The sequence below is a fragment of the Lepidochelys olivacea genome (assembly GCF_965140295.1).
Source record: "Lepidochelys olivacea isolate rLepOli2 genome assembly, chromosome: 6".
In the NCBI taxonomy this organism is placed as follows: domain Eukaryota; kingdom Metazoa; phylum Chordata; order Testudines; family Cheloniidae; genus Lepidochelys; species Lepidochelys olivacea.
This window is the reverse complement of record NC_140416.1, coordinates 102,792,196-102,936,374: the sequence shown is the minus strand read 5'-3', so window position 1 is coordinate 102,936,374 and position 144,179 is coordinate 102,792,196. Positions and strand designations below refer to the sequence as shown.

The window sequence follows — 144,179 nt, the reverse complement described above, 5'->3', positions numbered from 1 at the left end:
CCTCAAACTCCATTTTAACCACTAGACCACATAGATTCCTGGTGATAAGTGTCTTTATATAGCCAGTTCTGCAGGCTAAGTTTCCCCCCAAAGAAAGCCAGCACCAACATCAGTGGGTTTAATCTCACCAGGACAGGAGCTGAAGTGAAATTCTGGGGAACAATATAAGAATATACATTCAAGTCCCATCGCCATTCATGAGCTGAGAGAAAGAGTGATTTCCCAATTTATTTTAGAATTATCATCTGAACTGATTAAAGCAGTTATCAACTTCAGTTGCTCTTTATACGTTGTCTTCATTTCACAATTCCAATGTTTTTTCATGTGCACACTGCATAAATTATTGAAACATTATTTTAGTTATCCATCCCCCTGTGACAGGAAAAGGTTTCGTGAAAGCAAGTCTCTCCCTAATCAGTTTTGTTTGTCTTGGTTTCTCCTCTCAATATTGCCACTACTTTTAGGTTAGTGAACAAGTAACACTAGTTTGCTTTTGCGGAGAACAAAAAGCACTGTGGGCTGATAAAGACAGGGTACTAAATTACAGGGTTACTTCAAAATACATCATCAGTGGCTAGGAAACAATAGGCTTCCAAAACTTTTAGCAAACTGGGTGGGAAAGAAAGATAATTTACTGAAGTTACACAGCGTGGGGATGTCTAGTTCCCAATGGCTCAGATTCCTATTGAGCTTTAACTTCAATACATAACTCCCCTGGTTTATAACTACCTCCAGAATTGGTCATTGAGAATATAAGGCCGTGAAATAAGCTAGCCCCATGATGCTAGTACATAGGCTCAGGTTTATATCTTATATAAAAATGGCATAATAGGATTGTCTATTTCTAGCCTTGTGCTCAATTCTTTTTATACACTAATACATCAACAAAATCTGATCACCATAGCAGGGCATTGTTACAGCTACATTTAGAACATCATATTTCCTACTTGCTATTCAATTATTTGTATTGCGTTCTAATTACCAGTGTAATAAAAATTAATGTTGTTCCTACACAAAAGATCTCTGGATGCCGCAAAAAGAACCTAACCATGACTGACTTTGGCATGAGGGTGACAAGTTTTGTTTAGTTTCGGAAGGTGTCTGAAATCTGGTTAACTACCTTTACTTTAAAATCAGCTCCACTCAAAATATCTCAAGTAATATTATTAAAGAGTAAAGTGAAGATCAGAATGTTAGCAGGCCCATTCTGCTTTTGAAGTTTCAAATAAAATGAATGTTAACTAGTGCAAAATGTTGTAATTTCTCACCTGCACATATGGCTTAAGACAAATTTGAATACTGAGTGTTATCTGAATCTTAAACTTTGAACCACAATATACAAATATGGCTGGGGAAGTGGGGAGCTGCAGTCAAATCCCTTTGCTTTCAGTCTGAAATTATTTAAACACCAGATTTGATTTTTTTCCCAGTCCCTCTCCTTGATTCCTTTAACTGTGTACCCTATATTTTATTCATGGATCCCCTAAACAGCATAAAATGATTATTTTCATCCGTGTCACAAACATATTAACTGGCTTGAGCCTGTTAACAGGGGGGTTAAGTCAACACATATTATCCTTTTGACAAACTTTACTGTGTGTTGCCAGTCTTTGCAGATCATTACAGAAAATTAAATGCAGTTTGTCTTTATCAAATATAAGGAAAACAGAGCATCTTTTTTCCTTATGGAAACAGAGCTAGTCAAAAAGTGAAAAACATCACAGATAACATGCACTGCCTTATTTCCTATAAAACCCAGCACAATCTCTTTCATAACATGTAGAAGTGACCATTTTTATCAATATACTGCCAAAGCTCTAAAGAAATTCTAGATTTGAGATGTAAAATCTGCAGCTCTAATATTAAATAGTGAAAAATAACTGTCCATGTTAAATAATAAATATTTCTTTGCATATTTGTAGTTTTAAGTTCTGAACTTCTTACCATCTCATATATTTTTCACCTGATCATTTTGAAATGATCTCATAGGATTGATACTTTTATTAATAATAATTAATATGTATGCATTGCTTGTCATATTGAAATTGCTTTACAAACACACACTCTAGTTAATAGAGCTGGTGGAAAATTTTCTATCAAAATGTTTTTTGATGGGAAAATGGCTTTTTTAACTGAATGGATTTTTTTGTGAAAAAAATCTCTTTTCATAAAAAAGAATTCTTGGTTTTTCAGCAACCCCCCAAAAATTTTGACCGCAAAAAATTTCATTTGTGTCACAAATTATCTCGTCGGGGTTGCTTAACTAACCCTTCCCACAGCCCTGAAAGGTGAGTATTTCCCCCCTTTTACTGATGTCTAAACTGAGGCAGAAGGTGAAATGCCCACATGGGCAAGATGGTAGGCTCCTCTTGCATGGAAACTTCACCTCTAATTGAAATCAATGGACATCAAAGATGCTCAGCATTTGGCAGGAGGCACTCAGCATCTCAAGGACTAAGCCTTCTAAGGAACTTACCCATAGAGAGTCAGGAGAAGAACTTGTGACTATGTCTTATTTGAAGTCTTACATGCAGATCCCTGGACTGTTATGGCAGATCTCCCTCTCCCTAGACAAGAAATGGATTCTTTCCTTTAAAGAAAGATTTATTTTAATTTTTAAGATGTACCTAGGCAATTTTTACAGGGAAAAAGCTTGATTTGAAAATATCAGAAACCTCACCATTGCTCACTCTGATAGGTGAGCAAGTCAATCCTTCTAGCCCCTTCAGTGAATTACTGAATGGCCAGAAAATAATTACTGACTGCCCACCCTCCGGAGGAGAAATATGGTCTTGTGGTTAAGAACCAAGCCAAGCATACTGTGGTTAGAGGAGGAAAGAAAGAGTTAGGAGACCTGTGGTCTAATCCTGGCTCTGTCACAGTCTTTCTGGGCAACCTTGGGCAAGTCATTTCAATGCTATGCCTCAGTTTACGCACACACAAGCTCTTGCCAGCTTTTTTTTCAACTGCATCTCTAGAGCTTATTTGTTTTGACTCCAGTATGAAACTTTAAAATGTAGTTCTTATAGAAGGTAAAACACAGACACATTGAGGTAACAGACAAATGACAAAAGAAGTTACAGTTTTCTCTCAAATGAATGAAATATGATGTACTTAGCTTCTTTGAAACACACACATTGATTCACAGAGCAGAGAAGCTGCTATAGCAATCAAGTTTAGAGCTCTTCAAATAGCAGATTTTTTTTATTATTATTATTATTTGGTTCTCTGGCATTTCCACAAAATTGGGAAAAAAATATTTTAGGTCAACCAGAAAATTAAATTTTTCAAGATTTTGGTAAATCAAAAAGTTGAAAAAATAGTTTGGGGCTATGTTTAGTTTGACCCCCCAAAAATGTTTTAGTCTGATTTCAATCCTGGGGTGGGGGGTTAGTGATTTTTCTATTAAAAAAAAAATAAAATTGAAGGAAATTTATAAACAAAGTCATTCTGGGCCCCCCAAAAATCAGAACATTTTGTTTCAAAAGTATCAAAATGAAATGTTTCAGCATTTTCAGAGTTGTTTTGGTTTTTCATTTTTATTTGTTTTGTTTTTTTCCAGCTGAAACAATTAGCTGAAAACTGACAAGAAGTCACAAAGTGTCATTGAATCTGCATATTTTGCCAAAAATGTTTTGGACAGAAAATTTTGCCTAGCTGTAGTACAGACAGAGAGGCAGGGAATTAGGTGGGTGAAAGGCTTTTCCAAACAAGGAAGCACCGAGTCAAATGTTGAAATAACTCCATGTAAAGACTGTTGTAGCAATCTAACCTCAAGGTGACAAAGGACTAGGTGTAAGGGCCTCACCTGAAAGAAATTTTTGCAACTTCTTGGTTATCCATAGATGGGGGTGGGGAAAAGCGCCACCCTGTCTGCTGGTTTGATCCTAGATGACATGCGACTAGTGCTTCACAGGGCATGTCTTCACTGCAGAGTTAACTCAGGTTATCTACACTCGAGTTATTTCTCTTGAGTTAGTATAGTGCAAGTGAGAGTGTGACCATGCTACAAAATAACATTCGAGCTGCTGCCTCCACACTGGGACTGTATTCACTCATGTTTGGCGCTAAGAATTCACAGGGTACAGCTCATGGTTCTTTGAGATGGATTAAGATGAGCCTCTCTATGAATTCTTTCCCAGTGAATCCTGGGAAAACCGGTCTGTCTTTTTGGCATACATGAGAGAAATTATGGGAAGGCATTGAAGGACTAGTCTGCATCCACACCACAAAGCAGTAACGTTAGCAGCTAACAAATTGTGCTCACTTGAGCATTAGCCTATACTTCTGAGGAGCCAGCCAACTTGAGTTAAATGTACCACCACACCCAAATTAAGGGTGGTCAGGGTCCAAGTTAGGGACAACAACTGAGTTATAACTCAAGTTAACCTTGCAGCAAAGACAAAGACCCACCCCCCCTTTCCCCAATGTGATGCTGGCACTGTTGCAGCCTGCAGTCCCCTCAGCTAGAGCCCCATTAATATAAAAAAGAAAGGGCTATGGCAGGGGTTCCTCAATTTGGGCCTTGTACCTTTGAAATTCACTTCCTCCTTTGGTGCATAACAATTTTTAAAGCTTGCTGCAAGGCACATCTTCTCTCTAGCCCGCAGGACAATGGGTGAGGTAGGGACTGTGGTGGTGATTTTATTAGTGGAGTCTATTAAATTTGGGTTTAGTCTTGGGGCTGCTGAGATAGTTTTCCTGTGGGTAATTGCTGGAGTCTGTTTATCATATGAGATGTGTTTTTAAGAGCTTGTCCATGGATTGGGATGAGTTCTCCTTTGTTTAGTGTTATATTCATTTGAATAATAAATAGCAGATCTTTGTAAAACCAGGGAAATAGAGACAACTCACTGAAATCTGGTAGGGTACCTTGCTATGCACACCTATGGTACCTGAGCAGCACTTTAGATTCTACCGTGATGGGCTCTAAAGAAAACCCTAACATGCATCAGCTTAAATTAATATTAATGTCCTGAACTAAGCGTGCTCTTTACCAGGTTATAGTGATGTTTTCGGTCTCAAGCTCACATTATTAGCATGCATTTGGTGCTCATTCACCTTACTTTATATGGTTGTTATCTTGTTTCACCAAGTGTCTAGTTTGTATAGTGTGATTGTCATGTCTCTGAAGGCTTCTGCGTATGGCACCCAGTGGTGCAGCATTATTGCTGTACACCTCATGCACTTTGGCATCACCTCTTCAGTGTGGTGGGATTGTATACTGTGTGCAACATGGAACCATTATAGATTAATGTGGTGTGCGCCACGCTGCAGCACCCCTCAATATTCGTGTTTCCCCACTGAAGTGCGGCTGGGCTATCTATGCTGGATATGCACGTCTGTGTATCATTACTATGTTCGGTAAGCTATACTCACTATTACATTTTTACCTTATGAATATTGTTACATTTTCTGCTGTGAATATTGGCATAGCTATATTATGGAGTACAACTCTTACGTAGTAGTGCTCTGCTGCATAAGTCTGTAGTTTACCGTTCCGAGCTCTGAGTGGTGTTAGCAATGGGCAGGCTGTGATGGGCTGTATTAGTACCATGCATTCTTTGCTGTGTTGATGTACTTTATTATTTTTGCTGGTGCTGTAGCATGGGTTGTGCTGAATTAGTGTGTCTGGCCTTTTGCAGTGTAATTAGAAGATCTTGTCAGAAATTGGAACTTCTGTGCCATGGGAAACTCCAACATTTAAAAAAAATATTCCAAATCAGGGAAAAAAACCCAAAATTTTGAAATTTTCTGCAAAAAAAATATTTCAGGTATATTAAAATGCTTTGTTTCAATAAAATCTAAGTTTTCTTGCAATGCTGACTTTTTAATTTCTTTATAATATAAAATATATGTCTAAACAAAAATAATTTCGCTATATAATATCAAAATGTTCCATTCAATTTTATTCATTTTGGTTTTTTTAACACACAAAGGTTCATTGAAATTGACACATGGAAGGTTTAGATTTTGATAAAACAGCATTTTCCAATGGAAAAAGGATCCACTGGAACATTTTTGACCAGTTCTAGTAAATTGTACATATCAACACTGTGTGCTCACATTTGTGTTGCAATTTATTCCTTTTAGTGAACTGTTGTGGCAACATGTGTGATTTTGCTGTCGTACCACTCAACACATTGTGGTTGTATGATGCTGATTTTGTGCACTTATTCACTCATTACCACCATTGTGTACTGTTGGCCTGCATTGCATAGAAAGGGTGTGCACTCTGTGTGATGGTCTGCATTTTGCTGTGTTAGCTTTATTGTAGGTGTTTGGGCTGTATTAATTTTGTGTGATCATGGTAAGTTGTATTAACATTGTAGTCTTTGTTCTGTACAGCTATGATATGTACTGTGAGAACACTGGGCAGGATACAGTGTTGTATAAATGTATTGTGCACTACTGTACAATAGTGGTTTGGCATATTTTTGTGACTGTGCTGTAGAGTTGTTCATTATTATTGTCGTTTGCGCTGTAGTGTAGGGATGTGTTACATTAATGTTGTCTGGTTTCAGCTGGTATGCTAATGTTATATCATTGTGCACTCTGTGTTGAGAGGTTGTGCTGGATTTATATTGTGTGCTGTGTATTATAGTAATGTTGTCTAAATTGCGCTTGAGTAGCTGTGCTGTTTATTATATTAGTGCAATGTGGTGTCAGTTTCTTGTGTGACGTGTTGCCAGGCTGTGCTCTAAGAGCACAGACGACTCTATGCTTGTATTGCGTTATGGTTATGTGCTGCGTGAATGTACTGAATTAATGCAATGTGATCTGCACTTTTGTGGTTATTTTGCATTAGTGATGTGTGCTCTCTACTTTTGGTTGTGGTGTATTAGTGTCAAAATCTTCTGTGATCTGTTGCTGTATGGTTGTGGTGTAGCCTCTGATACAATGACAGCTTCATCCCTTCATAATGTAGAATTTTAAAAGAACAGCAAAATATATAGGAATCTTTACATTAAAAATACAGCATAATTGTATAATTACAGTATTTGCATCATGCTAAACAGATTGGCTGGGTTATTTCACATTCTTTAAAGTCGGGATGGCATCAGGCCTATGGTATTTCTAAACCGTTTTGCATGTCTCCAGTTGTATAATGAAACACCACAAATTCTACCCAGCAATACTTGTGTTTTTCTAAGTACCGCATTAGGGGCATAAAATTACCAAATGTACTGATGCACTTACCAACAGTGAACTAAAATCTCTTACCTCTCACCCACAAATTAAGACACTACAGATTGTTTTCTTTTTTACAATGCTGAGGTAATAAATATATATCTTTTATTTCAATAACCATTTTAAGAAATGAGGAAGGAGCCCACACTATAGTTCAGCAGTTAATTTATACGAGCATAGCCTCTTGAGTAAGTATGTAATAGAAATACACAGCATTTATTTCCCTCATTTGAAATCTCTGTTCCCTGACACACAGACAGACACAGATCACTCCAGCCCAAATTGGACTTCAGAAAAGAAGCGTGGACTTCTTTCCTATCATCCCTGATTGCCCTGCGGGTTGAGGAGTGGCCAATTTAAAGCATGCATACAGTCTGGGGATACATGAATCATGAATCATGTTTGATGTATGGAAAGGCACAGTCATTCTGAAAGGCTGCAAATGCAGTCATCTGCTTTTTAAGTAAAAAAAAAAAAAAAAAAAGCAGCAGCAGCCTTCAGAACAACAACAACAAAAGGAGAGATGAAATACCTGGGAAATATTTTTTAAAAGATACTGTCTGTGCTTTTTTATTTTTAATTGGGTTGGAAAGGGTTACTTCATTATGCAGCAAATTATAAAATTCATAATTTATCATTGCACCCAGTCGAAATGCCACCCAACTGAGTCGCACCCCTGCGAAAACCATCACATAGTAACAAACTGTCAAAGCCTGCTGCAGCCGATGGGCAAAATTAATATGCAAATGTATGCAAGAAATTAAAAAGCAGAATTACCCAGGCAAATGAGGTAGCTATACTTGAATTGTTAGAATTATGAATAATTACTGCGAATTTTCTGCTCCTAATATAACTTGTTTTTTGATAAACAAAGACTTAATTATCGAGATGCGCTGGAGAATTTCCGTGGCGCTCATTAATCTTGCAAAAAAAACAAGTCCCTGGTGCCCAAACCGTAATGAAGAGCGCGTGCCCTGAATCTTCAGAAAGATCAGAGGCACCAGGGTGCCAGGGCTGGAGAAAAAAATGACAGTACCAATGTCCCCTCCTGTACCCTGGAGTGTCATAACGTCTTCCACTAATTATCAAAGGGACTTATTTATGCCAACAGCTGAGCTATAAGTCCAATTTACGATGCCTTAAGCAGTGGTGAAATGATCTGTTGATGTGCTACGGAAATGCCATCTTGCAGTAGCTCGATTTGGTCCCAGAGATACCAACACGATGAGGACCCCTCTGCTCCTCTGCTAATGGATGCAGCATGACAGACCATAATACACAAGAGGGACAATCTTTTAGGACCGGTCTCAATGGTCCTCCATTAATCTTGGTTCTGCAGTGCCGTGGTGTCCATGGGAACAAGGGCATTATCATAAGCACTGGTTTTAAATGTCCCCATTAGGGACTGCACTACAGAGGAGGGCTGTGTGGGGTAAGGGTATGGGGGAGATAGTCCACTATGAGTTTACATTTTTTGTTATGACCTGGCTTCCAACTGCAATGGGCAGTTTAGGGAATTTTCTCTTCCTAAATATCATATAGGAAACAACAAAGGGGGAAGCAGCTAAGTGTGCAGTGCCGTGCTGCATGCTCGTCTCCTCTGTTTTTACAGCTAGAAAATCAGCTTGGCCCTGGTGGGCTGAGATAATTTACCATAAGAAAGCAAAGGGAAAATAACCCCAGGTACTCTCAGCGCAGACCAAATCGAACCTGCTGTGAGCTTATTATTACTTAAAAACTGGCATCTAAGTGGAAATGACTGACTCTCTGTCATTATCCCTATTACCACCATGATAAACCCAAGCAGATAAGGCAAAATTACAAAACGTCAGTTCTGGAGCTCAGAGGCTACTTCAGGAGCTCAAGGCAGCCGGCATTTTCAAATGCATCCCTTCTGAATTCAAGTCCCCAAATTTCCTGATGCCTTGACAGAACCATTTCACTGAGTAGGTAAATTGTCACCTTTCAAACCAGGGCATCTGTCATTTTTATACAAGGCTTCACCACTCGCTCATTCTCTCCCCTAATTCTCCAATTTTTCTACATACACAGAGAGGCTACACAGCACCATAACATCTGAAATTTTTATTCTTACAGCCTGCGCACACACTAAAAGGAGAAGAGGTGGGGGGAGAAACACCTTTAACTCTGATAAAAATGCTACATCTCCAGATCATTCATCTCTGGGTTTTATTTTTTATGCAGAACGGGGAGCAGCTTGCCTGCTCCTGTATCATCTTCCCTGAGATTAATTCTCACTGTGATAGTAGGTGGAAGTGAGAAGAAATGAGCAAACAGAAGAAATAAAATGCAACCCAGAACCTTCATCTTCATATGCAGTGCTGATCCCTACACTAGCACCCTCTACCACCTTAAGCGAAGAGGCCCCTTCTTTCTCCTTTCCCCTTATCCAGGGTCCTCTGAGGGTACATCTACACTACAACCACTAAAGCAGCACACCAACAACATGGCAGCTGGGCTGCTGTAGCACTGTTGTAACACTTCCTACGTTAACAGAAGGGGTATTTCCATTGAAGCAAGTAACCCGCCTCTCTCGGAGGCAGAATCTAGGTCAATGGAACAATCCTTCCATCTACCTACCCACATCTACACCAGCAGTTAGACTGGCCTAACTACAGTGCTCAGGGTGGGAAATTTTCTATAACCCTAAGCAACTTAGCTAGGTTGACCTAAATTTTAGATGTAGGCCAGGCTTCTGTAACTCAGCACAACTCCCACTTAATAAGAAAAACAACCAGGAAGGAATGCACCATGAGCAGCCAGTGTTCAACATCATCTCTCTCATGTTATCATGGCCAAGAAACAAGATTGTGCTGAAACAGGTATGTCCGAGTATTCCTCCCACCCCATCTTCCATGACCCAAATAGATTCCACATTCCCCAAACAGAAAATGGCTAGATCTGCAACACAACAGAATAAAAAGTGGCATTTTTTGGTAAGAAAAAGTGGATCAAACTCTGAAGTCAAATGGAATTTCCCTGGAGTTAAACAAAGAATAGAATTTGACCCAGTCAGGGAAGTGCTGTCTCGGTCTGAACGTGTTAAATTTGGCAGAGCCTGCTGATAATTCAGCTTTACGCCTGTTTGGAAGTATGGGGCATTAGGAGAAGGATCCACTGAGAAGAGGTGAGGTGGGAAGGAGAAGTAATGGAGTGTTATCCAAAGTTCTTAAGGAAGTAAATTCTCTCTCTCTCTTTTTCATGGCAATAGGGGAGTTTAATTTTCAACTCTTTCTATTGCCAAGGCAAGTTTTATACACAGAGCACCATGGTTACCACAGAAACCTGCACATGAGTGTTTCGCAGTCCTCTTAATAAGTGTTACCACCTCGGGCTGAGTCATGTAAGTGTTGGGAAAGCTTGCCTGATCCCTGCGCTTTGATAGCATGATGCTGCTGAACCTGCTGCCATCTCCCATCAATTTCAAGGTACAGGATATACGGGATCATGCTACTGTTGACACTAAAGCCTGTTTCTCAACTAAATGCCCACAGTATCAGTCTAAACAGTTTATGGTGATAAAACTGCAGTCGGAATAATGCTGTGCAAGGGAGGAGCCTGTGAAAAACCCTGCAAGAAGTCAGATTGCCTTCAAGGTAGGATTCCCTACCTTACAAGAGTATTTCAGTGCATATTGCATAGTCCTCTCTCCATCAGATGGAAATTATTTCCCCTCCCCCAGTCACAGGCACCTGTCCTGCATGTAACCATTACCACTTTAAACCTCATCTTTTTCATTTATTTTTCTTATCTTAGTGAATGGGAAAATGGGGAGCTATAAGCAGAGCTGAGCAAATCCACTATGAAAATTGTGGAGGATGGTGCTAGACTCGGTGTACCTGTCCTAGAGATGGGGGAACAGCTGCAAAAGGAAAGCAATTTGTACAAAATTTCAAAGTAGCAGATCACTTGCTGCAACTTGAAAAGCCCTTCTATTGAAATAAATATCAAACTTGAGAGGGAGTTGAGGAGAGACAGGTGGGTTCTCCAAAATGCTACACTAGATGAGGAAAGTGAATAATGTTAGGTGCCAGGAGATCCTAAGCTCTGTCTGGCCCTAATGCTGCTTGGTACTTATGTTCATTAATTAGTTTTTAAGTAGGACAATTGCAGCTGCTGAATTTTACAGATGAAGAAACAGAGTGGGGGTGTTAAGTGACTTGCTGAACAGGATATTCTGATCCTTTAAGAGAGGCATTAACCTAGCATGGCTCTGTTCCAGGTTTCAATCCAGAACAGGGGAATTCTGGGAGGTGTAGTTCCCCAGACTGATGGGCGTGGAAGGCCTTTCAGCAAGGGATGCTGAGAAAGACTGCCAGGGTATACAAGCAGCTATTCCATCAGAACAGAGAGAGGCAGCGGGGCTAAGAAAAAGTATAAGAGCTCTGGGACTCTTCAGGACAAGGACCTCAGAAAACCTGGGAAAGCTTTTAAAGAAGCTAGAGAAAGGGCCTAGAAAGAGGCCTAAAAAGAGAGCCAGATGGCTGGATAAAGGAGTCCAAAGAGGGGATGTTGCTTTTGCTTGAGAGAGCCAGGTTCCAAGAGGGGAAATCAGTGGACTTTGACAGAGCACAGGAAGTAGTCTTAGTGGAAGAGAAACAGGGAAAGTTGTTGATCAGAACGATGGTGGCTTTCTTGTCGAAGAGTACATCTACACTGCATTTTAAATCCTGCAGCAGGGAATCTTAGGGCCCACAGCAGTATAGATGCTCTAAAGCCCAGGAAGGATGTGGGTTTCAGACCCTGAGCCACAATGTCTACATGGCTGTTTTTAGCACCTTAATGTGAGCCCAATTCTGTATACCCAGGCTCTGAGAATTGTTGCCCTAGGTTTTAAAATGCAGTGTAGACAGACTTTAAGACTTCCAGGCTGGAGCTCCCATCTAACTCCAAGAGACCAGCAGGGGGCAGAAACCGACAGATCCTTGAGGGAGGGCTGTGACCAGGGAAGAGACTGGATAAAGGACTTGGACTTTTGTTTACTCCAGAAAGGGCAGTTTTTGGTTTACCCAGATGGCTGAGCTACTCAGTCAGCACAAGGAAACTGCAGCACAGCCCCCTTTGCATAGAGGAAAAGTAGGGTACCATTTGAGAAGAACACAGGTTGCCTCCAAGACAGTACCTAATGCCTCCGGCCACAGTGCTTCCTGGACAAACTGCTTGAGTAACCCACTGGTAACTGTGTGGTTTACCTCTGTGCCGATCCACAGAGGATATGAGTTATTACAGTTTGCTGAAGCAGCTTGTGCTTTTAGCTCATCGGGAGAGGGAGGGGTGCAGAAGTGGCTTTATATAGGAATGGACTTAAGCACTTCCTGAATCACAGCCTGAGGCAGCAGCTGCACAGGGAGGTCCTCTCTCGCGTCTTCCAACCACCACAACTAGTGGTTGTATAAGCAATCGTCTTACCCAGAGAATGTCACATATCTCTGACTGAGGTGGATAATTCGTGGAGGGGGTGGTGGTTAAAATTCTGGCATCACATCACTTGTCTCCCATTTGCAAACAATTGCAATAGCTCTTGTAGAACAAATGACTTGTTCCAAACGGTGTCCTTTCCCCAGTATTATGGGCTGTGATCATGAGATCTCAAGTGAAGGTTTCAGTTCCATGTAAATGTGTTACCACTTTGTTTGATATAAATCAGCCTCTCTCACAGAAGCATAAACATGGTTTCAATCCAGGTCAGTGTGCTAGCAAGGGAACGCTAGAGGAAAATATATGATGTGCACCTTTCCAACAAAACAGTGGCTTACTCAGTCTGCTACATCAATCCCAAGGGAACCAAACAATTAAGTATATTTTTATAACAAATAGTTTTTGGGTGGAAGAGTTGTGCTCCAAGTATCAAATTGTCAGCTTGAGAGTTTCGACTGTGCTGAAAAGGGGGGAAATGGCTAATAATATTCCCAGTGACCCACATACCATGAAACATCTGCTGGCAACATGGCTGGCTTATTGCCCAAGTTCAACTATGAGCTATCTCCAGCTGATCTGCTTTGCCCTTACCATGATCAGGAGATGCTACTGCAAGCAAAGGAAATAGTTAGGAATACAAAAGTAAGTTGGCCATATCAAATTAAAAGATAAACTACAACAAACTTGTCCATTTAAAAAAAAAACACTACCACTATTTAATGTAAACCTTGCTAAATGTTCTCCCCACCCCCCCAAAAAAGATAAGAATATATAACATTTTTATTATGACCCTTCATGCTTGCAAAATGCAGGTTGTTAAGCTGTAGCTTTTGGCGATGTTTGTGCACAGTGTGATTAGACAAAGCTTTAAGGCAAAGAAAGCACTCAGAACAGAAGTACCTTTTGTACTGTCATATTCCACCATTGTATTAAGTACAGTATTATTCCGTTTGTAGAGACAGAAAACAATATTTTTAGAAGCACTTGTGTTCCCTCCTTGTTCTTACATCTGAAATGGTGTTACCCTGTCATGCAAGCACATTGATTTAACTTGACTGTCATCTTCCCCCTCCATTATTTAGGGTTATTACTTTTTGTTATTATTTTTATTCAAATCAGTAATTACTCTCCACTTTCACTTTTTTGTGATTTCTTTGTTCTTACATTTATGCATTCAGTCTCTTTATAAATGCATCTGACTGCTCAGAATATAGCCATAATCATACCTAATATTGTTCAAATTAATAGTCACTCACTTGTGATTATTACTTCTTTTGCACCTTTTATTGCCAATGTAACAAACCTTGCCAACCCAATACAAAAAGGCTTTCAGCATTTTGTCTTCCCAACAGAGAATTCTCTAGTTACTCTGTAGAACTCGTTAGTCTCCATAAAGGCCGAAGAGTGCCCTTGATACAGTGGGAACAGAGGTCACTCTGAAACTCACTGGATAACTTCGCCTAAGGCAAGATTCACACCACTTTGATTCAACACAGAACCCACAGGAATGTTTGCTCTATCAAGCTAGCATCAGCCTATCCTTCAATATACACACGGCCTCTCAAGTTTTGTTTCAAGCTGTTGTGTTAAAGGGCCCGGTCTTGTGATGTGCTGAACGCCCAGAACTCCTAGTGATTTTAATGTGACTTGTGAGCGCGTAGCATTTCACAGCATCAGACTCCAAAGCAGCACAACCGACTATCTCACCAGTCCTTAAGTACAGTATATGTAATGTTAAACTTCAAGAGTCAGAGTAACCAAGTCTCCAGCCCCCGCTTCCTCAAAGCCACAGAAATAGTCAGAAAAAACTCAGTGAACCAACCAGGCCCTAATGCCGTTGGACAAATACATCCATTTGCTAGCCTGGCCTGCTCACAACTTTGGGGAGCTGCATGAAATTCCAGAGCAGACAAAGTGAATGCTTTAGTGTTGGGCACAATGTACACCAACTGTATATTTAAAATACAAGGCTATAAAAACAAAGCAAATAAATATGACAGTGAGAGACAGCAAAGATGATCCCTTAGGTACCATAGCTAGAAGCTTAATGGCAGATGATACTGCAAAATGTCTTCAAGATGGAGTATTTACAAACCTACTTTACAAGAATTTTGTGCCGTTCATCACAAGTCTAAGTCCTACCTTATTAGTTCCAATCCAGCTAAGTGGCTCTGCAAGTGTTTTCAAAGGTTTCCTTTGTTAAACACAGGTTGGGAAATCACAACATGCTATTCCAATTTCCCACCCCTGCCTCCTATCAGAGAGATTTTTTTCAGCTTTGCCTCAACCCTTCTGAATATTCCAGACATGTAGGGTTCTTCATTTGATTCATTCTGATAATTTTTTTTAGTCAATATTACTTTTTAGACTATACTGGTATTGCAAATTAAATATTATTTATAGCTTTAATTTGTGTCCTGTTTGGATTATACATGCACAGGGCTAACTTGGCTATCATCATTATCATATTGTTTTATACTCCTCCTAAAATTAAAATCCATTCTTGTCTTTAAATGTTTTATTGTTCTTCTCTTTCTTGTTTTGCATTGTACAGTCCATGATTAATTCTGTTAGCCAAGTGCATATGGCTTGCTTAGCTATCATCCATTATCTTCATCACTGTTGCCTCAGAATGAGCATTTTATTATTACCTTTTTTCATCTTTTCAATTACCAGATGTGCTCGCACATTCCCATAATTTTCATACTACACATAGGCCCACATTTAGGGTCAAGAACCCATGTGTATTTTCCCTGAGTAAGAACAGAAGAACTGAGAAAAAAGAGCAGGATTTCACCCTTAAAGTGGAATTCGACTTGTTAGAAGCAAACACACAGAGGATTTGGCCATTCTTACATCACCAAAACAAGATTCTTGAATAAAGCTGTTAGAGTTCCAGACTGGGGATAGTGGAACTGATTTAGATTAAATAAGAATCCCCATGAACCATTGGACCTTTAATAACGGAACTTGAATAAAATCTTCTCTTGGAGCCTCAAAATTGTCAGAGAAATGAGAAGGTTGTTTGAAGGTTCTCTCTCATCCCCCATTACTTCTAGGACTAGCACCAGAAATGCCCAAATACCACAAAACAGATTGCGTTTACAGAATTTCTACCCAGAACTGAAAATGTCAAAAATTACACAGGAGAAAGTCTGTTCTCGTGAAATGAGTCCACTTTTTCAGTTTCAGGGAGTACAGATAGATTAGTTCAGCATCCCAACCCTTAGATATTCGTCTGAACTGAACTAACTCCACACCTTGCAAAGTTGGCTTAAGTTTAGATGAGTTAAATGTGTTGTGCTGGGGTACACCATGGAATGATGGAAACAATGCCGAATCAATGACATCATTTCTCTATTTCATTCATTGCATTCAGACAGAACTGACTACCTGTGAGCCCAACACCCACTGTAGTCTTTTTCTGAGAGCCTTCTGTAAGGGGAAACTATTGATTTGGCTGTTGGCATTTTTACGGTCCCATTATGAAGCATTAAAAAAAAAAAAGAGATCACTGGAGAAACATTTCATATTATGCCACAAACTCTTTTTATGAGACGAATATTTCAAAGCGCCCATTAATTCTTGCAATATTCTAATTTAGGTCCTTTGATTAAAAAAATTAATGAAATAGGGGAATCTCCAAAATCTTTGTGCAATAAATCTGTCTAGCCCAGAATCTACTCATCAGTCCATGAATCAGTGATTAAACTAGATCTAAGCCCATCCTTAGGTTCTTAAGGACTTCTCTATGTGCAAACAAGGGAAGAAGTCAACACACACATGATCAGAGTTGCTGCTGGTTGCCTGGCCAAACTGCAGTGGTGCTGGCATAAGGCGGCCTCTTACTAATCTTTCAGGCTTAAAAAACTTGATGGTGGTAATTGAGATTTAGGAGGAGGAGGAGGAGAGGAAATAAACAAGAATAAAAATATCTCTGAATGGAGTGGGATAATCTAGGCTTTGATTTTCAGAAGTGAGTAGCCATTTTTGTTGCTGAAGCACCCTATGGTGGCCTCATTTTCAGAGGTAGGTGCTCATTACGGCCTCAAAATCTGGCGTTTTAACTTATCTCAAAGTTGGCCACTCAAAAACTGAGATATTCAAAATCACTAGGGAATAGCTTTTGAAAAAATGGCTCTATAATCCTGTCAAGGTTAGAGCAGTAGACTAAGAATCAGCACTCAGAGGTTCCATTCCCTGCTTTGCCTTTGGACAAGTCACTTCGGATAAGATTTTCAAAAGTGGTTTTAAGTGCCTCAGTATTTTAGGTGCCCAGCACTAGATACCTTAATGGGGCCTGCCTTTCAGAAAGTACTGAGGACCCATCCTCTGAAAACCAGACCTCTTTAAATTCTCTAATTGTGAACCTGAAAACTTTAGCCCCTTTTGAAAATATTGGTCTCAATATCTCTGCGCCAGATTCTGATATCCTTATTCATGTTTTATAGCACCTTACTCCGGGTGTAGTCGCACTGATGTCAGTGGGACTTCTGGAGTAAGGTGCTATACTGTGTAAAGGTATCAGAATTGATCCCTCTGTGCCTATACTTTCCAATTAGTAAAATGGACCCAACATCTATTGACCTCCCAGAGGTATTGGGTGTCTAATTAACTAATGCTTATAACATGCTTTAAAATATAGAACAAAATGTTATCCAAATGTTATCCAAACACTCATTGATTTTTATCAAGAAGAGTTCCAGATTTTTACCCACATCATTAGTTTGGAATGACCACTTCCCTCATTTGTGCTGTTGTGTGGGAGAACTATTTCTCCCTGACATAATTTTGCATTGTTTGGTAACTACAATCTCTGCCTCTTTTAAACCTTGTTGTAATTACTAACAATCACATAATAGCGCACATCTTTTCAAAATTACCTTTTTGGTGGCCACAATGTGCGCTCCTCCACTGGAATATAGGGATTTGCAATTGCGTAATATCTTCTCCTGCTTTTGCTAAAGAGCAGGATTAGCAATAGTAGATTGTCTTCTGTACTCCTTTGCTCTGAACAGTTTTAGTGACAAGGAGTCTCAATACAAAACTTTGTCACGTTATGTTTTAAAATTTTGTAATGGTGAAAAAATGGCGTGCATCTAGGAGCATTTATGAAGGAGGAAAGCTAAGTGATAAAGTGCACCTTTAACATAATGACAGTAATTCAGTCTCAGACAGTGAATGCTATTATACCCCCTTTAAAAGACTAGACTAAGTCATAATTGAAATGACAATTATGATAATCCTCATGTAATGAAGATTATTTTGAAACAAAAATCTTTTTTTTGGTGTATATATATTTACTGTACCTCAATACAGTTTGACCCTTCCGTTTGGCTGGAGAGTCTAAGTGAATATACAAGTATTTCCTACCCATTTTGCTGCTACAGCTGCTCTCTCCATTCACGTATAGTAGAAGACTATTCCCTCCTTGTCTAAAACAAAAACATTTGACTATTTAGATACGCAGCTCAGTCTTTTGCCACTGATCAGATACCAGAGAGATAGGCAATCTTATAAAAAGGTTAGTTGGATCGGTTAGTCATAGAATTCCACATAACCCGCAAAGAATTCAGTGCATTTACACTGTGTTTCATCATAGCTCTAACAAGGAAACTACTGCAAGTTTCCAACAGCACTGGCATTTTACAAAGGACAATGAGTTACAGCAGACACTCTTGTAGCTGGGAGCCAAAATATGGTAGGCAGCCTTTCAAATCGTATGAATTGCATATAACACAGACTGACCTTCTGAAGGCTCCAATAATAATGTTGGCTTGGATTTTCAAAGGTGTCTAAGGGAGTTAGGTACCCAGAGCCCATTGAAATGCAATGAGAGTTGAGCCTCTCATTTTCTCAGGCTCCTTTGAAAATTGTAGTTTTTCCTAATCAAGCACGCCCCAACCAAGGCACTCAGATTGTACAGCTCAGGCAGAGTGGGTGACAACTCACTCCACACTTATCCATATAAAGGCAATCCGGGAGAAACAGAAGGGAAAGTATTTGGTGGGGGAGGGAAACGGAGAAAGTAATAAATGAGATCACTATAATAAACCCTGAAATAAAAATCCCTTGGTGAGCTGAGATGGATGTTAAACATGAGGCCCACTCCCCAACGCTCATGACAGCAAAAGCACTTCTGAACTAAAATGTAATACAGAGCAGCGTAAAGGTTGCAACCCAATCTCTAAATGCTAGAGGCATCCAAGGACCAATACCCAGTAGGAGAAGGAAAAGGTGGTGATGTCAAAATGTAGCCATAGCCTAAAATGTTTAGGAGCTTTAAAAACCAACAAGGCCAATATACAGTGCCTCTCAGGACTAGTCCCATAGTTTACACATTGCTTTCAGGTCCTTGGGGATTAACAGTACTATAGAAAGGTAATTAAAAAGTGAAAGATACCAGGAAGCCAGTGTGGTCCAGTGGTCAGGGAACAGGCCTTTGAGCCAGGAGACCTGCATGCTAGTCCTGACTCTGCGCCATTAGCCAGCTTTATAATCTGGGGCAAGTCCTGTACTGCCTGATCCCACTCCCATTGAAGTCAACGGACAGACAGACTCCTGTGGGACTGTAATGGGAGCTGAATCAGGCACTTAATCTCTGTCTCAGTTGCCCTATCTTGTCACGATGATACTTACCACCCTCCTTTGCAAAAATTCTTTGAGGTTTACATGTGAAAATTGCTATGTAAACGTTGTGAAATGTTCTGGTTTAGTTCGGGATTTTGTACTTTCCTTTGCTCAGTTCAAAGTGTAGAATTAATGAAGAGCCTTTGAGAAAATCCCTGGGAGACTTCCTAAGGCCAGGAGCTAGTTTACCTGTAATATAAGGCAATGGAATAGGATGTGTTATGCCTTTGTTGTGGGTTTGTAATTAGAACCAGGGAATATATATATTACTTGCAGAGCTTTATTAATGTGAACTACCAAAAGTGGCTTTCAAATGGTTATTTCTTCTTAGACCTGACCTAGTTCTAATAATTTGCCATTCAAAAGATGCAGAACTTAGATCTTTGCAGGAAGTTGTTACAATTCACTGTGAACAGTGGCCTAAAAGGGTTGCTATATGTAGTCAAATACATTAGCACAGTAGGGAGATGTGATCTTTTCTTAGGCTATTATTCTAATCATTTCATCTAATCCCTTGTCCATATATAATATGTACTGGCACAAAATTAATTTAATGCTCCTTTTAAAAAAAAATCCTTGCTACAGTACAAAAACCGTCTGACAAAGCACCGTCTATTGAACATGTGCTTTTAGGAAGTCCTTCATTCCCTGATAACTGCACAACGCCATTGCGTCAGAGTGGGCTAGATGACCAGATTTTTCTTTATTTTATGGCAATATGTAATAATAGCTGGAAGGCAAATGGGGTAGCTAGCACTAACTTTCAATATTTATAATTACTATCAAACAATTGCGCATATATATGTGGTCTATATCTGATTGCATCCCTTTCCATCCCCTCCCCTTTCTTATGTCAGTCACCTTAGGTCCCGATCCTGCAAGCTACTTGGTGCAAACTTCATTGGGGCTGCACATGGATCCATCTCTGAGGAGCCACTTGCAGTATATTGAGGTCTGAGACTGAAAAGCTGTCCAGGATGAGGACTATGCCCTTGTGTTAATACAGTACTTAGCACAATGGAGCACAGATCTTGATAATAAAATTAACATTTTTAAAGCATCATCTAGACATTATGGCCAAAGTCTACTTTTATTTATGGCTGGGGTAACATAGAATTTCACCACATTTCAGTCTTTTCATTTTATTTTGTTGTTAGTGCAGAAAAGGAGCACAAAATATAGTCTTTTGTCACTCTAAAAGGTTGTCATACAATATTTAAGGACAGATTAGTAGACATCCATATGAAAAGACTCTGAACCAATGTGTTACATATTCTGAGCTTACATCACTGAAGAATGCATAGCTAGTGAATACTAGTACTTAGTGCTTATATAGTGTTTAACACATGCAAGGCTCTGTGCAAATATTTAACTAATTAATTCTCACAATAACCCTGAGAGGTAGATGTTATTAGCCCCATTTTCCAGATGGGGAAACCGAGGTAAATAGTTAATAAAACTTGACTTGGGGCCCAATCCAATGCCTGTAGACATTGATGCAATGGTTTCCTGGATGGAATACACCCTTACAGATCAGACACAAAATATTTTACCATTACTGAGGTTAAAATTTAGGGTTTTATTCTTTCAGCTTGCTTGGAAAAGAAACACCTGAGCAAAGGACCAAGAGCAGAAACTCCAGTTCTGATCCTAGTGCTGACACTCTCTACACAATTCACTTTACCTCTCTATTTCAGTTTCTCCAAAAGTAAAATGGAAAAACTAAGGCTATGTCTACACTGCACTTTTGTCCATAAAACTTTTGTTGGTCAGGGGTGTGAAAAACACACCCCGACCGACAAAAATTATACTGACAAAAAGTACCGATGTAGACAGCACTTTGTCGGCAGGAGACGCTCTCCCATTTTTACTCCAGGATAAAAATTCTGTTTTGTGAACAGCTCTAATCAGCACCTAATTGTATGTGCCTATGTTTATCAATTCAGTTAAATATTTCATGTTGGAAAAAACTTCTTGTTTAGTCTTTGATATTTAGAATCCACTTCTTTAATGGACTCTTCTTCTATATATTACTGTCTGTCCGAGATGTGGCTGTGCATATTACTGACTTTAAAACAATAGGGTTCCAAAGAAAATAATTCAGCTGCTGCTATCTGTGTTGTACGTTAAAGTTCACAGTGATTAAACCTCATCAGAAAGATATGCTTTCCTTACCAAGCATCACAAGCTGCCCTCAGTATAAGGGCTTTATCTGCAAGTTGTAAACAAGTCAACATTACATTCTGTAGAACTGAGAATTATTTAACAAGGTAACATGCTAGATATCAAAATAATTAGCCTAAACAGTAATGAGGATTTGATGAGATTTTTTGCACAATTGAAGGATGGAGGTAAATGCTTGTTTGTTTTTTTTAAACCTACCTTGTGGCTAATGACCTCAGGTGGGAATATGAGAGTATTGCATTTAAAAAGCAAGAAACTCAAGGAATGAATCCAAATGTGGACTTTTATTGCACTGTGTGCTATGTAAAGAAAGACCAAAATCAGAACCTTTTAGCCAAACCACAAACTTCAGCATTTTTGATAAAGCAGGGCACAGCAAAACCTGAAAACAAAACAAAACACAACACAGATTTCTAGGCCCATCTCTAACACTATTTTGAGTCGGCACTGTGTGAATGAGTCTGTGTTTTTTAAACAGTGGCCTGCTTGTTTATTTAATACCACAGCATTAAAGATGAAGATTGCAGAGAGTTTAACACTAGCTATGAGCAAAAATTTTTATTCAAGGGCCCTGATCCTGCAATCAGATCCATGTTAGTGGACCCAGGGCCAGAGTCCTAGCTTCACACAAGGGTCCATCTACATGTATCCGATCGCAAGATCAAGGCCAAGTTTGTTAAGGGTGGCTTAGCCAGCTTTTCTTCCATTTAACTTTGTCAAGACAAGAAATTGCATTTTCAGATTGATCCAACATCCTGCTAGCTTCTACTGCTTAGGAATAATTCACTGGTTGAAAACATAATTTTACATAATTTTGCATTTTTATACACTTAAGGAATGTCATTTTATTCAAAAATTAAACAGCCCTCTTTTAGAGCCAATATATATATTGAACTAATAATAATGATGTATTTTATGGCATATGAACTTTGCCATGTGCACTATAGGCATCAAAAAGTCAATATCAGTAAATTGACAAACTTGTCAATGAGTGAAATTAATTTTCTTTTTCTGGTGCCTCCTCACTAAACATAATATTAATATGACACACTGGAATTCACTGTCCGCCCTGAGGGTTATGTAGTTGGGAGACAGTGAGGTTATATCTGAGAGCATGATAGAAAGTATTATATCACAAGCAAAGAAGGAGAATAGAGTATATTTAAATGCTGTAGCAAATCATTTGCCAATTTATCTCCTAGAATCCCAGTCTCTTCAAAGTTAAAAGCTAGAATTTCCAAAAGTCTCCACAAAGTTTGGGTGCCCAGCTTGAGACATTTAACACCCAGTTTTCTGAGATGTTAAGCTCCTAGAACTTCCAGGGATGTCTATTTAATTTTAGCTTGATGGAGAACAGCAGAACTTTTGCCATTATACAACCAAAAATAATTTATTTAGCTGCTAGATGATTTAGAAAACAAATATCACAATAGTTCAGTGTATTAAACAGCATTGGGTAAACCTTTGAGTCATGAAACTCTGAATAGAAAGAATAGGGTCATAACATTAAGGGGTTCATAGTAAAAAGGCTTTTGCATCCTGAGAACATAAAGGTGGGATGATGGCAGTTCTCCACTGCATAATTTAGCATTATACAACCTTAATCTCAGGTTTGGAGGGAGTGGACAACATGTGCATATGAAATGCTCACTCTTAAATATGTGGAAAGGAACTGAGAAATGCCGCTAAGGCACTCAGGAGGTTTTTTGTTGGTGTTTTTGGAAGAGGATAAAATTAATTTAAAAGGAGAACAAGTTGTTTTTTACCCCCTCAATAGCTTGGGTGTGATTTGTTTTCCTATTTACATTTTGGACAACAAGGAATAGGATTTTCCAGAGTAAATATTTTGTTGTTTGCAGGTGTGTTTCTGAAGCTGAAATCAAGCAACTGGATTAGAAAGATCCTCTGGGATAGGTGCTAAGAACCATGTTTTTCACCTTGGTCTTTTGGGCCATGTCCTTAATTGGAGCTTAGTGTCCCATTAATGATTGCATCTCCTGGGATTTATATGACCATTTCAGCACTGCAGTTACTGCCTAATGGACTGCTGAACAACAAAGAGTCCTTGTAGTCTTGTCCCAGAGGCCCCCCCTATTAAGTATACAGCAGTCCTCAATTAACCTGATGTTTAAAAAACATAGTGGCATGATAGCTTTAAAGGCTATCTCCTTAGGAAGGTCCCTGGTCTAAACTGATATGATTTAATTGTCCCCTAATGCAAATATGTCCATATGCAAAGACCAGCTTGCATGTAATACTAATAGTTGACTTTATGCACTGCTGTGACCAGGCCAACAGATTTCTATACCCACAAGCATCAGTTTCAAGGCATTAGGATACTGAAAATGACCTTGATTGTATCACAGAGTTCATATTATTGGCAATTTTAAAGAGAATACACGAGTTCTTATGAAGTTTGAGCCATTGCAATAGTAACAGAGTACAGCTCTTCCCATGAGTCTGTAGGGTGGCTGTGAGATAAGCAGATGATAAATTCTCTTATCTCAGCTGCAGTGTGGAGAGATGGCACTGACATGTTTTCATGTTCAAGAAAGGGATTTCTGAAGCTTGCACAACACATTTGTGTCACCCCAGGGGATTTCCAAAAGGGATGGTGGTAAAGCCCCAAAGGAGCATTTTCGGCCTGCTACATTCATACAGATACTCCCCTCGAAACTATTTTAAAACCACATTTGGTCAGCCCTTTAAGTCATTCAATCAAAGTATATTTGGCTCTTTTCATCTCTCCTCAGAAATCAAATTCCTCCAGCTTCCCAGTTACTTTTCTTCTTTTTTGAATTTTCACCAATTTCCCAGTATCTTTGGTGCAATGCTGTGCCCGGAACCAAAGAGATGTGGCCATATCAGGCTCATATATATAAGTATTATTAGTTCCCAGCTCTGTGATATGATCCCTCTGTACACAAAGACCAAAATTTGCTGCCCTCTTGCATTGCAGCTTCATGTCTAGTTCACTGTCCATTCTCACCTTGCAGCATTACCACTGTGCAAGGGGGTCTCCCACTCAATATTGGGGGACTATGATTAGGGTGAGTTTGTTTTCGAATGAGATCATCCACCTCGTATTGGACTATCCCTATAGACCAATTATTTAACCCCCCCCCCCGACACACTCACACGTGTGTGTCACAGAGTCAGTTTTTGCCAGATAGGCTCATGTTCCAACTGTACTCAAGAAAGCGAAGAACAAAGAAGTGAGGTCTGCATTTGCTGATTGAAATATGGCCCCTTGTCACAGCAGCACACATACACAGACCTAACTCCACATATGGGACTAGTCTATGGATGGAACATGGACCACACGTGCAGGGGAGCGCAGAAGTAGAAAGCCCTCCCTTGCAGCCAGAATTGCCTGTAAAGGAGATGTCATGCAGTGATTTACTGGCTTTGGAGAGCACTGCATATGGATTTTCCCCGCAGGACAGAGTGCTGAAAAATTTTGATTGGGATCAGATTCAAGATCCCATGGACTAGGATAAATCGGTTTCCTCGATGCCTTCTAATCCCAGCCCTGCCACTGCAGTGTAATGTTGGGGTAGCCCCATCACTGCTCTGTGCCTCAACTTCCCCATATATAAAATGATAATGAGAACTCCCTTCCTCAGGAAACGTTTGAAAAGTCCCATATGAAAGCTAAGTACATGGGGGACCAGAAAGAGAAGGAGTACTTGTAGCACCTTAGAGACTAACCAATTTATTTGAGCATGAGCTTTCGTGAGCTACAGCTCACTTCATCGGATGCATACAGTGGAAACTGCAGTAGACATTATATACACACAGAGACCATGAAACAATACCCCCTCCCACCCCACTGTCCTGCTGGTAATAGCTTATCTAAAGTGATCATCAAGTTGGGCCATTTCCAGCACAAATCCAGGTTCTCTCACCCTCCGCCCCCCCCCCCCCCACACACACACAAACTCACTCTCCTGCTGGTAATAGCCCATCCAAAGTGACCACTCTCTTCACAATGTGTATGATAATCAAGGTTGATTACTCACTAATATTAATTGATTAATGATCACTTTAGATAAGCTATTACCAGCAGGAGAGTGAGTTTGTGTGTGTATGGGGGTGGGGGGGGGGGGTGAGAAAACCTGGATTTGTGCTGGAAATGGCCCACCTTGATTATCGTGCACATTGTAGGGAGAGTGGTCACTTTGGATGGGCTATTACCAGCAGGAGAGTGAGTTTGTGTGTGGGGGAGCGGAGGGTGAGAAAACCTGGATTTGTGCTGGAAATGGCCCAACTTGATGATCACTTTAGATAAGCTATTACCAGCAGGTCAGTGGGGTGGGAGGAGTTATTGTTTCATGGTCTCTGTGTGTATATAATGTCTACTGCAGTTTCCACGGTATGTATCCGATGAAGTGAGCTGTAGCTCACGAAAGCTCATGCTCAAATAAATTGGTTAGTCTCTAAGGTGCCACAAGTACTCCTTTTCTTTTTGCAAAGACAGACTAACACGGCTGTTACTCTGAAACATGGGGGACCAGCAAATTCAGTGCTATCACTGATCACATATCACAGTGATACTAGAGCCAGGGAAGAAGACAGCCTCTGCAGCTGTGCCTCTAAGATCACCCTAGCAGGTCCCACTGCACAGGGAAATTGGCATTTCACCCATTGTTAGAACCACTTGAAAAATCCAAATTAGTTCCCATTAAACATTTTAGAGAAAATGAACATGTGTTTTGTGTAGAATACTTTAGTCAAAAAATTAAACCAAATTTTTGATTGTTAGAGAGATTTTTAGGCAAAAAAATGTTTGATTAGCTCTACCTGTCCTACATTAAGGAGAGGGGAAGAATGGCATTCTGGCTGAGGCAATAGCCTAGGACTCAGGAGATCTCAGTTCAATTCCACAAGCTTCCTGTGCAATTTTGGGCAAGTCACTCAATCTCTCTTTGCCAGGGCCAGTTTAAGGAATTGGCAGTACGTGGTACTATTGTGCACAGGGCTCTGCTCCTGGAGACATATGGTGACTTCAGAATCTATGTGTGGGGTGTATATCTGTTTTTACATCCCACCATGGTGAAGAAAAAGCTTGAAAACACATCCCAAGCATAAATTGCTGCAGGGTGCCATCCTGAGTCTGCAGACGGCCTGAAACAATAGTTCTCAGCTGTGACTGTCCCCATTCATCTGAACGGGTTAACTCTGAAATCCACTGCTCTGAGATGCCAGCATGCCAGTAAAGCGCTCAGGGGCTCAACGTCACCACTCCTGTTACAGCTTTGCTGGGAGGTGTCAGCAGGGACCCTGTGCAAAGTGCAGCCTGCCTGAAAACAAGTAGTTCTGGGGCTGGGAGGGGAATGCACAGCTTCACCAATGAGAAGTGGTAGTGGCTCCTCCACCAACCCAAAAAATGGCTCATGCAGATGGCTGGAAAATTCCAGCTCATGGGGGGGGGGGGGACAGGCAGGCTAAGTGACTTACCCAAGGTCACATGGGAAGTCTGTGACAAAGCAGGGACTTGAATGTAGCTCTTCCAAGCCCTAAGCTAGCACTCAAACCACTGGACTCGTCCTTCGTCTGGGAGCTACTGTAATACAAACAATAAATAGGAATGCCTGTAGTCAAACAATAAACAGAAAAAGTCGCTCCTCCTAACTCTTGAACCCCCAATGGAGCTGCTAATGAGGCATCAAAGAATAATGGTACAATTCGGCATCAAAGAATCCAATCATGCAGATTTCCTCTCAGAGGGCTTGGGTATTCGACATATGCTGCTTTCCCTCAGAGAAGGGCTTTTATTATTAAACATAATTTTATCATTACAGATTTTAAATAAAATTCAGTAAATACAATAAGAAAACAGCAAAAGGTTTGTACAGTGCAAAGCCACCATTCCCTCCTCAGAAATTACAGCATGGAGAATCTAGAAAAAAAAATCAAGTGTACAAATTATCTGATGTTCATTGTATGACATCCGGACAATTATGTTAGTACTGTTAAAAGCCATATAGGAGAACTTGTATGTAGTTGTGTTGTAGCTGTGTTGGTTCCAGGTTATTAGAGAGACAAGGTGGGTGAGGTAATACCTTTTATTGGTCCAATAAACCAACGACAGTGCAGATGATACTTCATAATGCTTTAGCCTAACTATAGTCAGTCTCCTCAGATAGAACATGACGTGCAGAAAGCCATGGGACATTCAGTTCAGCCAGTAAAAGCTGTTCGACAGAGATTAGTTTGTTTTTTTAAAATTTATTTATTTATTTTATGCTAGAAAATTTAATGAGGCTTGGGGCAAAAATCATAGCCTTCAAATTCTTTGCTTTCAAGTGTTACTAAGGCCAGAATGTTAACTTTAATGTAGTGCTTTCTAGTCCAATTAATGATTTTCAATTCTCTGTTTTTGTCAGAAGAATTATCTGGTTATGAAAAGATGGGTTAATGCCCTGGCCTTTCACCTCTGAACTTAGGTCAGACCTGACTTCCTATAGATCACTAGTGAAACGACTGGATAATTATTTGTCAGTGCCACAAAGCTAGTAAACTACTAGCTAATTTGGTATGATTGATAGTCTCTGCTCAAGATGGGCCCAGGACTGGAATATCACATCCAGACTGAAGTACGCAGACAGACTGTATGGGAAAACTTCAATATTATAGCTGATTATTTCCTGATACTAGTTCTCTCTATTGAGAAGTAAAAAAAGTTTGCTTAGAATATGGTGTAGAAAGATCTTTTTAGAAAACAAATCAAGTGGGGAAAATATAGTTTTCTAAGCAAACAAGACATCAGCTCAACAGTACAAATGTTATATGTACATTAATTTCATTATTAAGCTTTATACCATTTAATGCGTTTTAAGAATTATTCCATAAACAGAATATGATTTTCATATAAAAGGGATGGTATATTTTTAAAATCGAGCCTGTAAAAACTTGCTCATCAGTGGTTTATGAAACTTGAGTACACTGATGCTTCAAGTACTCAATTAACGTCAGGCAATATGGATTTCAATCTGGCTTGAAATATATTTAAACAAATGAAGTAGATACAAATGTTGCCTCTTTGGCCAGCTAGAGCTAAAAATCCATTTTCTATCCCATTTATAATAAGAAGTAATTTGAATGTAATTTATCTAAAGCACAATATGTTTCCTAATTTTTACATGTAACCATTACTTACAGTTTAAGTAATAGTTATATCCATGGATCTTAGTGCACTTAATTGAAAATGCATGGTATTAAAATGCAAGGCTCCATCCTTCAAAAAATAAAAGCGTTATGCTGAAGAATAAATACTAGATAGGGGGAAGAATCTTTTAAAAAACCCTCTTTAAATGCAAACATCTCTCCCCTTTATGTTACATTAGATTTGTGTTCGAATGAAATTAGTCTCTCTCAGTCCAGTATTTCAGTTCAGATTACAAAATTCTCTCATCTGACTGTCACATTTCACACTGAAGTCCAATTCTTCTGCAGTGGAGTGACATGTCAAGGGTGACAGTGACAAATTGTCAATAAGTAAGGAATGACACATGACAGGGTGTGCGGTCATAATGAAATATATGCATGCCTCAAGAGCGTTTGGAGGCATGAGGCTGAAGGGCGAGTGCTCTCAGCACTCCCAATGTTGCTAGGTCTCATTAAGACTCCATGCACTGGAATGGGGTTTTAGACATTAAATATATATTTGAATGAATAAAACACAGGAACAAGTTTTATTTTTATTTATTTACAAAAAGTTGGGTTTGAGTTATAAAGGCTGGGAAAATGGATCATTTATCTATCTCTTAGCATTTCATGTTGCCAGCCACCACCATCTGAGTGCCTTCTACATAGAATCAATAGCAATACCAAGGTCATGAGGGATCATCATGGAGTCTCTTTTTGCGTAAACTCTGCTTTGGGGATGTTACTTTCTCTCTCTCTCTCTGTAGGTATATAAAGATTTTATTAATTTATCTTTTTAGTTGGTAGGGATTAAAGGTAGAAGGGGATATGGCAGTGTTGTGTCATTCTTATAGAGCAGTGTTTCCCAAACTTGGGATGCCGCTTGTTCAGGGAAAGCCCCTGGCGGGCCGGGCCGGGCCGGTTTGTTTACCTGCCGCATCCCTGGCACGGCAGGTAAACAAACCGGCCCGGCCCGCCAGGGGCTTTCCCTGAACAAGCGGCATCCCAAGTTTGGGAAACACTGCTCTAGTGGAAAGGCTTTCAATTTCATCTTTAGGATTTGGTTCTTAATGATTTTAAACTTAGTATCTTTTGACTAATTATAAACAATGAATTATAAATACACTTCTAAAACCTGGGGAGACTGTCGCAAAGTGGGCAGTTTTTGGAAAAAAAGTCAATCCTGTGGTTAAGGGGACTAGAAGTCAAATATATATTCAACCTAAGCAGAGCCTTTTGAAGTCAGGTAAGGGAGAAGAGTAGAAAATGATGCTATGGAGTCCATTACAGGCCTTATGCTGCAGATCTAATTGATGTGGGTAGATCTCAGATAGTATGGTGATGGGCGTTTTACAAAATCCCAAGTCAGAGAGACAGAGATGGGTTCAAGTCCTCGTTCTGCCACAGACTTCCTGTCTGAACTTGGGCAAGTCACTTAACCTTTCTTTGCCTCTGTTTCCTCATCTATAAAATAAGGATAATACTTCCTTCCCTTGTATTGGGCAGTGTCATTCATTAATCTTTGTGGATGGAAGGGGCCGTCATAAAGACTACAAATGTAAAGCACTATTAGCAGTATTAACTTTGACTCATGAAAAGTTTGTCACCAAAAGCAACAGTTGCCAATTTGCTAAAATTGTTGTCAAACAGAAAAACAAAAGGCCTCCACAATTGCTCAGTTCCTTTTTGACCATAAACGAAAGGAAGACTTCCCTCTCCTCCCCCAGTCCCAATAAATGCAATGTGTTCATTTTGCTTTGCAAAACAGGAAAGCACTATAACATCATCACTGGAGTGGCCACCCCATTCCTGAAAATTCAGGAAACAGCCCTGAAATTCACAGCATATTTTGGCACTTGGGAATTTTTTCAGCAGACTTTGATACCTTAAGAGCCAGTCAAATCGGACTGGTTGGCGGGGGTGGGAAGAAGGCAGTTCCCAAAAGGCTGGAAAAAGGCTAATGTAGTGCCAATCTTTAAAAAAGGGAAGAAGGAAGATCCTGGGAACTACAGGCCAGTCAGCCTCACCTCAGTCCCTGGAAAAATCATGGAGCAGGTCCTCAAAGAATCAATCCTGAAGCACTTGCATGAGAGGAAAGTGATCAGGAACAGCCAGCATGGATTCACCAAGGGAAGGTCATGCCTGACTAATCTAATCGCCTTTTATGATGAGATTACTGGTTCTGTGGATGAAGGGAAAGCAGTGGATGTATTGTTTCTTGACTTTAGCAAAGCTTTTGACACGGTCTCCCATAGTATTCTTGTCAGCAAGTTAAGGAAGTATGGGCTGGATGAATGCACTATAAGGTGGGTAGAAAGCTGGCTAAATTGTCGGGCTCAACGGGTAGTGATCAATGGCTCCATGTCTAGTTGGCAGCCGGTATCAAGTGGAGTGCCCCAAGGGTCGGTCCTGGGGCCGGTTTTATTCAATATCTTCATAAATGATCTGGAGGATGGTGTGGATTGCACTCTCAGCAAATTTGCGGATGATACTAAACTGGGAGGAGTGGTAGATACGCTGGAGGGGAGGGATAGGATACAGAAGGACCTAGACCAATTGGAAGATTGGGCCAAAAGGAATCTGATGAGGTTCAATAAGGATAAGTGCAGGGTCCTGCACTTAGGACGGAAGAACCCAATGCACAGCTACAGACTAGGGACCGAATGGCTAGGCAGCAGTTCTGCAGAAAAGGACCTAGGGGTGACAGTGGACGAGAAGCTGGATATGAGTCAGCAGTGTGCCCTTGTTGCCAAGAAGGCCAATGGCATTTTGGGATGTATAAGTAGGGGCATAGCGAGCAGATCGAGGGACGTGATCGTTCCCCTCTATTCGACATTGGTGAGGCCTCATCTGGAGTACTGGGTCCAGTTTTGGGCCCCACACTTCAAGAAGGATGTGGATAAATTGGAGAGAGTCCAGCGAAGGGCAACAAAAATGATTAGGGGACTGGAACACATGAGTTATGAGGAGAGGCTGAGGGAGCTGGGATTGTTTAGCCTGCAGAAGAGAAGAATGAGGGGGGATTTGATAGCTGCTTTCAACTACCTGAAAGGGGGTTCCAAAGAGGATGGCTCTAGACTGTTCTCAATGGTAGCAGATGACAGAACGAGGAGTAATGGTCTCAAGTTGCAGTGGGGGAGGTTTAGATTGGATATTAGGAAAAACTTTTTCACTAAGAGGGTGGTGAAACACTGGAATGCGTTACCTAGGGAGGTGGTAGAATCTCCTTCCTTAGAGGTTTTTAAGGTCAGGCTTGACAAAGCCCTGGCTGGGATGATTTAACTGGGAATTGGTCCTGCTTTGAGCAGGGGGTTGGACTAGATGACCTTCTGGGGTCCCTTCCAACCCTGATATTCTATGATTCTATGATTCTATGAAAAGCAAAGGCTTGAAGTCATGCCTGGAAAGGAAGCTGCTGCCAGTTAAACAAAATTAAGGAAGCAAAGTGATCTTCTTATTCTAATAATACTTTACACTTCCATAGCACCTGCTGTCTGAAGCCTTCCCAGCATGTTACCAAACCCAGTGAATTACACTTCACTTATCTGCCATGCGGTAGGTTACTCTTAGCCACTGAGGATACAGAGGCACAGAGAAGTTAAGTGACTTGCTCAAGTCTGTAGCAGAGCAGGAAACGAAAAACCACAAATCTCCCAGAGCCGGCGCTTTTCCCACCAGGGAGTGCTTCCAGATATGCAGAACTCATTTTGTAAACACTTGTCTCAGGGATGTGTGGAACCAGACATAGCCCCGAAAACCTTTAATTTCTGATTCGGAATAAAAGGAACTTACAGATATCAGAGCCACCTAATTTATTACCAAGACCTGGGGAATTCAGAGGAAATGTACTTGGGAAATATGTAGAGCCCATCAGATTGGCCTAAGGCCCCCCATTTGTTTACTCAACCTCTTTGCTCAAGCAAACTCCCATTGTGGCATTTTCCTTCCTGCCAGGATAGCAGAATGTGATCTTAACTCTCATCTAGCACTTACCCAACCATGCACACCATCCTCTAAATACCAGTGCCAGCCCTGGGCCTCAGCTATCCCATTCAAACAGTTAAGTCACAGGCCTATTGGATCGTGGCACCACCCCTATGGCTAGAGCTGTAAACCTTGTAGTCACTTCTCCCTGCAGTAAATGAGTTATGTAAATATGTAAATTTCAATTACTGAATGCTTCTGCGGGATATTCCCAGACCATATTATTTGTGGTTTTTTCTCTGGCGATGGAGCCATCCATGAGGTTTTTAAAACCAGAATGACACCTAGGTTGTAGCATTTATGGGAATGGCCCATTTCATACCCGGCACTTTAAGTGTCCCACAGAAATATGTTTCACAGATGCGGTGATCACTGAAACAAAGAGGGAAGCGAACACAATGTTGGCAATTGTTATGCTTTGGCAACATGTCTATTTTAATTTTAGACTTCCCTGATGGCTGTGTTGGCCCTTCACAGCCATGGCCCCTGGATATTGTGGAACAGAGTTTTTTTTTTTTTATAGTACTATTTATACTTATTGTATCACAACATTCTACAAAGTAACAAATTCACCGCTGCCATTTAAGTGTATAAAGAAGCTTTGAGGTGCCCAGTGGGTCACATGCACCCTTGGATGTTGATTTGATTTCCTATATTTATTATTTGTCATACGGTAGCCCCATCTAGATGCCCCAATTGAAATTAGAGCCCCATTGTATAAAGTGCTATGCAAACAAACAGTGAAAGAACATCCATGCCTCAAAGAGCTTGCAGTCTAAAAAAGACAAGACAGACAAGGGAGAAGGGAAAGAAAAATGATTTGCCCAAGGCAGGGGTGGGCAAACTTTTTGGCCCGAGGGCCACATCTGGGAATAGAAATTGTATGGCGCACCATGAATGCTCACAAAATTGGGGTTGGGGTGCAGGTGGGGTGGGGGCTCCGGCTGGGGGTGGGGACTTTAGGGTGGGGCTGGGGATGAGAAGCTTGGGGTGTAGGAAGGTGCTCTGGGCTGGATCAAGGGATTTGGAGAGCAGCAGAGGGATCAGGGCTGGGGCAGGGGGTTGGACCATGGGGAGAGACTCAGGGGTGCAGGCTCTGGGCGGTGCTTACCTCAAGTGGCTCCCAGAAGGAGCAGCATGTCCTTTCTCCAGCTCCTACATGGAGTTGTGGCCAGGCGGCTCTGCATGCTGTCCTGTCTGCAGGCACCACCCTGCAGCTCCCATTGGAGCGCCAGAGGGGGACATTGGAGCGGAGTCATTGGAGCACGCAGGAGCCGGAGGGGTCGTCCCCCGCCCCTGTGCCCTGGCTGGAGCGCAAGCACCAGACCCCACTCCCCAGCAGGAGCTCGAGGGCTGGCTTAAAGCGGCTGGCAGGCCGGATGTGGTCCGGGGGCCGTAGTTTACCCACCCCTGGCCCTCGGTCACATAGGTCAGTGGCAGAGTCAAAATTTTAGATTTCCAGTCCAATGCCCTACCCACTAGCCCATAGTGCCTCCCACTATTGTCCTCAACATCATGACTAGCCCTTACATTTTCCAAGACATGACACAATATCTTTAGTAATCATTTGAACAGTTGACACATACCAGTTAGCAGGGATGAGCATGAGGAACAAACCCAAAATTCTGTAAGTTTGGGTCTAGGTTTAGATTCAGCTTGTTACAGAAAGAAGGGACAAAATCAAAGTTTGGTTTCTCCACATAACTTCCCAAAGAACAAGTCCATTCCCATTTTATTAGCAAACCATTGATTACTACTCTGAGTATGGCCTTTCAACCGGTTGTGTGCCCAATTTAGAGTAATTTCATCACACATTTTCCTAGTTTGCTTATGAGAATGCCATGTGGGACTGTGTCAAGAGCCTTACTAAAAATCAAGATATATTGTATCTACTGCTTCCATACCCCCTAGGCCATAACCGTGTCAAAGAAGGAAATCGGGTTGGTTTGACATAATTTGTTCTTGGGAAATCCATATTGGCTATTCCTTATGAACCTATTATCCTTTAGGTGCTTCCAGCCTGGTTGTTTAATCATTTGATCCCAGTATCTTTCCAGGTTTTGTAGTTCAACTGGCTGGTCTATAATTTCCCGGGTCCTCTTTGTTCCTCTTTTTAAAGATAGGTACTATGTTTGCCCTTCTCCAGTCCTCTGCAATCTCACCCATCCTCCATGAGTTCTCAAAGATAACTGTTCCAAGGGCCTACACTTTACTTTGTCTCTCTCTTGCTCTGGATATATTTATAGACCTTCCTCATAATGTCTTCTATGTTCCTTGCTAGATATAACTCATTCTGTGCCTTAACCTTTCTGATTTTGTCCCTACAGGATTGTACTATTTTTGGAATGCCTGCTTAGCAATTTGTCTATGTTTCCACATTTTGTAGGATTCCTTTTTGATTTTCTGGTCATTAAAGATCTCATGAAGCAGCAATATTGGCTTACTGTTCTTCCTATCTTTTTTAGTTTTCAGTTGTACATTTAATATTGTCCCCTTGAGCAACTGCCATCTGTCCTGAACTACTTTATCCCTTAGGTTTCCTTTCCATAGGATCTTACCTACCACTTCTTGCAATTTGTTAAAGTCTGCTATTTTGAAGTCCATTGTCCTTATTCTCACTCTCTCCTTTCCTTAGAACCATAAAATCTATCATTTCACAATCATTTTCATCCAAAATGCCTTCCATCTTCAGATTTGCAACCAATTCCTCCCCATTGGTAAGAATCAAGTCTAAAATGGCTGTCCCTCTGGCTAACTTCCTCCATTTTCTGAAACAAAAAGTCTCCAAAACATTCCAAGAACTTACTGGGAATTTTGTGTTTTACCATATTACTTTTCTAACAGATATCTGGGTTGTTAAAGTCTCCCATTATTACCAAGTCTTGTGTTTTGGGTATTTTCGTTATTTGTTCTAGAAATGCCTTATCCACCTCCTCTTCCTGATTCAGTGGTTTATAGTAGACCACTACCTGGACATTGCCCATATTTTTCCCCTTTTATCTCTATCCAGAGACTTTCAGTTGGTCTGCCTCTCACCCCCTACAGCATCTCAGAACAAGTGTATGTATTTTAGATGTATAATGCATCACCTCCACTCTTTTTCCCCTGCCTATCCTTCCTGTAGAAGCTATATTCCAGTCATGAGATTTTTGCCACCACATCTCTGTGACACCAATCAATCAATAATTAAGTTTATGTACTAACACGTCCAATTCTTTTTTATTCTCCATGCTCCTTGAAATTGTGTCCAGACATCTAATATATCAAGTAGATTCCCCCAGTGATTTCACTCTTGTTGCTCCTATGACCTTATTGTAATTTTCCATGTCTTCCCTTCCCCCAACATTTAGCTCTCTATTAAGGCTGCTTTTTTTAATGCTTACCTGTGGGCTTTTGCACTTGCCCCTTGTCATTCTGTCTAGAGTACCAACCTCAGGGCAGACTTTTAAAAAGCAGGGCACACATTCCAAATTGGCTGTGAGCACCATACTTAGATTTCACCAACCAAGTATCAAGAGTGAACTCCTCTGGCACTGTAACAGCCTCAACATGGAGTCACAGATAGTCCCATTGGATACTCCAATTCATCTTGCCACTCAGGTAAGCTTACCTTTGTAATAGATGGTCCCTTATACCAAAAATCACAATAATATTCAGGTTACTCTGAATCCCACTGGACTGGTCACTTACCCCAGGTCAACTGCACCTCAGTTGCACACCAAAGACAATCCTGAGAGCAAATCCTATAATAAATTAACTAAAGATTTATTAATTAAGACAAAGAAATGAGAGTTATTTACAAGGTTGAAGCAGGTAAACATACACACAAATATGTTACAGTCTTAGGTTCCAAAAGGTAATAGAAGTTTCTGTAATATGCAAGCTCTGTATGTCCTCTATGGCTAACCCAAGCTAACCAGCTGGGGATCCCTTTCTTATGCTTAGAAATTTTGCCCTCTCAAAGTCCAAGCAGCGTAGAGATGCAATTTCTTCCGGTCAGGGATTTTTATTCCCTTCCCCCAGAGTTCAAGCTGATGTGACAAGTCCCATGCACATCTCTTCCTGGGTGTGGGCAGGAGCACACACAGTATTCCACAATGGTTTGTCTACTGTCTATGGGCCTTCTTTTGGGTGGTAGGAGAGAACACCTCCTGTAGTAAACTAGTGTTTCACACTTGATACTTCTTCTTTCCTGACTGTGGGGTTTACAGTTTCAGAGCAAACATTTATGATTAGAGAGCAAACCCTTAATTACCTTATAACATTAGATAAATACACTATAAATCAGATTATTGCATGCATCAACTTACAAGCATTTCATAAAGCCTAAACACTAAACATTTTCATAAACCTAATGCCTATTTTAACAATAGTAACACATAGGTAAGCCGGACTGTGTTCCACCTATGCATTTGTCAATGTTAAGTTGAAGCCTATGGCCTTGGCATGAGCTGGCACCTGCTTGGCAAGCACCACACCCCTTTTCAACCTAATTTAAAGTCCTCCTCACTGGACAGGCGAGTCAGTGCTCAAAGATGCACTTCTCTTTCTTGGAGATATATAAATAATCAATATGTTCATTGCATCTTTTCTTTGTGGCATATTCACCCCAAATAACCTATATTTATGGTGTTTTTACTCCATCTCAGAAATCTATAGTACTAGTTTGTAAAATTGAAATTTCCTCCAGATTTCTCAATCTAGACACTGATGACTGGGTTAAGGAACTTGACATGAGGTTTTGTGTGGTAGAATCTTAGAACCATAGGGTTAGAAGTGACCACAAGGGTCATTTAATCTAACCTCCTGCCAAGATGCAGGACTTCAGGGAAGAAGGTACAAATCCAGTGTACATCTCAAGAAAAAGCTTTAACGTCACTTCTTGTCTGTCATCTGTCCTGTACCTCCTTGTGGGCTAGATTCCTTCATTCTGCCCTCCTTGGGCCACCTCACCAGTGTAAATTACAAGGAAAGCTGTCCGAAGGGGGAGGGAAGGAACATGCTGGAGTAGGAGGGACACAGCAGACTATACACTGCTCCATCTGATCACCAGCTGTACAGCAGTCACGTGGAACTGCTGGATCCAGTGTAATTTAAAGCAGCCCATAGGCTTTTTTCAATTATGCCCTTGGCCAACCAACGGTCAAAGGAGCAGAAAGGTGCTCTAAGTCACCTTTCACCCCATTCTCAGCTATCCTGAGTTTAAAGAATAACATTTCCCCAATTCGTTTCCTAGGGAGAGGTTTAAGCAAAAAGGGAGTAAGGAGGTATACAGAAGGAAAAGAAAATCTAGAAAATTGTCTTGAGCGGCATATAGCTCCAACTTTGCCAGAAGAGGATTTTGCAGCCCTTACATTAGTAGCACACACAATTAGAGCCTTTGGCTGTAACAGGATTACTTGTATGAGTGCTATTCAGCTTGAGTTAAGGGTTAAAGACTCAGGGCCAGATCTCTTATGTTCCTTTCTGCTGCATTATTCACTTGGTGCACGCTTAAGGCTCTTTTTGCTTCAAACTTCAGCATGCTCCATCTATGCTAAGTGTAAGATGGGAAACATCAGCCAATTTTGCTCTAGCTTTCTATACATAAAGTCTTTTTTCCCATCCTCTGCCAAAGTTAAAAAACAAACAAAACACAACAGCTGAAGGGCTTGTGCTAACATTTTCTGAAAAAAATCCTTTGCTGGGAAAAGGACTGAGGTCAAGTATGAAGCATTTTAACCTAAAAGGCGAATGTCTGGGGACGTAATTTGTTTGTGAAAACAAGGTGTTCAAAAAAGAAACTGTTTCACAATCTGAACTACATCTGACTACCAATCACCCCCTATAATGATGATATTATATTCTCAAGTGATGGTAGATATGCAAGGAAAATAGAAACAAAAGGGGGAAAATGAAAATGAATGGGCTAGTCATAAAAATATGCATTATACATCACAATTCTGGAAATCATCTCCCACTGCTCAAAAAAATTATATTCAAATATTAAATCACAGCAACTAACTCGTTACCATTTTAAACTTCTAAAGCATGTAGAAATCTGTGGCTAAATAAATCCGCACATTTTTAAATCAGCAGAACAGTAGCAAAGATGCTGACTATATGCCATTCATTATATAAACTAATTCATTTGACGGCTGAGTGGAGACTGACTGTTACCTTTAAACTTGAACTTCGACTTGACCTAATCCCATATCAAATGATAACAGTTTACCATCTGTCCTTGGTCAGCCCAGTGGAAGACTTCAAAGGGTAGATTTAATAGCATATAGCTTGGCCTTGACATACAGACTGTATCTGTTCTTACTTAAAGAACAATGAAACCTCGTATTTAATTTCTTTTTAACAGATGGAAGGCTAGTGTCTTATTCCATTCTGTCACCCCATCTGGATGCCTTAAAAGTGATACTAAGAAATGTGGGGTGAGCCCACCAAAAGCTCAGTTCAAGTCCAATTACAAATTATGATTTGTAAGCAAAGTCTAAATGAGCTCTCCCTGACAGCTGGGGGGAAAAGGCTTCAGGACCAGATTGTATTTACATTCACACCTAATCTACCTAGGTATCCAGCAAACAGAGCTGCATTGCCCAAGTGATAGATTTTGGCTGAGGTTGGGTTACAAATCACTTGAATGCGGCAAGGCGGGGTTGGGGGGGGGGGCGTAACGAGCTGCTGTTATTCTCATTGTAGGAGTAAAGGGCAGTAGAACTGTACTTAGCCTGTGCTGATTGAAGGCATCAAGAGAGAGGATGGGGACAGGTGTTTTGCTTGATGGTCTGCCTGAGTCACAAGTACTATTTGACCTGCCCCTCTCCACTATTTAAAGACAGAGCTGATTAGGCTCCATAGTCAGTCTTTTGTTTTGTTAAGAGACCACTACAGTTGAAATCAGGTCTTAGTGCTTAGACCTATTGTGGGACAATGTTCTATGGAAGACACAGCCCAGTCTACACTAGCAGTGAGGTTCCCCCACTGAGAGCTCAGCTGAAATCACTGAGAGCTGGGTGGAACCTCAAGAGACCAACTAGCAGAGGTCACAGTGGCAGGTGGCAGCAGAAGGTGACGGTGCAGGGCCATTGGCAACAGAGCGATGGAATGAACAGCGGCAGAACGAACAACAGTGGCCAGAGCAAACAGTGAGCAGCTGGAGGAACGAGCAAGGTGCCTTCTTGCCCCCCACCTGGGAAGTGAACTCATGTGAAAGCACCTCTGAACTCTGAGTCTCCACTGACCAAGGACAACACCGGTGAGTGTTAACGAGCCTGTTAACAATGCTGGAGACACAACACAGTTCATACGAACAAACATGGCTGTGGCACCATACTTTCTATTTAAGCAAGAGATACCACACACTAGAAACTGGAGACCAATGTTAAGTGCATTGTCACTTGTTCATCCTGAAGTTGAACACTGGTTCTGAACAAGACCAGCAAATGCTCACTATCTTTCTGCAAGAAACTCAGCTGACTGGCTAGAACAGTGGTCCCCAACCTTTCTGTGGGAATAGCACATTCCTATTCCCAAACACCCCGCTGCCAAAAAGAGGCAGTGGAAAGAAGCCTCGCCGCCAAAATACTGCAGAGAAATGGCAACGCTTCTTGGTGGCATTTTGGTGGGTGGTTCTCAGGTGGCCGCACTTGACGGTGTCATTTCATCAGTGTGGTGTCCTGCGGGTGCACACAACTTCCCCGGCAGGCACCACTGCGTCCACGGGCACCGCGTTAGGGACCCCTGGGCTAGAAGCATATGGTGCAACAGTGAAAGACTCAACAGTTGAAAAAGTGATGAATGCACCAATGCAAATGGGCATCAAGTATTAAGTCATTGTATATGTTATCTTGACGTCAGTGGTAGGCCAGTAGATGTATTTCTAGAAGACACATTGGCTGCATCTGTGACAACCCACATCTTAGAAGAGTTGAATTCTTGTCAATTGGACCCCAAACAGATGGCTGCTTGTGAATTTGATGGAGCTGCAAACTTCTCTAGAAGACATGGTGGAGTACAAGCTTTGCTCAGTGAAAAGTGCAACCCTAATCTCTCCTATACACACTGTAGAGGCCATCTACTACAACTAGTGCTAGTATGAGCTGCAGACTCTTCAAAAGACATTTAAAAAGCTATAAATGTATGTCTTCATTATATTCTTTTTTCAGCAAAGAGTCCAAAAAGACTGAATATCTTGGAAAATATAGAAGATACACTGGGACTGAGGTTCAAATTAGTCCAACCTGGGAAAACTCTCTGGCTTTCTCATGAGCGATCCTTGGCTGTTGTCTTAAAATTACTCCAGCCATTATTACTGTCTTTGGAAAGTATCTACCAAGATGGGATGGATCTAAGTAGTGAGGCTGGTGGATTACTTTTGCTACTACTTTCAGAGAAAAACTATTGCCATTCTCTCCCTTATAAGTCTACTGTTGAAACCACTTGGGTCATTAAACAATGCCATCCAGGCATCTGCTACAATACTAGTAGATCTTTGTCCAGCAGTAGAAGCTACATTTGGATCAATCAGAGAGCTATCCATTGAAAAAGTACTGGAAGAAGCAAAGACTTCAGTCCAGAAGTTGAGTAATGAAGGCATTTATATGGAATCCTTAAGTGAAGGGGACAAGAAGCGTTTGTTAAGACAACTGAAAAAGTACACAGACTTGATTCTTAAAAGTCTACAACAGCGACTTTTAGATTCTACTTAACCTCTACGTAGCTTTTACAGATCTCTGTCCTTATAAAACACCAACAGCTGAGTGGAGTGAAGCACTACCAGCAATGGGGCTGCCATGTGCTCAGGACAGAATAGAGAATTTGAACACACAGTGGAATATCACACGATGAATGAATGAAGATTTGATTTCAACTTCTTTTTTATCGTCACTGGTGGCTTGACCCAATCTTTGTACTACATTTCCCGGGATGAAAGAAGTAGGAATTCATCTCTTGTTACTCCCAGTCACAACAGCTACAGTTGAGCGTTCTTTTGCCTCATTGAATAGAATTTTGTGTTCTGAAAGAAGTCGCCTTCTGCCTGATCATGTGAATGATCTAATGAGCATATCAATTGAAGGAATGGAAGTATTGGACACACGAGAAGCCACCAAAGATGAACGCATTGCATTCAAGAAGTTCATTAACAGAGTTGTGCAAAATTATAACAAGAAACCAAGAAGGATGAAGATGTAGTACTTCACAGAAGGCTTGAGTAGCCAACTTTAATTTTTGTGATGATTTTAAAACATGAGTTAAATCTAATTAAATGGTCATGAAACATTTTTCAGTTTTTACTATAGTGCCATACAGCCACCTTCACCCTCATGGTCTCACCCCTCATCAGCCCTGACCCCCCCACTATAAATTCAAACACCCCTCCTAATTTCAATTCCTGGGGAAAACACTGGAGGGAATTACTCTTCACTAGTATGTAAGTGAACACTACTGAGTCCAATAATATCATTGAATTACAGAAAATCTTTTAGGGATATTCATAGAATCATAGAATATCAGGGTTGGAAGGGACCCCATAAGGTCATCTAGTCCAACCCCCTGCTCAAAGCAGGACCAATTCCCAGTTAAATCATCCCAGCCAGGGCTTTGTCAAGCCTGACCTTAAAAACCTCTAAGGAAGGAGATTCTACCACCTCCCTAGGTAACGCATTCCAGTGTTTCACCACCCTCTTAGTGAAAAAGTTTTTCCTAATATCCAATCTAAACCTCCCCCACTGCAACTTGAGACCATTACTCCTCGTTCTGTCATCTGCTACCATTGAGAACAGTCTAGAGCCATCCTCTTTGGAACCCCCTTTCAGGTAGTTGAAAGCAGCTATCAAATCCCCCCTCATTCTTCTCTTCTGCAGGCTAAACAATCCCAGCTCCCTCAGCCTCTCCTCATAACTCATGTGTTCCAGTCCCCTAATCATTTTTGTTGCCCTTCGCTGGACTCTCTCCAATTTATCCACATCCTTCTTGAAGTGTGGGGCCCAAAACTGGACACAGTACTCCAGATGAGGCCTCACCAATGTCGAATAGAGGGGAACGATCACGTCCCTCGATCTGCTCGCTATGCCCCTACTTATACATCCCAAAATGCCATTGGCCTTCTTGGCAACAAGGGCACACTGCTGACTCATATCCAGCTTCTCGTCCACTGTCACCCCTAGGTCCTTTTCTGCAGAACTGCTGCCTAGCCATTCGGTCCCTAGTCTGTAGCTGTGCATTGGGTTCTTCCGTCCTAAGTGCAGGACCCTGCACTTATCCTTATTGAACCTCATCAGATTCCTTTTGGCCCAATCTTCCAATTGGTCTAGGTCCTTCTGTATCCTATCCCTCCCCTCCAGCGTATCTACCACTCCTCCCAGTTTAGTATCATCCGCAAATTTGCTGAGAGTGCAATCCACACCATCCTCCAGATCATTTATGAAGATATTGAATAAAACCGGCCCCAGGACCGACCCCTGGGGCACTCCACTTGATACCGGCTGCCAACTAGACATGGAGCCATTGATCACTGCCCGTTGAGCCCGACAATTTAGCCAGCTTTCTACCCACCTTATGGTGCATTCATCCAGCCCATACTTCCTTAACTTGCTGACAAGAATACTATGGGAGACCGTGTCAAAAGCTTTGCTAAAGTCAAGAAACAATTCAGTCTCAATTTACATCAATGCCTTCAACTGCATGTGGTCTATTTAGACAGCTAGAGACAGATCAAGTCAGCCACTAAAAGGGAGTGCATCCTAACCATGTCAGATCCTTCTCCGTTGCCCAGACAAGACAGTACTGAAATACAAAGAACATGGAGGAACAAGGCAGTGTGGCTCCAGGGCGCAGCTTTGGTCACTAGAAAATTAATCCTGCAAAAATGGAAAAGCTGATCCCACTCTTCCAGTCCTATGATTCTAGATTAGAGTTCAGGTAGTCATCAACAAAAAGGGTACCTGTGTTTTGAAATAATCTGTGAATTAAGACCTGGTCAGAAAATTTTCATCAAAACCATTTTTTTTTTGTCAGAAAAAAACCTTTTGATTAAACCATTTTTTGGGGGGTGAAATCAGAAATGTATGGCGGGAAGGGACATTGAGAAGTCATCAAATCCAGACCCCTATGCTGAGGCTGATAAGTAAACTCAGACCATCCCTGATAGGTGGGATTCCACAACCTCCCTTGGAAGCCTATTCCAGAGTTTAACTACCCCTAAATCAGAATTTTTTTCCGCACAGCCAACCTAAATCTCCCTTGCTGCAGATTAAGCCTATTACTATCTGTCATACCACTTTTGACAAAATTTTCCATGGGGAAAAAAAAATCTAAAGAAAAGTTTATTTCACAAAATTCTGAAATTTCATTTCAGGAAACATTGTTTTGAAAATTTAAATTATTTTTTCATTTTTATATTATTGTTATATTTCATGACTTGTCAGCAGTAACAGTCAAATATATCAAAGTTCAAACTATTTCAACACAAACAGGAGACATGAATCTAGAAAAGACTTTTCTTTCTGTACTAACTAGAAGGGGCCCTTCATTTTTTTTAATTAAATAAAAATAGGATATTTCAACTATTGTCAAAGTATGCATTACTATTACTGATGTCATGAACTAATGTAAAAAATATAAACAAAAATTTAAAAACCCACATTAAAAATTCAAAATGAAAGTTCAAAATTCCAAGCAAAAAATGTCCAAAACAGAATTTTTTTTAGAATTTTCATTCCATTGCAAATTTTAAAAAACTATATTTATTTTCATCCCAATTTGAAACAAAAAACAAATTTTGAAATGCTGAAATTTCCTGAGAAACATGGAATTCCAAGTTTGGACCAGTTCTGCTGGGGATGCCTGTAGCTGAGGTTAGTAGGGGTAAACAACAGCATAGACGTTTAGAATCATAGGATATCAGGGTTGGAAGGGACCTCAGGAGTTCATCTACTCCAACCCCCTGCTCAAAGCAGGACCAATCCCCAACTAAATCATCCCAGCCAGGGCTTTGTCAAGACTGAACTTAAATACCTCTAAAGAAGGAGATTTCACCACCTTCCTAGGTAACGCATTCCAGTGCTTCACCACCCTCCTGGTGAAAAAGTTTTTCCTAATATCCAACCTAAACCTCCCCCACTGCAACTTGAGACCATTACTCCTTGTTCGGTCATCTGCTACCACTGAGAACAGTCTAGATTCATCCTTTTTGGAACCCCCTTTCAGGTAGTTGAAAGCAGCTATCAAATCCCCCCTCACTCTTCTCTTCCGCAGACCAAATAACCCCAGTTCCCTCAGCCTCTCCTCAAAAGTCATGTGCTCCAGCCCCCTAATCATTTTTGTTGCCCTCCGCGGGACGTTTTCCAATTTTTCCACATCCTTCTTGTAGTGTGGGGCCCAAAACTGGACACAGTACTCCAGATGAGGCCTAACCAATGTCGAATAAAGGGGAACAATCACGTCCCTCGGTCTGCTGGCAATGCCCCTACTTATACAGCCCAAAATGCCATTGGCCTTCTTGGCAATAAGGGCACACTGTTGACTCACTGTTTGGGTGCTTGTCCCTCCAGGAGAAGGTAGTTTGACTCTGGCAGCTCTTACAAACAGCCATAGAATATGAGTGTATAAGGAGAAATAATTAAAAATATAAACTGGAGAGATTATAACATCAGGAAAATGAGTATAAATCTATGGACCCAGGTCAGACTGACTCAGTAACCTGATTCAGAATCTGGAGAATAACCTCTTGGAATATATACCTGATTGGGGTTGGATGAATGAGGTGCTCAGATAATTGGAGCCACACTGCTAATAGGAGTATCCTCCTGCATCCAGCTCAAAAACTCCCCACCACCAATGAAATCAACTTCCAACATAAAACTAGTTCTGCCCTAAACTCTTCAGCCTCCCACCCTGGGAGGCAGGGGTGTGTTTACATGATGCTGTGCCTGCAACTTTCAACAAGCAAACATGTATCTTTTACCTGGATGCTCATTTAAAGAAAAAAAAAAGATTTTGTATTTATCCTATGTCTTTTCATAACACTGGAATTCTCTAGGCTGGAATTTTTCCCCAAGCAGACAAATCATTTGTATATGTTTACAGTTTTCTACAATTTAACAGGCTTTGGCAGTATCTCAGGGCTGTGATGCAATTCCAGAGCTTATGTATGGGGAGCAGTTTGGGCACCAGAAAAGCGGGAAGTTTTAGCTGCCTTTGTGGCCTTATGGACATTGTTTTCCCACATACACACAATGAATCCTCTAGTCTGGAATCATGACTGTTAGTTAATCTTCTTCTGCAATGTTGTTGAACCGAAAAGCGCACTGTCACTGCCTTGAACCTTGCTGTAGAGGCAACATGGAATCCACAGAAACATTTAAAAAAAAAAAACAGATTTAAAATTTTCTTCCATTATATGTACATGGCCCCGCCAAGACACCTGTCACAACTGCCAACAAAACATTTGTTCTGAAGACTCCTGTTCTTAACCACCTTACTGTACCACACTCTCTTGAACCCTGCAAAGTAGCTTTTCACAGTATGCAAAATATTTGGCTTCAAAAGGATAATGTAATATACAGTGGAGTGTTTTCATATAAAACACACATTTAAGATTAAGAAAAAAATCACAGTAATAAAGTTCAGGCCAACAAGGTCAACTTTATTCTACTCTGCTATGGTAAGCAATGGAAAGATAAAGATGGAATACTTTCGCATGAACAGTAGTTATTCAGGTTACCCAGGACCATGGAATGTATGCTCACCCTACCCAGGACCATAGAATGTATGCTCATAGAGGTTATGTTTAACATTGATAGATGTAGGAATGCTGAAGGTTGTAGTTTGCTTTCCTAACAATGCTTCTACATCTATTTGAAGCTATTTTCCTCCGAACTAATTTTTCCCCTCGCAATTTGAAGAAAATGTACTACAATGTTGGTTTTGTTTTGTTTTACCTTGAAAGTAAAATACAGCTATTTTGTTGGCATTACAAAACATCTTTCATTTAAAACCAACTTGCATAAACAACTGAAGATTGTTGTACACGTTTTGCTATTATACTATTTGTTATTCCTTTTATTTTAGTAATGTATTTTCTATCAATATACACTTTTTATTTCCCCCCCAACAACTGATGAATTTGTTGTACTCACAATACTACTTCAAAATACACAAACTGAAAAATTATAGCAGTTCTGGTGATATATTATCAACTTTTTCTTCGCATTAAAACAAGCATCCTCTTGAAAAGAATGCAATTCATTAAAAACCAAGGGAAAGTTGTATTAGTTCATTTCACTGCGTGGTGAGGAATACAAGGAGTGGAAAGATGGGAGGCAACTAATTTAACAATAATTTACTTTTATATAGAGCTTTTCATCCATAGACCTCAGAGCACTTCACAAAGGTGGGTTGGTGCTATTTATCCCCAGCTTTTACAGAAGGGGGAAATTGAGGACCAGAGACTCAATGATAAAGCAAGGAACAGAACCTAGGAGAATGCTAGTTCCTAACCCAGCACCCAGAGCAGAGCCACATGTTTTAGGAAGGTTTCAGAGTAGCAGCCATGTTAGTCTGTATCTGTAAAAAGAAAGGGAATTCTTGTGGCACCTCAGAGACTAACCAATTTGAGCATAAGCTTTTGTGAGCTACAGCTCACTTCATCGGACGAATGCAGTGGAAAATACAGTGGGGAGATTTTATATACACAGAGAACATGAAACAATGGGTGTTACCATACACACTGTAACCAGAGTGATCAGGTAAGGTGAGCTATTACCAGCAGGAGCGAAAAAAAACCTTTTGTAGTGATAATCAAGGTGGGCCATTTCCAGTAGTTGACAAGAACGTTTGAGGAACAGTAGAGGGGGGGAAATAAACATGGGGAAATAGTTTTACTTTGTGTAATGACACATCCACTCCCAGTCTTTATTCAAGCCTAATGTAATGGTCTCCAGTTTGCAAATTAATTCCAATTCAGCAATTTCTTGTTGGAGTCTGTTTCTGAAGTTTTTTGGTTGAAGAATTGCGACTTTTAGGTCTGTAATCGAGTGACCAGAGAGATTGAAGTGTTCTCCAACTGGTTTTTGAATGTTATAATTCCTGACATCTGATGTGTCCATTTATTCTTTTACATAAAGACTGTCCGATTTGGCCAATGTACATGGCAGAGGGGCATTGCTGGCACATGATGGCATATATCACATTGGTAGATGTGCAGGTGAACAAGCCTCTGATAGTGTGGCTGATGTGATTAGGCCCTATGATGGTGTCCCCTGAATAGATATGTGGGCACAGTTGGCAACTGGCTTTGTTGCAAGGATAGGTTCCTGAGTTAGTGTTTTTGTTGTGTGGTGTGTGGTTGCTGGTGAATATTTGCTTCAGGTTTGGGGGGCTGTCTGTAAGCAAGGACTGGCCTGTGTCCCAAGATCTGAGAGAGTGAGGGATCTGTGAGAGTGAGGGATAGGTTGTAGATCCTTGATGATGCACTGAAGAGGTTTTAGTTGGGGGCTGAAGGTGATGGCTAGTGGCCTTCTGTTATTTTCTCTGTTGGGCCTGTCCTGTAGCAGGTAACTTCTGGGTACTCTTCTGGCTCTGTCAATCTGTTTCTTCACTTCAGCAGGTGGGTACTGTAGTTGTAAGAATGCTTGATAGAGATCTTGCAGGTGTTTGTCTCTGTCTGAGGGGTTGGAGCAAATGCGGTTGTATCGTAGAGCTTGGCTGTAGACAATGGATCGTGTGATGTGGTCTGGGTGAAAGCTGGAGGCACGTAGGTAGGAATAGCAGTCAGTAGGTTTCCGGTAATAGGGTGGTGTTTATGTGACCATCACTTATTAGCACCATAGTGTCCAGAAAGTGGATCTCTTGTGTTGACTGGTCCAGGCTGAGGTTGATGGTGGGATGGAAATTGTTGAAATCATAGTGGAATTCCTCAAAGGCTTCTTTTCCATGGATCCAGATGATGAAGATGTCATCAATGTAGCACAAGTAGAGTAGGGGCATTAGGGGACGAGAGCTGAGGAAGCATTGTTCTAAGTCAGCCATAAAAATGTTGGCATACTATGGGGCCATGCGGGTACCCATAGCAGTGCCACTGATTTGAAGGTATACATTGTCCCCAAATGTGTAATAGTTATGGGTGAGGACAAAGTCACAAAGTTCAGCCACCAGGTTTGCCGTGACATTATCGGGGATACTGTTCCTGACTGTTTGTAGTCCATCTTTGTGTGGAATGTTGGTGTAGAGGGCTTCTATATCCATAGCGGCTAGGATGGTGTTATCAGGAAGATCACCGATCGATTGTCGTTTCCTCAGGAAGTCAGTGGTGTCTCAAAGATAGCTGGGAGTGCTGGTAGCATAGGGCCTGAGGAGGGAGTCTACATAGCCAGAAAATCCTGCTGTCAGGGTGTCAATGCCTGAGATGATGGGGCATCCAGGATTTCCAGGTTTATGGATCTTGGGTAGCAGATAGAATACCCCAGGTTAGGATTCCAGGGGCGTGTCTGTGCAGATTTATTCTTGTGCTTTTTCAGGGAGTTTCTTGAGCAAATGGTGTAGTTTCTTTTGGTAACCCTCAGTGGGATCAGAGGGTAATGGCTTGTAGAATGTGGTGTTGGAGAGCTACCTAGCAGCCTCTTGTTCATATTCCAACCTATTCATGATGACGACAGCACCTCCTTTGTCAGCCTTTTTGATTATGATGTCAGAGTTGTTTCTGAGGCTGTGGCTGGCACTGTGTTCTGCACAGCTGAGGTTATGGGACAAGTGATGCTGCTTTTCCACAATTTCAGCCCATGCATGTTGGAGGAAACACTATGTAGAAGTCCAGTCTGTTGTTTTGACCTTTTCTAAATAAGATGGCTACAGTCTACCTTCATCAACATCAGTGTGGTTCCATTGATGTAGCTAAGAGTCAATTCAGTTTTGTATGATAATCAAAAGAGAATCTCCACACTTCACATTTTGTTGATCTGAAGGGTGGGTGGAAAGCTCTCCAAAGCACTCTCTCACACTACAGAGCCATAGCATTATGCCTGCAAAATGTTGTAGTGTAGACCAGGTCACGGTCCTTTTCCTCATACTTCCAGCTAATTCAATTTTAACACTCAAAAGAAAAAAAAAAAAGGAGACTCTGGACTAGCAGTCAAGTGAATGTTGAGACTGTCCAGAAAATACATGTTTGCCAGCTTTAAAAGGATAAACCTAATTCCTGGTCCAGCAGAGTACTGGATGCTGAACCTATTAGTTCATCCATGTGCAGCTACAAAGGAGACTTGATCCAGCACAGATCTGGATAAACTCCCATGTGCCATGTATAAAAGAATTTGAAGGGTTAAAAAATTGGAATCCCCCTTTACCCCAAACTCTGCTATAGTTAGTCTCAGTCTTGGCTACAGAGCTAAACTGTTTTATTCCACGGGGCAACTATAGGAGGCCAACATCACTTGAAAATAATTAAGGCTGTCACTCAGCCAAGAACTATTAAATTCCAGGGCTTGTGTGGTGCACCAAGAGAGAAAGTGTTATGTAATGGATAGAGCAGGAGACAGTCCTCTGTTGGATTTTGTATCCATTTTAGCATCTGACTTTGAAAAAAAACACAGCCGCTCTGTACCTCGGTTTTCCCATTGTAAAATGGTGATAGTACCTAACTCGCAGGCATATTGGGAGGCTTAATATTTATAAAGCACTAAGATCCTTGGATGAAAGGGGCATTAGATTTACACTATATTTTTGAGACCTGAGTGTTTTGCATATTATGCTGCTGACCTCCATAGTAGCCAATGATCACTGTGTATGCCAATATTTGTTTTGTTAAAAATCAAATATAGAACACATTTATGCAAAGCCTTTATGCAGAAATCCTGTCATCTATTTTACAAAGCAATCCATGGTAATATTTAGATTCTTTACAATATTATTTTCAATATTAAGACTAACTCTAGAGATAAATTCGTCCTTCTCATTCCCTGTGGTTTCTCTCTTTAACAGGCAGTACATACATGCTCTTTTTGTGTTTGTGTGAAATATTAACTGTAAGTATTAATTTGGGGTGCAGACTCCCAAATGAAGGCATGACATTTTGAGGGATGCTTCTATCCTTAAACCAAAGAATAATTTTGTGGGAACTCCTGATGTATAATGGGATATGTACTTAGGACATCTCTGCTCCCCTCTAACAATATATGCAGAAGGATGTCACAACTCCATGAATGATTTTACCAGTAACCCAGCACAGTGCACAGTCAAAATCTTGGATTCTGAGCATAGTTATAGCAGCACAGGAATTAGCCAGTGATAATCTAAAGGTCAAATGCAATCACCCTCAGCTTCTCCCTCCCATTTAATATTTGAAAGCTTACACCCACTTCAAGCTGAGCTTCCATTGAGGGGCCCCTGGAGTCAGAGGGTCCGAGCATGCCTATTGGCCGCCCTGGGAATTTATTCCAAATCAAAATCATCTTCTTTCATGATTGCAAAGTTAAAAACATCTGCAAATGGGCATTCTCCATTCATCGCCATCACTGTGTAATTGGCGACACAAAGTATAGCATAAATGCCAGGCTGAGAATGACTGCTTCAAATGACACTAAGTTTTACTACTACAAGCAAAGCTATGAAATGTAAAAAGAAAAGGAGTACTTGTGGCACCTTAGAGACTAACCAATTTATTTGAGCATGAGCTTTCGTGAGCTACAGCTCACTTCATCGGATGCACACCGTGGAAACTGCAGAAGACATTATATACACACAGAGACCATGAAACAATACCTCCTCCCACCCCACTGTCCTGCTGGTAATAGCTTATCTAAAGTGATCATCAAGTTGGTATACATCCGATGAAGTGAGCTGTAGCTCACGAAAGCTCATGCTCAAATAAATTGGTTAGTCTCTAAGGTGCCACAAGTACTCCTTTTCTTTTTGCGAATACAGACTAACACGGCTGTTACTCTGAAACCTATGAAATGTAGTTAACTGCAGCTTTTTTCATTTGCCAGTTCCCTTTTAGCCTGCAAAGGTTTTCTTTCAGTAATTAACTTGCACATGCTACTTACTATGTACATTTTTCAGTAGGAAAAAAAATCAGTGTTGGACCATATGATGTAGTTTGGTCTTATACTATGTTACCTTCCCCACCATTTGTTGCAAAAAGATATTTTGGAGAAAGGAAGGATTCTCTCAGGAAGGTTTGGGTTTTGGGGGAAGGTAGTTTTCTCCAGCTAGATAAAACCTAATTTTGTTTTTGAGGGTCCCCCTGGAGTTTAATCCTTGTAAATTATGTGGCTAGGAAGGGGGCTTCCTTTTTCCCCACACTTTCCTTCAGGCTGAAAAGTATAAGCCAGATGTCTGCTACTTTTCTAGTTATGAGGGGGAAAATAGGCTGGAGGAAGAGGAAGTTGTTCCCTTTGTGTTAGTATTATGCAACAGTTGGGGTGATTGAGCAGAGGGGGGTACAGCGTACATTGGTGCCCCCAAAGTTTCCCAGTAATAACCACTTACTGGCATTAAGGATCATCCTGGCTTCTCTCCGAATATGGCTTTTTTTCTCCCTTCTATAAGTTTCTTAGTTGCCCAGATTTGGGAGGGGGGGAGATACTGGTTCTTAAAACAGAAAGCCTAGAAATATTGGGGAGAAGATATTTCTAAGGATATAAGGATGATGGAAGTTTCAGAGTAGCAGCCGTGTTAGTCTGTATCCTTAAAAAGAAAAGGAGTACCTGTGGCACCTAAGAGACTAAAAAATTTATTTGAGCATAAGCTTTCAGGAGCTACAGCTCACTTCATCGGATTTTCCACTGCATGGATCCGATGAAGTGAGCTGTAGCTCATGAAAGTTTATGCTCAAATAAATTTGTTAGTCTCTAAGGTGCCACAAGTACTCCTTTTCTTTTTAAGGATGATGGAGAAAGCTTGTATTCTGCTTGTATTGGAAACCTATCTGGGCGAGGCCAGGACTCATGCTAGCTACTGAAAGTGTTTGTTAAAAGGAGGGAGTGACAATTAATGGCCAGAGAATGTGGTTGAGGGAGCTAGGGTTACCAGGTTGTCTCTTGATGTACTGGGATAGCAGGGGTCTTTTCTTCATCAAAGGCAAAAAGGGACTGGATATAAATCACTGAATCAGGAGGGGAAAGTGATTGGTGATTAGAATTTCCAGAAAAAAGGGTTACTAACCTTCTGTAACCATTCTCTGAGATGTGTTGTACATGCCCATTCCATTTCTTGGTTTGCGTGCACAGTCCGAAATATTTCCCTCAGTGGTGTCCAGTAGGGCAGCTCAAGTGCCCTCTGCTGCTGCACGCCGCTGTGGATCGGTAAAAAGGGCCCAGCCACATCAGTTCCTTTCTGCCAGACAACACTGATGCAGAGGGCTAGGAGGGTGGGTCATGGAATGGACATGTTCAACATCTTGAAGAACAAGTTATAGAAGGTTAGGAACACTTTTTTCTTTGAGTGCATTCCACTCTTGGTGACTCACAAGCCATGAAGTAGGAGGAGGGATCAGAGTTCTTGTATGCACAGACCAGAGTGCAACTTGTCCAAATTTAGGATCATCTCTAGAGTACTGAGTGATGGCATAATGTGGCATGCAAAGGTGTGAATTGAAGACTAGGTTGTTGCTCTGCAAATTTCCTTGACAAGGACTTGCACAAGGAATGCCGCCACGGCTGCTTGAGATCTTGTGGAATGTGCTGTCAGTTTGTTTGGCAAGGAAATGGCCGCAGATCGTAACATCCATGAATGCAGGAAGTTATCAGAGGTGAAATTCTTTGTGAAGAGACCAGGAGACTTTTCATCCCGTCTGTGATGGCTGTGAATAGTTGGGCTGACAATCAGAATTATTTAGTCCTGTCTATGAGGAACATCTAAGGTGTACAGGCGGTGCTCCTCTGTATTGGTGTGTGGTTTTGGATAAAACATGGGTAAGTAAACTGAGTGGTTAATATGAGCATTAGACACCACTTTAGAGAGAAATCTTGGATGAGGGCATAAGTATACTTCATCCTTCAAGAAGATTGCATGAGGCAGTTCGGATGTCAGCGCACGCAACACAACCACCTTCCTAGATGAAGTAATAGCTACTGGAAAAGCTTACCTTCAGTGATAAGTGTAGTAAGGAACATATTGCTAGAGGCTCAAATAGTAGCCCCATGAGCACCAACAAAACTAGGTTCAAGTACCAAGATGGAATAGGTTCCCTTATCTGAGGGTACAACCTTTCCAGGCCCTTCAAAAATCTGATTGTCATATTTGAAAATATGGAACAGTATCCATGTAAGGATGAAAACTTGATATTGCTGCTAGGTGGACCTTGATAGAAGTAATTGCCAACCCTGGTGCAATAGAAAATCCAGGATATGCTGGATAAGGGATTGCATTGGAAAGACCCTAGATTGATGAGACCATATAGAAAAACCACGCCACTCTGACAAGAAAATAGACTTGGTAGAGAGCTTTCTACTATTTAACAAGACACCAAGACCACTGGATCCAGTGCAGCTGGCAGTGAAGATCTGGCTACAGATTTCCCCTCATCAACTAAAAAGGAGAACTCCTGTCAAGCATTCTCTGGCAGTATGTCCCCAATGTAGGAGAGTCCCAAACATTAAACTCCTAATGACCCAAAAGCATTTTCTGGCTGGCAGTCCTGACTTGCAACTTTTCTACCACTTTTTTTTTTCCTTTGGCGCACATCCTTTGATTTGGGAGTCAGCCCTTGTTGCCCCTGTCATTTCCTTTCCTTGGCCACCGACACCAACAGAGAGCCCAGGGAGAGGGAAGATGAGAGTTGAGATATTTAAATCCCTTGGATGGGACATAATATTTACATTTGGCCCTTTTTGACATGGCAGGAAGGGACGAAGGGGTCCATGATTGCCAGATACTCTTAATGAGCTCCATGATTGTTCAGGATGTGGGAGGGGGCTCCAGGGCAAGGGTGCGGGGGGAGGAGGGAGGAAGAGAGCTCCAGCTGGGGGGTGCGGGCTCTGGGGTGGGACTGGGGATGAGGGGTTGGGGGTTCAGGAGGGTGCTCCGGGCTGGGACCAAGAGGTTCAGAGGGCAGGAGGAGGGGGATCAGCACTGGGGCAGGGGTACAGGAGGGGGGCAGGGGTGCAAGCTCCAAGCAGCACTTACCTCAAGCAGCTCCCAGAAGCAGCGGCATGTCCCCTCTCTTGTTCCTATGCAGAAGCACAGCCAGGCAGCTCTGTGCATTGCCCTATCTGCAGGTACTACCACTGCAGCTCCTATTGGCCACAGTTCCCAGCCAATGGGAGCTGTGGGGCAGCGCAGCATGCAGAGCCCCTTGGCTGCCCCATGCATAGGAGCCAGAGAGGGGACATGCCACTGCTTCCGGGAGCCGCTTGGAGCGGGGCAAGCCCTGGAATCCACTCCCCGGCAGGAGTTCCGGAGCAGGGCAAGCCCTGGACCCTGCTCCCCAGTGGAAGTTTGAGCGCTGGATTAAAATGTCTGGAGGGCCGGATGAGGCCCCTGGGCCGTAGTTTGCCCAGCCCCAGTTTAAAGCAATAGATTTGATCCATTAGGTTGGGAGCATTGTTTTAATATACTCAGTTTAGTTGACTTCGGTCTCTTTCAATTACCCTTCCAGAAAAAACAGGTGAAAAATAATCTCTCTTTATATCATTTAGTTTGCTGTTGATTGAGTCCCTTCTCCTGATGCTTGCTTAGTTTTTGCAGGCTAGTGAGGACAGAACAGCTATTATTCAAGACATTTTAAAGGAGTTCTCAGAGTTTTAACTTGCATATTCTTCCCTTTCTTATCTACATCTCATCAATGAAATATGAGGATTATTGATAAGGACATAGAATTTACATAGATAATGGGTTCAACCTTAACTTTGAAATGGGGATTAATTCTAAAAATAGTAGCAATAAATTACAACACAGAGCACTCTTATGCCAAGGGCACAAAAGTTTAGAGAGTCAACTACCTACCACTATACAATGCTTAATACAAAAGATGTGAATGAATTCCAGGTATAAGTCTTGGATATTTGATCCATCCACTTGTTCATTCTCACCACAATGAAGAAATGACAGGCTTCTGCCTTCACCTGTGTGACAGAATATACCCGTATGCCCTGCACACTAGTGTAATAGTTTTTGTACAACGCATCTCTTCTGAGACATCATTTAAAAATTCATAATTTGCTGATTAATAATATGGCAAAATGCGTGTAGCAGTGTTATAGCTGAAGTTATGAATGTAAGCTAAAATCAGGTCTACAAGTATTTTTTCCAGATAAGTCTGGGGAGTGGCTAAACCAGTTGCTCAGGGACAAGCTGATGCCTCAGCCAGGTGTAAACAAGGCCAGTGGGCCACTACTTGCTAAATGGCCATTCTTTGGCAGGAAAGACAGCATGGGTGAAAAATCCACATTTTAGCAAAGAAACATCATGGAGTTTCCTTTCACACAGACTGCTTGTCACCTTGCTCCCAGCTGGAAATTCTTCTCAAAGGGGGACAAGACTGTAAAAATAAGGGGCAGACACCCCAAGACACCCCCATCGCATTTACAGCACCTGAAGAGACGAGGGAAGCAGCCGTTGGATGCTGAGGGAGGGGTCCTGACCTAAAGCGCATGTGGTCAGAAAATTGCTTTGAATCTAATATAGTTTGTTAAGGTAGGCACAAGTAAAGTGTTTTATTTTTTCTTGTAAGCATTTCTGACTTTTATGCCTCGCTACTTGTACTCTCAAAATCTCTTTTTGCAATTAATAAACTAGTTGTATTGTTTTATCTAATCCAGTGTGCTCAAGTATCTGGGTAACTCCATTTGGGGTAACAAGTTGTTTGCATATTATTCTCTTAAAGGAATAACGGATTCAGTATATTCGTACTGGCCAGGAGAGGGCTGGGAAGTATAGGACGTACATTTCTGGGGGGAAATATGGTAATTTTTAAGGCTGATAAGAGCCAAGGTGTGGCTAGCTGGCTGCAGCATACACAAACATAGCTGGGAGTGACACATGCCAAAAGCTGTTTGTGAGCAGTTCAGATTGGAGGCTACAGAAGCAAGGCACTGTAAAGGGCACCCCATGTTACAGGACAGAAGTGACACAGCTACTCATTAGTCTGGATTGTACCCTGGTATGTCACAACCTGTCACTGACTGGCTTTGTTCATTGTTCATTCCCCATAACCTTCTGCTAACCCTATCCATCTCACTGTAATTTTCTGAGGACTATATGCACCCAAATCAGAGTACAGAATTTGGTCCAAACTTACCACAGATGTGCAAGGATGGACCTGGTCTACTTAACAGTGGAAACATTTACAAGATGAGTTTCTAGCCATACACACTAGGTCACATCCATATCGTCTACCTAGCCAGTTTGAGAAGAGAATATGAAAAATTCTGTCCTTTCCATCTTCTGTCTTCAACATAAAAGAGGTAGAGGAATGAGGGAGGGAATGCAAAGAAAAGGACATTTGACCAATCCTACTACGGGTGCCTGGGTTAGAACCTATTCATGTCCATCCCTGGAATAGGAGGTTCCCAGCAGTCTTACTTTCTGATGCAACCAACTTGTCAAACTTCCTAATGGAGATTGTTCTCCTTGTGTCAACAATTAGTTTAACCAATTTCCTTTCTCAGTCAAAGTTCCCTGTTGTAAGTAGGCAATTACTCACTCTCTAGTCATTGAAACAGCAGGAGGACCCCTTGCTACTAGAGCTTTTGATCCTTATTTAGCTGTTTGTGTACAAGACTGATCTTCTGTTGGACATTTTGAGCAGTGTCCCCCTAGGTTCCTCTCAAGAAGTCTGAAAGTTAGGCTTTGTCTACACTGGAACCTGATTGACACAACTTTTGTCCTGCAGAGGTATGAAAAAACACCCCTCGGAACAATGAAAGTTTTGCTGACGAAAAGCCCACTGCAAACAGCGCTTTGCCAGAAGCAGCTACTGCTGCTTGTTGGGGGTGGAAGTTTTTTTTGTCAGCGGCAGAGTTCTCTCCTGCCGACAAACAGCGGCTACACGGCGCACCTTTTAGTGGCAGAGCTGTGTTGCTCAAAGGTACTTAGTGTAGACCTAGCCTTATAGATAAAGCTTTTAATTTTAAAAAGTTGAATGCTCTCCAGTCCTAACCACTTCTCCAGACTGACTGATGGCCTGAGGAGATTACCCAGCCTTTCAGACTAGCTTCCACAATAAAGAAATTTTCAATGGAATTTGAGATGAGACACAACATAATACCTTTGTCCGCCCACCAATCTAGATGCTAGAGAATTGATGAGATAATCAGGGGTATGTAATCTAGACATTCTTTCTCTCAGGAACCAGCACAGAGAATCTCTGAAACACTCATGAGAAACCATAATCAGGTCAATACTCTAGTAACAAAACCATCATTCCTAGCAAGTGAAGAAATTCTCTGGCAGTTAAACACGATATTGAAATGGCACTCTGTATCTGGACATAAGTCTCCCAAAAGCAACAGCTTCCTCAGTAGTACCTTCATTCACAACTGGATGACCCTTTAAAACAATAATGGTATCCTTTCAATTTTGTCCATGACTGTGTCCCGAAGAGCCCCTCCGTGCCCACTGGCAAAGGGTTCACTGCCATGTAATAGCAACTTCTATCAACCTGACAAACTCACTACACCTAACACATTGTTGTCATGCCATTTATAAAGAATGTCATGTAAGATATCAAATGAAAGCCAGTGACACACCGGTCATTAATATCGTTCTGAAATGTAGGTATTTAGCACTGTAGAAGGAATTATGGATTCATAGTGATATTATGCTTTAAAGTCTGTAACTAAACAAAGGGAGAAACAGGTTTTCTTCCAGACAAGAGGGATGACAGTTATCTCCTTGTCTCTAATGTAAATTTAGCATGGTGATGCCAAAGACAATGGACAGTTCATTTGTATTGGAGTGAAACAGGAGGAGAAAATTAACATGAGGATGTGAAATCAGGATGGGAAGACACTGGAGTCTGAACCCCAAGGGGTCATGTTCACTGTGGTGACAAAGACAATAAGCCTGGGGAATATAAGGAGAAGCAAAAAGACATTTTGGTTATCCATTACGGAGGGAACAAAGAGGTACTGCTCTTTGCATTCCATAAACAGTGGATCCCAGGCTGAGAGAGTTGTTGATGCTAAGAAGTGGTTGAAGGTGAGAGAACTTCATTGGCGAGGATTGTAACCTGTTAAGATTTAGTCACTAGAAAGCGTGATTATATTTTTGTTTTGTTTGTAGCCATTTTTCTGTTTCTATTATCTCTGCTTAATATCAAACTTATTTTTGTTTTATTATAAATTCATCTCTGGGCCAGTATATTAAAGCGAGGTGAGCATCACCGGCTGAGCCAACAGGCTGCATATTCTGTCTCTTTGGAGACAGATTTGGTATTTCTGTGGGCATCCAATGACAGGAGCTGGATGCTGCAGAGACACTCTTCTGGAGAGTTTCTCTTTGGAAACTGAAGTACACACCCAGGATTAACCTGTAAGGTAAAGTTAGGACTGTCGGTCTTAAGAAGTTTGTGGCTAAGAGACTTGGTAAAGAGCTGTCATAACACCAGCAAAATTCTCTTTTGCTACGGCAGTGGGGTTACAGGGTGACTTGAAGTTTTCTCAGGGAATCCAGAACTGCACAATGACAAAACTGTACTGCTGTAGAGAGAGCGCTGTAGATTTTCTGGCAGATTCTAAGCATGTTCTGTGAACTGCAGCGATTAAAAGTTGTTTTTTTCTGATTTTGTGCTGTGCTGTCTTAATCATACTTTTTAGTTACTGCATTTGATGCATTGTTGTCATTTTAAATTATCTACAGAACCACCCACAATGAAAATGTTAGTTAATAAGACCAAAGAGTTTTTTGTAGGGGCTTCTGTAACTGTTTGTTGGAACAGATGAGGATTGCCTTAGAAAAACAGGAGGAAGAAATACAGACTTGGAATTAGATAAAGCAATTATTTTAATATTTAACTTACAGGGGCACTAAGAAGTCCCAGTCAGGAACAAGACACCATTTTGCTAGGTGCTATACAAATGTGTTAGACAGTCCCTGCCCTAAAGAGCTTACAGCATAAAGTACATACATGAGATGGGAAGAGGATACAATCAAATATACCCATTTACATTTCCAAATTTTTTCAAATAAAGTATAATTACTTCCATTTTCCAAGAAAGCCTGTTCCTTGGGGGAACAAAATTACCCTTGTATGAATTACCATTATCTTTTTGAAATATAAGGTCTCCTCCAACCACAGTGACTGCCCTAACCAGGTGGCTATTCTAAGTGGGACATTCTGTCTCTCCTGGAGCGAGAGAGAGAGAGAGAGAGAGAGAGAATACCTGGGTTCCAGTTTCTGCGCTATTGAAAATTTAACTACAATATTTAATGGTATGCCTGGTTCAGACATTTTTACCAGTGTTGTCTCCTATATAGAGCTAGGTGAATTTTTTTTGGGGGGGGGGGGGGGACACAAAGCATTTTTCACTGAAGAATGCTGATTCGGGTTGACTGAAAATATTGTGTGTATTCGTGTTGATTTTGAAAAACTGTTTTAGTTGAAAAGAAAATTGGAAATGTCAAAACAGTTCATTTTGATAGAAAACATTTTGATTTTTTGGGCTACATTCACAAGGGTATTTAGGCACCATTCACAGAACCACATCCGTGATGCCGGTCTAGTATAGCATTGCTAACACTGGTGGAGCTGATCAGTGGTGAATTACAGGTCCTATATTTTTTTTTTTTTAAGTGTAAATAAGGCCTGGGAAGTAGCGGGATCAAAGTTTACCTAACCATCCAGGCCAACAGTCCATTGACATACTTGCTTCATGGCAAAAAAACACTCTTATTTGTGCCGTCTTAACTTAATTTCACTGCAGTGCACATGAACAGTTATCTGAAAATTCTATTCCTCATTGCAAAAAAGGACAATTTTGAATATGTCAGCCATTTCCTGTCATGACTACAGAACAGAATTTTCTCTTAACCTTACAGGGCAATATTTAATGTGGTAGAAAATACTAAAAACTGTAGCATGAAGTTCAGTTTACTGCTGTGCTACATACAAGACTCATGTATAGCCTTGTATTGAAGGGGGGGATTTTAATTAAATATCCATTTGTTTTTAGGACTTTGCTGTTGAACAAAAGAATGTGGCGGTGGATCTACTGGGTGTCTCTGCAAGATGAGGATACAATTTTTGTTCCTGCAGAGTTTTCATATCATACTATAAAGTTATTAAAATATTTAAAAGTTCTTGTATTCCCTCAACAGATGTGCAGAACTCTCATTAATGTAAACAGGAGTATGTGAATATATCCAGACCAGAATGCATTCTTGGATCTTTGTGGTTCTGAACGCCGTGTAAAGGAAGTTTTACTCGTCAGGGTGAATTCCACTGAATGACACAGAATGCCTGATTTTCAGAACTGCTGAGCTCCCAGCACTTCATTTTAAGTCAACAGCAGCCACAGATGCTCAGCACTTCTGAAAAATCAAAAGCAGAATTCCTTGAAAGACCCTCTATTCCTGCAAGAATGATATAAGATGTCAGGACTGCCATCTGATAAATCAGAAGGAGTAGGCCAATACCTCTGGATTTTAATTTTGGAAGAGGTGATAAAAGGAGAATGGGGAACGCCGTAACAGGAACTGGAGAATACATAAATAGGGTATGGATTTGCATGTTACAGCAAAATAACTAGATAATTTTACCCATATAACCTGGGTTCAAGTTCCTTCTCCAGAATGGGGATTCAAACCTGGGTTCCCCACATGCCAGATAATTGCCCCAATCACTGAGTTATGGGCATAAAAGGAAGTTTTCATAGCACCGCCACCAGCATTTGTTTTGTTAATGAGGCCTTAAATCCCCCTTTGTGTCTAGATTTCCATGGCTTTTATTGAAAAGTAAAAAATGTCTGAAATCAAAACAAGAATGTTTTGTTCGACCCAAAATGAAATTGTCAGAGTTTTTCATTTGCTTAAGATTCTGAAAATTTTCAGTTGACCTGAAATAATTTGTATTCCACATTTTTCAGAACTGCCAGTGAACCAGTTAATTTACACAACTCTTCTGCTCTATACCTGAACTTAGCCTACATTGTAATTTCTATCACTGGTACTACCATAATTTATCAGGGGGTGTTGGTGATAAATTATGCTTCTCATTCTTGCCAGTGTAGAGTCCTCCTTAAAGTTCAGAAGGACACAATTTTTTTTATGACAGATTGGTAGGCATGCTGTATTAAGAAAAGGTCCTTTTATTTTATATTGATTTTTCTGCTTTCAGGCAGGGATTTGGTTTTATTGCTAAAACTACTTTTGTTGGGGTTTAGCATGGGCAGGAGCTAAAAGTTTGCTGGAGGCAGACTGTTGCTTTGAAGCACATCTAGCATTCCACTCCTCTACCTGCAGAGAGATAGGAGAGTACCTTTTGTTTTTCAAGACATAGATCATGCATTCCTTGTGGTATAAAGCAATTTCTTTTAATATTCTGCAGTGCAATTCATTAATTCCCAAAGCTGCATGTTGTAGTATGCTCTCTGAACAAAGCTAAGTACTTTCCCTTCCAGGGCTGTTTTGTCTTCTAAATGTATCCTTCCTGGATGTGTCTCGCATTATTGTGTATGCACTGGTTCTATTTAATGAACATATTAATCCCTAGTTCTTTTGCTTAGTTTGTAATTGTAGCATTTATCCCCATTTTAAAAATTCTGGATATGGATTATTATTGTGCAACTTCTGTCCAGTCTGGAATGGACGGAAAAATGGAATAAAGTTATGAGTTAAATAAATAAAATACATACTTTATTTTTGCTTCTACTGTACTTCAGCACTGTCTTAGTGTATTCTTGCTACTTTTTCTTCTAGCATTACTTACAAAAAATCTGTTACAACACCTGAGGTCTGCAGAACTGGAATTGCTGACTTCCCAAGGTAGAGAGAGTACAAAAATATGAAAGGCAGAGCCTTTTCCATCAAAGACCACCTACTCCAAAATTCTCTTCCCTTCTCTATATATGCCAGAGTCCACCTGGAGCACCCATTAGAGTGCTCAAGACTTGCATAGTATCTTCCACAATTTCCTGGAAGGTTAAGGCAAAAATTCAGGGCTTTTTGTTTAACTTTCTAGTGGCTTTGGAATTTGTGGAACTCATTATCCATTTTGAAAATACTTACATTATTTTTTGTATGTTGGCCATAAGCCTTAAGGTGTTGGATTCATAAAAAGTTTAAACATTTGGGTTGATGAACTGCATGGGTATCCGATGAAATGAGCTGTAGCTCACGAAAGCTTATGCTCAAATAAATTGGTTAGTCTCTAAGGTGCCACAAGTACTCCTTTTCTTTTTGCGAATACAAACTAACACGGCTGTTACTCTGAAACCTGCATGGGTATGAATTATTTCCTTGTGAAAGGACAGTTCCTGGTGAAGGCAGGGTAATAAATGGGCAACAATGAAAGAGCACAATTGTGGTCACATAGCTGGTGACATCAAACTTAACACGTTGTAAAGTGAACAGAGAAAACCCTCAGCTGTTCAGTGACATCCGATGAAAGTTTTTGTTTCTTCTGAAGGGACATCAGCGTACCTCACATCCTGGTATAGCTCAGTTTAGTTCACAGTGAAGGTGCAACTCCTTTTTAGCACCTCTCATCAGGCAAAATAAATAAATACATGGTCATAGTGGTGGCATTTTGCAATAAACCAAAGGACAAAAATGTCTGAGAGACAAGGTGGTCCAGAGCAGCAGAGCCAGCCAGAGATTCCTCCACAGATGGCTAGTTAATCTGTCCCTTTGAGGGCCACAGCCATTGAAAGGAACCATAACAGATTGAAGAATCAGCCAAAATGGTTACATGGGAATAGCAGGCCCCTATATACAGTGCCACGAAGGGGCATCTTCAAGGGACAACAGAGCCAACCCAATGGATACCACTGAGGGAAAATCTTTCCAGCGGCAGTGCACATGGCACGCACACACCTACACTGTAATGGACATGAGCAAACACTCAAAGAAGAGTTAAGGGGTTCTGCCCACACTGCAAAAAAACCAAATACTGTGCCAATGGAATACAACCTCTGGCAAAAGCAAAACTTAAATGTCATGGTTACTAACCTAGCATTATACATGTACAGTGTGGTCAAATCATATTTTAAGACAACCATGCCAGTAACTGATAAACTCAGTGTTAAGTTATAGTGGGGACCAAGGCCTTAATTTCACACTAGCCCAACCATCCTTCCACTTTTTTTTAGTGGTAATGGCCAAGAAACAGTTACTGGTTACGGAATGATCCAAAAGCTGTTCATCTCCTACCATGTCCTAATCGCAAGTTATAAACTCGAAAAAGCAAAATCTTCAATTTAAACTACTGCTACAACAGATAAAAATCTAGAAACATGCTACATTAAATTGCTAAGGGAGGTAAGGTATCCAGCAAAGGTCTTCAGAATAAAAAAATATAATAGGGTCTCTCAATTAGAGAAGTGGCACTCTGAGCCTATGTGCTGGCATGCCTACAGTTTTTTTAAATGTCTGGCAGGATGTTTTACAAACTAAACTCAGCAAGCTTACAATTCTACCAGAAGGTGCTTCAGATGGTTTTGCTAATAATTTTGATCAGCTAAAATGGGGCGGGGTGGTGGTGGGGGGGAACATTTCATTTATTTGGCTTTTCAAAAAAACTGTCAAATCTAAGCAGGACCATTAACTGCCCCCTCCTGAATACCCCCTCCACCCAAGATAAAAACACCTTTTTTTTTTCCTGGCCTCAAAAGTAGTTTGTAAAATCAGCCTTTGTTTCCAAAACTAAGTTTGGTCATTCTTTGTGCATTTCCCTCACTAGAAGGAAGAACATGATTCTTCAGAAAATTCATTGAAAGCTGGCATTGCTTCTACTGCAAACATGTAAGTGCTAACCACCATATATTGGCTTTTGTTTTAATAGCCTTTTAACCAACTTTGTTAATGGACTGAATGCAATTTAGATATGGAACTTGGCTAAAACGTAGCTTCAATTGGCTATTAAAATTTAAGAGCCAACTAAGATAGCTAATTACAAAAAAAAGCTCCAGTGATAATGCTAAGCAGAATTAGTAATAGCAAATGACAGTCTGTCTAGTCTTATTCCCAAAGGGAAAGAAACTCTTAACTGAGAAGTCAACCAGACAATGTGCAGAAAACCTAATTGCATTACTGGTATTATGGCATCCCAAATCTGGCAGCTCACTAGGACAAAACAGTGAATAAAGTCTGTCAAACTCTACTCACGAAAGCAACTAACTCTTTTTTTACATACCAGCAGATTCCAGGAACGATTTCATTCTGGGATGTCGGACCTTACTGGGAAATATTCCTGTAAAACAGCCAGGAAAAGGTAAGACCATCAAGCTAGCACAATCTAAAAAAATCCTGCACCCAAATTAGATTCTCCCTCCAGATATTTTACATTACAAAAAAAAAAAAACCCCAACGATCTGTCTGCTAAATGTTCAGCACTAAAAGAAGAGTTCTCCGCTTCATTATCGATATCCTCATTACACCATCAGCTGAAGAGCACACTAGTTCTCCCGTGAAGATTTATCATGTATGGTGGCCACTTTGAAACGTAGGTAGTGGAGTCTTTAACATTCCCTACTCAAGTGTCTCCCTGCTGTGCCTGTAAATGTCAGTCCAGTTTTTTCACGGCTGTGCGCACAGATTAGAAACAGCAGGAGAGCTTGGGAGTATGACTACAATGCCAGTAAGGACACTTGTCTTCATGGCATTGCTCAAGTGATTCTTGGAATGTAGGACCCTGCTGTTTTCTAATATTTACACACAACTGGAGTCATCAAGAGCAGTTAAATGCAGTCTAAAGGCAGCTTGCTTCCTTTGTGTTACCGGTTTTACACTCAAATGGGATGTCAACAAAAACTACCACCCCACTCGTTCAACTAAGTGGTATATTTTCCCCACCTTTTTGCCATCCAAGTGTAACTATCACACTATTTCATCACAATCTTCCACTTAGCTTTCCACTGCTATTGCCCACACTTTAAGCATCATGTAAATTCACATGGAGCACCTAGGGAGATTCTTGACCTCTAGTCGTGCTTTTGCAATCTAGCTTTTTTGTGACCAAACAAGAGCAGAGAGGGCCTAAGAAGTCATTCACCTAGGGTCTAAAGCACCTTCACTTCCTAGAACACTTTGAAATAAACACCTCACCTCAGAGACCATTCTTTTTTGTTATCAAGAAATTAGCACAAACGAAAGTATCTTCATAAAATGTCTCTGTGAATGTAAGTTTGGTCTTGGTTATCATCAAATGGAAGCACAGTATTTGTCGACTGGGAAGGTATGGAAGAGAGATCTGGCATACCAGTAAAATTCACAGGTGTTTCATTCAATTTTTTAAAATGTTCAATAATCAATAAAGAACACACACATGAATAAAGCTAGCTTTGCACATTCAGATATTATAATTTATATTTGCTTGCCTGTAATATTTCTCTGGCAGGATTTTCGAGTGCTGTGCTTTTAAATTATTACTTTAGCTTTCACTTTAACTTTTGATAGTAAACTTTAATTGGAAAAAAGACTGAAATGTAAAGGCTGCCACAGCCTCTTACCTTCACTTCTGGAAAGGTGCTCACTAGACAGACATTGAGGGGTAAAATCTGAGGTAGCCAAAATATTAACACATGGTGATACTATACTTGGAAATATCTAGCCATGTTCCCATAATTCTATGAACAGTAGAGTCCTAGGAAAGCCTCATGTTTATTTCTTCCCTCACGCATTGATAATGCCAGAAGTGAAAAGGCAGTAGGTGTTCTTCCACTGGTCTATTTAAAAATCTTACAATTTTAAACATTAATTTCCTTGTTTTAGAAGAAAAACTGGTGCATCACGTAATCAAGGAACACTTTGACCTGTGTGTGTTAACATACCCATTTATTTCAGTGTGTGGGATACCTGGATAACTACTTTATACAAGTATTTAAATCAGCAAGAAAAAATTGGCGATGTACAGTACAGTATTTCATTTGTTCATTACTACTACTTAAGCAGTTTATCACACCACCATTTCCTTCTTGAGAACTATGTCCATGCCAAATTAAGAGGTCTTTTTTGAATTACCCAAATGCAAAAAAGTGTTAGTTTTCAGTATGAAGCATACCCATTTATTCCATTTTTCCAAAAAATGCCTGTTGGGGCTAAGAATTACCATGAGGAAGTTCAGCATAGAAGTAGTGCTTTTTTAAAAAATTGGAATTTCAAATGAGAATGTCATCTCACCTATAAGCAAAGGTAAAGCATCATTCTAATGTGACAAGCATGAGAGCCAAGTTTTTAATTGGAAAAAGGTGTCCAAGTAGAGGACAAATTGAATTTTGTACCCTTTCTTGCTTCCCTAGGATATAAAAAGAAAACCTGAGGTGTGTTTGATTCCTGGGGGCAGAAATTCTGGTCTTGCCTACTCACCCTCCTGGAAGATAATGAATAACTGGAGAACTGATACAAAGACAAATACCATTCAAATGAAACTTGATTAAGTAAATATCTTATGAAATTTAGACATGTCAAAAAATGGTTTTCAGCAATGCACACTAACTGAACACAGCTTAGTTGCAAGATGAAACAGCTAACATGATTGCTCAAAACTATGTTCACGCTGTTAAATTTTGTTGTGTACGCCACGCTTGAGAACGAAAGTGATTTTTATTTACTGTTTAAATCTGTTTTGGTTAATGTTTATTTAATTCAAACACTTGAGAAATACCTGAAAAAAAGAGATGTCTATGCAATGATCAAAAATCCCTTTCCCTCCCCTTCAGTTAATGCTAAGTCTATATTTCATGCCTCCAAAAAGTCTTCATGCAAAAACAAGGAAGACCGGATGTGACATTGCTTTTTTTAAGGTAACAACAAGCAGAAAAAAGATCATTTGTCTACAGTTTCAGGTTTTCTTGCTACATCCTAAAGGAGCAAAAGAGGCACAATTTTCTCTTCAGGTTTCTTCAAAAAGCATAAAAAATATGCAAATATTAAAAACAACCTCACTTCAAAACCTGAAATTTCTGCATTTATGAATAGTATTTTTGTACATGAGTACACAAATACACTTTAATAAAACATTTATTCCGCCAAACAAGGTACAAACTGCAGCACAGCCATTTTTCAAATCCTGTAAAAATAAACATTAAAAAGAGAAGCAAAGATTCCAGCGCTACAGTAGCCAAACAAAGCGAAGCAAAGAACAAGGGCACATTATTCTAGTTCTTCTACTTCTGGACTCTCTGTCTGGTTCTTGTGCCTTTCGGCGAACTCTTCTTCCGTGTTTTCATGGCTTCTGAATCTGTAGTTTGTTAAAATAGAATAAAATTAAAGTAAATTATCTTTACACAGTAAAGATAGCAGGAAAGTTTTATGAGAAGATAGTTTATATTATTAGCATTTTAAAAGCATAATACCTCAAATTAGTTCGTATCTACTCTACAACTAAAGAGGAGCTCCCAATCCGAGGCTGTGGGAATCCTTGATAAGCTCTTTAAAAATACACAATATACAATTAAATATAACTCCCACACTTACTCCCTGACTCCATCAGTTACTTCACAATCCTTCGGTAACAGCAAAGGTAAACATTGCCATCTGAACAGGATTTAAATTTCCTGACAAAATTCTTTAGTTTCATTTTTTCCTTCATAAAAAGCTCAGTCTTATATGACAAAACGGGCCAAGATGTTTTCTCAGGCAGAGACTCCAGCTCCTGTTTGAAGTAAAGCAGGAAGCAAACTGGATAACCTGCCTGCCAGGTGTAAAAGGAGCAGAAATTGATGCAGAATCACTTCTGACACCTTTCTTCCTCCTGGACTAAGGTCATGCCCACACACTTGTGTGTACCAGTGGTAGTCACATGACAGGAAAATAAAATAGAATAAACATAGGTTACCTTTTTCAAAAACAGAGACCAACCAAAATCTATATTGTTTCAGCTCTTCAGTCTCTACTAATGCCTTATCGAACATGGTCTTGACTTCTTCCCTAGAACTCCTACAAGAAATGAACTGTATACCTCTGGATCTTTTTAAAAAAGCAGAATTATCCACTTTGTCTCAGTTCCTCTGACTGCTTACTGTTGTGTGTGTGACTAACCTAAGTCGAGCTGGGCTTGTGTTCTTCATTGGAAGTCATTTTAAGAGAATGGCTGATTGCTCACCAGAAGAAGCCAGTGTTACCAAGTAAGGTGGCTTTGTCAGCCCGTGAATTAACCAAATGGACTGCCATACTGGATCAGAATAGTGACCATCTATTTCAGTAGCCCGTCTGCTAACTGACGGTATATATTTCTTCCAAACTTTAAAAAATATATCTCATGTAATTGTCCATGTTCTCATTAAAACATGTGTCTAATTTTTTTTGAAGCCTACAAAGCTCTTAAATTTAATGATAATCTTGTGGCAATGAGTTACACAGGATGAGTGTTCTATTAAAAAAACACTTATCGGTTTATTACCTTTCGGTTTCACTGAGGTTCTTCTTACTCTTGTATTGTGATGAAGGGTAAACAGCAGTGTCTGAGTAACCCACCCCTTCTGGAGGGAAAAATAAACTAATCTTCACCCTTTCAGTGACAGATACTAAAATCCCATCCCAGATTTAGCTGAGCCGTTTCCTTAACGTGCAACACTCCATTATTCAATGAGCCCCTTACACAGAAAGAAGGCAGAGAAATGGGATATTTTCTTCTGCTCAAAGGAAGGGCTGGATGGATGGAATGCTGTAAAGAGAATCCATTCATCCATACCTGAATATTAGAGAGGGCCTCCCAGCATGAAGCTGTTAAGTGGAAAAATAAACTTTTTGGTCGTGGGGAAAAGATACAGGAGTTCTCAAGCTCCCCATTCATGAGTTCATTTCTCAAGGATTTTTAAATCAAGCAAAACAAAGAGGTGGGAAGAAGTTTCTTTGTCATGAAGTCCTAAACACCTATCTTCTAAGAGCCTAAAAGGGGACAGAGGGGAGGGGAACACTATTGACATAAGCGTAAACCTCACTGTCATAACAGATTAAGAAATTTAACATCCAAGCATCTTGCTGTAATATTGTTGAACAAACTGCAACACTTTTCCTGAAAATACACCATAGGGAAACTCCCTGCATTGACAGTAACGACTCAGTGGTGTAATGAAAGCTGCTCCCAATCAGGGGCAAGGTGTCTAGAATGTAGATTGAACTGAACAGGCCTGAGACACGCAATCTTACAAGAGGAGCCATTTTATGTGCAAGAGAAGGCCAGATGTGCATATCACCACACATTCTGTTCTCTCTGACACAGAGGCAGCAGGCACTGAGGGCACCTGGAGTCAAGCAGCAAAGACTGAGGGAGAGCTAAAGCCAAAGCAGCACTGGACCTAAAAACAGCACCAGAACTAGACATATCATTAAGACTGACCAGCTGCAACCAAATTAATAGGGCAGAAGGAATAAAGATCTGTGATAGAGCCCTTTTTCCTTTAAAGAATGGGAGTACAAAAGTTATATGTTCCCCTGAAGCGTTCTCCCCAAAAATTTTCCTGCAAGGAGAGTCTGCACAATTAACATAGGAAGCATTGGAGTGCGATGTTTCTCCAAGATTGTTGAGGCACTGGAAACCTATACAATCAAAGTAGGATCAAGAGACCATATTTAGTCATCTTCTCTTGTGGTCATCTAATGCTTTTCACAAATCATTAAAGGAAAAGGAGGAATTGAATTAAAAAAAGAGTGGAAAAATGAATTCCATGATTCCAGGAAGGAAGAAGCAAAGAAAAACTAAAAGGACTGAGGAATAGAGTCTGTTTTTACACACTCTGCTTTTCATTGTTCTTTGCTTCTGTGTTTCCTGGTAGAAGACACCATAACACAGGTTGTCTGGAATTTTCACAAGGTGAGGATATCAAGGGAAAAGGAGCAGGACATAAACAATGTATGATTCCATGATCCTATGCTGTACATGCCATAGGACTGAGGTTGGGGTTTCGAGTGTTTTATTACAAAATGAAATAAAAATATTAAGTAGCTTAAATCAAGCTACTTTTACAATTGTAAAGGAAAACCTGTATTTCAATTATTTTGTTGAAGTCATCCCAACAACCAATTCGACATACTCACATATGTCAATAACCATATATAGTATGGTTTTTTTTTTTTTAAAATCAACCGTTCCATTAGGCAGGGAATTCAATCAGAAAAATTATTTTATTTAAATATAGTTCTTAATAAAATCTTGAGAAGATTTCATTTCACTGTAAGTGCTTCAGAGGGTCAGTACAGTATCCCGCCCCTCTTCCATCACTAGCAGTACATTTCACTTCCAGGTCCTTAAACCCAGGTTTGGACTGTAAGTACTGCAACACCCACTCAGCATTCTGCAATATATCTAACTATGGTTTAACAAAAGAGAGATCACTATTAATTTATTATTATGAAACAATTCAGCTGACCATAAATTTCTATTACACAAAATATTGACCAATGGAAGATTTTCCCCAGAAGTTTTGCACTTGGTTACAGGATCAGATCATATGCAAAATGCTACCCTTATTAATTTTGAATAGAAGGTAAATACAAAACGGTTTCCACATTTTATTAGGTCCAACAAGAGCTAGCTCTGTTCTCTGTTATAAATTAAACTGAATTAAGCCATTAGTGTCTCAGAGAGCTCTTAGAATAAGGGGACTGATAGAAAACCTATTTTCCCAAACATACAGAGTAAAACGACTCCTATATTTCATATACTGGAAATAACTATTGTCTAATTTTTTCCTATAACAGTATATTAAAACCAGTTTTCAATAAATATATTTACCACTTTTAAAAATGTGTAGGGAAGACATTAACCAGGACAAACTACAAAGAAGTGTTGAGTTTTATACTGACTCAAGTGAGTTAAACAACCTTCCTCCACTTACAAGGGTCTTTAATGTAAGACACCTCTTACACCAGGGGCTTTTTTCTCTATTTGAACCACTCTTTAAACTCCTCAGATAAATTCAGGTCAGGTCATAAAAAGAAAGACAATTGCTTCCTATCACATTTAAATACAGTTGGTGCAGAATACGGCAGACAGTTTGTTAGAAACTATTTCTTGCAGTGAGCACAATATTTCTGTGCTCTGCAACTTGCACTGGCTTTCTATTAATTTCCAAATGTAATTAGAATGTGCTGGTTTTAACCTACAAAGCCAGATCATTTGAGGCACTACAGACTACAACCCCACAGATTTAACTGTGAGGATGCTGGAGATGGAGCATTCTGAGTTAAAATCCCTTGACTGTAAACTTTGCTTCCTGCTTCATTTTGCCAAAAACAAAATTGATCATCAGGCCATGCTGCAAGGCCCTTTTGTTCTCAAAACCTTTTTGAGGAGAGCGAAGGTAAGGACAAAATGGATGCTGGGGAGCTCAATCTTTTGGACAACAGTCATAGAAACTGCTATACTGATCAGGACAATGGAATGTCTACTACTCCTGTATCCTGTCTCTGACAGTGACCAATACCAAGTGTTTCAAAGGAAGCAGCAAGAAACCCAGTAAAACATAATTATGGAAAAAACTTGTCCTTTTAAGGAATTTCTTCCCACAGCCCATGAGTTAACAGTTGGAACATGCCCTGATATAGATTTATATTGCTATTTTTCAAAAAGAAAGCAAGTAGAGCCAAAGACAGACCCAAGAGAGAAGAGGATCACATGATCTGCCTTCCACAGTACCTTGTGGGTCACCAATAGTCTCCAAAATCCATGTCCATATTACTTAATGTTGGATAAGTAAGTCTTAGCTGAATGAAGAAAAACTCACCTAAAGAGCCGTAAAACAATAATCTAGTACCTATTTTATGTAGAGCTATGCTTCACAAAGAAACCAAAAGCTAAGTTCCTTTTAATTGAAAGGGGCAGTTGAAAATGCTAAGAATTTTTTTAGCTTCTCCACAATGGCCTTGTCTTTGAGTGCACTTTTAGCACCTCAATCATTCAAGTGGCCCCACTGACTGCACTTTAAAAAAATTTTGCTGTTAGTTTTTTGACTTTTGCAGGTTGCTCTTCAAATTCTTTTTTGGCCTGTTTAATTATACTTTTATGCTCGACTTGCCAGAGTTTACGTTCCTTTCTATTTTCCTCAGTAGGATATGGCTTCCAATTTTTAAAGGATGTCTTTTTGCCTCTAATTGCCTCTTTTACTCTCTTTAGCCATGGTGGCACTTTCTGGGTGCTCCTACTATGTTTTTAATTTGGGTATTCATTTAATTTGAGCCTCTATTATGGTGTTTTTAAAAAGTTTACATGCAGCTTGCAGCCATTTCACTTGTGACAACCTTTTAATTTCCATTTAACTAGTTCCCTCATTTTTGTGTAGTTCCTCTTTCTGAAGTTAAATGCCATTGTGGTGGGTTTCTTTGGTACTTTCCCTCCCACAAGGATATTACATTAGGGTCACTATTACTGAGCAGTTCAGCTATAGTCACATCTTGGACGAGATCCTGTGCTGCACTTCGGACTAAATCAAATAATTGCCTCTCCTCTTTTGGGTACCAGAACTAGCTACTCCAAGAAGCAGTCATTAATGTGGTCTAGAACCTTTAACTCTGCATCCCTTTCTGAGGTGACATGTAGCCAGTCAATATGGAGACAATATAAATCCACGATTATTATTGAGTTCTCTCTCCTTACAACCTTTCTAACCTCCTGGAACATTTCACAATCACCATTATCATCCTGGGTCAGGTGGGGTTGGTAGTATATTCCTACTGTTATACTCTTATTATTTAAGGATGGAATTTTTATCTAGAGAGATTCTGTGGTACTATTTGATTTATGTAAGGATTTTTGCTATGTTTGACTATGCTTTTCTTCATAGATAGTGGCACTCCCCGACCACCATAACCTACTCTGTCATTCCAATGTATTTTGTACCCTGCTATTACCATGTCCCATTGATTATCATCATTCCACCAAGTTTCTGTGATGTCTATTAGATCAATATCCTCATTTAATAGCAGGCACTTAAGTTTGCCTAACTTATTATTTAGACTTCTAGCATTTGTATATAAGCATTTATTACATTTGTCACTTTTGAAACTGAATGGGACTCTATCATTTGACTGTTTCTTCAGTTCCTTCCTGTACTTTATAAACTTCTACCCTCTCCTCTTTACTAGGATACAGAAAATCCCCATTAATAGAGCCTCTATTATAATACATGTGCTCCTCCGCAACTATCAGCTTCCCCCTGCCCTTAGTTAAAAAACCTCCTCTACGACCTTTTAAATTCTACATGCCAGCAATCTGGTTCCGTTTAGGTGGAGCCTGCCCTTCCTGTATAGTCTTCTCCTTTCCCAAAAGGTTCCCGACCACCTAATAAACCTAAACACTCATCCCTACATTGTCTCATCTATGCATTGAGACCCTGCAGTTCTGCCTGTCTAACCAGCCCTGCGCATGGAACTAGAAGCAGCCATGAAGGTCCTGGGCTTTAATGTCTTACTTAGCAGCCTAAATTTGGCCTCCAGGACCTCTCCCCTACCTTTCCCTATGACATTGGTACCTACATGTACCACGACAACCAGTTCCTTCCCAGCACTGCACATAAGCCTGTCTAGATGTCTCGAGAGATTTGCAACGTTCACACGTGGCAGGCAATTCACCATGCGCTTCTCCTGGTCATCACAAACTCAACTATCTATATTTCTAATGATCCAATCTCCCATTACTATTATCTGTCTCTTCCTAATAACTGGGATTCCTTACCCAGAGAGGAGTCCTCAGTGAAAAAGGACAGCATGACTTCATCTGGAAGGAGGGTCTCAATTATGGGATAGTTTCCCTTTGCTCTAGTTTGATGTTCTCCTTCCCCAAGACTTTCATCCTCCTCAACAGCACAGAGGTTGTCAGATTAGGGGTGTACGACAAAGTCTCATATGTACCTCTGTCTCCCTTAGCTCTTCCAGTTCAGCCACTCTGGTCTCCAGAGCCCGTACTTGGTCTCTGAGGGCCATAAGTGCCCTGCACCGAATGCACACATATGCCAACTGCCTACAAAAGAGGTAATCACACATGCTGCATTCAGTGCAATGAACTGGATACCCCCACTCTGCTGCTGTACTTCTACATGCATTCTTTACACTTCTGCAGCTTTTTGGTTTGTTTTTCTTGGGGTTTTTGGGAGGGGAGGGGGCGTTTATTGCCTAAATTCAGAGATTGTTAATCAGGTGTCATCTGGTTCTCCTACTCCCTCTCTAAAACCCCCTCACAAAACTCCTAGTAACTGCTCATGTGCCATTAACTGCTCCCGTTGCTTAGGAGCTGTTTTTTTAAACCCCTTGTAGTCCAAGTAGCTCTGCCCCCTGATTAATGGATCCTGAAGCGCTAAGGGATCAAAGACTCATTTAGACGCTCTCAGCCTTGCCTAGCAGGCTGTTAGGCTCAGCAAATGGCCCCCCAAAACAGACCACACTCTACACTTTAATCAAGCAGCAAGCACAAAATAAACAACAAACTCACTCCAAGGGTCACATATTTGCTCCTCCTTCCCCTGGAGAACTCTCTCACAAAACCCCCCCATTAGCTGCTCCTGTTCGTTAGCTCCTCTAGTTGCTTAGGAGCTGACTTTTTAAACCCCCATTCTCCCTGAGTAGCCCCACCCCTATGTAACAGTTAACGGCTCCTAAAGGGATTAGAGAATCTGTCCTCTGGCAGGTAAGCTGTCTCACTGTCCTGGAACTGACCTTGGCCCCTATGAATGCTGATATCTCAGATGGGATAATTAATGATTTTTCATAACGTATCAGGAGGCCCAGCTGTGGAAACAAGGATAAGACACAACTGAAGCATGTCAGAGCTTCCTGATATGACCTCTCTCCATTCACTCAGCCATGTACGTATGGATTGATGTGGATGTTCTTCTTTCTCAGACATGCTGCCACCATTGCAAGGCATTTCATAAAGATCCTTCATGCTGTAGAGTCCAAAAGGCAGTACCTTGTTCAGGAAGTGATTTGGCTCTGCTGCAAATTTCAGGTACTTCCTATAGGGTGGGTGGATGGCAACATGGAAGTACAGATCCTATAAGTCAAAAGCCACAAACCAGGCTTGAGCCTGAAGACATGGAATGATGGAGGCAAGCGTTACCATGCTGAATCTGAGGCAACGCACATATTCAGTCTCCTCAGGTCTAGGATAGGATGAAGAACCCTTTCTTTGGAATAAAGAAACACAGGGAGTAGAAGCCTCTTACCCTGTACTCCTAAGAAACTTCTCCCATGCTCACAGATGAAACAACAAGGCCACTTCTTTTAGTAATAGCTTCTCATGAGAAGGGTCCTTGAAGAGGGACTGGGAGGATAGTGGGGAGCAAGCAAAGAATGAAAATGGATAGAGTGCCTCTCGGCTACAAGGTCCACCACCTATTTGCTGGCTTTATCTCTGACCACACTCAATGGAAAGGGGCAAAAGCAATTTCTGATGGTCATCTCTGGGTTGGATCCGGACATGGCTTTTGATGCTCCCATCCAACCTGCTGCCTTTGGGATGGAGCCTGGTGTGCAATGGAGAAGGATAACGGATGACTACCATCCCATCTCCTGGTATATCAGTGTGCGTATTCTGGTTGGTGACTGTAAGGTACAACAGAGTTCTATGCCACTGCAGTAGCTGGTACTGAAATGGCTTGAAATCCCTAGGAACCTCAGCACTGCCCTCAAATCCTTGAAGGAATGGCGTGCCTCATTTGTCTTATTGCAGAACAGCTCCATTCCCTTGAAGACTAAGTCCTCTATAGTTACCTGGACTTCTCAGAATCCCATACAGAACTGGAGCAAGGCAGATGAATACAATTTATGACCAAAAAGGTCCAATTTCTCGAAATCCTTATCTTTCAGAATCCCCTTAGTGGACCTGTTTTTTTTTTTCCTGGACCACAAATACTGCTAATGATCCTGGTGCAGGATGCACATAAAAGTGTTCAAAAGTCCTTAGGTGGTAGTTGGTACCTTTCTACTTTGCTGTGTCCAGAACATCCTCATTAATTGGGAGAGAAATTCTTGATAGCACTAAGTAGCTGTGAATGATGAACAACTTGTGTGTGTTCTCTTGGATCAGTGTCTCCAAATCCAAAGTTTCAGCTATTCTTGAGAGCAGGTCTTGGAAGGCTCTAGACTCATCAACAGCTGGTGTAGAGGCTGAAATGACTGTCTTTTTAGGAGAACTTGAAGACTCCTTCAGTGGGGAGGGCAGTCTCCACTTGCTTCTGAGGGGCTTCCTCCATTTCTGGTGAGGGGCCTGGCCATTTAGGTGGATGATGATCAAAACCTCCTCCTTTTCCTGGACACATGCGACCATAGTCTGCTCCTTGACACACAGGAAGGTGAACATCAGTAGGCCCACAAAGGCCAATGTGGAACATTAAGGATACTGGCCAGATCGCTGTTGACTTGTCCCCTGCCAGTCACACAAGTGCCCAGAATTGAACATTTCTGGAACTCCTTCTCAGATCCTTTTATGGTCTGACAGGAGAGGGTTCCTTGCATGATGTAGGGGAGAAGAAGTGAGTTGGAAATGGTGAATAGAAGTACATCCTCTGGGAACAGTGGTCCTGCTGGGGTAAATCCAGTGCTGGGGCCTCCGGTGAGGTGTCTGTCCTGGTACTAAGGAGACAGGAGATGGCAGCACCTCCAAGGCATATCTCGGTACCCATACTGGTTCCCGTGTCAAAATCAGCACAAGTACCGCCATCTCTTGCATGTTCTTCAAAGTCAGTACCATGCTCCCAGCCCTCAACATCAAGGAGGGCTTGGAAGATGCATCTTTGAGGAATGTTTTAAGTCCTCCTGAAGGATGAACCCACTACACACTCTGAGCTGCATTTGCACTTGGTGTGGGTCTGCTGCTTGGCACTTTGTGAAGCAGATGACATGAATCTCCTGGTCCTGGAGTCTGTGCCAAAGCACTCAGTTCACAGGTCATCAATGCCAGAGTACAGGTGTCAGGGTAGTCACTGTCTTAAGTCTTGATGCCAGTGGTCTTGGTGCCCTTTTTGATGACTTCTGACTGGAACAAGTGGTCAGGTGCATGCTTTCTACAGCACTTGCTGTAGATAGTCTCCTCTATTCAGACTCCATGGATCAGACATGACTTTCATGGCTTGCTCAAAGAGGTCTAATCTGAGCCTTGTCTCAGAATTTTCAAGTGTGGGCCAAGAAGGAATGACAGATTGGGGATGTGTCCCTCCCCAAAACAGAAAAGTCATCGACTGTGCCTGCCAATTAAGGACACAAGATCATTTCACAGTGGACAGAGCTAAACCCATAGGGGGTTAAAAATCCCCCATGACGACTGTTAGCACGAAATCCCTCAACCCACAGTGGGGCACCACCTGGGTTTTGTTTTAAATTTTTTGGAACATCCAAATCAGTTAGAAACATGGAATTGAAGAGGGTTTTCTTCATAATATAATTTGAAGTGAGTTTGAAGCTCAAGGAAGAATAGCAGGCCAGACATTTGCCAGGTTCTGTCTTGCTGGCATACATGGTAAGATGGAACTGAGGGAGTGTTGCAGCCAATCTGCCCTTTAAGCCCGCACATGAAAGCATGAAGTGAAACAGGACCGTATGGCCCAGACAGACACGGTTACTCCAAAAAGATTCCAAGCTCATGTGCACAGGAGGCATGAGCACCTTCAGAGAGAGCCAAACTGATACAAAGAACTGTTTAATACTGAACTCAAATTTTAGAAGGCAATGCAATGAAATAAGGATATGCATCAGAGAAGATATCATAAATATTTTAACTAGGAAGAACGAAGAATGCAGTTTTTAGATTTGGATCAGGTTTAGGCCAGTACCTGGGGTTCAGATTAGTGGCCAAACCAATGCTAGTGTACAGATTTGGTGGTCACAAAAATCATAAAACATTGTGTTATATGGTCTTAATTAAAATCTGTTTAAACTATAGCATAAAATTCAGCATAAAACTAAATCCCTCTGTTGCCTGCATAATGTGTAATCTACTTAATTAACAACCTTCCAGGCATTGAAGGACTGAAAAAAAGTTATAAATAAATGGAAGTCAACAATACGGAAACATTCATATTAAAACTGCACAAATCATTTTTTCATGGTCAGACTTCTCTGTAATGTAAACAGCTGAAACATGAAGGGACAATGTCAAACTCGGGTATGAAACTAGTCTGATCCCTGTAGTTCATGTCATGCTATCTAGATATTTATACCAGGCTCAATTCATAAATTACAAATAATTCTACTTTGAAGTGTAGCATCACTTTTTCCCCTGCCTGCCTTCCTTCCCTTCTGCATTTGCCATAAAATCAGTTTTGCTTGTTAAAAACTCAAGTGCCTCTGACTTCCACTGTTTTGTTATTTTTATAGTGCTTAACCCTGGACACTGCTTTGCACTTTTATTTGAAAAATATAATCTGGAACAAAAATTCTTCAGAATCATTTACTATTTTTCTAATTCGTTGAATTTTTTTTCTCATCAGTGTGAGGGATAGATAGCGTAGGCTAAAGCCAGAAATAGCATGAATATGCACTACACACATTTTCTCAGACAGCTCTACCACTGAATCTTAATCTTGATTTACAGTAACCCTATTGTACTAGTCCAGGGGTCACAAACACACAACCCGCGGAGCTATTTGCTTTGGCCTGACAAGCTCCCGCGCGTTGCCCCTCCCCACGCAGCGCACCACATCCCTGCTCCTCTACCTACCTCCAGGCGCTTCCTGCCACCAAACAGCTGTTTGGCAGGACTTAGAGGTTTCCAGGAGGGAGGGGGGAGGAGCGGGGAGCCACATGCTCCGGGGAAGAGGAGGCGGAGAAGAGGTGGGGCAAAGATGGGGATTTGGGGAAGGGGTTGGAATAGGGGCAGGGAGGGGGCGGAGTTGGGGTCGGAACTTTGGGGAAGGGGTTGGAAAGAGGCAGGGCAGGGGCATGGCCTCATGGAAGGGGTGGAGTGGGGGCGGGGGCAGCATCAGTGATGCGGCCCTCAGGCCAATGCATTAGTCTTTGTGCGGCCTTCCTGGTAATTTGAGTTTGAGATCCCTGTACTGGTCTATAGTTTTTTCTAAGAAAAGCAATTATGCCAAACTGTACCAAATTATTTTAATTCTATTTTCATAATTCTCTATCCTTAAAACTACTCCTTTCCTTTACATCACTCACTGTTGTAAGCTGCTGCTGCTGCTAGCCTCTGGCTGTAACATGCTGTGATGAATTGGTCCTGAGGAATCAGCGTTTCCTGACAGCGAATTGGACAAGACAGGAAGAGAAAAATGAAAACGAAGGGGGAGAAAGACCAATGGCAAAAGGGGCAGGCAGCAACTACCAATGTTTATCAACTAATAGTCCCATCAGCTGTATATGACATGCAAACATATTCATATAATTGCTGTACGCAAGACAGACATCTAAATCTCAATTTTCCTAAAGTTATCTGCCATGAAAGCCAAAAATGTAAAGGTCGGACTAATTCTCATCAGCGTGGGGGTGAATAGCACAGACTAATGGCAGGTTTCAGAGTAACAGCCGTGTTAGTCTGTATTCGCAAAAAGAAAAGGAGGACTTGTGGCACCTTAGAGACTAACCAATTTATTAGAGCATAAGCTTTCGTGAGCTACATCTGAGGAAGTGAGCTGTAGCTCACGAAAGCTTATGCTCTAATAAATTGGTTAGTCTCTAAGGTGCCACAAGTCCTCCTTTTCTTTTTACAGACTAATGGAAGTCTGGCTCTTGACTTACTACAACGAGCAGGTCTCTTCTTTCGTGGACTTTCCACATCTTCCATGTCTGTTCCAGTGCTTTCCTCTGTTGTGGCTGCTGCTGATGCCGCTGCCTTTCTTTTCTTCTGTTAAAAAGATAAGAAAGTGGTTAAGACAACAGCAGAAATTCCAAGTAGATTGACTAAATAAGAGTGAGGTAGAAGCTATTTACATGTGTTACTCTGTGATTCTAAGTCATCTAACCTCATTTGTCCCACAATCTCCACAACACCTGATCTGAACATTCACTATACCCTATATGCAGAAGGCAACTGACTCAAAATATTAATCTAAAAGTTAGACACAGTACTGATTACAATATACAATTGTAAACAGTTCAGTTTTACCTTTCCACAAAAAGCTATTCGTATTTTAAGAATGTTTTATTTTAAATTATAACAATCCACATTTCTAAATCAAGGCCTCTCTAATTTTAGTAATAATTTAAAATTAATCATCAAAGGAGCAATCTGACTACCCTAAAATAATATAGAAAATGTTCTTACCCAACATTAAAATTAATTTCATTTTTAGTAATTAACATTTACCGTATTAAGTCAAACTTTATCTGAATCCAAAGGCTTAAGGCCTGTTTTTGCACAGCTAAAAAGTATCTAACACCCAGAGACAGCACATTCTTTTTTCCTAATGGCAACTACAGGGTCTCTTCCAAAGAGAGCTACAAGGGAATGTTGAACTCTATTCAAGACACAATCTTAAAACTTCTGAATATATAGCACTGTTATCTGTGTATTACAATTAATCCCACTGTTGCAAAGTATTCTTAAGGTGGCTATGGAAACTTTTTTTTTTTTTTTTAAAGTCACATCATTTTGTAAAGGATGTGTTGGCCCACATACATAACTTTGCTAAACATTGGGAAAGTTTAACTTGCTTTTCTAGTAACTGAATAAGAATGTACTGCTTTCCTAAAATATCTTTAAAAGCGTTACAACTTCACATAGCTGATAGGAGAAGGGGAGAGCACATTACATCTTTCCTTTCCAAAGTGTTGCTTCATGATTACCATCTAAACCCTGCTGGGCTGAACAGATTGGTTCGATAATTACATACAATAACTGCAGTGGGCAGGTAACCCTCAGCTGGCACAGGGCAGCTCCCCTGTGAGAACTTCCATATGCAAACTGCACTGATGGAGTGCATTAGGTACATCTTTCCTGCCGGTGCACAGGCCTGATTAACGCCAGCCAAGACTCCAAGGTTAGCATGTCAGCAGATTTGTGATGCATTAGGCAGGAACAAACACAGACACTTTTGTTCGTTCTGACCAAAATTAAGGAGGAATATCTCAGCACTGTATTGCCTTTATACAGGAGATAATGCATTCCTCCTGTGAGAGATTTTAAACGCTCTTCGTAAAAACAGATATCAATTACGTTCTACACAAAAGAAAAGTACATTTATCTTGTTTCCAAGATTATTTAATAAAAAAAAGGATCTCAATCTTGATGCAGGTGAATCACATGGCAACAGAAATCAGGCGGTATTCATCTCACAAAAGCAACACTTGTGTTTGAAACAGAATGTGAGAAGGAAGTATGAATCACTGTAACCCATATTTCCCTGTTTATTTTCTAACAATTAGGGAGTGCTGTCAGCATGCTAAGCTCTGAAAAAACATAAGACATGGCCCTTACTCTAGGGAGTTTAGTTTAAAAGTTATGGAGGCTTCCTCTGGAATAAAATGTTGGTATCTTCTTGTTATGCTAGAGCTTGTGCACAGAACAGAGCTATTATGCAGTGATCTGCCTCGATCTTCCACTCTGAGCTTCTGGTAGTCCAAGACTGAGGGTCACCCCAAGCATGGGCTTGCACCCCTGGCTATTTTGACAAACGAACATTGATGGATCTATCCTGTATGAATTTATCCAGTTCTCTTTTGAACCAGTTATACTTTTGACCATCACATCCCACAGCAATGAGTTCCACAGGTTAGTTGTGCATTGCATGAAAAGTACTTCCTCTTATGTGTATTAACCTATTTATTTCATTGGGTGTCCTCGGGTTTTTGTATTGTGTGAAAGGGTAAATAACTTCTCCGTTCATTTTTTCCATACCAGTCATGATTTTATACACCTATCCTATCCTGCTTTAGTTGTCTCTTTTCTAAGCTGTGAGCACATCATGGATTTATATAGTGCATTACAATATTTTCTATTCCTTTCCCAATAGTTCCTAATATATTGTTAGTCTTTTTTGACTGCTGCTACACATGGAGCAGAATTTTTGAGAGAACCATCCAGGGTAGTGCCAAGACTTCTTTCTTGGATGGTAACAGCTAATTTAGAACCCATCATTGGGTATGTACAGATGGGATTATTTTTTTTCCCCCCAATGTGCATAACTTTACACTTATCAACACTGAATTTCATCTGTATTTTGTTGCCCAGTCACCCAGTTTTGTGAGATCCCTCCAACACCTTGCAGTCTGCTTTGGACTTAAATATCTCGTTAGTTTTTGTCTCTTTAGCAAACTGCTTCTCAAATTCTCTTTTCCTGCCTTATTATATACTTTTACATTTTACTTGCCAGAGTTTGTGGTCCTTCCTATTTTCCTCATTAGGATTTGACTTCCAAATTTTAAAGGATGCCTTTTAGCCTCCAACGGCCTCCACTGGGCTGTTCAGCAACTGTGGCATTCTTTTGGTGGTCCTACCATCTTTTTTGATTTGGGATATACATTTAATCTGAGCCTCTATTATGTTTTTAGTAGTCTCCATACTGTTTGAAGGCATTTTACCCTTGTGACTGCTATTTTTAATCTCCATTTAAGCAGCGTCCTTCTTGTGTAGGTTCCAAATTTCACTATTTGTTTGGTACCTTCCTCCCTAGAAGGATGTTAAATTTAATTACATTACGGTCACGATTTCCAAGCGGTTCAGCTACAATTACCTCTTGGACCATATCTTGTGTTCCACTTAGGACTAAATCAACAATGTGGGTTCCAGGAGTAGAGTACTCCAAGAAGCAGCCCTTTATGGTGTCTACAAACTTTATGACTGCATCACAGCCTGAGGTGACAATATAAGGATAGTTGAAATCTGTTATTGTGTTTTCCCTTAGCATTTCATAGTCACGATCACCATCCTGGTCAGGTGGTCGGTAACATATTCCTATTGCTCTATTAATTATTAAAGTATGGAATTTGTATCCATTGAAATTCTACAGTACAGTTTGATTCATTTAAGATTTTCACCTTATTTGAATATACTTTTAAAAACAAAACACACAAAAAAAGAACAGTGCCACTGGTCTATCAACATAACATACCCTGTAATTCCTATATATTTTGTACCCTGGTATCATTATGTCCCATTGATTATCCTCATTTCATCAAGTTTCTGTGATGCCTATTATATCAATATCCTCATTTAATGCGAGGCGTGCTAGTTCACCCATCTTATCATTTAAGCTTCTAGCCTTTGTATATAAGCACTTGTACATTTTGTCAATAGTTAGTTGCTTGCCTTCATGTGTTATGTTTAAATGAGACTTATGTGACTGTTGCTCACTAGCTCCTACCTGTACCATCAACTTCTATGCCAGGACACAGAGTTCCCTCTTCAATAAATTCATCAAAGGATGTCTTCACCTGAAACTTTGGGCTCCTCTGCACTTTTTGGTTTTCCCTTGGCCACCAGTTTAAAAAAAATCCTCTACAACCATTTTAAATTTATGTGCCAGCAGCGTGGGTCCATTTTGATTAAGGTGAAACCCACTCATCCTTCCTGTATAGGCTCTTCCTTCCCCAAAAGGTTCCCCACTTCCAAATAAACCTAAATCCCTTCCCCCTACACTGTCATCTTATCCACGCATTTAGACCTTGCATTACAGTCTGTCTTCCTAGCTCTGTACATGGAACTGGAAGCGTTGCAGAGGATGCTACCATAGATATCCTGGACTTTTAATCTCTTACTTCGCAGCCTAAATTTGGCCTCCAACACATCTCTCTTACATTTCCCTATGTCACTGGTATCTACATGTACCATGACCACTGGTTCCTCCGAAGCACTACTACAAGCTATCTAGATGTATCAGGAGATCTGCTACCTTTGCACTCAGCAGGCAATTCACCATGTGGTTCTACCAACCATCAAAACACACAACTTTCAGGAAAGGGGGACTTGCTTGGTGAGAACCAACCCTCTCTTTCCATCCAGCAAGCCTTCCAGAGTGGTTTAAGACAGGCCCTTGGCAGTAGGAGTAGCACAGTCCCTTCCATTCTATCCTGAAGCCACAACTGAAATACTGGACCTACAAAATCTAGCATAGATGCAAGGGCTTTCTGGCATGGTATGTTACTGAAAACAGAAAGTACCCTTTGCCACAGCCAGGTCAAACCTGAGTGGCGGTGTGACCTTATGCGTCAGGTTGCAATGAAGGGAGCAGGCCCAGCCCTGCAGGTCAGGAGCTCCTGCTACTGCAGGGTGAGCGAGGCAGGCTTGCTTTCCAACTCTCCCCCGTGTCCCTGTAGGGCCTCCTCTCTGGGCTGGGCCAGGATTAGAATTGCCGTGCTGGGCTGCTGTGGGTGGCTGGTGCCCTCTTAGTAGGGTGAGGAGGTGATGGCAGAAGAGAAGGATGCTGGCCTACCATTTTGGGCCACACACATGAATCTGGCCCCGGGGTGGGCTGCAAAAAAACCTGACAAAATGCAGTTGGTGGGTCACATTAGTAAAAAGTTAAGAACCACTAAGCTATGAGACCTATATTCTGCTCTCAGTTTAAACACTTCAACAAAACCACTGCAAATGAATGAAAGCTGACTAGGCCTATGGCACCCCACCAGAAGAAAACAGAAAAAGGGGCACAATAAATAAAAACCTCAATGCATGCAAACAAAAACACCTATAGGTAAGTAATGTCGCCATCTAGGGAATGAAAGTGATTGCACCTGGCTTAAGTAAAGTACATTAGGTTTTAAAAACCTAGGGCCTGATTCAATAGGAAATGTATACAGTCTTCTGTGCTGGACAAGGACACAAAAGACTCAGAAGGTCACAGATGTCAGCTCTGCAGCAGGCCAACCTAATACAGCAAAGTCAGCAAAACAACAGAAACAGATTTCGTTCAGCACACAGATCCAAACCACACTGATTCACAGGGGGAGGAGAACTCATGTTAATGAGCTCTCCTTGCTGGGCAGATCTTTACACCTGATTCAGCAGAATATTAACAATGAAACTATGGTAATGCAATTTTTAACTAGGGGACTAGTTCCAGTGCAAAATCATAACTTAGGCCTGGTCTACATTGCCACTTAAGTTGATGTAAGTTATGTTGCTCAGGGGTGTGAAAAAAAATTACCCTCCTTAGCAAAGTAGCTTACACCGACCTAACGCGGTGCCTACATTGCCCTGTGTTGGCAGGAGACGCTCTCCTGCCAACTTACCTTCCACCTCTCAGGGAGGTGGAATACTGAAGTCGATGGGAGAGCACTCTGTCATCAACTTACTGTGTCTTCACCAGAACTGCTAAATCAATGCCGCTGCAATCCATGCAGTGGCTGCGATTTAGCATGTAAGCGTAGACAAGCCCTTAGAAAAGCTTGAGGTAATACTTCAGAGGACTTCAATCTCCTGTAGTTTTTGGTTTGGTTTCATACTTTCTGCATGAGATCTTTAATGTATGGCTGACTGAGCAGTTATTAGACACTATCTTTTCAATCAATACTTGTAGAGAAGCATTTGTGCACATTAATTCTGTTGCTGTTAGAGCAGCCAAAATATCCCACCTGCAAAACAGAGTGGACTACCCTTGATCTTATTGTCATCGGTGGAGTCAACGTTTTTATCAATTTGTTTATAAGTCACTGTTTTGTTATTAGATTAAATGAAGCTTTAACATACTATTTCACTACAATAAAGTGAAAAATTCTTACACTTTTGCTGTAAGTTGGTTTAGAAATATGTTACTGATTAAAATTACTTTGTATGACATAGGGCTGTACAAAATACATACAAAGAAGGACGTTTCAATACCTAGGCCCATCTCTCAATCACAGAAATGTAGGGCTGAAAGGGACTTGACGGGTCATCTAGTCCAGGCTCTTGCACCGAGGCAGGACCAAGTAAACCTAGACCATCCGTGACAGGTGTTTGTCCAACCTGTTCTTAAAAACCTCCAATGACGGGGATTCCCCAGCATCCCTTGGAAGTCTATTCCACTACTTAACTACCCTTCGAGTTAGAAAGATTTTCCTCATATCTAACCTAAATCACCCTAGCTGCAGATTAAACCCATTACTTCTTGTCCTATCTTCAGCAGACACGGAGAACAATTGACTACAGTCCTCTTTATAACAGCCCTTACTATATTTGAAGACTGTTACCAGGTCCCCATCCCAAGTCTTCTTTTCTCAAGACTAAAATATGCCCAGGTTTTTGTTTTGTTTGTTTAAAACCTTTCCTCATAAAAGGATTAGAAAACCTGGCCTATCATTCTTGTTGCTCTCTTCTGTACTCTCTCCAATTTATCCACATCTCTCCTAAAGTATGGCACCCAGAACTAGATGCAGTACTCCAGCTGAAGCCTCACCAGTACAGAATAAAAACAGGACATTTAAAAGCCAGGTCTTACATGCAGCACTCTTGTTAATACTCCCCAGAATATTAGCTTTTTCCGCAACTGCATCACATCGACTCTTATGCAATTGGAGATCCACGATAATCCGCATGTCCTTTTCAGTACTACCACCTAACTAGTTATTCCCCTTTTTGTAACTGTGCATATGAATTTTCCTAAGTGTAGTACTTTCAACTTGTATTTATTAAACTTCATATTGTTGAATTCAGACTAATTCTCCAGTTTGTCAGGCTTATTTTGAATTCTAATCCTGTCCTCACAAGTGCTAACAACCTCTCCCAGTTTTGTGTCATTCGTAAATATTATAAACATACTCTCCACTCCATTATCCAAGTCTTAATGAAAATATTGACTAGTACCGGACCAAGGATGGACCCAACCTGCTACATCTCTCCAGTCTGACAGCAAACCATTGATAACTACTCTTTGAATACAGTCTTTCAACCAGTTGTGCACTCGCCTTTCAGTAATTTCATCTACACCACATTGGCTATAAGAATGTCACATGGGACTGTGTCAAAAGCCTTATTAAATCAAGATATACGTCTACTGCTCCCCCCACCCAGGCTATAACCCTGTCAAAGAAGGAAATTAGGTTGGTTTGGTATGATTCATTCTTGACAAATCCATGTTGGCTATTAGATATAACCCAATTATCTTCTATTAAACAATCTGTAAGCATATAATCTGTTCCAGTATTTTGCCAGGTACCAAAGTTAGGATGACTGTCTTATAATTCCCTGGGCCTTCTTTGTTCCCCCTTTTAAAGAGAGGTATTATGTATGCTCTTATCCAGTCCTCTGGGATCTTAACTATACTCCATGAGTTCTCAATATTGTTTCAGCTTGTTCCTTAAGTATCATAGGGTGATTTTCATCAGGCCCTGCCAACTTCAGTATCTCTCATTTATCTCAATACACTTAAACCTGTTAGTTCCGTATTTTGGTTTGAATTCCTTCCCCGTTGTTGTTAGTACTGTGTTGAGTATCTGGCCACCACTTGCCTTTTTAGTGAAAACAGAAGTAAAATAGGCTTTAAATCCCTCAGCTTTCATGATGTCATCCCTTAGCTCTCCTTCCCCACTAAATAGAGGACCTACACTTTCCTGTCTTTCCCTTGCTCCTAATATATTTATAGACCCTCTTCTTATTGTCTTATGTCCCTTGCTAGATGTAACTCATTTTGAGCCTCTGCCTTTCTGATTTTACCGCTACATGCTTGTGCTATTCTTTTATATTGCTAAGCAATTTGTCCATGTTTCCACATTTTGTAGGACTCCTTTCTGATTTTCTGGTGATTAAAGAGTTCCTTAAGGAGCCATATTGGCTTCTTATTATTCTTATCTTTCTTTGGCTTGGGATAGTTTACTGTTGCACATTTAATCTCCTTGAGAAACTGCCAGCTCTTAACTACTTTATCCCTCAGATTTTCTTCCCATAGGAGCTTACATACCTCGGAGTTGTGAAAGTCTGCCTTTTTGAAGTTCATTGTCCCTTATTCTGCTTCTCTCACTCCTTTCTTTTCTTAGAATTATGATATCTATTATTTCATGATCAGTTTCACCCACATTGCCTTCAACCTTCAGCTTTGCAACCTATTCCTCCCTGTTAGTGAGGACCAAGTCTAAAATGTCTGTCTCCCAGTTACTTACCTTTGTCTATCAAGTTTTGTCCTATAAGGGCAACAACAGTAATGCTTATTTGATAATGCAGATTCAATTTTAGTTATATGACTGCCTCAGTATCATTCTTCATAACATATTCCACATTTTAACTTTTCCCCAAAAAATTAGGGGGCAGTTTTCATGAAATGATTAAATTTACATCGGTAAATAAATTTGCTAGAGGGTTTTCTGCACATGAATAGTTCTATAGCTTTCATTAAGAACTGGTCCCACTAGCATACGTTTCTTCTGTATAAACATCCACATAGATCCCACACAAGCAGTTGCATACTGACAATAGGAAATCAGTATTTACCTGTAGGGTTAATATGCTAGGATCCTTTGCTGAAATGTGTGAATTATAAAATCTCCTCCATTGTGCAAGTAGGACTGTACATTTTACTAACTGGAAAGAGCTACTTGTGCAAATGTTCTGCACAACAAAAGATTCCATATGCGAGAGAAAATTTAGAGTTCAGTCTACTTAAATACAAGTACCTCTGGAAGTATTAGATTTTTGTCAGTAAACATGGATTTCATCATACACATATAAACCAACAAAAAATATTTTCGTTACTAATAATCTAAATGTACAGATAAGCAAAGAAAAATGTTGCTCGAGAACTTAAGAGTTTGATTAACTGATATTTACTTTGTATCTTCCGATGTGATGCTGACAATTTGTATTTTAATAGTTACAAAGCTAACTTGCTGAATCTCAATATCTACTTCATTAAATAATTGTCTGCCCCACCCAATTTCCCAACTGTGAAAATTTAAATTGATAAAATACTTAAAAACAAACATTGATATTATACATCAAAATTATAAAAAAATAAAAATATACCAAGCCAAAATAAAAAGATTAATATACCCCTAATCTAGTACTATACTAATTGTACATAAAGAACACCTTTTTGTTCAGTGCCTAGCACAACGGGGTCCTGGTCCAAGGCTGGGTCTCCTAGGTGCTGCAATAATACAAATAATAATACTGTACACAATACCTGAATTCCAATAGCAAATTGATGACATAAGGATGTTCGTTTAAAAGTAAGTATTTAGGTCTAGATATGTAAGGTAAGAAACCTGAAATGAAACCAAAAGGTAACTAGACTTATGATTTTACCTCACACTTTGGCCCATCTGGAATTTTTTAGACTCTTGGAAAAAAAAAAAATGTGTAAATTAACTGCAATGTTCATCTGTTCAAATGTCATTACAACTAAATATACATTTTCTTTCCCAAGGTATTATTTACTGCATGTGAAAGTATACCTGCTAAAATAGTGCTATATTAAAAACTTTCAGAGCAATTACTTAAATTAAAATTAGCCCATGTGTCTGCTTATGAAATATGCTGTAAAGCTAACAAACGTTTGTGACTAACTTTCCTATTTCCTTACTTTCTGATTTGGGCTAATTATGACATCCGTTTTCCATATCATTTTATTTAATTCTTTTATTTAGTTTAAAACAAGATCCATTAAAAGCTGATTTTAAATGTAAAAAGAAGAAACCTTTTGCACAGGCTTGGTTCGCAAATCTCCATTCTCTGAAAAACGGAAGTCCAGTACGCCATCATCCTTTTTCCCAATCGCCTTAAGACCTTGCAAAAGTATTTCTCGGAAATGCTGATAAAGAGGTTTCTCTTCATAGCTCAATAACTTCACCTTTTCCATGTACTTGGCTATTTCATCTGAGGGAATGGTACATAAAATTAATTTCTATTTAAAGCAGTTGGTAATCAATAGGTTTTACCTAAAAATGTGAGAATTATGTATACACCCTTTTTGGGGTTCTTTGATATGGATATTTAAACATAATTATAGCGGTTTAATACAGCATATTTTAGAAAGAAAAAAAACCATCCCAGGGCTCATTAATAAATTATCACAGCACCACTTTTCTACATTCATTACACTGAAGGAAGTACTCAGCCCTTAAAAACTATTTTTCAATATGCTTATCTCCTCTACAGTGAGCCTTTTATTCAACTGATATTTCTTCCCTGCATTTAAGATGATCCACTACAGGTGAAATAAGAGCCTGAACCCAGAACTTTGCCAGGTAAGTCAAGGAGAAACTATTTTTCGTGCATTTTATTTTAATCAAAGGCAGGGAATTTTCATCATTTCACCTTTAAAACTATAGTTGCTAAAATACTAATAAGCATGAAACAATCCTGTATTGACAATTAGGATTGGGTGACCCAAGAAAATTTTTCCATTTCTAATTTCTGCAAAAAAGCATGTATAGTTAATGTCAGGACTTTGAAAATCTGCTAGCCAACTCTCATATGGCGAGACACAAGCTTTCCCAGACAAGTGCTTCTTTAGAATCTAAGCTTAACAAAAATTAATTTCTAACCCTTACAGTTGTGAAGATATTTCCAAATATGAAATGAGCGTGAGCCAGTGCAATATCTTCTAGTCTGCAGATTAAACTAGTGACTGCTACTGTTCACACCTTTCCTATAACAGAAAGAAAACTTACCTGTCTTGTAAATTTAATTACTGCTATTCAAAACATTGATCAGTTTCACTTTACTGCTGTTTGGGAAGGCAGAAGCAGAGGCAGGTACTGGCTCTAGTCACTGGGGAGAACTTAAAGGGTATGTCTACACAGCAGCTGGGAGGTATGACAGAGTAGATGGACTCGTGTTAGCATGCTAAAAATAGCAGTGAGAACACTGCCACCTAGGTGCAACCTAGCCAACCGCTGAGGCCCAGCCCAAGCCACTGTGGGTGCTGCAACATCCACACTACTATTTTTAGCATGCTAGCTCAAGCTGAGCTAACATGAGTCTGTCCATCCATGCTGGGAATCACACCTCATAGCTGCAAGTGCAGATATAGCCGAAGAGGCGATAGGAGGAACAGAAGATCAGAGACACCTCTCCCAGATGGACTACATGCTGACAACAATCTGACACCCACTCAATCTTTCCAAGCAGCTGAATTGTCATCTGTCAGTGTTTGTATTCAACTCAAGAATAGAAATTACTACACATACCCAAATATTAAAGTAGTTACTGCCACATGAAAATGGGAATTTCAGATATGCTGTGAGTGCATTCCTGGGCCTAACTGAATAATCTACCTAAACCCTATTAAAGTTAGTAGTAGTATGGTAGAGGTGGCCAGTCAGGTTTCTTTGAAGAATGAATCATTAATGCTTTATTTCAATGTGCTTTATCTTTTTTGAGAGACTAAGGATTAACTGTTTGTCTAATAAAATAAAACCCCAAGTACTAATATTAAAAAAAAAAGGCTCTTCCTACCTGGTTTTTCTCTCTCAGGAAAGCACTTGTTCATCAAATCTGTAATATTCTCACTATATCTGAGAAATAAAAGCGGAAGAATCAATTGTTTAGATTGCAAATAAATTATATTTAATAATAATTGTGAAACAGCTTGTTCATTCACAGCTGATCTGTATTTCTTTCAAAACATATATCGTTAAAACATTAAAAGTTAAGAAAAAAATGTAAATATTGACATGTAAATAAAAATAGTTCTAATATTGTATAATCCTTTTCTTACAGTCCTTTTGTTTTGATTCTGTTATCTTTTATATTTATTAGTGATTACAGAAAGAAATCGGAAAATTGGAAAGCTTAATTTTGTTTCTATCTAGGTAACTGGCTCCTTGTATGACAATATCTGTTCTTACAATATCAAAGTCTTACTTTCTGTGAAAGGGGAATATTTATCCACATTTGTAAAGGGCTTTGAGATCTTTGGATAAAAAAGTGCAATGTAAGCACTTTAAATTCTGCAGGATCCTTGTGATCACATACTCTTCACTTCACCTAGAAAAGAAAATTCCCTCTGCAGGGCCAGCTAAATCCCTGTTTAAGAAAACAGAGTCGCAGCACTGTGCTGTTCCCAAGCACCTGACTTGATAAGCAAAGGAAGAGGCTTGAGCTCCAGGTGTGAGAGAAACGGAAAAAGAAATATAAGAATGCAGACCCTATATAAAATTGAACATCTTATATTTAAAGTGAGTTTCATCTTGAGATGCTTTAAAGTAACTTCCCTGTGTCAAGATGAAACTTTCAAAAGGCAAGCTGCATGACCTATAGCCCAGTTCCAAGTATTACTGTAAATTGTCTTGTTTGTGAAAACAGTGGCAATATTGGTCATAAGATTTTTATATTTATTTTTAATTTAGTTGCTAAGCTGTTGGGTTTTTTTTAAAAATGAGCTACTTTTATAGCATTTTTCATAATAAATTTTCCATAAATTTATGCCATGTCACAAAGACCTTTTGCCTAGATAAGACCATGCCAGCTTCTTCAAGTGGTTTCATGTCCACAACTAAAATTACTAGTTTAAAAAAAAGGACTTTCCCAGAATTGACACAAGCTAATGACCTAATTCAAACCTGAGTGGATCACATTGCTGCATGGCTCCAAGGTAGGTCTTACACCTGATTTGTCCATATACGTTGGAGGGAGATGATGCAAGGATGATTAAGCAAAGTTTGAAAACTATAATAATCAAGGGGAAGTCCAAGAAACCATCAAGGATTAGGCACCACACAAGAACAGAATTCTAAGGAGGAAACAATTAGCTCTGAGCTATGTGTCAGTTATTAGATATTTTCATTTCAGTACTGAGTTTTTAACCAGCTCTAAGTCCCAAATTTGATTGACTTTGGTTATAACTCCCAACTAAAGAATTCAGACCGGCACCTTCCTATAATTCTCTTTAGCATTTATAAGGATTATTTCTAGGACTAAATTAGATGATTTAACTCATTTTATGACTTAACTTCAATCCAATGCAGAGACTAATTCATTGATTTGATAGTTGTACTGCTTTATTCTTAATAATAATAGTGGAGAGCTTTGGTGATTTTTATTTTGTTTTTGTTGAATTATTTTAATAAAATTTAACAAAAGATACTGAGATGCACTTCATTCAATAAGCAACGGGAGCCCAGAACCTTTGTGGTCATGGGTGAATATATCAGCCAGTCAATGTAAAAGACTTCAGCTCTCTCACCAACCTTTCCAAACTACATAGATGTAGAAAACTGTGGCTCAGAAGAAGATGTTCCACTTTAAACCCTCATATGCCAATTCCTTCTTCCATCCACGCAAGGACAATTTCTGCTCTAGCCTTTCCTGCTCAGAGCTATTACTACTCCCCCTCACTCCTCCTTGCACTGATGCCTTTTATCAGTTCAGCAACTAAAAGAGCAGAGAAGTTGCTGCTCCGAGAAATGTTGAGGCAGCAGCATTAGCAGGAGGGACAAGAAGTTGCTCTGAGCAATGACTGCCAGGTAGCGGTGGCAAAAGCAGTACTGCAGGCACATGACAGAACTTACTCTCGGCTAAGATGGCAAACAGTGGGCAGAGGAAATGAGGGAGGACGATTCAGTGTTTAGGGCAGTAGTCACGAACTCAGGAGATCCAAGTTCAGTTCCTTAATCTGCCACAGACTTCCAGTGTGACTTTGTGTAGGCTATTTAGTTTCTGTGCCTCAGTTCCCCATCTGTAAAATGGGGGTGGTAATGCTTTGTCTACCTCACATGGGTGCTGTGAGGATAAATACATTAAAGATTGTGAGGTGTTCAGAGTAACAGAAGCTACTATAAAGATACTTAACATAGAGGGACATGGTGTTGACAAGTACAAAAGTTAAGGGGGTATCATTAGAGAAGGTTTAATTATTATCTTAAATGGTGGGATAGGAATAAAAGAAAGGGAATATACTCAAGAGAAAATCAAGGGGGAGGTTGAAGGAGAATATAACCTACAGTTTTGGACTTCATTATAACTCTGGAATCTCCATTCCAGCCTGTAAGAGTAGACATAGTATTATCCAGCTCCTAACAGAAGAGGAATCATTGTTTATGAGTACATAGTATTGCTACACTGAAATATTTTTATTCCTAGGTTCAATTTCAAATGAGAAAATATAATAAGTTCCTTACCTAATTTTTGAATCTCTGACATAGTTGGGGTCTTTTAAATTGTCCTCCCATGGTAGATGGCCACTGAGCCAATGAATCATACAGTAACCTAGAATTTCCAAGTCACCACGTCTTGATGGAGCTACAAATATATATAAATACATACACGCATTTGAAGTTAAAGTTTGTAAACACAGTAAGACAACTGGAAGCCAAAGTTAACAGTAATTAACAACTACAGTATGCTTTGGAGTTTATTTCAGAGGGAAGCAGGAAGGAAAGGAAACTAGAATTATTGCTCAAATGGCTGGAAGACTTATAAAGGAATTTGAAATTAATCTCTCTTTCTTCCGCTCACGAATATGACATGCTGCAGTTATCCCAATATCTGAAACATTTTAAGTCCTCACATTATGGACAAAATAGAGTGAGTGAACTGACTGACTTAATGTTCATAACATTTTTACTTCCCCTTTCCCCAAAAACAGCGAATAGAGTTGAAACGTGAGCTCTTCAAATTATTATTCCACAAATGGAAATATTTCAGATTTCCTGAATACTGAAACATTGCTTGCAGAAGATTCTGAAATCCTATATGTTGACAAGACAAGGGATGTAACATATTTGCTTTCACATGTTCCACAAGATACTGATTAAAATTGTATTAAACGTATCAACAGGAAAATCCCCTTTAAGGTCTGTTAGTCAATTTTTAGCCCAGATGAGAGTTTACATCCAATCGGATTTTAATTTTTAAATTAAAATTTGTGCAAGACATCAAGAACTTTCCTAAACATTCAAATATAACACTTCTACTGCATTTCTATTGCAAAACCACGCTTTGAAGCGTCCCTACCCCCTGTTTGCCTGAAACTAGAAATGGGCAACAGGGAATGGATCACTTGATGATTACCTGTTCTGTTTGTACCCTCTGAAGCACCTGGCATTGGCCACTGTCAGAAGACAGGATACAGGGCTAGATGAACCATTGATCTGCCCATTATAGCAGTTCTTACGTTCTTCATCCACTAATTCTATAATTTTATCAAAATAAGCAACAAACTTGGTCTGGCAAGATTTGCTCTTTATAAAGTCATGTTACTATAATGTTTAATATTTTTCACTGTTTATTTTCAGTGGACACAGATTAGATTTAAAGGATGGTAGTTTACATCAAACAGGATTTAAGGCTCAGCCTTGGCCAGATATGGAAGAAGTATGCTTCAAATTGAATTTAGGGACCATTAACTCCCTCAAATAACCAGAATCACCCCAGAATCATCATAATTGTCCCTTCTGACCTAAATATCTATGAATCATCACACCCCAGTCTACTTACACAGTTAGTACCAATTCAATAAATATGTCTCACACTAACGGATACACATGATCAATCTTAAATTAGGTGGATTTCTTACATAAAGTAGATCTAATCATGTCTATATGCAAAGAAATACAAATGATTTCCAACACTACAGCAAAGTAACAGCTGAAAAAATTAGTAAATGCTCTAATTCTGTTGCCCAGCAAATTTCAGAAAAAACAAAGCTGAACTTCTGCTATACAGTTGGAACATTTAGTTTTCTAAACAGTGTTAGGACTCCTCAGTAAATAGGAATTTTAAAATATGTCTGCTATAAAATGTTCGTGATTAAAATAAAAACAGTCTTGTATGGAACAAAGTGAATTAAAGTTTTGACTACTTACCCACACCCTTATGAGCATCAATACTAGTATATTCAATTGTACCATCATGACATCTTTTGGGGTCTTCTTTATATTTTTTGTGCACTCCTTCTGGACAGTATCGATATGCAAGGCCATAATCAACCAAGTACACCTATTAAATCCCATATACCAGGCAAAGATCAAAGGACTATTCATACAGAAGAATTCATATAAAAATAAATATGAGTGACTCAGAACTTCTTCAGAAGAAAAAGTCTAAAAAGGTCAGCTCTTTGGATTAAAAAGTTCATTTATTCATTCTTAAACATAAGACACATATATAAAATTTTGAAAACTGCAACAAGTTTTCAGTCACTTAACGCACTATGAAAAATGACAACCAGTTTTAGAAATCATTTACTGCTGATCTAGTGGTAGTGCCAAGTAAAATGTTCAGTTCTTATCTAGGAGCAGACTGGATTACAATGGTCTATCAGACAACAGGAAAAGAGGCTCGCAGTATTGATATCAGAGATTAGAATAAATTTACCATACTGTATTTCTTGAGTATTCATGTAAAGCTAGTGTTGTTGTCCTATTACCACAAAAGGAGTACTGCAAAAGAATAGATGCCAGGTAGTAGTCTTCATTATCCCCTGGCTACTTCTAAATATATTGGCAATAGTTAATCTACTTTGTAAGGTAAACTATTTGGACAGGGAATCTGTAGAATTATGGAAATGAAATGCACATTTTCCAAACACTAAAGGGTTTAAAAAAATTAGAAAACTAAATATATTTCTGTAAATCAATTGATTTGAACAATCAACATGTGAAGAAACCAAATTTTCCAAGTAACAGAACACTTGTATTTGATGGATCCTTGAACAAAGGAAATAAAAAAAGTGACAAAGCAGACAGGCAAACATAATTTACTGGTGTACTATATAATTTTAAGCTTCCACCCCCAAATAGCTATTTGAAATTCATTTTGTATCACAAGCACTCCTCCTGAATATTATTTAGGGCAGAAAGCCAACTTGATAAACTGCCAGGAAATTGCATCAAAAATGTAGAATATTAAATATAAATGTCAAGCAGAAATATCACTGTATTCATTCTTAAAAATAAAAGACTTCTGCTAATGTTCACAGGTTCAAAGCACCTCAGTTTGTTGTCAAAGAGGATTAAAATAGGAGAAATGAAGCAGAGATATCACAAATACCTGATTAAGATTCTTGTAGCTCAGGAGAAGGTTTGAGGCCTTGATGTCTCCATGCACATATTCATGCTCATGGATATATTCCAGAATATCAAGCTAACAAAACACAATATACAGGAGTATCAGCGTAGTACTCAACTCCAGCCAGCAGAGGACCACTATTCAGCATAAACTGCCTTTTAGCAAAAGGTTACATTTTAAAAATGTTTCAGGAATTACTATTACTTACTATTCTCAAGCTTAATATTAAGACAGTTTTGTGTTCAAACTGCTTTGCATTCTCTTCATAAATTTTCTGAAGATCTCTCCCAAATCGGTCCATTACCATAAACCTATAGCTGAAATTCAAATCAGGGGGGAAAAAAGTTACTGAACTAAAATGCATACAGTATTTTACCCATGTATTTTATCCCATTGCACTAATTACTGAATTCAAGCATGTTTATTTTTAGAATAAAAATCAGTTATGCAGGCAAACATATTTATGAACACTAGAATTTTTTGTACTGTACTTCAACCCTATTATTTGTTTCGTTTGCTTTGTATCACCTAAAGCAAACGTCCTCCATCAAAGGTATGTTCCTGAGATCCAGCTAGTTATGCAGTAAAACAAGCACCCATCTCAGAAAGTACTATGGTGTTTCATTCACAACAGGAAAGAGCAAGTATTAACTGCTGGTTAAGACCAATATTTTTTTCCCAAAAGTCATTTATATTTTAATTAAGTGGTTACTTTCACAACTTGGCTGCTTTAAAAGTAATATTACTAAGATTTAAATGAGCATTCTACTTATTGAAATGAAGCTCCCCTATCAAATATGTTTTAATATTCATCTCTAAGGTCACCAAAGTTTGACTTTAGTATAAAAGCTCATTCCCATAAAAGCTCTGCACATGAATTCTGGAAAGCTCATTTGGATTGAGACAGTTACATTTTGTCAGGAAAAGTTAGTACTACTTTGCAAGATCTACAAGATACCTGATTCTACAAGTTTCAGAGTAACAGCCGTGTTAGTCTGTATTCGCAAAAAGAAAAGGAGTACTTGTGGCACCTTAGAGACTAAGCAATTTATTTGAGCATAAGCTTTCGTGCGCTACAGCTCACTTCATCGGATGCATACTGTGGAAAGTGTAGAAGATCTTTTTATACACACAAAGCATGAAAAAATGGGTGTTTACCACTACAAAAGGTTCTCTCTCCCCCCACCCCACTCTCCTGCTGGTAATAGCTTATCTAAAGTGATCACTCTTCTTACAATGTGTATGATAATGAAGGTGGGCCATTTCCAGCACAAATCCAGGGTTTAACAAGAACGTCTGAGGAGGGGTGGTGGGGGGGGGTAGGAAAAAACAAGGGGGAATAGGTTACCTTGCATAATGACTTAGCCACTCCCAGGCTCTATTCAAGCCTAAGTTAATTGTATCCAATTTGCAAATGAATTCCAATTCAACAGTCTCTCACTGGAGTCTGGTTTTGAAGTTTTTTTTTGGTAATATCGCAACTTTCATGTCTGTAATCACGTGACCAGATAGATTGAAGTGTCCTCCGACTGGTTTATGAATGTTATAATTCTTGACATCTGATTTGTGTCCATTTATTCTTTTACGAGGAGACTGTCCAGTTTGACCAATGTACATGGCAGAGGGGCATTGCTGGCACATGATGGCATATATCACATTGGTGGATGTGCAGGTGAACGAGCCTCTGATAGTGTGGCTGATGTTATTAGGCCCTGTGATGGTGTCCCCTGAATAGATATGTGGGCAATCTGTTTCTTCACTTCCGCAGGTGGGCATTGTAGTTGTAAGAATGCTTGATAGAGATCTTGTAGGTGTTTGCCCCTGTCTGAGGGGTTGGAGTAAATGCGGTTGTATCGCAGAGCTTGGCTGCAGACAATGGATTGTGTGGTGTGGTCAGGGTGAAAGCTAGAGGCATGTAAGTAGGAATAGCAGTCAGTAGGTTTCCGGTATAGGGTGGTGTTTATGTGACCATTGTTTATTAGCACTGTAGTGTCCAGGAAGTGGATCTCTTGTGTGGACTGGACCAGGCTGAGGTTGATGGTGGGATGGGAATTGTTGAAATCATGGTGGAATTCCTCAAGGGCTTCTTTTCCATGGGTCCAGATGATGAAGATGTCATCAATATAGCGCAAGTAAGTAGGGGCGTTAGGGGACGAGAGCTGAGGAAGTGTTGTTCTACGTCAGCCATAAAAATGTTGGCATACTGTGGGGCCATGCGGGTACCCATAGCAGTGCCGCTGATTTGAAGGTATACATTGTCCCCAAATGTAAAATAGTTATGGGTAAGGACAAAGTCACAAAGTTCAGCCACCAGGTTAGCTGTGACATTATCGGGGATAGTGTTCTTGACGGTTTGTAGTCCATCTTTGTGTGGAATGTTGGTGTAGGGGGCTTCTACATCCATAGTGGCCAGGATGGTGTTATCAGGAAGATCACCAATGGATTGTAGTTTCCTCAGGAAGTCAGTGGTGTCTCGAAGGTAGCTGGGAGTGCTGGTAGCGTAGGGCCTGCGGAGGGAAGCATTCTTACAACTACAATACCCACCTGCGGAAGTGAAGAAACAGATTGACAGAGCCAGAAGAGTTCCCAGAAGTCACCTACTACAGGACAGGCCTAACAAAGAAAATAACAGAACGACACTAGCAGTCACCTTCAGCCCCCAACTAAAACCTCTCCAACGCATTATTAAGGATCTACAACCTATCCTGAAGGATGACCCAACACTCTCACAAATCTTGGGAGACAGGCCAGTCCTTGCCTACAGACAGCCCCCCAACCTGAAGCAAATACTCACCAGCAACCACATACCACACAACAGAACCATTAACCCAGGAACCTATCCTTGCAACAAAGCCCGTTGCCAACTGTGCCCACATATCTATTCAGGGGACACCATCACAGGGCCTAATAACATCAGCCACACTATCAGAGGCTCGTTCACCTGCACATCCACCAATGTGATATATGCCATCATGTGCCAGCAATGCCCTTCTGCCATGTACATTGGTCAAACTGGACAGTCTCCTCGTAAAAGAATAAATGGACACAAATCAGATGTCAAGAATTATAACATTCATAAACCAGTCGGAGAACACTTCAATCTCTCTGGTCACGCGATTACAGACATGAAAGTTGTGATATTACAAAAAAAACCTTCAAAACCAGACTCCAGTGAGAGACCGTTGAATTGGAATTCATTTGCAAATTGGATACAATTAACTTAGGCTTGAACAGAGACTGGGAGTGGCTAAGTCATTATGCAAGGTAATCTATTCCCCCTTGTTTTTTCCTACCACCCTCCGCCCCCTCCTCAGACGTTCTTGTTAAACCCTGGATTTGTGCTGGAAATGGCCCACCTTCATTATCATACACATTGTAAGGAGAGTGATCACTTTAGATAAGCTATTACCAGCAGGAGAGTGGGGTGGGGGAAGAGAAAACCTTTTGTAGTGGTAAACACCCATTTTTTCACGCTGTGTGTGTAAAAAGATCTTCTATACTTTCCACAGTAGGCATCCAATGAAGTGAGCTGTAGCTCACGAAAGCTTATGCTCAAATAAATTGCTTAGTCTCTAAGGTGCCACAAGTACTCCTTTTCGTTTTGATTCTACAAGTTCCACGCTTAGCATGGATCTCTCTTCCTCTACCACCTTTCCCTGCTGATGTCATATAACCTGCTGGAGTAACCATTACTGTTTTGCCAAAGAGTTAGCCACCCCCATCCCACCTCCATTAGCTCTCAGCTAGGTCCCCATTTGTAATTCCAAAATTTCCAAGACTAAGCTTTCGCTGAAGGGAAGATCACAGATGGAATTTTTTTTTTTTTTGTGCTGGGCGGGGGTTCTGTCCCTGATCACCAGTTCGGGGGGGAGGGGGGTAGATCAATGTATAAGCTGTCCCTTTCTTGTCCATTCATCACAACTGGCATGGATATAGAAGTGGAAAGATAGTCTTCTGCTTAATGGGCCTCCTCTTTTCTCCTTATTTGAGAGGCTCTGTTCTGTAAGCCACATAGAACTGCAATGGCCACATAACCCCTTTAAGATGGTTTCCTGGTTGAACTCTCCCACCTTTTCTTCCAATTCTAATACTGGGATGCTAGGAAGGACAGTCAGAGAGATACAGCAGTTGCTTAGTATATCCCACATCATTATTTCTATGGACTTGATTTGACACCTGTGACTCCACTTTTGGGAAAGGGTATACTTTCAGACAGCTATATTAAATACCCTATGGGTATTGCAGCAGCTGGAAATAGCCAGGACACAAAATCACCCAAGCTATTGCTCCTTCCCACATCCAGAACACCCCCAAAGCTCTGGTGTGGGGGAAAGGGACGGCATACAGAACTGATTCTGTGCTATTACAGACCAGCCATAAATACATGTAAAGTCAGTATATCTCTGAGCTAATGGATTTCTCAATCTCACACGAAACTGTATAAAAACCTAGCCTTGAACTTTTGAAATAAAATAAGAATTCGACTGTCTATACCAGCTCTCAGATTAAATAAAAAGACTCTCTCCCAAGAGTAAACAAACTGAAGTTAAGGCGGCAAAGTATAGTAAAAAAGTGCATTTCCTTCTTTATATATGTGAATTAAAAGACTAATTCTGCACATATGTTCAGGAGAATTAAAACAAAAATTCAGCTCATAATGGTCAAGGATTTATAAATTAAGAGCTGGACTCTGAGATGGATATAAAAGAAGTAGTGGTTGTGGGTGGGAAAATATTAATATGTCTTAAACAAGTTGTATTTTACCTGTTTCCATTTTTTTGATGCAAGCCAGAGCCCCAGTACTTCGGTACACCTAGGTACTTCAGTTTATGGGAACTAGTCCATTTCTGAACTAAAAATATAAATAAAAACAAGGTTTTGAGTTTGTCCTGCAGGAGTCTTGTGGAAAAGATTACTTATAAATCATTTAAAATTTATGCATGAAAGATCTGATCATTATCTGATAGTGAGAAACCATGAACCAAGTATACCAGACAACAAGTAGGCTCTTCTATCTATGGCTAAATCTGATAATGAAATATATCCTAACATGAACAGTTATTTGATAAAGGAGATCCAACTGTAATGAATCCTGATACTAATACTACTGATAGAAAACTACCTACCAAAAAAATGTAACTGCAAGACTACATTTTAATACAGCAGATTCAGTTTTTTTCCAAATAATGCATCAACTATATTTAATTTATTTCAAATTACTAATTTTTCTTCTAATCTCATTAAAATCTTGTTTGGCTTTAAACACTAAGAAAATCCTATTTGTTCCGGTGACATTACAGGCTGAGCCCTCAAAGGTTTATGACCTTAGGTGTGAGAAAGGACAAGAGAAATGGTTCTACTTCAGTGACTCTTGTTTATAAACAATTAGCTTCAGTAACTATCCATTTAGAAAAAAAAATTGTGTCATTGTAAAAAGAAACTTATGATTAAGGAATACAATTAAGAAATGTAAATGAACATAAGGTGGTCATTTTTAAAAAACTGATCTAAACAGACTTGATGAGCCAACCAACACATTTAACATTAAAGGCTACCACTTAGCCTTTATTTTATTAAAAACTCAACAAATTATTATTTATAAGGAAACATGGTCTTTTAGTTCATTTTGATAGACTGCTTACTTTGCTCTGGTTTAGCAGCTCGCATGTAGAACTTTAATTCAGTAAAAAGAGGTCCATTCTGGCTGGGTTCCTTTAAAACAGTAATTTAAAATTAGTTAGCTTTAGCTGCCGTTTTTTAGCTATCAAGAAGTATAGCTCTTAAAATCCATATAAGCTGATATACACCCACATAACAAGCATATCACTCTTTACCACCCAACTCTGGACAGTTTAATACTTCAAAAAGAATTCATTCCCTCTGTACTAAAAATGGCTTTAAGTCCAGAGACTGTTTAGAAAGTACTTAGTGTTAGGAGTATCAGGAAAGTATCCCTCCACCACAGCCAATACCGATTAAAGAATAAGTTAACGGAAAATATGATGAACTGTTTACAGCAATGCTTTAGCAGGCATTATTAAATACACTTCTGTCATCATCTTTAGGTTCTCTGAATTAAGGGTATTGTATTATGAACCCCAACGTTACAACAGATTGTCCTCTTAATAAAAATCTCAACTCTTGAAATGGTTGGACTGAAAAGTATACAGAACTGATCTCTAAATATTCTTGCTTAGAGTATATCCCCCTTAGAAGTCTTGAAGCCCTGGGTTATTACAATTGTATGTCCTTACAAGATAATGCCTGTTAGTATTAGCTCTTCCTATTGAATAAGATATTTAGGGTATGTCCATCCTGCCATCTGGCGGTGTGACAGCAACACATGTAAGCCTACCCAAACTAGCTCACAAAAACAGCAGTGTAGCCATGGTGGCATAGACAGCGGCACAAGCTAGCCACCCAAGTACAATCCCCTCCAGGATCCTGGGAATAAACTTGGGTGGCTAGCCCATGCTGCTGCAACTACACTGCAATTTTTAACAAGCTAGCTCAAACACATGTAGCTCAGGTATGCCTACATGTAATGTGTTTTACCCTTAAATTATGATACTTCAAAAAGTCTTCTAGTCTAGCCCCCTGCACTGAGGCAGGACCAAGCAGACCTAGACCATCTGGGATGGGTATTTGTTCAACCTGTTCTTAAAACCTCCAATATTGGGGATTCCCCAGCATCCCTTGGAAGCCTATTCCAGATCTTAACTAACCTTATAGTTAGAAAATTTTTCTTAATATCTAACCCAAATCTAACTTACTGCAAATTATGCCCATTACTTCTTGTCCTTTTTTCAGCAGACATGGAGAGCAATTGATCAGAGTCCTCTTTATAATAGCCCTTACTATATTTGAAGACTGTTACTGGGTCCCCAACCCCAATCTTCTTTTCTCAAGACTAAATATGCTTACATTTTTTTTTTTTTTTTTATAACCTTTCCTCATAAGTCAGGTTTTCTAAACCTTTTATTTTTGTTGCTCTCCTCCAGACTCTCTCCAACTGCCTACATCTTTCTGAAAGTCTGGCACCCAGAATTGGAGACAATACTCCAACTGAGGCCTCACCCAGTGCCAAGTACTGCACGATAATTACCTCCCACTCTTACACACAACACTCTTGTTAATACACTCCAGATTATATTAGGCTTTTTCACATTGACAACTCATTCCATTTGTGATCTACTATAACCCCCAGATCCTTCTCAGCAGTACAACTATCCAGCAAGTTATTCCCCATCTTGCAGTTGTGCATTTGACTTTTCCTTCCTAAATGTAGTATTTTGTCCTTATCTTTATTGAACTTTACCTTGTTGAATTCAGATCAATTCTCCAATTCGTCAGTGTCATTTTAAATTCTAATCCTGTCCTCCGAAGTGCTTGCAGCCCCTCCCAGTTTGGTGTCACCCACAGATTTTTAAGCACATTCTCCACTCCATTATCCAAGTCATTAATGAAAATACTGACTTGTACTCAACCCAAGATGGGCCCTTATGGGTCCCCACTAGATACGCCTTGAGATGCTTACAAAAGGATTAATAATTTATTCCGGTATCTATTCAGGTACTGAAGTTAGGCTGATTGGTCTACAATTTCCCAGTTCCTCTTTGTTTCCCCTTTTTAAAGATAGATACTATGTTTGCTCTTCTCCAGTCCTCCAGGACCTCACCCATCTTCCACGAGTGCTTCAAGATAATTGCTAACAATTTTGAGATTGCTTCTGTTAGCTCCTTAAGTACCCTAGGATGAATTTCATCAGATCCTTAATTTGCAACTATTTATTGATTTAGAGCTCTGTTAAGATCGTCATTATGTGAAGAATGGGACAGGATTAGTCCTGTTCCCAAGTCCTAATACTCCTGCACTTTCAGGGTTTCTCAAATGGTCCTTAACTCAGTTCCTCCAGTAGTACTGCCTTGGTTTACAGTAGAGCCAAAGCAGTAGTGCTATGGGTAACTTTTCAAGTACTGATACCCAGGCTAGCAGATGACTGCGGAACTTTTAAAGAGCAATGACAGCTGAGCCAAGTAATCCACTACTGAGAACTTTTGCACTCATCCAGTCTTCTTTACATCATGCTCATTATAACCAACAGAACAGTGACATGCAAATTTGCTGTAGAAAAAGAGTGGTGATTGGTTGAGTTATCTAGGATATCGCAGCAGCCCCAGTCACCTGAGCTGCTGACCTGACCACATATTTGCCTATATAATCATAACTATTAAATACAATAATTAAGCTTAATTATAACAATTTCTTCAAATATAGCCTATGTACAAGATTTCAATTAACTGCAACTATATAGGAAGCTTGAAGAGAGTCTTATTCTGTTACTAAGATCATTTGGAACAAAAAAGGCTGACTGATGCTAAATTCTTTAAAAGCACACATTTTAAAATTCATTTTAACCCAAACTAACAGATTTACCTATAAGTTCTCAGAAAATATATTCTGTACAGAGAAAGTGCCATGAATTTGCAAAGCATACACTGTGTTTTGTCATAACAGAGGTTGCTTCATGCTTTAAGTGTAAAGCAGAACTCAGCCTTAACTATGGAGCTGCGTCCATAATAAAGTTAATTCTAAACAAGTAGTCTCCAATCTTTTTACGCACAAGATCACTTTTTTAATTTAAGTGCAACCCAGGATCTACCCCGCCCCTTCCCCGAAGCCCTGCCCCGCTCACTCCATCCCCCCACTCCCTCTGTCGCCCGCTCTCCCCCACCTTCTCTCACTTTCATCGGGCTGTGGCTGAGTGTTTCAGAGTGTGGGAGAGGGCTCTGGGCTGAGCCTGGGGCAGGGGTGTAGGAGGGGGTAAGAGGTGCAAACTCTGGGAGGGAGTTTGGGTGCACGAGGGGGCTCCAGGCTGGAGCAGTGTGTTGGGGTGCAAGAGGGGGCTCGGGGCTGGGGCAGAGCATTGGGGTACAGAAGGGGGTGTGCGGTGCGGGCTCTGGGAGGGAGTTTGGGTGCAGGAGCGGGCTATGGGCTGGGGCAGAGTGTTGGGGTGCAGGAGGGAGTACAGGGTGCTAACTCCAGTAGGGGGCTGAGGGCTGGGGCCTGGGACAGGGTTCAGGGTGCAGAAGGGGGTATGGGGTGCTGGCTCCGGGAGGTGACTCAGGGCTGGAGTGCGGGCTCCCACCGGGCAGCACTTACCTCGGGCCGTGCTTGCAGGCAGTGGAGCTGCTTGCAAGCAGCTCCCTGCCTGCCCCGGCCCCACGCCACTCCCAAAAGCGGCCAGCATGCCCTTATGGCCCCGGGAAGGGGCAGGGACGTGGCTCTGCACACTGCTCCTGCCTGCAAGCACTGTCCCCACTGCTCCCATTGGCCACAGTTCCCCATTCCCAGCCAATGGGAGCTGCAGGGTGGTGCTTGCAGGCAGGAGCAGGGCATGGAGACACACATCTCCCTCCACTCCCAGGGCCGCAGGGGCATGCTGGCCGCTTCTGGGAGTGGCGTGGGGCAGGGAGTCTGCTTTAGCCCCGCTAAAGTGCCGCCAGATCACAATCGACTGTAAGAGGCTCCAGGATCAACTACTTGATCGCGATCTACTGGTTGATGACCAGTATTCTAAACACAGATGAAAGCACATGATGTATTATAATAACGATGTTCAATACCACAGTGATTGGCACCTTATAAAATACTTAGATTTCAAACCTGACATACTCTAGAAGTTCATGCCCAAGCTTTAAGAAACTGAAACTAAAATGTGACTAGAGGAAATACCACTCTCCTCCATTACACTATATATGTCAAAACTCAAGACATATCTGCCACTCTTTTCTTTCATTAATTCTTCAAATATTGTTAAAATTGTCCCATCTAGAAAAGATAAGAAATGTCATTAAATAAACTTTGCACCCACATTTGCCCAGAGGCATCTGAAAGTTCATACATTAAGAAGCATTTCTTCATTCGGAAAAAATTGTGAAAAACTTTACAATTATTCATTTTATACTGATTAGATACCAAAACCATAAGAACTCTATGCCAGAAGACTAAGCCAATTTCTATCCTGCTTTAATAGTCTAACAATTTGAAGAACATTGCTGGATGAACAAACATTTTGTTTAACTATTGAACATTAATAATCCTTCACCTATTAACCTCTTTATCTCTGCTGTGAGTTAACTTGGCTCTCAGAGCATCAAAAACAGACCCTTATTAGAAGTTGCATCCAGTTGAGAGGGGAAGCAACAAGTCATGGGTCATTCACTTAGGTATAACAAATATCTGTTGAAGAGGAAGTCAAAATGCATGGACTGGGAGAGCAGAAAGAAGAGCACTAACTGCTTAACAAGTAGAGAAGAAAACAGCAGTACAAAAACTGGCATGCAAAGCACTTCATACTGGTGCAAAGACATCCTGAATACATAGACAGGAATAAAAGATGAATTAACTTTCAGGGAGCTTAGCAATAGAGGTACTACAAAATGCAGTAAAAAGGCAATTCCATTATTACAGAACGACAAAAATCTGTTACAATACCTTCTATTTCTTATGTAAAAGGTCACTTCACAGCAAATGATCATTTCCAACAACAGGCTCACCACCAATTGTCAAAAAAACAAGTATATTTTATAGTTCATATGATGTGAAACTGTCAGTTTCCAAAGTGATACACTGAGCAGACTGTTTTATTCTAAATTAATTGGATCTTTAAACTGGAATAAAAATCTACTATAACATTTATATTTTTCACAGAGGACCAACTATTAGTGCAGTAGATTTCACTGCTGCTGAACAAATGAGCAGATAGAGGAAAAAGCATGATATAAACCTTCATGCTTCAGAGCTAGACTCAGGAACAAAAGTCCATACTAACAAGTTATTGAAAAATTTTCCACTAAAAGGTCATGCACCTTTCTCTGAAGCATCTGGTCCTGGCCATTGCTATGGACAAGATATTTTACCAAATGGGCCACTGGTCTGATCTAGTATGTCCATTACTATGTTCCCAATTTCTCAAGTAGTTCCTGGAGCTACTTTTTAAAGTCAGTACCCAAATTAGGGGCCACATTCAAAGTAATCAAATGTAACCTACATATCAACAAGGTTGGGAAAAGAACATGTTAAACTGGAAAAAATTTAAAATGCAATACATATTACAAAGTCTGGCCAATAGTTGCATGAATTTATTATCATTAACTAATATATAGCCTATTTTCTCTAGTGCAAGCAATTAAAACAAATGTAATTAAATGTATACTTTTTCTTTTACCTTCCCATCGCTAGGTAAAAAACTAAGTGGCAACAATTTCCTGATTCAACAAAGCTTAGATGTACACTTAAACTTCAGTATTTAAACTAAGGTGTTTTGTTGTTACATGCTCATACTAGGCTCAGTTCTCCTATGTCTGAGTTTCATCGTGGCATAGGGCAGGGACCCATAGGGGAGTCAGTTAAAGCTCTGATTCAGCATCAGTTCTGCCCTAACATTAGTTGGTGCAGGCAGGGGGCTACTCTAATTCACACCCACCATAAAATTCCTAAAGGACTTTACACTAGTGGATAATTGGTGTAGAAAAGCTGTGCTCTGCCATGTCCCTGGCCTTCACCCAGTCTACTCCTGCCACCAGGAGGAGGAAGAGGCTAACTGGCACAGGAACTGCCTATATCAGTCTTACACCAGAAGGAAGTTCTCCAATAGCCATTTACAGACATTTAATCCAGTTTGTGCTGCCTGAGTGGTGTAAAGTAACAACTGTGCTGCATGATCTGAGTCACTGCATCAACTACCAACTTTATGCTGGTGACTCTCAGATCTGCCTTTCCACTTCTGATCTGTCGCCTTTCATCTAGGCTCATGTCTCAGCCTCTCTTGATGTCTTGCCATTAACTTAAATTTAACATGGCCAAAACTAAATTTCTGATCTTCCCTCTGCAATACTCATTTCTCCCTCCTTTCTGTCGCTTTTAATAACACCATCGTTCTGAGTGTCATTCAGAACCATAACCTCCAGGTCATTTTCAATTCCTTCTCATCAACTGCCCCATACACCCAGGCTGTGTTCAGATCTTATCATTCCTTCCTATCCAATATTTTCAATTCCAACTTTTCTGTCCAGACAGCCAAAACTCTAGTTCAGATTCTGACATCTCTTGTCTTGTTACAGAAACCTAGCCTTCTCTAGTCTCCCTACAGCACAAATGTGATTGTTTCTCTTTTCCTCTCTTCATATATCGCTTTGTGTGTCTGGCATGCAAACTGTTTGGGACAAGGATCGTGTCTTACATGTTTGTACAGTACCTAGCAAAATGGGGTCTTGAGCCACATTGGGGCTTTTAGGTATTATCACAATTATTATTTAATGTACATTAATGAAGCTCGCACTATATGTCTTAATTCTAGCTGAGGGGATGTTCAACGTTGTACATGCTATATGAGAGAAGTCATTTGATATCTTGAGATAAACAGATTCAAAATTTCTCTTACCACTTTTATAACGTAGGGTGCATCGCTGCCAACCGATTTTGAAGAATTAACATCAGCTGTTAAAATATGAAGCATTTATCAGTAGAATGAGAGGCAACTATTGTAAAACACATACAGCTACTACTTGTTATGTCACTTGGTTAGCTACTCTACAAAGTAATTAAATATTAACATGAATATAACGTTCAGTAGCTTGGTGGCAGAATTATGCAGAAAACCAAGTTAAATTTCCAGTCTTGATTTCTCCGAATGGGGCCACTTACTAAATGATAAAAGAGTCCCCCACCCTCTTGCCATTCAACAGTACCTTCTCAAGTGACTTAAAGAGAAGGCCTAATTTACAACATGGCTTACACACAGGAGGCCATCATTTACCTTTTTACGAAGATACCATATATATCCAAAAAATATTTTTCTATCTTTCAGCTCTCAGCTTGTCTGACTGCCATTTTAGAAACTCCACAGGAGATGTGTTAATGGGGGATTCCATGGCAGGCAGTTTTAAAATACCAGATACTCAGAGAGCCAGGGCATACATCTGTACCAGTGGGAGAAGGCACTTAAGCACTCTCTGAGCGGGAACAAGGTTAGTCGTTCCTGAAAAGGTAACTACTAAAATGCACAGGTGCATAACATGAGCAGAGTTCCACCTCCGGTGGGGTTACAAGTTGAATGGGCAAAAACATGAAGGAGTGGAGGCCTACCATGGCAAGGCTAGAAACCCCACTGGTAGCTACCTTCTTTCAGTACAATGCTTAATCCCCTCCTACTGTTGCTAGCTCATTTTAAGAGCACTAAGGCTTACCAAATGATTTTGTAATCAATAAGTGACTGCATGCCACAGAATTCAACGCAATCATGCCACAGATTGGGAGGAGAGGGAGGACATCTTGTCACACAGTTTGGATGAAGGCACCACATAGTCAAAAGGGCTCTTAGCTAGAATGTTCATCTAAAGTTCCATCCCCTCAACATTGGTGTGTAGAATGATAGCTATGATAGGACCACCTTCACACTGCCCATTTATTCAGATCACAGATACATTTAAGGATTAGGTGCCGTATTAAAGAAAAAATGCACTATTTTTCACACGTTTTCTCACACTCAATAGATAGTACTACAAAATGAAATGATATCCTGACAATGAAATTCTTGGACTTGATAGATATTGCAAGGAATTAGTTATATAATATCGAGCACTTGACTATGTCAGTTCAAATGCAACCCAGCAGAGACGATATGGAGAGCTGTCATCTGATCAGCATCCTATATCAAATGAGTCAATAGTCTCAGTTTAGAATTTAGGTGCCGAGTATCCTCATGACAAATAATACCATCAGAACAGAGACCAAAGATCAAATTAGCATGGAGACTGAGCTATCCTCTCACCTCTACAGGTAGGTCCTCCAAAGTCAGAGTTGAAATACCATGGCAAGGCAATGTGGGGATGATGCCTGAAGTGCTGGTGGGCACACCAACAATCTGGCATCTCTCACAAGTACTAAATTTAAATTAAAAGTGCATGAATGACCTTTAAGATGATAAACTAATTAAATATGAGAAAGGGGGAATTATGAAATCTGTCTACAAACATTTGAGGGCTATTATAAAGATGATGGATGATTTATATGGGAATAAAGAATGTCACTTCAGCTAAGAAAAAATATGATCGGTCATATGACGTAGTTGGGGTTAGAGTAAGAACCAGGAGGGGCTTCCAAATACAGCGTATTGAGGACTGCATCTTAAATGCCTTTAATAACTATTTTCTACCTACACTTCTCAATTCTTCAAGAAAGAAAAATACTAAACAGCAGCTCTAACCAAACTGTTGTTAATTGGAAGACAACAGGACGACCCCCAATTTATTTATTGGGGGGCGGGGAAGGACAGACACTTCAAGACTCATTTAAAAAAGTTGTAGTTTGGGTCACACAAACTTACCAAGATATAGGCATCCAAAGCCACCTTGCCCTATAGGCATGCCTAATTTCCACTCTTTTTTTGATGTGTCTGTTAACACCTCTCCAGGAGCAAACTCTTCCGCAAGCTTCCTCTTCACAGGACCTCTTTTTCCAGATGTCTTCTTTATATATGGCATTTTCACTATAAGAAGTAAATGCCAGGGTTATAAACTGAGCAGATTTTCTTTCACATCCTTATTCTACTCCATATGCCAGTTTTTATGCTTTCTTTCGCTCATGACAGACTTCTACACAGCAACCATGGGTTGTTTAAATTGCCAAATTGTTACTACAAAAATACTTTGTAAGAAATTTGCAAGGTAATCCTGTTGGCATGAATCCTAGGTGAAAAGCAATACATATTTCTTCAGGGATCAAAAAAAAAACAAAAACTTCTCAGCTGATTATAAGAAAAATCTGATAAAAAGCAAAAAAGGAAGCTTCAGAACAAAAGATTTTGTATTAGAAGGCTTTGCATAATTTAATACATACTGGAGAATTACAGAATCTATTCCATTTGATAATTAATTATGATCTGACAATATGAAAAATATATTTAGCTGTGATACAATAAGCTTTATCAAGCCTGTTAAATTTACAAATGTTTCATATAGTCTATGTCTTTAAAAACTGGAGTCCTGAAGCTAGATATATCTGAAAAAGAACTCTCAACTTTCTCTTTAATCATGTTTGCAGTAGTTAAATTTGTGATTGGCATGATGCCACAAAAAGATCAAACACCTATCAGAACCGTTCAAGTAGTCATAGAATGTTCTCCCACAAATCTGTATGTAACACAAATGCAACAGTGGATTTACTGTATCCCAGGACAGCATTTAAAATAATCCAGAAACCGCAACAGCACAATAAATAACCTCCTGTTTCAAGGTGCTGAATATAAATCTTATTTCTGCCTCTTGACCTTCAAATTCCAGCTTGCAAAGAGAACACTTTGAAACTAATAACTTAATGGCTTCATCACAGTCAAATAAATATGTCACCCTCCAGAATGACTTGAGATCTTCACTAGATAATAAGCCCCTTTGGGTTCGCCAACACAGGGACAGGAACCAAATTTTCACTGAATCAATTCTTTCTATCTAGATTGTTTGGGCATGATATGTCAGGGAATGCATATACATCTTTCATGTGAAAGGCCTTCTTAATTTGTTTTACATAGAACTTGAGCTTTGTCTCTTCCCTAAGAAAAAGAAAACCATATAACCATACACAGAACTTACTTTTATAAAAGTACAGTTAGCCTTGAGTCTTCTAATCCTAACAATGCTCAATCTGGGAGGTTCCTGAACAGCAGAATAATTATTTTTATTTCTTCTATGTAATCACAGTTCCTGACTATTCCCATGATGTAGGAGCCATATACTGTTTGCCAGGAAGTGGAAAGTGACACCTTTGAAGATGATCAGCAAATGGGGAGAAACTGCGACCTATTGCCCTTCTCCAGGACTCATCTGGTGGGCCTCTGCAAATGGATACTGATCGCCATTCAAACTAGGCACCGCTGAATTAAAAGGGATGCCAGAGCTACTGCTCACTTCCGTATTTTTATGGGAGGAGATGGAGAAAAGGACTAAAGAGGTCCCTAATATGCACTAAAGCTAGGACAATACGCCACTGAGTGGAAAAGCTTGTAAGTGGGAACTCAGCAAGACCAGAGAAAGGCAAACACACAGTGAAGATTACAAAGAAGGAGCAGTGAGAGGGTGGGGGAAGCAAGGCTTGAAACAATTGCTTGAATTGGCCGGTTTCTGCTCCCTTCTGCCCCACCCCTCTGCAGTTTCCTCTCTGGCTCCCCAGTGCCCCCCTTTTCCTTGTATTTTCCTTTCTTGGTCTTGCTGAACTTCTGTTCCCTACTTATCAGCTTCCCCTCCTAGCTGCTATCCACTTTTGGGACCCTCTCCAGCTCCCTCTATCTGAGAGATAGAGGGCCTTACAACTTTTTAGCAGCAGCCGCAATCACTGCGCTCCATCCCCGCAGCTCCCTGGTCTGAATAGCCACTGCTTTTCCCCCAAGCAGCCCCCTGCCATGCCAGAGTCTGCAACACTCTCCTGGAAGACATGACAACAGGTATCATGTTCCCACCAGCTGCAGCACCACTTCCTGGCAAATGAGATGTGCCCCCTATCTAATAAGTCTGAAGCCAGGGAATGCGTCACCTGAATGAAAAATAAAATGCTTTCATTCCCCACCCACCCCCAAAGTAAAAGAAATAATATGTTGTTCCTCTCTTCAAGAGCCTCCTAAATGTGCAAAGTTTCATAAGATGGTAGAACTACACTTGAATACTCATAGCAGATGTAGGCACACCAGCAGCAGAACAAATATGAAATCACCACCTCAAGAGAAAGGTACCTTTAAAATTTCTAAAATACTATTACCCACACCGATCACATCTGAACCTTCCAGTATCCAAAACGCAAAAAGATTTATTTTAACTCTGAATTGCTTTCCAATATTTCTAGCTATTACTGTAAGATAAAAATTTCTTTTTATATATATAAAATCCAGACACAGCTTTGAGACACTTCATCTAAATTTATGAAACAAAGTTTACCCATAATTTGCACTTGGTCCCCTTGAAATGTTTCTCTTCACACTTCAGGTTTTTCTTAATGAGATACAATAGCATCAGGTTCAGGTTAAAGTTTTTCCTCCATTTATAACTGCGGAGAAATCTGACTTGTGTGGTTTGTACAAATTCAAATGTTCCTTGAACTAGCCTGGCTAGCTTGAGTGAGTCAGTGAGCGAGAGAGAGGTCCACAGATACCAGGAACTACTGCTTCTTCCCCACAACTATATATCTGACTTCAGAAAATGCTATACTGACCTGTGCTGCCACATCATCTCCTGGGATTATTCTTTGTAAAATGCTATCAACCAGAGACAAGACTTGAACTGTTTATATTCAACATATATATTAGTTTTATTAATGAAGCGTTATGGATATACTTCACCCTGGTAACCTCACCATTAGATCTGCTGCTGACAAACCTGTTTACAGGGAACAAACCAGCTCATTTCAACAAACTCCACAAGAGGGGTTAGTGAAGCGTGCTCCCCCCTCCCACAGTTTTCTTTATCCAACATGGTCAAAAGTTACACTCCTGCAGACACTCAGTCAATAAATGAATTAATTATGACATACCCTTAACCATAAAAGTGAAAGCTCAGAATGGGCAGAGGTTTGACTGTTCCCAGCTGAGAATCCTGCCCTTAACAAATACACTAGATACACATACATGGTTTCTTGACTGTCTACATTATACCCATCTGTTAGGATGGCATTGTGCCACAAGTTGGTCAAGCTATCACTAGGCCATAGCTGCTAAGCAATTATAGTTTTAAAAGGGCAGCATGCTCAAGGCTAAGCATTCTTTTGCAGAAAACCTGTCCTCTGGAAGTACTGAAGCTCTGGCTCCCCATGCTTTCACATTTGAGATCATATGTTCAGATATGTACCTTCTCAGAAGCCACACAGTATAAGAACAGGAAGATTTTGGGATTGGAAGCAGTTGTAGCAGCCCACAAGAAACACATTTTTAAGACAATGAAATTTGAAGAGAAGGTAAACAGCAAAAAAAAGGAAGGAAAAGGCAACCTTTTATTGCTACTTTTGTTACTGTACATAATTTGCCACCCAAAGATTGAATGATCTGTTAAACCTTGTAGACCACTACCTTTTAATTTAGATATATGACTAGACTATTACCCTCTCCATATTCGGAGGATGTCCCTTGTTTCAAAGCACCTACTTCTCACTGGGATACTACTAACCACCAGCTAATATTTTCATATTAAAAAATAAACATTCATTCCATCTGATCTTAAAATGCTTTACAAAATGATACACAAAAATCATTCATCTCTAGGAAGGAATGCTGCAGCTATTTTACAATATAGTACCAACAGAATTTATAGGGCAGGAAGTTAAGATTATAACAAAATGAAAGTGATGGGGGAGTGTTTAGATATAATCAAATACAATTTACTCAGATTAGAAGTTTGCCAGAATACCAGCACTAACAGTATTCCTCTTGCACAATACATACTAAGGACAGAACATCAGTTTTATCTCTCATCCAAAAAGCACAATACCCACTAACACCACACTTGGGCATACATTTAGTACAGCTTTAGAAGACTTCAAATTACCTACATCGTAGCTTTTTTTATAGTTTCTGAACTCTCCCATCAGGGGGGATGGTCCCAGAGCCTGGGCCCAAACATCTATACAGCAATTTTTAGCCTTACAGATTGAGCCCAGTGAGCCCGAGCCAGCCACAGCTGCGCCACGGGCCTTTTATTCTAGCGTAGACATACCTTTTGAGAGGAGAGATGGTCTATCGCCTGGAGATGCTAGAGTCTCTCTCCCTCTCCATCATAAGTCATTGCAACTTCATCATTGTGTGTGTGTTACCACTCCCCACTTCACCCCAATCAGTAAATGGAAATATTTTCTATCTCACAGTATTGTGAAGCTTAATTGAATTAGTGCTCACAAACTGGTTTGAAATCCTTGAATGTAGGGTGCTATGTAGATGTCAAATAATATACTCTCTCTTAAGTACTGAAAAGATTTGACCCTGCTTACTGACAGGAACATATTTTTAAGGCGCATGGTTGCACCACTTTATAGGGCTGTTTACTCAGAATTTGCATAGACTGAATAGTTTAGATTTTGCTCCTAACAAATAGAAAAATTACAACAGAAGTAGAGGTTTATTTGTCTGAACTCTTCTCCAAAACCTCTTTAGTGAGTACAAGGTGACTGTCTGTTTCTCCACATGCTATGCTTGAGGTATGCACACAATTTAGCAATTCAGTCTCCCCATCAGCGATCTTTATAAATGCAATCTGAAATAGTATTCTGGTTACTGCTGTTGTACTCTTAAATAAGCTTGAGTAGACATTTCCCAGTTTGTTTTTTCTTCCATTCTCAATAAAAGTCACATGAATATAAATCAAATTCATTTTAAGGAAGTATTTCTGAATGGGGCCATTCAGAATGACTACGCTGTTGAATTCCTTCCTGGTTCTTTTCTTATTTTCTACAAACTGTCATTTTTAGATTTGTTTATCTCAATAGGATTGCTTTTTATTTTTCAGAAGAGAGAGGACAGTGCTGCTGACCTGTGATCCTTTCAGTCAATAGGCAGTTCCAGCTAAACATGAAATCTGTGCGTCATTAATAATCCTTACTCATAGCAGAACTCTCCAAGTCTGCCAGCAAAGAAGAAAAAAATACCTTCCTCCTCTCCACAAAAACACTTTCTTTAAAAATATTTTAAACTGTTTGCAGGTTTGGGATTTTGGTTTTATTCAGAACAATGGACACAATTTTGCTCGTTTCAGAGAGAAAGGCACCAAAATGGCCACTGATATTTCAGATATTTCTAGTGCCAAAACAGGTAGTTTCTACAGCAATTTATGCGAGAAAGTCTTTTCCCTCCTTCAGGCCTTCTGTTACATGTTTAGAATAACACCACACATCTCAGATTAACTAGAGTTATTAAAAATCAATAGGTAGCAAAGTAATTGCTTTAGTTACAGCTATTTAAAAGTTTTTCCCTTTCAGTATTTATGTTCAAAATAGACAGGATGAACCTATATTGGTGGATTTCATAATGTTTTGTCAAGCAAGCAGAAAGCTGGGAAAACTGGACACAGACCTCTTCACATAGAGGGAAAGAGATTTTATTTTTGAATCCCTCAGTGCAGAATGAATTAGACCTGCCAAGTCTAGTTCTTTCTAGAGGCAACCTCCCTGATTCTGGATTAATTTTAAACCAGTTTAAACTATCTTCTCCAGCCATCATTAACACTTTGTACATCAATTAGATTTAAAATCTTCTTCAACTTTCTAACTTTCATTCATACAATTCTCAGACTGATAAAGCCCTTCATATATTTCTATTATCTGGGAACATGTCTAAAAGCCAGACCAGATATAACCCCCAAATCTCTACATCTCTGGACCAGCAATAGACACCTACACGACAACCAGGAAGTCCTTAAGTTTGAGGTATTTGAAGTGATTTTGCAGAGGGTGAGGACTGCTGTTTTGATATTCATTTGGGGCACTCTATGACCTGGGGAGTCAATGCTGATTCTCACCAAGAATTAAGTGGTATCTCAAAGTCTGTGTCAAACAGCGATGACTTTAATGTGGGAAACTGATTCAGGAACAAGACTAAGTCTCCAAACATCACAAAAACCTTTATCACCAGCAGAAGAGTCTCAAAAATTCCTAATGAATGATAGAGAACGTGAGGCATGCCTTGAAGTGCTCTCCTTCGAAATCCATGGGGACAACAGGTTTGAGGCTACACCTGTGCAAGTTGAGTCCTATAAACAGTAGAAAAATGGAGCCAACTCATCTCCACAATCCCGGTCACAATAGGATGGACCTGCCCGAGCCTAACCCATTTAGGCAGGATTTTAAGGATACATTTTTTTAAGGTAAAACTTATTTTCTCTCGCATCTTCATCCTCCTAAGTGAGGATGGATTTCAAATGGTCCCTGCCCGCCACCTCCCCGTGACACTTCTCCTCCCCAAGAGATGAGAAATACACTTCACTCTTTTCTGCACGGGCTGGGCTGGCTTCCCCCACCCATGACTCACACCTTGGAGTAAACAGCATTACCCGCGTCCAACCCCACGGCCATCAAAAGCCGCTTGACGGAGGCGGGGGGGGGGGGTGAGGGGGCAGGTTCAGAAGCTGGGCACTGCGGGGTTGTGGGCTCCACAGCTGGGCAGGCCCCGCCCGACGTTAAGGGGCCGGGATGAACCTCGAGACCTTTCCGTAACGTCTCCCCGGGTAGAAACGGGCCCCTGGGGAACCCGGGCAGCCCCCGAAGAAGGAGTGAGCCCCGCGCCGAGCGAGCCGTGATCTGCCCGCGGGCGGGGACGGGGGCGTTGGCGGGACTGTTCCTCGGCGGGGAGCGAGTGGAGCCAAACCCCTTCTCTCTCGCGGGGCAAAGCGCGACACAGCAGCTTCTCCCGCCCCTTTCCCGGGCCGGAGCCCTGCGCCGCGGGGAGGGGGCGGGCTGAGGCCGGTTCCAGCCGGCCGAGCCCGCCTCCTCAGAGCCCCAGCTTCAAATACCTGCTGGGTCTCAGGAGCCGGGCCCGACCCAGCCGCTCCTTCTTCCCCGTCCGAAATTCCCGCACTGCATGAAACCCTCAGGCAGCCAGCCCGCCGGGCTACGCATATCCCACTATCGCCCTAGCCTATTGGCTACCTACCCGACAGAGCCCGCCTACAAGAGAACAGCGCCAGCGGCGCACCTCCCCGGCCACCGTCGCTCCCGCCCCACCCCCGAGCCTGGTGCACCCTGGGAGTTGTAGTTTTTGCTGGCTTGGCAGCGCCAGCCTGTGCTGTCCCAGAGCGAAAGGACCACGAGCCGCACGGTGGGGGGCGCGAAGGCAGCCGTGCAAAGGAGCAGCCGTGTTCAGGAACGCCAGTTCGGCCACCATCCACCTAATGGGTAAAACCTCAGGAGGCAAGTGGAAAATACAGCCAGGGAGGATGCATCTGCAGAATTGCCGAACCCCCCGCCCCCCCACTCACAAATCCTGGGACTGGCTTAAAAGCATGAGATTTTAAACACTGAATGGGAGGTTCCCCCCACCCACGCTGGTGTTTGAGCATTTAAAGGTCATGTTTGAGCATTTAAAGGTCACGTTTTAAGATTTTCCGGAAGAATGAGGGCTGGAAACTTTTCTAAAGAAGAATGCTGAGAGTCTCATGTAATCATGTTTCAGAGTAGTAGCCCTGTTAGTCTGTATCAGCAAAAAAAAAACAAGGAGTACTTGTGGCACCTTCGAGACGAACAAATTTATTTGGGCATAAGCTTTCGTGGGCTAAAACCCCCTTCATCGGATGCATGCAGTGGAAAATACAGTAGGAATATATATATACACAGACAACATGAAAAAATGGGTGTTGCCATACCAACTGTAACGAGACCAATTAATTAAGGTGGGCTATTATCAGGAGGAGGAAAAAAAACTTTTCTAGTGCTAATCAGGATGGCCCATTTCAAACAGTTGACAAGAAGGTGTGAGTAACAGTAAGGGGGGAAAATATCATGGGGAAATAGTTTTTACTTTGTGTAATGACCCATCCACTCTGAGTCTTTAGTCTAGCCTAATTTAATGGTGTCCAGTTTTCAAATTAATTCCAATTCTGCAGTTTCTTGGAGTCTGTTTTTGAAGTTTTTTTTTGTTGGAGAATTGCAACTTTTAGGTCTGTAACTGAGTGACCAGGGAGTTTGAAGTGTTCTCCAACTGGTTTTTGAATATTATAATTTTTGATGTCTGATTTGTGTCCATTTATTCTTTTGCGTAGAGATTGTCCGGTTTGGCCAATGTACACGGCAGAGGGGCATTGCTGGCACATGATGGCATATATCACATTGGTAGATGTACAAGTGAACGAGCCTCTGATGGTGTGGCTGATGTGATTAAGTCCTATGATGGTGTCCTTTGAATAGATATGTGGATAGAGTTGGCAGTGGGCTTTGTTGCAAGGATAGGTTTCTGGGTTAGTGTTTTTGTTGTGTGGTGTGTGGTTGCTCGTAAGTATTTGCTTCAGGTTGGGGGGCTGTGAGTAAGCAAGGACTGGCCTGTCTCCTAAGATCTGTGAGTGAGGGATCGTCCGTCAGGATAGGTTGTAGATCCTTGATGATGCACTGGAGAGGTTTTAGTTGGGGGCTGAAGGTGAAAGCTAGTGGTGTTCTGTTATTTTCTTTGTTGGGCGTGTCCTGTTGTAGGTGACTTCTGAGTATTCTTCTGGCTCTGTCAATCTGTTTCTTCCCTTCATCAGGTGGGTATTGTAGTTTTAAGAACGTTTGATAGAGATCTTGTAGGCATTTGTCTCTGTTTGAAGGATTGGAGTAATGTGGTTGTATCTTAGAGCTTGGCTGTAGACAATGGATCATGTGATGTGGTCTGGATGAAAGCTGGAGGCATGTAGGTAAGTATAGCGGTCAGTAGGTTTCTGGTAAAGCTGGAGGCATGTAGGTTTTTTCATGTTCTATGTGTATATATATCTTCCTACTGTATTTTCCATTGCATGCATCCAATGAAGTGGGTTTTAGCCCACAAAAGCTTATGCCCAAATAAATATGTTAGTCTCTAAGATGCCACAAGTACTCCTTGTTTGTTTTCATGTAATCATGTGATTCCTGGAGCCAGAACTTTAAAAAAAAAACAAAAAAAAAAACACCAGTTACCAGGAAATACCTGCAAGAGCTGGCAACACTGCCATCCTTATTCCTACAGCAAAAGCTTTCGGGCTGAAGCAGAAAGGTAGTGGAAGACCCATCCTTGAAACGTGTTAAAACTGGGCTGAGCTAAACTATATGCTCAAGTCATGGCTGCTCTGTGCCATTTGTGTCAGCTATGCTGGTGCAGAGTGGCTGCAGAACACAGTGCTTCCACAAGGATTATCCCCCAGCATACAGTTTTTGCCAGTCAGGTGCAGAGCCACTGGACTCCAGCACAGGACACATTACAGAGCAAGTCAGGTACGGTCAGGGAAGATAGAAGGAAGTAAGGCAGTACTGCACCCTGATTATTCCCCCCATTAGGGCCTTAGGCAGCAGGAAACAAGTTAGGCTACCAACCAGGGCTGCTCTAACCCATGTCAAGGCCAAATGCCACTCTCCTCTCCTTTCATGCCAATACCAGGCTCTGCAGTGGCACATGGATGAATTTCATGACATAACTGGACACTAGTTAATCTAAACAGATCTTTTTAGCTCCTGTGATTCTAGGGGTACACCTACTACTAAGAATTTCACAAAAAATAATTATGGTAAATTGTTTCATTTGTTTGCTGGGCTGAGGAACCTTTTCATTCAATCTTAAAGTCAGTTCGTGTTAAAAAAATACCAATTCTACATAATATTTTTCATATATGTCAAATCACTTTATAGAATGGATTATACAGTTACAGAATGAGATAAAGGGATAAATTGCAAAGGAAACATTTTAGTTTGCCCCCTTTCAGACCTTCTATAGGGTCAAAGCAGATTTGTCCTCCTCATCACATACTGGTTTTGTGGGAGTCAAATCTTGATCACCTGGGAGCTCTGATCCAGGTGTCAGCAGATATCACTACATTTCATTCTTTTGTTGTCAGAGACAAATCAAAACACACCCACCCTTGCTTCTCTCAAGCTGTGAACTTAGAGAGACACATAGCAGGAAGATTGGAATGTAAGGAAAGCCAAGAGGGGGAGGAAGAAACTGCTTTGTTTGGGGGGGCATGGGGGTTCAGCTCAATGATTTCTTAAACAGAGAGATGATTTGATGGGTGCTCTTAAGAGGTTCCTTTCTTAGGGATGCCAAACAAAGATAGAATGTGTTAAGACCAATCAAACTGTAATATGCCCATCATTATAGTACCTAGATACCTGTTCCCTTTGAAAACCTAGGTTGACCCCACATACTCAGTTGCTCCCATATAATATATTTCTGCTGCTTTTCAATAACCTTTACTGCTTTAAATTCTATATCTTACAACCTGCTCATAGAAAAATCAGAAAAATAAAGGTAAAGAAAGCAGAAGATGCTACACACTGTAGCACTTTGCCCATAAGATCATTCTTATGGTTATGACGGTGGGGTGGATGGGCCAAATCTCAGTGAGTGGCATTTTGACCCCAAATCCTGTTCCTCCTGAAATTCAAAGGTGTGGCACCTCAAATGCAAATTTTGGTCCATCTCTAATTTTTGCATAACTGAATTTGAGAAAGTTCTTGCGAAACATGTGGTCTTACGGTCTGAGCACAGGACTGCGAGCTGGAAACTCCTGACACTGGTTCCATAGGACTCCTCTGTCACCTGGGACCATTCCCTTAACTTTTCTGCCTCACTTTCCCCATCTTCATAATGGGAACAGTTCTTACATATCTCACAGGGATGCTAGAATGACATCTGTACAGTACTATAAAGATATTATTAATATGTTGTTAAAATGGCTTGGATCAGATAGGATTATAATCCTGGCCGAAAAACTAGCTCAGAGGTGCGAGCAAGGCTTGTGAGAAGACAGTGATAGTGAATCTTAACTGCCAAATACAACACAGCACTGCCATTCACACCCAGAGAGTTTTCCAATAAGTGCACTGTTACTTTGGGTATGTCTGCACTGCATAGTGTATGCAGATCCGTGTACCCGTGCATGTAGATCCAGGCTTTTCAAGCTCACTTGTGAGCATTCAAACTGCATTTCAGGATATATATGATGCTTCCATTCATAGCTATGATAGGTTTTGTTAATGCTATAAAAATGCACTTACTGCACTCTTTTTCTACTTTTTTCTCACCTTTCCATTTTATACTGTTTTCCTCAGTGAAAAGAATGTATACAAGAAGCAGTTACTTTAATTTTTATTTTTAAAAGAATAATAATCATACTATATTTAGACTTGGCAGAATTCAATGGATTTTTTAAAATTATAATTCTGACATAATATCAATGTTTATTTTTAAGCTTTTTTAGATTTATCTATTTAAATTTTCACAGTTGTGCAAAATTATTGAAATAAAAATAGAAAATATTCTTATTTAAATTTTCACAGTTGTTGGAAATGATGGAGGAGTCAGACAATTTAATCACAGTTGAAATTGTGGTTCAAAAAGTTATAAAGCTTTAACTGTTAAAACACAAACTGTCAATACACAAAATATACCAAGTAAACATCCTTAAAGCAAACTAAGAATAAATGCTGCTTGAGAACTTACTACTTTGCCTATCCAAAATTTCAATATTAGATTAAATATTTTTTCTTCAGTTTGTGTGTGTACGGTAAAATAGACATTTACCAACATTTACCGATAAACCTAATTCTTCCAAGACTAAATATAGTATAATAGCAACAGGACACTCCAAAGACTTTTTGTTGTTCCATTAGTATACAATTTAAGAGTATGTAAGGCAGTTTGCCCAGTAACCTCAGCCCTCATGATGCATCCAAGGTATATATTAATAGGTCAGTACAATATCCTATTGTGTCTGAATGCTATTAACAACTAGTTAGAAATAAAATTATTCCTGCCACATGTTTAAGGATTTCCCCATGTTTCCTTTCATTAGCTGCAGCTAGTGAAGTAGACAAATTATTGCATTTGATTATATCTGAACTTAAAGTTTTTACAAGGTGAAGAACACTGTTTCCAGTGATTAAGAAGCCAGAGGAAACTGAAAACGTTGTGCAGAGGATGAATATAATTGATGTGTAAACAGATGTTAGACAACAGTTTAACGTTTTTATCCAACTCTACCAAAAAAAAAAAAAATGTAGGGCGAGAGTGCTAACGCCCTTAACCCGTAATGAAAGATATTTTCCTTCAAAGGAAAGTGAATGATGGAAATGAATAATTTTCATGTCTCTAACACCACCGACTCAAGCTCCTCCAAGCAGTTTACAAATAGTGGCTTAAGCTTCAACATCCTGCTGAAGCTTAAGTCACTTATCCCCATTTTACAGATGAAGAAACTGAGGTACAGAACAGTTCAGACATTTGCCACAGTTCACAGAGGAAATCTGCAACAGAACAGGGAAAAGAACAAATTTCCTGACTCCCAATCCTATATCCTAATTACAAGACCATTCTAATAGCTCAACTCTAAGTGTATTGAGTTTACAATTAAAATGCTAATGGAGGGAGGGAGACAGCTCTTATAACTGTTTGAAAATGTTCTGCAGGACTTCATCCCACTACAAATTAAATGAGTTTTTCAAATGCCTTCCTCTGGGTCACATATTCTACTCTGCTAGGTGAACTGGGGGCAGGGAAGCAAAATGGGGGGGAACCCCTAAATCTGCAGGTAGGGAGCTGTACCCCTGCAGCATACTTTTTGTCTCCTTCAAACACTGAAAACTCTCTGTGAGATTTGCAAGCTTGTGACTCCACAGGTCAAGAAAAGTGTTCTCGGGGTCAGGCAATGAAAGAACACCAGTCATACTCTCCTCCACAGAAACTGGTTTCCCACCAGAAATCCATGCAAAAATTAAGGCTGGTGAGGCTCGTTCACCTGCACGCCTACCAATGTGATATATGCCATCACGTGCCAGCAATGCTCCTCTGCCATGTACATTGGTCAAACTGGACAGTCTCTCCGTAAAAAAATAAATGGATACAAATCAGACGTCAAGAATTATAACATTCAAAAACCAGTTGGAGAACACTTCCATCTCTTTGGTCATTCGATTACAGACCTAAAAGTTGCAATTTTTCAACAAAAAAACTTCAAAAACAGACTCCAATGAGAGACTGCTGAATTGGAATTAATTTGCAAACTGGATACAATTAATTTAGGCTTGAATAAAGACTGGGAGTGGATGGGTCATTACACAAAGTAAAACTATTTCCCCTTGTTTATTCCACCTCCCCACCCCCCACTGTTCCTCAGACGTTCTTGTCAACTGCTGGAAATGGCCCACCTTGATTATCAATACAAAAGGTCCTCCCCCCCACGCTCTCCTGCTGGTAATAGCTCACCTTAAGTGATTACTCTCCTTACAGAGTGTATGGTAACACCCATTGTTTCAAGTTCTCTATGTATATAAATCTCCCCACTGTATTTTCCACTGAATGCATCCAATGAAGTGAGCTGTAGCTCACGAAAGCTTATGCTCAAATAAATGTTCGTCTCTAAGGTGCCACAAGTACTCCTTTTTACGAATACAGATCAACACGGCTGCTACTCTAGAACCAGTAATGAATCCCTTCCACAGAGATGACTCCTCTCAAAAAGGAGGGCAGACTGCAAGGGCCATAGCAAGCAGCAGGTTGGCTCCAGCAGTAGCCCTGCTGTTGGACAGGGGGCAGAATTAAAGGAGCCATATTCCTTTTCTGAAGAGAATAGAGCCCTTCATGGGGACAGGCTCGTGTTTCCATATCACTCCCTCTATCCACACCTCCATCTAAATTTTTATATCGCACCCATCGTATCTCATTGCTGTTCTGCATGGATTTCTAAAAGACTACATGTATTCCCTTTCCACACAGGACTAAACGCCTCGCCCAAGGAGATGTTGCAGTTTATATCCACCAGTATCAAACTGGGGAGCATGTTTCTTCCTTCTGTGGGTTTATCTGCAGGTAGGCAGCATGAGGCTCCAATATTAGTACTAATGATAGTTTTGCCTTGATGCTGACTTCAGCTATTCTTAATTGGCTTCTTTTTAGGATCTGCTTAAAAGAGATTATATAACAAACAATGTATCCAAAAAACGTATCATATTCTGGTAAGAAGGAATGTCTCTCCAACTCGAGCCAGTCATCCAAGCACAATTTACATTAAAAAAATTAATATCCAAATTCGTTTTTGTTACTTCGCACACAGCTTATTATTCCTGGCAAAACTGCACATGGATGCTAAAAACAGAGTGTTTATTTTATTATGATCAAGTAAAATTTTCTGAAAATGAAAAGTAAAAAACTGAGTAAAGATATGGATGAGTCAAAAGTCAGTTCGAAAAATCAAGAATAATCTCCTGGAAAATTCTATAAATCTTCAGTTTTAGACTAAAGTCATACAAAAATCTTAGTCCTCAGTGACCTGTTAAGTTTTTCATTCTGCTATCTGAAGCAAATACACACAGTCAGGAATGGCCAGCAATCTCCAAAAATATTGAGCAGAAAATTGAATCAATTTTCCTCACATACATTTGAAATGATTTTATTTTTATTTTTTTGGGGCAGGGGGCATTACCCTTTTTTCTGTGATTTGGTTCTTCTGCAGCATTGTTGGTACACTACTTCAAAAATATGTTTTTACTTCTTACAAAAACCTTACAAAACAATAACATGATTAATTTTAATGATTATAACATCAAATTATTTTTAAATGGTTGGGGAAATATAAATATATACCACTTCTGTAGATATAAATAAAATACTAAGTAGGTCATTAAAATATTCTGAGTCAGTATTTAAACAGTGAATGAAATTCACCCTACACCTTCTGGGCTGAAGTACTATGTGGGGCTTGTGTAGCATGCACTGAGGTGAATCTCTTCTGGGGAGAAATTAAGTGGGAAGAGTATATGTAAAGATGGGGACTAACTTCACTGACTTGAGTGGAATTACACTAGGATGACTGAAGTCAGAGTATGGCCTAGGATACATACAGCAAGTGAATAAAGAAGGGGGAAAAGGGGTTGGGGTGCTGGAGGGAGAACATTACTGCATTACCACCATGCTGGTGTAGAAAAGCTGCTAAAGAAAGACCATTTGGAAAGTTTCTCTTTTCCTGTTTGTGATGCTAACAGACAGATGATTTGAAGTTGTTAGTGACTCATTTTAACTACCATGAGGCTTCTAAGACTAGAGTCTGTTTGAAGTGCACTAAATTAATCGGCTTTCGTGATTTTTTTTATTTTTAAAGAGCTTGTATGTTTACTTTGGTTGCAGTCCAAAGTTTATATGGGTGGCAACACTTTTTACTTTCATTTAGCTACCTTAAAGTGAAGTGTTTCAGTCACCTTCGTTTGGACATGTTTTTATAGGGTGCATGTGTGTGTACACACACACAGACACACTCTCTCTCTGGAATACCATATGCAATAGATGTGTTATAGTATACACACAAACAATACATGGGGTCTTACTGCAATCGTAAAAAGAACTTCTGTTTATCATCAAACATTTCATATATCCCATTACATGTGAAAGAATTATTATCTATCCTGTTGCAGTGAAACACTTTTTCCTATAATGGAATTTTCTCTGGAAATTTATTTTGGTATTAAAAGGTTCCACTTTATAATGTCTATGGTTCAATCAGTGATCTAAAAGGCACTTAAATGCTTTGAACAAGATACATAAAACGCTTTTATTGCAAAAGCTTTGCTGTATCTACCAATTTTACCATTGATCCCTTTCCATGTAAGGCAGTTCTGGAAGCTGCCCATGATGTATAAAATCACATGGTGGCTTTTGATCTCCAGCTGGTGATTAAAGCACATTATGGAGGTTTGAAATTTTCTTGTGGCCATTAGCATACCTCTAAACAGTTCTCTATTAAATGGTAGCAGTGTTTTCAATACATGTTATTTAAACAAGAAACCAAGAATCTATAAACTTTGTGTTTACCATGCTTTGTAGCTTAGAGGACACAGATCTCTTGAATGAAGTGAGTTTGGTTTTAGTGGTACACTGACTGATCAAATAGTGACTTCTTGAGGTAAATAGGCTCAAGCAAAATGCAGCGAAGAATAAAGATGTATATTTTTTTTAAACCCTCATTTAATAGAAACAAGCAGAGCCCCAGGCTTTGCAGGACCTTATGTAAATAGACTGGTATCTGCACTCCCACACTGCCTGCTGTTTAAGGATCTCTCGATCACATCTGAGGTCAGCAGGCGATCATGGTTTTGCCATGGTGGGTTTTACAGTACAGACCTTATTTCTCAGCCTGAAATCTGAATCTTGTTCTTTCCCAGTTTTTAAAAGTATGTTTAAGTACAGTTACCTTCCCTTCCAATCCCTTTGAGGTTCCCTTTAGTAAAATCAGACCACCACCACCACCCCTGCCTCATTTTTAATGTATATCCACTTCATTATGTTTATTATATTATGCTTATTACTGTTGTTTTATGCTGGTACCATAATATAAATAGTAGTGTGGTAGGTACATCACAGATAAGAAGACATAGTCCCTGAGAAACCAGATGAAGAGCTCCAAGACTTTCTGCGATTCCTCCCCTTCCCACCTATAAATAAAAGTACTGTAAATGAATATTTCTGTTTACTCCGTTTTTTATTTTCATGACAACAGAAGTAAGGGCTGAAAGAGGGGAGAGTATTGGCCTGGAAAGGATGTTCCAGTTGTAGGGCGCACATATGGAAAAGCACAGCAACCACTGTGGGAGAAGTAGACAAACAGAACATCAAGGCTATTAATCATTGGCAGATAGAGGAGGGCACACAATAAGAGACATCTTTGTTTTGATCCTGTGTTATATCATGCCCCTAGCACTGTGGCAGGACACATTATAGTTGTGTTCAAGAAATCTCATGCTCACATCACAGTATTATCAGATTGCTTAATAAAAGCTAGGAGGAAAAAGCAGAACTCCAGAGCAGACAAATCTATGTAAAGGCAACTTTCCCCCTCTCATTTATGTCAAAGTAGCACCCTAAAATGAGCAAGGCACTGTAAAGACACAGGACATAATAGTTCCTGTCCCAAAGAGCTTACTATCCAAGAAGAAAAACAGATGGAGGGTAGGTAGATGCAGTATAGATGCACAATACAATATACAACCAAATAGCATGTTTGACAGACTGGCTGACCATGCAAACTTTCCATTTAGTGAAAAAGTCATCTTCCATTTAAGATATTCCTGATATTACCCATACAATGGCAAAAACATTCACCTTGATGGTAACATTATACCCTGTTGCTATTGGAATCCCCACTTTACTGGACCCTGGCAGACCTTAAGTAGAACTGCCAGGAGAACAGCAACACTCCTTGCTGCTCTCCTGTACTCAAACCTAACAAGCTGTCGTTGTTACACCAATCTACAGCATACTTCTGGCATTCATGGCCATACTAATTTACATAACATTTACATAATGTTAATAAAAATCTACAATTTACATAAAAACTGTCTCCCTCTCAGTCCCCAATAGCACCACTTTTTTCTAAGGAACTACACGTAGCCCCACCACTTTGTGGCCCATTGGTTACAATATACTTCAACCTAAGAGTAAGAAATTCTCAACAAAATTTAACAAAAATGCAGTTAATTACCACTGACATTCTCTCCTTCATTACACAAGCACACCCTGAGTTTAATCACATGCATTATTGTAATCAACCTGTCAATCACATTTTGAAATATTTCATTTTTTTGACATAATTACTGTAGAATCACTGCAGCCCGTCTAAATCATGGATATGGCAAGACTGATATTGTGTTGCAAAATGCGATCTGACAAAAAAAATTGATGTTTCTGCACAGAAATTAAAGAAACATTGAACTGCTAATGGTTTTGCCCTGCAAATATGTTACATTAGGTAGACTGTCAAGAGTTAATATAACTGCCTGCCCACTCACTGAAGGACATACTTATTCCTGTCATTCTTTAAATGCCTAAACATTGTCCATGTCAATTTTTTAAAAGGCCTCTGTGGCTATATTTTGTTTAATTAGCATGATTTGTGTAGGGAGCTCCTGCTTTAGATGGACTGGGTTTATAGCCTAGCAGATGAAGAAAACATTTAAAGAACCAAGCAGCAAGGAAATGGGATGCTGGGAAAGGACTTGGCTAAGGAGGGGAACTCTTTTGAGGTGGTCCTTACACTGAAAAATTGGACATCTATACTGGAACAGACAGATCAGAGATTTGCAAATGTCTTGTGCTCAATATGAAACTCACATAACATGTGCTGATCATTCTTTTCAGGAATACTAATTTGTTTTGGGGTCCAGTAGAGGTCACTTTTTTATGTTTCAAATTACACTTCCAAACACATAAACTATATATAGAAGTAGGAGGTGCTTGATGAAGGATACCCATCTGTTAGGGATTGGAAACTTTTTCATTTAATTCCAAATTAAATGTCTCTGGCTCAGGTGACTGGTAACAAGATATGGAGTCTTAATTGCTGGATATTAATTCATACCTGAATAAGTCAGTAATGACCAGAAATTGTTACCATCTAATGATTCTTTGGTGGGCTCTGTGAAATGAGTCTGTGGTCCCAGTCCACTTTCTATGCGGACAGATGTCTCCCTTCCCAGAAACAACTGTCACAATGGGCATTGGTCATCACACTTGTTGGCAGACTCAGCAATGAGGCCAGGGACTGATCAGATTGGAGAGTGAAGTACTCTCTTATTCCTAAAATCAGGGTTGAGGTACATTGTTGAGGCATTGGAGGTTGCTTGAAAAAGTTTTCTACAAGAACAGAAGATTTCAGTTCGCAACACTGTCAGCCGTAGCACCTTTCACATGAGCAATGTAATTCACTTTAATAAACCAATTTATCTAGGTAGTTCCAGAGAAGTATTTCAATAAAATCATTTAATCTAATTGTATATGAATAATTTCATCTCTTATGTAAGGCTAAATTATCTTCTCTTTACATTTTTTTTTCTTTTAAACTAAGTGACTTTAGTGCTAGAGAGGTGCTGGATTGACAGTCCTCTATCAAGCCATAGAATAGGCATAAAACTTTGCAGGCCTTCCCCATACTGTACCATCCCTTACCTGGGGAGACCTCTTGTAGTTGTGATCAGTCTCCTGTCAACATCCATTACATTCTTAGCATCTCAGATGAGACTGTCAACACGTGGAAGCCCCTTTTTGCCAACTATAGTGGTAGCTTTTATGTTGTGGACATTTGCTTTTAACTAAAACTGATGCTGGCACAATTCAGAAAATTAATGTTTTCATAGAATCATAGACGATTAGGGTTGAAAGAGACCTCAGGAGGTTATCTAGTCCAACCCCCTGCTCAAAACAGGACGAACCCCCACCTAAATCATCCCAGCCAGGGCTTTGTCAAGCCGGGCCTTAAAAACCTCTAAGGATGGAGATTCCACCACCTTCCTACGTAACCCATTCCAGTGCTTCTCTACTCTCCTCATGAAAGAGTGTTTCCTAATATCCAACCTAGACCTCCCCCATTGCAACTTGAGACCATTGCTCCTTGTTCTGTCATCTGCCACCACTGGGAACAGCCTAGCTCCATCTTCTTTGGAACCCCACTTCAAGTAGTTGAAAGCAGCTATCAAATCCCCCCTCACTCTTCTCTTCTGGAGACTAAATAAGCCCAGTTCCCTCAGCCTCTCCTTGTAAGACGTGTGCCCCAGCCCCCTAATCATTTTCGTTGCCCTCCGCTGGACTGTCTCCAATTTGTCCACATCCTTTCTGTAGCGGGGGCCCCAAAACTGGATGCAGTACTCCAGATGTGGCCTCACCAGTGCCAAATAGAGGGAAATAAGCACTTCCCTCGATCTGCTGGCAGTGCTATTTGGCAATTATCTCACCTCCTGAGAACCCTATTTGTAAACTCTGTTATTGCTTGTCGAGTTTCCATACCCAGGACCAGCTTTAGGCACCAGCAAAGTAAACACATGCTTGGGGAGGCACAATTACAGGGGCAGCATTCCGGCCACCTTATTTTATTTTATTTTATTTTTTTTTTTGCTTGGGCAGTTGTGCTCTTGGAGCAGCAAATTTTTGCTTGGGGTGGCAAAAAACCTAGAGCCAGCCCTGTCCATACCATGTGTACAGACATCTGCTTGAGGCATTTAATGAATTAATACATGAATAGCAAATGAGGAAGCAAGGATCAATCAACTTTGCTCTTTGCCACAGTGCGACTGCTACTCACTGAAAGTGCATGTAGAGATTCTGATGGTGTCTACACTAGGAAATGAGTAGTTTGTGAGAACGGGTGTACAGAACTGCTCCAATCTCCCTCCCTCCCATGTTTATTGAAAACAATTGCCCTTCTGCGCTGTACAAGGTCAAGAGTTCTACATGCATTCTAGCAAAGCATGTTACATACCTGGTAGAATAGGTATCAGGCACCTTTTGTTACAGAAGGTGTCAAACTCTATTGACCTTGTCTACATCCACTTGAAGGGCAAGGAGGAAGCAGTTTGACACTCACTATTAAAATAGTTAATTTTCTTGATAAGGACAAGGTCCTAGAGGGCATTAAAATGACTAAGCCCACCATAATGAAATAAATAAAAAAGTGAGTTCTGCAGTTTTTATGACACAGTACTCACTGGCAATACACTGAAACTGTCCACTAACCATTTTTCATCCGCCACGGAATATCAACATACTGAATTTAATATCATTCCGTTCTGTGTTCTTTCACTTGTTAATAATCAAATTTCAGCCATCAACCTTTTCATTTAAAAATACTTGCTCCAAAAAGTAAGCACAGCCATTTGAAACAATTTTGCAGTGATCTTGGAATGGAATGTAAGCTTTAAAATGTTGAATTTGTAAGACTGCCACTTTGTAAACATATTATAATGTATATCGGTCTATATTGGTGAACAGCATAATAATAATGTACTTTAAAAACAGTTTGAAATGTATCTTCTAACATATAAAGCAGTGAAGATGACTAATATGAGAATATGGCATTTCACTGCAAACCTAATGAAGGCTTCTGAAAATCATAGTATCTCATCACCACACTGACTACATTGTCTGCAATATAGTCAATAGTATATTCACTGCTAGAGAGGCTATGAGTATAAAAGTATTCCATCTCTCCTGATAAAAGTAACTTAACCAGGCTTTTAACTTAACCAGCCTGAAGTTGATGTGTAAAAGTAAATTTTTCCTGTTTCATGACTTTTAGATAACTTATTCTTGAAGATTTCTGTCGTAATTATATCCTTTACCCTTGACCAATGTAAATTCTGCTTTTGCTTCTGATTTTTTGGGGCCTTTTGAGAATGACCATTAAAGTAATAACAATATTTTAATGGATATTTTATCAGCAAAGCCCTCAAATTAGTGCCTGCAGTGCACCTGTTTTGAAAGCTTCAGAAGGCTCTAGAGGAAACAATTACTCGGAAAAAGATTAGATTACCTCACCTTTCCTGGGTATTTTAAATAAAACATTTTATTCACTTAAAGCTGACAACTCTTTCTAAATGTTTGGTGTTTACTTATGTTTTACTAAGTTATTTTTTTACACAGGCGGTATTCTAAGCCCAGTTCTGCAGCTGCCCAGAGCAGAATGCTGAGTATTGTCCCTTAGAAAGGCTGTGATACTCAGCTCATATTTTCCAGGAGTGTGAAGGAAAGGGAGCTGCCTATCTTACATGGGGAGGGAAGGAGGCTGCAGATGTGTGTCAGTGTAGGTAGCTCTGGCAGTGCCTGTTTGTCTGGGCATAGTTGACAGTTCAAAATGTTTCCAAGAACAATCTTTCAAACACACCTGTGGTCTGAGGGCCACTAAACCTCCCAGCAACTGGACTGTGCTGTGGATTCGGAAACATTTTATATTTGATATATCGTCTTAGTTACCAAAACCTCAAAATGGAGAATTTTCAGGAAATACTTGCAGATCTTTTCTGTTTGCTCAATAGAGCAGAATGTGTAACTCTCAGCTCTGTTTACCCAAAAAAAGTTCTGATCCCTCCACTGAGTGTAAGCCACTCAGCAGTGGATATGAAAGACATTTCTCACCGTTTGTATTACATGGCATTTGGCAAATTACTTGCAATGCACCACACTGGATTCAGTGAATCTTTTTCAAATTAACAACATGGCTTAAAGAAACAAGGCCTAATTCTCTATTTAGCTGTACTTTGTGTGGTCCTTTAAACCAAGACAAAGTGATTACCCAGCGAGTGTAAATTGTTACCATTGATTTAGTAACATATTACGTCCATTTTGACCTATTGTAAATTTCTACTCAAGATACAGGGTATCTTTTGTAAAAAATGCAAAAAATAGGATAAAAGCAAGCACATAACGAGAATCAACCCTGTAAAATACTTGTAAAAACATGCATAAATTCCAACCCTCAGAAATATAAAGTCACAGAAGAACACACAAAGTCCAAAACATTGTAAATACATATGAAAAACACTCACAAAACTCATGGGAGAAGCTCCACAAAAAGAACCAAAAGAGATCTGCCTATTATTATTTCATATTTAGCCTACCGTAGTGCTGAGGTCAGAGACCAGGACCCTACTGTGCTAGGCACTGTACAAAAACAGAACACCAAAGGCAGGTCTGGGTTGGGTCTCTTTAGCAGCTGTGTGAAAGAAAAGACAGGCGGTAGGAGTGGGCAGCTGAGGGAATCAGTCTGGTGGCAGAGAGAGAAGAGTTGCACTTAGTCTCCCTGGGCATGAGAGACCCAATGGGAAACCATAAAGCAGAAAGATGGAACAGGATCCAGAGAGGACAAGGAGAGCAGATCCACAATTACTGGAGACAAGAACAGATCAACAGAGAGGAGGCTCTTTCAATCATCACTGGAGGGGAAGAGATTGGTGCCACCAGGAAGAGGAGGCAATATCTTTTCCAAGGACTTTCTACTACTACCACTGTAGTATCTAAGCACTTCCCAGCTGACGAAGAAGAGTAGGAGACTGAGGCAGCCAGGGATGGTAGGAGACATTCACCAGCTCCAGGGTCAGAGGTGTTCCTCAGCTAAATTTGTTTAGCTTATTTGGAGACCAGGCAGTATGTGCCAAACTTGGCACCAGCTAAATCTGCCTCTTGTTATTGTGATGTTTTAGTTCTTTATGCCTTAAATGATAAACAATGGCTAATATATATTTTAGAAAATTAAGGTGTGAATTTGTAGTCTATGAAAATAAACTAATGGCCAGGTATATTGTAGGTGGGGATTGTTCTGGCTACCACACCACTCTGCCAGTGTACTTCAAGCTTGACTTACTATTGCCTGTTACAACATTTCAGTGTCATCTCTCTCTGCAGGGGGGCGAAAAGATGGTGCTGAACTTGTGTAGTGGAATGAAATCTATTCTATAAAGGCTTCATATTGTTATTATTCAGATCCAAAGTGATATTAACACAGTGCACTACAAAAGCTCCAAAAGTGTCTTTACGATGCAGGGCACTAATGCTTATTATTTTCATTATGCATTCAACAGGAGACTCCCTGCAAATGGAATCTCATGTCATTACACAGTATGGATACTGCATCCTGACTAGAGGATGACACCAGAACAATCCAGCTCACATTGTTCTTGGTCTGTGGACCTGAAGGGCCTGTTAATGGAAACAAAGGGGAGGGTGGCGGGTTTTTTATACTACTGTCCAAAGACCAAAGGGACTGGATGGCTCAAGAAGATAGAAACTCTCCTTCCTATTGTAGGTCACTGGGTTAAACTAAACAGGAACAAGGTGCTTTTATTCCAGAATCATCTACACATGGAGCTGTTCCTGAATAACTCTGTGTAGACAAATCCTTAGTGGGCAATGAGTGAATTACCCTCTCATCGCAAAAGGCTGTTCCCCATGTCAAGAGGCAAGGCACACTGCAGAATAGCACTGCTGCTTCGCAACGCTGTACCGACTTTCTGGAGAGAGGACCTCATTATACAGGGTTGTCAGTAAGACTGTTCATAAAGAGTAAATTCACATGATTTTTTTTTTTGAACTTCGTAACAAACCTACGGGCAGTTAGGGCTTCCCACAATTATCCAGTCCTGTCCCTTATATAAAAGATTCACATCATTGTCTGTTTTGCATCATAAAATACTTAGTGGACAGCTGAACAGAGCACTAGTACTGGCTGAACTTTCCTAATCCTAAAGGGTGACTCATGACACTGTGTTAATAGAAAAGAACAAGCTTTTAACTCACAATGATGATTGCAAGCAGCATCCTGGTCCATTCTGTTAACTGAAATGAATTCCCTTCTCTTCAAAAGGTAATAAAATTCATATTCTGAGCTTCTCATTGCCTTATTCTGTCATGCTTCCTAATGCCTCTGAGGTTCACTTCTGCCAGAATCAAAAGTGCTTTATTCACTGCTCTAACATTGGGATATCACTCCTCAGCTTCATTTTGGAATCCTCTGGCCTGATGTCAAAGCAGCTTTTGTGGCCACCCCTTCATTGTTATCTCTACAGTATTCTTAATGTGCCTGTGATTTTCCTCATGATATCATACAGAGCACAGTTTAAAACAAAACAACAAGCAAATGGAAACAATACTGATGCAAGCTGATCAAGTGCAAAAGAAAAATTAAGGAACTCACCACTGGTGACTGATCATGTATGATCAAATTACAATAAGGGAAATGTCAGAGGCACTTGTGATTAAAACAAGCTCACTAAGGCCACAGTCCTGCAAGTGACTGCATGCTGGCAGACTCCTATATATGCAGATGCCCATTAGCTTTAACAGGAGCCTGCCCACACTGAGTCCCTCACAGGATTGAGACCGAAATGATTTTACAAGATACAGTTCTGCACAGCCGTTTATTCATCCACAGGCATTTTGAAAGTGCCTATCACAAAGGTAGATGGGATCTGTATCAAAAAGTAGTATTAAGCCCTGGGTTTCAACATAAGATACCAAAAGGAAATCAAAGTTTAAGCTGTCACTCTGTCTTTAACTCACTCCATTAGGGCTAGGTGTTTCTAGACATATGATAGGTGGCATCATATACTATTCTGTGATTCCTAGAAGTCCATTTCACGACAGCTTGAGTTAAGTCTGGAGTGGCTGCTGTACCTCCAAGTCACCTCGCTTTTGTCAAAGTTCCTATCTTGCTACTGTAAAGCATCTGGTCAGATAGAATAGTAAGAGATACATCTCCCGAGATACACACACCACAAGCAGAGATGCAACAAGTGAGAGTTTGAACAGGGTAAGAACTGAGCAGAGATTAAAAAAAATTATTGTGAGCAAAATAATCATTGTAATAGTGAGGATATTGGCTAGAGCCAGACTGTGTACAGGCAAAGAAGAGACTGTTAGCACGAAACAGGGAGCACCTCAGGGGACACGCCTACAGACAGTCTGTCACCCACTGCTTTTAACATTCCATTTCAAAGTTTAATTAGATATTAATTTCTGAATGCTTAAATAAAATTAACCCCTTTGAGTGGCCTCAGCGTGCATCAGCTTCCACAGACAAATCTATAACAGAACCGCTATCCCCTTACCCATTACCCTGAGAAAGAAAATTTTAACAATCACCAGAAAGGAAATGTTTTCTAGTTACAAACAACAAGTCTATTATCTATCAAAAGAAACCACTTCTGGTGCCAAGAATTACTTCATCACTGCTACACTGGGAGAAATATTAAATCCTTCACTTAAACACATAAGCAAATAACAATAACACTTTGTACTTGATAAGTTACAGCACTTAATATCTTATCTCAGACAAAGAAAAAGTTCAGGTGCTCTAGTAGACCTTCCCTATAGAGGGAAGGTATGGGTGTGTTTGGGGAGTGGTATACCTAAAACACTACATAAAGCTCCCTTTAGGGGCAGGTGTTGCTTGACTTTCCATTTATATAAGGGAGTGTCCAGGGAGGACTAGAGTTATTGCTCCATCCAGATCACAACAGGGCCCACCTTTTCCTGGAGAGGTACTATAAAAAGCAAGTGCCTAAGTAAAGTCTTGTATCTTGGGATATGAGGTACATGTTAGAATAATAAAAAGTGCTAGTGTAGGGCAAAGGGTTAGACTATTAGGGTTGGAAGGGACCTCAGGAATTCATCTAGTCCAACCCCCTGCTCAAAGCAGGACCAATCCCCAATTTTTGCCCCAGATCCCTAAATGGCCCCCTCAAGGATTGAACTCACAACCCTGGGTTTAGCAGGCCAATGCTCAAATCACTGAGCTAGTTATCATTGTTTTCTTTCACCTCACTGTGCTAACAATGTTTTAATGGCCTTTCTAATTTGGTGATGACTAAATGGTGATAACCAATTTGAGAGTTATTAAAATAACTTCATTTGTAAACCTTAATTCTGGATACTCTTTAGCTAACAGACCCCAGGAAAATCTTTCATGTTGAACTGCCTTATATATATTAAGGGCTAAATTTTGCCAATATAACTTGGCCTGAGTAGATCCTTACTCTGTGAGCAGTCCCAGGAACTGCTTAAGGGGAATATTATTTGCAGACCCCAGCCCTAATTAACTGAGTTTTCCATTTTAGAAGTAGTAACATTTAAGCACACAGTGAAATTAATCGTGGTCCCATTGAATTCCGTGGGGCCAGGATTTCACCTACAGTAACTATTGCTGTGACTATCTCTGTGGGTAGCCCCCTCTGTGTGCATGGACCCTCATTAACTTCAGTGGAGCACCCTGTGGGTGCAATCGTCTGCCCAGACAGTTGCAGAATTGGTGTTTGTTTAAGGTGGCAATGTGGGTAATGGAGCCAAGCAGTTCTGTTTTCTATCCCATTGTTTAACTACTAATTAATGACTGCTTCCATAAAAACAATGGCAACGTGACAATGAGTGAGGCCAATATTGAAACTGTAGATTTTGTCCTCCACAAAATAAAAGCGATTAGTCTTTTGAAATATCTGTTTATTACTTATAGGTACAGAATGGCTGTGTAAATATTTGAGGCCAGGTTCATCTCTGCTGTTAGAGTTTCACTGGTGATATATTCATAGATTCCAAGGCCAGAAGGGACCATTGTGTTCATCCAGTCTGACCTGCTGTATAACACAGGCCAGAGAACTTCCCCAAAATAATTCCTCGACCAGATCTTTTAGAAAAACATCAAATCTTGATTTAACAAATCCGTGATGGAGAATCCAGCATGTCCCTTGGTAAATTGTTCCATGGGGCCTGCAGTGTTATTTACTTTGTCAAATAATCAGACACCTTTTATCATGTGTATAACCATTGTGCCTAACTACTACAGAATGTAGCTAAATCTACACACCTGCCAATACCTATGGAGAATTATCATGCCATCTTAGATTATTGGCCTGTCTATCTAAGGTACTGATGGCCCCCATGAGCATACTATCTGAGTCCCTCAGAATGTTTAATGCATTTATCTTCACAACCCAGTGAGGTGGGAAGCACTATCAACCTCATTTTAAGATGGGGAACTGAGGCAAGATAGGTTCAGTGACTTGTCCAACTTCACACAGGATGTCTGTGGTTGAGTAGGGACTTGAACCTAGCTCTACTTAAGGCCTAGCCTAGGAGCCTAACTACTGGACCAGCCCTCCTCATCTACTATAGCAGGGGTTCTTAACCTTTGTCTTTGAAACCCCCCCCCCACCCAATGTGCTACAAAAACTCCATGGCCCGCCAGTGCCATAACTGTTTTTTGCATATAAAAGCCAGGGCCAGTGTTAGGGGGTAGCAAGCAGGGCAATTGTGTGGGACCCCAGAGAAGCTACAGTGCTCAGGATTTGGCTTCAGCCCCGGGTGGCAAGGCTCAGGGCCCAGAGCTTCAGCCCCATGTAGTGGAGCTTCGGCTTTCTGCCCTGGGCCACAGCAACTCTAATGCCGGCCTTGCTTGGCGGACTCCCTGAAACCTGCTTGCAGCCCCTCAGGGCCCCTGGACCTCTGGTTGAAAACCACTGTATTATAGTGTCTTTTTATGACCTATGGTTAATGTTGCTGCTGATACTTTGAAGGAAGTTGACAACCCTCCATAATACCCTTAACAAACAGCACAGTGCTGCAACATGAGCGAGGAAATCCATTCTGGTCCTGGCGTCTGATTGTCATCTTAAACCCCAAACCATACTCCAGCAAGAAGGCAGAGAGACTTAACACGCGTGACACTTGCCAGTGCAAAAGTGGTGGTGCGGGAGCAACAGGCTAGAAGCAGCTAGTTGAGGATGGAAAGTAAAGGATGGAAAGCCCTATAGCCTGAGAGCTGGATGGAGACACACCCATTGCTGGCAGCGGGCAGTGGTAGCCACAGCAGGAAGATACAGGGCTGCATCCTGCAGATGAGAGGTCACTGCAGAAGAGTTACATGAGGTTGTTGTTACCTTTTACACCCCTAGATTGGCTGGCCCCCAGGGACAGGGATGGGAATTGTTGGGTTTATCATTTTAATTTATCACCATTAAAGGCACTCTGTGTAGAATACTTGCAATTTTTGTACCAGCAGCCCTTGTAAAGGAACCCTCTTTCTCATCTGAAATGTGCAAATGTTCTTGGAAGTGATGGCTGGAGCCTGAAGAGCCTAGTGCATGGAGCATCTACAGCACTTGCCTCTGAGTGCAGGGTAAACCTAGCATGCTAGGTGGGCATTGATGCAGATGTATAGGGGACGGATGTACCATAACACACACAATGACATGCTGCCGTAGAGGCAGTTAGAGTATTATTCCTGCCACATTTTCCAGGTGTTTGGATAGTTCAGCTAAGCACTCAAACTTGTAGGTACTTAGCCAATTCCATACTCCAGACCTTTTGAAGTTTGCCCATACTGATTTAAATATGTGTGGATGTTGAATGGAAAATCTTTATAGTACAGACTATCAAACGTGGAGGCCAGTGATTTACTTGTGAAATTCCTACTGTGATGAAAGCCACTCAGAAGGAGTTGAAATCTTTGACCAAAGTAAAGGGTGTGTCATAACAGAATGCACAAATGAGAATGTATTTCCAATATATTGTAACAAATGTATAGCCACCGAGGCCTCCACAACTGTCACTGTGCTGTATGCTATGGCCAATCAGAGCTTTGCAGCAACAGTAGGAGTAGAACTCAGTTTCCTCTGCATCAAAAGCACTAAGACGTGAGCTAAAAGACAGTCGATCCAGAAGGGGGTCTATGGCATCTGCATACCTACACTTAAAAACACATGCACAACACACCTACTTCGGGCCCATCTGCAACTGATGGCATGGGCACATTCTTCCATCTACACAAAGCCCCACTGACCTCAGCCGGACCCCACGAGGGCACAGTGGTTGCATCCATGTGCAGCCGATTGCAGGACCAGAGCATGAGTCATCAGCTAACAGCCATATCTTATATTTGTAATAACTCCTGTGCCACTTTCTTCTACTGGCCCCATACTGTTTGTTGCTCTCACTTGTTTCATCTCGTCTTATATGCAGACTGTATGCTCCTCAGGGCAGGGAACACATCTGTCTTATTTATTTACAGGACACCTTTTTTGTGCTCAATATAAATAAATTTTATTTAACAGACTAATAGGCGCAATGCTCTGTTCCCCACCCAAGCTGCCAGCTGTAACTAATAGGAACAAATTAAAAATTTTGAACTGGAATTTCTACTATATAGGAAAGGGGAGGGGGGTATCTCAGGGAAGTAAAAAGAAAGAGTCCTGCTACCACTAGTGAAGCTAAGACCTTGTCGCAGCAGGCACTGTTGGGGCACTGAATCCATCTCTAAACTGCAGGGCAGTCTGGCAGTGTAAAGGGGCCTTAGTGCAAATGAGAATAAGGCCCCAAGTCTCAGGGATTGTGTGTTCCTGTCTATTTTACACAGGGATGTCCACACAGTAAATAATCACTCCCAGCAATGGGCTATTACCCACATTTCCTTCACCATCTCATTCAGCGCTGCTGAATCCATCCCCATGCATACTGAAGTCAAGGCAAGTTCACACGTTGTAAACACTTTTCTTCTGGCACAGGAACATGAAGGAATAATGGGTCTGGAAGCAATGTAAAATTGTCACATTGATGCAGGGACTAACAAAGTGACCCCTGGGCTTTGGCTCATACCAGCCAACACTGTGTATGGAGCCCCCTGGATTTGCAGGAGGTGCTTGAGTCACCAGAGAGAGAAGGCAGAATGGCTCTTTGCAAGGTGCAGAGAAATCATGTTCACTGCACAGCGTTTAAAGAAACAACGCAAAGAAGAGTGATTATAGAGCATGCTCTTGCCTTTGCAACTTGCCTCTCCCTCCAGCTTTGTCTCTTGTTCAGCATAGTGCAGTTGAGGTGGGGCGAGGGAAAGAGGGACACTTCTCCAGCTTCAGCACTAGGGGGTGCACCAGGGTCACTCAGCTTCTCGCCTATGCAGAAAGAACAGCTAGCAAGAGATGCTGCAAAAATAACGCAGGTTGAATGATCGGAGATTTAGGGAGGAGAGGCAACTTAACTAAATGGTACATTACCCAAAACACTTTTTTTAGCACATGCTTTATATACTGGACATGGTGGGACATGAAGCACTAGCACTGAGGCTCCCTGTGTTTTGCTGATGAACAAGAACGCAAGGCAAACTTGGAGAATGAAATTGGCTTGGGGTGATGCTGTTAAATCCTTGTTTGTGAGTGTTTAACACACACACACACACACACACACACGCCTTGGGGATTTCCTGCAGTGAAACCGACACTCCATCTGCTTACCAGGAAAGCCAACATAGTGTTAATAAGCATCCAGGATGCACAGACCATATTGGACTTTAAACTGGAAATAAATTATCTTTTTAAATTTTGGTGGAACACAAAGAAGCTTTTAAAACTAAAGAAATGAGTGATGTGTGCTTGAAATGATTTTGGTGTTGCAAATTGCCAGGCTCTTATTGTGGAGCTGATGAAAATAAATGAAGCTCTAGGTTGTTGGGCCTCCCCCCTCCCCACCCCTTCTAATAAATGAAATGAAAAAGCACCATTATTGTACCACCTGCTTCTAATTCCTAACTGTGGTAACTTAATTCTGAAATTGTTTGTTAGCTATGTAATATCCCAGCCATTAAAAATACGGAGAGGCCATTAAGTTCTTTAAACATTGCACTGGATAGAAAAGGTGCAACTAGCTTCAGTTTTTATTTCAGTGAAGTGGCTTCTCTAGGGGAGAAATATATTTAAAATGGTACAAGTGCCTACTGAAAAAATCTGTTAGTTTAACACACCGAGAATCAGGGAAGTAAAGACATATGAAATGTGAACATATTTATTTAAACATTTCTTAAAAAGTAAGCCATGCTGCTCTATGTTTATATTTTTAGTACTAGCCTAGAAAAGTATGTATTTCACATAAAATTTAATAAGAAAGGTATGAAAATTATTATGCAGTATTTTAGATGAAAATATATAGAACAACTATGCGTGTTTGCATGGTGTATAATGATATATTTCTGGGGTGCCTACCACTATGGTATACAGGTGCAATGTATATATTATGTGGGTTGTATAGAGGGTATATGCATGTGTATCATGTATATTATATATTGTCAGGGTTACAGTTCCTTATTCTAAGCATGATATGTGTCAGTTTATATGCTCTGCATATATCTGTTTCACAAATTATTCTTTTAATATAATTTTCAGGACAAGCTAAAAGGTGTGTTTTCTTGATTTTTTTTTAAACCAAAACGTCATTTATTTTGGCTTCTAAATTTCAGGATTTTGTTCATTTTTATAAGGGACAAGATTGAGGTCAGCAGAACAGATCTTCTGCAAAAGATTTCAGCATAGGAGAACACAGTCTTTGCACAGTGTTATTCATCACTGGACAGAATGTGATGTTGTCCATCAGATTTACTTCTAGTGCTTAATCCAAGCACAAAGATGAGGAAAGGGTTAATATAACTGTCTCTGGATCCAAGTCAGCTGTGACAATTTTCAGCACATTGCATTGCTGAAATATACATAGAAATAAATAGGAGTTCCTTAGCTCATGAAAATAAATTTTAAGTATTTTATTATTACCTCATGTAAGCATTATTTTAAACATTTCTTGGACCTGTGTGTGTCCGATAAGGACAGATAGAAAAGGCTCTAAGCATTTGTTGCAATGGGTATTATTGTACAGTTCTTCCAAAATCTCACACAACTGCTAACCTATCCTCTTCCCAGC

The 144,179-nt window shown here is 40.4% G+C and overlaps 1 protein-coding gene and 1 long non-coding RNA gene across 3 annotated transcripts; one reads left to right on the top strand and one right to left on the bottom strand.

Moving 5' to 3' along the window:
• Window positions 1-66,478: 66,478 nt before the first annotated feature.
• Window positions 66,479-119,127, bottom strand: VRK1 (VRK serine/threonine kinase 1). 2 transcript variants are annotated; one of them, XM_084630180.1, is made up of 14 exons: window positions 118,996-119,127; window positions 111,849-112,010; window positions 109,905-109,960; window positions 103,102-103,171; window positions 102,224-102,311; window positions 97,668-97,776; window positions 97,442-97,534; window positions 96,256-96,388; window positions 94,570-94,690; window positions 91,907-91,965; window positions 90,144-90,322; window positions 80,338-80,443; window positions 79,762-79,837; window positions 66,479-67,900 (listed from the first exon to the last, which is right to left on the bottom strand). In XM_084630180.1, the coding sequence occupies exons 2-14, from the start codon at window positions 112,003-112,005 to the stop codon at window positions 67,813-67,815; spliced, it is 1,335 nt and encodes a 444-aa protein (XP_084486306.1). In that variant the 5' UTR covers window positions 112,006-112,010; window positions 118,996-119,127; the 3' UTR covers window positions 66,479-67,812. The 2 variants fall into 2 exon arrangements, with proteins under 2 accessions (XP_084486306.1, XP_084486305.1); XM_084630179.1 differs by lacking the exon at window positions 79,762-79,837.
• A 144-nt stretch (window positions 119,128-119,271) lies between these two features.
• LOC311523008 lies at window positions 119,272-135,651 on the top strand. The gene is made up of 3 exons (XR_014712240.1): window positions 119,272-119,392; window positions 125,916-126,008; window positions 135,533-135,651. It is a non-coding gene; the product is annotated as an uncharacterized lncRNA (long non-coding RNA).
• Window positions 135,652-144,179: the final 8,528 nt, after the last annotated feature.

Coding starts and splice junctions, on each gene's coding strand:
- VRK1 (XM_084630180.1), bottom strand. CDS start 112,005: ATGCCATATATAAAGAAGACATCTGGAAAAAGAGGTCCTGTGAAGAGG. Junction 80,444..90,143: donor GAACCAAGCCTGTGCAAAAG/GTTTCTTCTTTT, acceptor TCTTTTTAACAG/AAGAAAAGAAAGGCAGCGGC. Junction 67,901..79,761: donor AGCAGCAGCAGCTTACAACA/GTGAGTGATGTA, acceptor AACAAACTACAG/ATTCAGAAGCCATGAAAACA.